This window comes from Bactrocera tryoni, chromosome 1 (assembly GCF_016617805.1).
Source record: "Bactrocera tryoni isolate S06 chromosome 1, CSIRO_BtryS06_freeze2, whole genome shotgun sequence".
NCBI classification, from domain to species: Eukaryota; Metazoa; Arthropoda; class Insecta; order Diptera; family Tephritidae; genus Bactrocera; species Bactrocera tryoni.
The window spans coordinates 71026575-71142840 of record NC_052499.1 but is presented as its reverse complement, the minus strand read 5'-3'; the positions used below and the strand labels follow the sequence as shown (position 1 = coordinate 71142840).

The window sequence follows — 116266 nt, the reverse complement described above, 5'->3', positions numbered from 1 at the left end:
ACAAACATATAATTTTTCCCTTCTCCCCACCATGACAAACAGCCAGCGATGATGAAGATGACGATGGTAATTATGAGAAAACTTTCCAGCGCTGATTCTTAACTATTCATCTTTGCATAACTCTTCTTCTTTTTACTTTGTAATTTTCACCATTTTCGCACTTTTGTTTCTCTGTGAGTTTTGCATTTTCAAATCTTATCGCACACGCTTTTTCTCTCCCTCATTTATGCACTTTTGCCTTTCTTATGACTTTGATTCGCTGAATTATTGCAGAGTTTGTCCTTGCTGCCCGGCGCAATGCCGCGACGCAGCAGAGCGCGGTTGCATCCAATTTGTGGTTGGCGAAAATGAAATGGACATTGCTGTTAGTTAATCTTGATGTTACCGCTATGTGGCAGCGCATTCTTGCCACAACTAATTGCTGCTAAGTGCGCCTTGGCGGAGGGTTACAACGTTGCAGCATCAGCATGCGGCTCAAATGTAAAAGCGCTGCATATTTCTTAGCGCAACACCTCGCACAATCCACCGGGAGTGCTGCCAAAAATGGCGCAGCCTTTCGATTTGCGGCTTGGCCTTGACGGCTGGCGGCGCGCGTGCATGTGAAGTCGAAGGCGAATGCCGTAGCTCAGCAGTCAAAAGTAGTTTATGCAGCACATTCAAACTTGCAACGTTGTAAATTACTAACATTGCTTGCCAAAGTTGTGGCATACCGCCGCCACCGCCACCGCCGTAGAAGGATGCAACTTTTTGAATGCCTGCAGTTTGTGCGTGTTTCTCTGTGTATGTGTGTTTGTGTGCTTATGTTCGAGAACTTTGCTTGCTAAAGTGATGATTATTTCGCCTTACAGCGTCAGTACGCGTGAACGTCACAATTGTCAGAATCTTCACGAATTTGCGAAACTCAAACACGTGTATACCTGCACACTCTCTGCATGAGCCACCCTGTTCTGCGTAAATTCAAGTCTAGTAGTCTATCTAAATGGTAATCACACATCCGCTCTCATCTTCTCACCGAAGTCTGGCAAGCGTTGCCGATTATGCAGCATGATTGAGTTGAGTTTAATTTCTGTTAATATTGAATGCTTCTTCTTCCGCTTACCTGGTCGCTGCGCTGTCACGACAATGTTTTCATATTGCATTCAATCTGCTTCCATCAAGTTTAAGTCTCTCGCTTCACTTATATTTTTATACCCGGGTGTTGTGTGGGCTGAAGGATTTTACTCTTTGATTTACTGAATAGTAACTAATGTGGAAAAGAGATTCTGGTATGATTTAGGTAAATGAATGGGTCACTTTGTTCTGTAGTTTCTTTGGGTAACGATGGGTTAAAAATTACCTACTGAAAAGCCAAAAACAAAAATGAAATAAGTAGAATTAAAGACCTTTAGAATCTTAAAGAAATTAAAATCCTCCACAGCGTAACTATTTAAATTTCGATCAATATAAATTTTTTCGAAACTTCAATCATTCCAAAGGGCCTAAAACCTTGTAAACTCAATGTTTATTGGATAACATCAAGATGAACCTCCAACAGAAAACAAAAGTTTAGCCATATATCTAATCTCTACCTCTATCTAGAAATCAGAAATAAGAAGAAGAAAAATATATAAGAAAAATAAGTAAAAGCGAAAATTAACTAATTATCAAATTTGACCCGGATTAATTTTTTAATGATCACGCTATTTTCACCATAAATTCATCTATCAAATATAAGAAAAATAAAGAAATGCGACTATCAACTTTTGATCAAATTTGACCCGGACTGGTCTATAAAACCCGAAATGATATAACACTTCTTCTATCACATTACCTTGATTTGGCTTTCCTTGATTTTTTTTGTTTTCGAAACTGCTCAAACTAGAAAAAATGTTTCTTTCGTCAGTTTGGGCGCGTAATTTATATGTAGCAGTCGCGACATTAACATGAAGTCATATCCCGACCGCGCACGTACTTAGCCTTCCCTACTTCTTTTATTTAGTTTGTGATTTGGCAATTTTTCCATTTCAACTTTTTCCATTTCGGAAGCCTTTTTGATTTTCATATTCCTGTTCATTTTCATTTAAAGTGGCTTCACAGTGCCAGCCAATTGCTGCAACTCAGCATGCACTTACCACACAAAACTTGCAACAAAGCCATTTGCAGAGGGTTCACTTAATTCGAAACTACAATAGCAATGACCAAAGTACACATTGTGCACGCTTGAGCCGCCCAAAGCTACTTGCGGCTGCCGCACACACACACGCCCACATACATCAGCAAACATTTTCTTTTTCCGCATTCAACTTTTTTTACTTTTCCTGCAACTCCTTTGGCTTCGGTCGGCTCAATTGTCTTTTATGTGGTGTGTGAGTGCATAAATTAATAACTTTACGCTTTTCTAATTTTTTCATACCCATCTGAACGCCTCGTCCATCACACGAACGGATTTGATGTGCTCAAAATTACAAAAAAATACAGAAACCGCCAGCAAAAAAGGTGGCAAGAAGAAGCGGCGCACCACACGCAGAAGAACAACGCAGAAGCCAATTGTAAAGTATGTGGAAGTGAAGGTGAGTCTGTGCGCGTTATGTAATGCTTGTATGTATGAGTTTGTGGTGCCACCAGGTTGCTATTTGTGCATTTCCTTCAAACTGTTAATAAGCTCCTGAGTTGATTTCGGCTTCTTTTGCATGCAAATTCGATACCTCTGTGTTTAACTTTGGCAACCCATTGCAAGTTCACTGTTTCTTTTGGCACTTTTGTGCAAAGTTTTTGGCGAATTTCATCAACTTTTGTTGGACTTTCTTATGAAGTTATGCAAATATGCACAAATCATTTGCAACACTAAGCTCGACAACGAATGATGCTGGTTTCAAAACTCTAAATATGCTTAGTGGGTGGAAGAACTTCATTGACCGTTGCTTAGTCGGAGAAATTGAAGGTTAATGTGAGAATTGTGTGTGTTAATTTGAGGGTCATGTTTATTTTCAATAATCGGTTAATAGAAGTATCAAGAAACCCATTAAATTAAATACAAATACGTTTTCGTTTATTGAGTTCAATACTCGTCAAAATATTATCATACAAGATAAGTACGAAAATTTTTCTTTTAGGGTGATTTGAGCAAAGGAATTGCATGAAGAAGAAGAGCCGGCTCAAATATATCTAAATTTTTTTAAACCCATACATCTTACTCCACTATTATTTCTATTTTAATTAATATTACTTTTTCCTACAGAAAATTGTCCAGGAATACGTAAAAACGCCACGAGTTCATTGCCACTTTGGAGATGTTGATGCCAGCAATCTTGATCCGAATATTAGATACGTTTATATTCTACGCAAAGATCCATACGGCATACGTAAGTAAAGCAATATTAAATAAACCTAGCAATATGCTTCAACCGATAAAAATATTATCAAAGACTATGTGAACAAGACATAACATTAACTTCGCTTGCACCGAAGCATAACACCGCACAAGTACAAAAGATTACTTACAAGAACATGTCTTTAAACGGTCGCTTTGTATATTATAACAGCTTTATGTCACAGTCTGAACAATATATTGGGATATTTTAGTGTAGCCTTGGGCAATAATTTGTGTCAAATTTCGTGAAGATATATCAAACACAAACCAGGAAATTGCAGGAAATTGGATTACAAGGCAGCTATCAACCAAAGGGGTCTTATATCGGTAGCTTTAAGACATCAGCAGCATCTTCGGCCGATGAGGACGTGTACAAATTTTCAGATCAATATCTCAAAATTTGAGGGACTAGTTCATATACATATATACGGTCTGACGAAGAGACAAAGACAGACTTCGACTTCTCGTATATACTATATATATTTTATCTTATCTTCGCCGTTTCCTTTTTGGTTTTACAAACTTCGTGGTGAACTTAATATATCCTGTTTTGGATACAGATAATGGAATACACCAATAGACTCCACTGAACTCAATACAATGTCTGGTTGTAAACATTCATAAATTTTTTATATAATTTATAGAAATGTTCTTCGCATCTCGATTACGAATGCTTGAATGAGAAATGAGGCTGAGGCTGAGACATAAAAAAATATGTTTTAATCAAAAACTTGTTCACTTTTTTGGTCTACTCATCTGGAAAGAAACGAGTACCGACCTTTCCTTTTAATCAAATCTTCAGTTAAAATTCGCGAAATCGTATTTTTACTCAAATTTGATCCTTCAGCCGATATGGTACAGTTGTGTCAGATGAAAAGCCATCCATCCAAATCACGATTCCTTAGCCACCTTGGAGTTCTAAAAAAACATGTTCACAAAGTTTCATGTGACAGCTCAACTTTTCGTCAAATTATCACTTGTACAGGCTGAATTCGGAGAAATAATTTCCTCATGCTACCCTTATGATTTTATTTAACTCTATAGTTGCCTCCGACTCGCCAAGCGTTACTATTCAGCATTCACTGGTTTTTTAAATAAAACAAATACGGTTAGCAATATCAATGAAATGATTTATTCCTGTGAAAATACATTCGATGCCATAATGTGTGGTACTAGATTTATTTTGCATGGCCACCACGGACGCACTTGCAGAAGTCTAGACGTTGAACTCAGTTTTCGACGGTTTGCAAGCATAAGTCGGCCGATACTGCTTCAATTTCACATTCGCTGGCTTGTCGGCATAGACCATAGTTTTAATAGTCTAACGGTGTCAAATCGCACGATCGAGGCGGCCAATTGACTGGGCCATTTCGTGAGATAGCACGTTCACCAAGCTTGGTTTTCAATAAATCTGTTGTGACATTCGCAGTGTGGCTTGAAGCGCCGGCCTGTTGGAACCACATTTTGTCTAAGACCATATTACCCAACTCAGGCCAAAAATATTCGGTTATCATTGAGCGGTAGCGATTCCCATTCACATTAACGTGTCGGTCTTGAACATCACGGAAGAAGTACGGCCCAATGAAGTCACCGGCCCATAAACCGCACCAAACCGTAATTTTTTCGAGAGGACGTGTTCATATTCGTGTTTCTTAGAGTACGTGTTGATTGCCGCCAGACCAATAATGCATATTTTGCTTATTGACGAAGCCATTCAGCCAGATATGAGCCTCATCGCTGAAGATGTCCAATTCACGAATATCCGACGATTTTGGTGGTCAAGCGGCTTCAGTTCTTGCGTCAATTCGCCACAAAGACGTGACAGAGAGGCCCAATGCTTGAGAACGACGTGTGAGTGACTGAGTTGGGTCTTCCTCAATTGATGCGCCAGTGGCAGCAATATTCTTGACACTACGGCCACTTCTTTATCTCATTGGCGCGGGAACATTTTGTACTGTGCTTTTGAATTCAAATTTTTCCACTAAACCCTCAATTGTTGATCTGACAGGACGATTATGACGACCATAAATTGGACGTAAATTTTCATAATTTCGAGTCGTTGTACTAGTAGAGCAGTAGCGAGCAAAGAAATGGTGAATCGAAGGCAGCTTAGTTCAATTGTCAATATACATACACACATGCCTCTGGAGTACGATAGAACTTTAAGCTGTATTCACTGCTTACTTTTTCTGTAGCAGCCGCTAAGGTTAGACGCGTTTTTATAAAAATAAAAGTAATGGATAAAAGAATTTGTTCGTAAACTCAGGACCAAAAACAGTACTGTTACGAAGCCCCACCCTTCATATTCACATGGCTCCGTTTGACTCTTTCCTATTTTCAAAAATAAAGAGAATCTTTAGGGGTCATCTTTTAACAAGATAGATGAAAATCGCTGAAAGAGCCTTAATTCTGTAGGATACCCCAAAAATCTTTGAGAAGTGATTTGACTTGCTGACATGGGTGCATAATATCGAATTGGAACAGTCTGTATTTGTTTAATGTAGACGGATGAATTAATATTTTTTTCAAAAAACGAAAATTTCCGTTATTTTTTGAACACACATCATATGTAGAAATAATTTATATTATAACTGATTAAACATGGTTTATGTAGCACCTGTGCCATTGCCATTTAATATTAATGAGCTTATTACCCAAATTCTACATCGCACACTTATTGCTTTTCGTTCATCACGAATTCTAATGCTCATAGCATTTATATTTTATCAGCTCTCATGCTTGTGTTGACCTTCAACAAATTTTCTCTCATTCACAGGTAGTTTCTACAATCGCGCTGAATGCTTTGCTGAGATGCCGAAGTACTTTATTGTTGGCACCATAAATGGTGTTGTGATTCAATCGTTGCAGAGTGATTTGAATTTGGTAAGTTCGGTTATAATTGATTGACACACAAAATACACATATGTAACGGTATACACCTGTATATCGGACCCACAATGCAATGATGAATTGTTGCAAATTGTCGAAAGATAATCGAAAATGCTCGAATTGAGAACAAAGCGCAAAGCAATCAGGGCAATAAAACGCTGATATAGAGTCAGGACTTTGCGGGTAAGAGCGTCTGTGTGCAGAAGAAAATAAGGTAACGAAACGCTAGGGTGAATAGAATGAAGAATAATGGAAAAAAGTGTAGACGAGCTACTAAAATTAATCTATGCAATTTTAATTTCCGGCACTAACCCCCCGCTTCCCTCAAAGGTGCAGAGCTGCCAATCAGGGTTTGCCGCACACCGCACAACGCTTACCGTGCGCTGCTTAACGCAGCTTACCATTTACCATTCGCCATTTTGTATTCACTCAGTCGCTGGCATTTGCTGCGCAGCATATTCAATTTTCAATTAATCAAAGCTGTGCTTACCACCGCACAGCTCGATTATTTCGAAACGTAATGAAGTGGCGAATTGTAATTAATTCCATAGTAACACAGCCATCTATCAAATTCTACTCTATTCCGGCGCGATTTTCCGCAAGACCGCGCCAGAGGTCGCTCGACAGCTCGGTCTTTTGGTTGAGTATGAGTTTTTTTCCCTCTTCGAGTTGCCCGTTAATGTGGCATAGTGGCTTTGCGTAGGCAAATAGAAAGTTGTGCCGTCATTGCGCCAATCTCGTGCGGTTATTAGACTTTTTGTTGGGCAACGACCCCTTGTTAAGCCTCGCTAGTCTGTGCCTTCTTCGCCTGCCGTCTGCCGTCAGCATTGAAAGCGTCTTAGTGCTGACACGCTGCGTGAGCTTTTGCGCCGCCATTATTGGCCTTTCGCGCTTCGTTGGAAAACACATTAAAATTCTGCTCCAAATGCCCGACATAGTCGGCGGCGAGAAGTCAACTCGTCGCCAAATTATCGAAGCAAATCAATTAGAAATTAAAATATTGTAAGCTGCGGTCGCCTCGCATCCGACCCGTGCAACCTTTCTACGCCTATACACACACAAATATTTGCCTTTCACCACACTCTTTTGCACAACGCACTGAGCGCTTATGTGCGTCCGCTTTTGTTACTACTTAACACTCCTTTTTCATTTTGTTGTTGTTATTGCTTGCAGGTTGGCCGCAAAGCTATTCAATTTCAATTTCGCGAACCGAAATTCGACGACAAGCAAACGAATGCCGATGAGAATATATGCGCGGGTCCCGGTGCCGGCTCGGGTGAAGTCAAAGAGACAGGACCGGGCTTGCTGGAGTTGTCAAAGCCCTCGGAATTCCGTTTGCGCGCACTTAAACAGAAAAAGTATGTATTAGCCGCGCACAGTGGCGGCAGTCGCAAGCTTTTGTGTTCGTCGCGTTGATTGCCACGCGCCCGCTTACAGCTCACTGCTTGTCTTCTTTATTGGCTACATTCTTTTCATTTCGAACATTGTTTTCTTGTTGGTTTATTTATGTGTGTGTTTTGAGTCATTTGTTTTTTATCACAGTCGTGCATTGTGTACTTCTGCGCAGCAGATCCTTACGCTCCCTCAATCGGTAGTTACATGCTGTGCCCGCTCAGACGGCGTTCGCCCGCCAGTTTTCCCGTTTGTTTATTTCCTTTCTGAAATCCATTGGTATTTTACATTTACCCTTTTCGCACATAAATTACAGAGCATCCGATAAGGATTTCCCTTTGTTCTGTATTTTTAATCGTATTTTTTCCGCCACCCCACACCTTTAGCCACTACATTTACGGTTACATTTGTAACGGTGTTTATTTTTGCTGTTTTGATGGTTTTGTTGAAACAGATTAATAATTTGTTGACTTTAAGTGTTTAAATACATAAGAAGCAATGACAATGGTTACGTCCTTAAATTATGACCGAGACCTTAGGCGGAATAATGCAGTGTGTGAGCTGAGAGGTCAAGGCTTTAACATAAAGCGAGTTCTTCACGACTTTTTAGGTATTCTTGGTTGTTTTATACATACCTTTCTTCAGTAATACCTTAGATTGTGAGAGGTTTGTGACATGAAAGGATTTCAAAAATTACGAAAATTAATTCTTTAGGGGTTACATGGGTTTCCTCGGGTAAAAAACAGCCTTTTTTCAACAATTTCTTCTTATAAGAAAATTAAATATTTTATTAAAATATTTTATTGTTACAAACATACGCTATTAACAAAGAAATTCTAAATTTTTGAAATAAAAAACAAAGGTTTTAAGCTCGATCATTGCGACGCCGTTACCGGATATTGGTTTAAACCTTAACTTACAACTTGAACAAAGGAGAAAAACTGAAAATTGGATTCTTCGCAGACATTTAAGAAAAAAATATTAAAATTACAATGAAAATTTTGCAACATTTTTTTTCAAATAGTTGTAATCGAAAAAAAACCCTTCGTTCAAGTTTTCAAGAACTGTATCTCGTAAGCCTGTGTAAAATTTCAAGAAGACCAATTGAGTAGTTCTGGAGAAATCTTGCCAACCGACTTCAAATAACAATAGTTTCGAGAAAAAATCTCAAGGCTGTATCTCCGACACTATTACTCGGTTCGGCATTAAAATTTAGGTAAATATTATAGAGACATTAATCATTATTATAGAGACATGATTTTTGAAACCGCCAAACCCATGTAACCCCTTAAAGCCCCAGTACTTCGAAAATCATACTATTTTATAAAGGAAACCCCGTAATGCATAGTGATGGGGTTACGGTAACTCAGGACCCGGGTTGGATCTGAATTGTAAAATAGCCCACCATAAATAAGAATCTGGACTAAGGGAATCTTAAGAGCAAACTTTATTTTCTGGACAAGAACTGATAATTGTGTAGGACTTGAGATAAGATGGGACAGAAATGTACCATAAGCTACCAGAGGCTATTCTGTAATAAATTTGTTGTCTGCTTAAAGAAGAAGGGGTGCATTTTTTATAGCAACTAATCGACGCAAATTCATGCCAACAAAGTGGTTTACATACAAGTACCAGATTTCCGTAGACTTTTTTGTGGTCTGATATTAGCGATTTCGAGCAATGAGTAGCTTATTGGGGAGTAAAGATGTTCGCAAAATTTCATATTCACATCTCAAAAACTAAGTTCGCATATATGCAGACAGACATGGTTAATTAAATATACATATGTATATAATTTATAGAGTCTCCAATGTTTCTTTCTAGATGTTTCAGTCATTCGTGATTTGAATTTCCAATGTCGGACAACGGATGGCTAGCTATTATATTTAATAATAATATTAGTGGTGATATATATAGCTAGATAAGAGATGTGGAATGGGGATGTCGTAGTATTTATATTCATAATAGATTTTGTTACTAGTTTTTTTTGTAGGATTTAATAGCTACACTTTCTTGAGGTTTTAATTTTTTTTTCAGGTCACAAAATATAGATCATAAAGAAGTCCGAGGCTTGTATTTATAACTTAGAACATATTTCACAGTTTTTTTTGGATTTATACTCAAATACTTTTTGAATTTATACAGCACAGAAAAATTATATCAAAGATTCAAATAAAGTTACATTCTGAGCTTGAAACCCACGGACCAAATAAACAAATGCACTCAGCAATCCCTTCAGCGACGCCCACCAGAATACACCACAGTCCTCTTTGCTTTTTCTCATACATTGGACAAAAATGTTGATTGCATTTTTCCTCCCACTTCCGTTTCCAACATTGCAACCGGTTCAACCGCTCAAACGGTTGATTGTTGTAGCGTTTGGTTGCCTTTTGCTTATCTGCAGCTTTTCATTACTTCAACTTAATTTTCATTTCGTTTTGTTTCATTAAACAAATTCTTTACTAGCCTTTTTGCTTTTCATCCCTTTCTGCGCGCTCTGCGTATTTTTTTGTTTTACTCTTACTGGTTAATTTCTCTTATTTACTTTGCTTATTTATTCGCTTTGTAAGCCAATGTAGCAAATCCGCTTTTCTGTGGTGACTTTAAACCTTTTTGGCCGTTTGGCTGTTTCAACAATAATTATTATTATTGAATTGTTTCACGAAATCTCAACGCGAAAATCTAACAAAACAACAATAAAAATGAAAATCACAAAAACCCGCCGCACAGAAAAATGGAGAAGCTAAAAAAGGAGTCCTTAACAAAAGGGAAAGCGCGCAGAAAGACTGAAGACGGCCAAGGCGATGCGGCCGATGATGAAGATGAAGATGAAGAGGAGAAGGAGGATGTAACAGCAAAGCCAGGCGAGGTGGGCTCATCATCGTCCTCCGAGCAAATAGGTAGGTGTGAAATAAAAACAAAAAACTAACGGTGGGTGGTGGCTGCCGAGTTGCGGTAACTAATTAAAGCAGTAATACCAAGAAGTACCGTTAACTGGCATTTGCGCGCGGCAGCAGCACCAAGGGACGTCAGCGCGTAACATTTTGGCCGCGCTTAGTCCCTAAGGTCACAGTGTCAACAAGTCAAGCTGTCATCACCGCTGTCAACACACCCTGATTTGGGTTGTTTAATATGCGTTTGATGTCTTGGTGGTGGTAGTGGTTACGGCTGTCAGTAGTCCATCGCTATCTGCTCACCAATCTGGCAACCGCCCTCAACTCACGCGCGCGGCTATCCTGCGGGACTTAACTCATTTCAATTATACACTTTTAATTACCAGAGGAACCCGAAAAACCCAAATTGACGATTGCCGAACGCTGGGAACAATTACTGCGTGAGACGAACGAGGCGATCGAACGCCAGCGCCTCGAAGAGGAAAGTACGGTGGAGAAGCTACCGCCATACCAGCAAAATCTACTCAAAGAGCTGAGCGAGTTCGAAGGCGAAGTGGAGTGGACAACGAAGCACAGTATGCGCGCATTTGATCTGCCCACCAGCTATGCCGCGCCGGGACAAGAGGATGTCGAATTTGAGGAGTCGAAAGTGAAGATACCTGTAGATGTAAAGAAATTAGATTTGATACCAACATACTCACTGGAAATTCTCGAAGATATCGTGCATGGTTGGATATATTTCCTGGAGGGCAGAATCAAAGCGCTGAAAGATATGGTGGGTGACGGTGTTAGCACTGAGAATATTTAATAACAATGTGATTTCAGCAACTGGACGAGTTCACGCCAATGGCCGCTTATCGCATCTGGCATCATGGTGAAATCGAGCTGTATACCACATTGGAACAATTGAAGTCGGAGTTCGTGTTAACAGTTTTGGGTACGTTGATTCAACTGGTGTCTCTTCTAACCTTAAGTTGTATAAAAAAATATTGTTGAAAATGCAGATATTCTACGAAAGGCCAACTCGCCCATGATCAAACGCTGGGATGACTTCATGCATGTCCTACAAGAACATTACCACCTTTCCAAGGAAAATTCGGATTACATTTCGACCATCACCGATTACTTAGAGGTAACAATATCTTTTCTTCTCCCAAGATGAGTCGATAACAAATATTATTCACTTTAAATCATCCTCTTCAATTTGTATTTATTACTCACTCCTTTTCATTTAATTTCACAGAAAATTCGGGACTACGAAAGCTTCAAGATGACAACGCTACTCATACCCAATGTAATGGTGGGTCTACGCCACATCTGGACCATGTCCAGCTACTACTGCCGCGACGACAAGATGCAGGTTTTACTCTGCCAAATCTCCAACGTCTTCATACAGAAAGTCAAGCGCATCATCTGCTTTGAACACATATTCAGGTAAGTCGCTGCGTCGCTGCGACAGCGTAAAAATTAAATTTAACTTCAAGCAGCTGAGAAGACTGCCAAAGCGTCGCAATGTCGTATAGAGCAAAATGCTTGTGCTCTTAGCCGTGGCAGAGTGTAGCTGGCACTGCACATGACAACTGTCAGAGGCGATTTTCCTGTCGATTTACTTTCGAAAATACTTGACTTGTATGTTGCGGTACTTGCACGACGAGTGCGAGTGCTTCGTGGAGTAGGGATGAGTCCACAAGGCGGATATTGCAAGTGTTGTGTTGACTGCTTCCTCCTTAGCACACTGACTGCTACCTGCCACTTGCTGGCTGTCGACGGTTGCAGCGCGCGCTTCCTGTTGAACAAATTTACCCAAACACTTGGCGAAATGCAATTTCGGCGTTGCCGCTGTCGCATGCAAATTCCTTTTCGCTTGCGTTTCTTATACAAATATGTAGGAAGCTGCATGCATATAACGTAAATGGCAATGTATTTGGCCTTCTGCTTTTCCTATTTCGCTTCACCATGCTTATTTCCGGTTGCTGGGAGCGACATTTCAATAGCTTCTTCACTTTTGCGACAATATTATTTTACAAGCATTGAAGATCACAAAATCTCAGCGTAAAAGTATAATTTTTCAATTGCTCCCACACTACATCTTATCAACTGCTTACTCATACGCTTCTCTCATTTCAGTCGCTCAGCTAAATACACTTATGAGACCGCCACGAATTGCGCCAATTTGCTGCGCTGCTGGAAGAGCGCTTACCTCGCCAGTCGTTCGTACATCGAAAGCTCCGGTGTCGGCTCACGTTGGGAGTTCGATCGTCAGACGCTGTTCTCCGAAGTCGATCATATATGCCACATAAGTCAAGATATCGCTTATATCGGCCGTGTTTTTATACAATATGAAAATCTTTTCGGCCATCGTCTCAAAGCGCTTATAACCGATCCATCTATTGTGGATGATTTGATGAAAAAAGTCTATCGTCTTTTGGATGATATGCTTTCCAGTGTTGATTACGACATCTTCCGGCCAGGTAACTCTGAGAATTGGGAGCATACACTGGCTACATTCAATCACCGTCTGGCAAGTGTTGAGGCCGATGCAAAAGCCGTTATTGAACGTAGCATAAATACGTTGCGTTCGTCAGATATGGGTCTGGAGTTAATAAAGACAATCAAGGAAATAGATACACGCGAAGAGCTCGCTGAATTTATTTCGACGAAACATGAGAATATTTTACGGTTTTTCCAAACCGAAATCAACTCTGTGGAATTCACATATACGGTATTTATATATTGCCTTTTATTTCAGGAACAGGAAACATTTTTTGTGATGTTGTACTATTTAAACCCCTTCCTTTTATAAGCGATGGATTAAACAACGCTAGCTGAAAAAATGGAAAACATTTTAAACAATAACAAAAACTCAAACATCTTTTCAAAGTTCAGAATATAGACATGTCAAAATAACGAACCAAGACTTGAGCAGTTGTCTACACTATTTTGCGAATTTTGAAGTTTGAATACTAGAAATATGTTTAAACATTATATTATATGTGTTTATACTCTTCAGTTATTTTCGAACCTTTCAACTTTGACCTAGACTGACAAAAATCATGTTACATGTTCACGTATTTTAACAGAAAGCTTTATTAATGTTTAATACAAACTTCTCTACACTTGTCCTATGTTTATAGGTCGGCAGGGCCCTCAGTGCCCTCAGTGCCTTCAGCGAATTTTGCATTTTTTCGGTTTCGATTCATTTTTCGAGTGCCTTCACTAGATTCTTGGACAGTTTCGACGTCATACGCTTAACTACACGACTCGTCGTCAGTAATCACGTCTTTGATGAATGTAGGGTTATGGTAGTAGCGGCATAAAACATTTCGGAAGCAATTTCGAGGAATGGTGCGGGGTTGACAGTCATTGGCAAATACAAGTCCGGGTTCATTTTAATTTAGACGCGACTATCGTGGGAGCGGAATGTAGGGTCCGCTGCAAGCATCTATTTTGCAACCGCTGCTCGACGTCGTTTTTGCAAAGGATTCAGGTCACTTGATACCAGTCTAGCATATCCGAAATATTAACCGAAATGGGTCTAGTTCATACTTAAGAGATGTTGAGATCTTCTTCTGCCACTCTGATGCCAACACGACGATTGTTCTTTCCACTTTTTGATGATGTCGTCATTAAGAGAGGTGGATGGACGGCTCGCAAGAGACAAGTCTTGGATAACTTTACGAACTTTTCTGGATGTCTTGTGCCATTTGCACTGCAATTCACGTGTTTTTGATAAAATAATATTTTCAATGATTTCATTGAAAACCAAAAGTTTCGAAATTATATCGGAAGTACACAAAATCCTTATAGACACTCCAGAGAAGAAAATTAAGGAACATGATCGAAATACTAACTTGTCACTGTCTGGTGGCGACACACGTCTGCAGAATGGGGCTGACAGCTCGAGAAGACTGCAGAAAATGTTTAGAGCAGGGCACGAGGGAAACAATGGAGTATCTTATGTGTATCTGGGGTTCCACGGTATGATACATTGGAAGAAGTATCGATGATGAGGCCACAAAGTCTGTTGAAATTCGCGTCAAGCGTAGGCTCTCTACAAGATGACTACTTCTCATGGACCTAGTAATTGAACTCCATCTGGTATCACAAAGACCAAAAACTGGTTTATGCGTGGCTCATTGGCCTACTAGGCTAACCTAACGGAACCTAAGTGTTTTAAAGGACGATGGGTTCCCTACCGATAGTTTCAGAATGAACATTAAGAAATTGCTCAAAAATATACTTTAACTCCAAATTTGCTTAACTATAACACACACTTCAACAGAAATACGAATATATGACAAATTTATAGATTTTCAACTTGCTCATATTTTTATTATTTAAAATGTTGAATTTTTCACTTGCAGAAAAATCGCAAAAATCCACCAATCGGTAAGCACCAACCATTCCGCATCGGCTGCATTCAGTGGGCGCGTCTGTTGACCAATAAACTAAAAGTCTCCGTGCTGGCATTCAAAAGGGTAAACGTTCAATTATTGCTCGTGGGCATTTACATGCAGTGCGAACAATAGTTGTTGTGCAATTTGTTGTTATTGTTTTTTGTGTTGCTGTTGTTGCTGTTGCAGCTTTACTTTTTTAATGTTGCATGCACTTTTTTGTTTTGGCAGACGCTTTTGGTGTTTATACTAGTTTGTACGTGTTGGTGCATGAGTAGAGTGTGTGTGTGTGTGATGAGTGTTAATAGCGTGTGTATGTTTGGAGAGTGTAAAGTGTTAGTGTGTTCGTGGATGTGCCTGTATGCTGCCGCTCACACAGTTTATTGTTGTATTTGATTTTTTTATCGATGTTTTTTAGCTTTTAATTGTTTTTGTTTTTTGCTCGCCTTATTGTTCTTGGTGTTTTTTGTGTAATTGAAATTTCAATTTCAGTTTGCTTACTCCAGTTTTTTGCTGTTGCTCACTGGTTGTTATGTAGAACAACCATTTCTTGTTTACCGCCATTGTACGCGTAGTAGTTGTAGTGTAGTAACACTAGCGTGTTGTTGTAGTGGCAGCGGTATCCGATAGTGTTGCTGCTGTTGATTCCACTTAAAATTCCTGCCATTGCTGGCCCCATCCACAGCCTTTATTGTTTTCCTTAGCTGCATTTAATCTTGTTTTGTTCCACATTTCTTTTTTTATTTATTATTTTCTTGTTGTTGTTGTTGTTTTGTGCTTCTTCTGCGCACATCAGCGCCAACATTGCCACGATTTGTTGCATTTATTTTATACACTTTAATGCTTCGGTTATTTATTGCCGACAATTTGTATTTGCTGTAGTTTCGTACTTTGCAAATTGCTTCGGCGCTCCTTTGATGTTTTATGTTTTTTGAAATCGCATTATTATTTTATTTACTTTTTCGTTTTGTTTTTGTTGTTATTTTTGGTGCATGCTTACCAACTGCCGTTTTATTTTTGGCTGCTGTGCCGTGGCATTGCCAGGCGTGTGCACTTTTTAATATCCGTTTTCGTTGCCAAGAGCAAAGAAATTAAATTGACACTGCTGTTATTGTTGCTGTTGTTGTTTTTTGTGTTACTGCTGTTTATTTATCACACCGCTATGTATTTGTAAGCCTCTCTTCTCAGTCTGTCTGCATATGTTAAGCCGAATTTTGTTGTTTTTTTTATTAATTTCTTCTACCTCTTCCTCATGTTCGTTTTCCAGATGGCAGATGAGCCCAATTTGAAGAACAGTTATGTCAAGCGCAGCGCTTTCAAGCAGTACTTTGAATTGGTCAACAAAATGTATTTATTCGAGAAGGAAATGTTTGACAGATACACTGCCAAAGGCACTTATATGGTGAATGCGGTCTTTCGTCAGAACATTTTGTGCATTCGGATTTGCAATCCCAAGCTTTGTAAGTAAATTCAGTTTAGTATTTCACTTTAGATTACTTGATATCCTCGAAGGAGGTTTGTGTTTTGAGAAAAATAATCTGAAAATAATAATCCAAAAAAATTGAATGAAAAGATTAAACTAGGAAATCAAGTACGATGAACAAGAAAACTTTCGTTTTAGCATAACTATGGTTTTTAACGGGTTTTCAATAAAAGCGATTTCTTTTGCCACGGGCATGCTTGTTAAAGTCCAGAAGCTAAACCTAATTTTCGATGGTCTTCAAGCCTAAATAGACCGATACTGCTATAAATTTCAGGTTTCATATTCGTACGAAGTTCATTAATCATCGTTGGTTTATTGGCATAGGCCATAGACTTGATGTAGCTCCACAGGAAATAGTCTAACGGCGACAAATCGCACGACCGAGGCGACCAATTGACTGGGCCATTTCGTGAGATAACACGTTCACCAAACTTGGTTTTCAATAAATCGATTGTGACATTCGCTGTTGCCTTGTAGCGCCGTCCTGTTGGAATAACATATTGTCCAAGTCCATATCATCCAATACGGGCCAAAAATTTTGATTTATTATTGAGCGGTAGCGATTCCCATTTACAGTGAAGTTACGGTCTTGACCATCACGATCTTGATTATTCGGGATGGTGACTCATGGAGTACGTATGGATTAACTGCTGACCAATAACGCATATTTTGCCTATCGGCGAAGTCAATCAGCCAGATATGAGCCTCATCGCTGAAGATGATTTTTCACATCACACAATTGATGCGCTAGCGCCAAACTTTACTGAAGAGAAATGTCAAAAGAGCGATCTCCTTTTGTAGCTTCCCTATTGAAAACACCGTTATAAATCACTCTTGTGTCATTATTAATTTATTTTTTTTTTAGCTTTTTCCCAAAATCAAACACCCCTTTTTTTCTTTTTTTTCAGTGGAATATATTTCAGAATCTCAAGAAACGCTTCGGTCAACACAAAGGGTAAGTAAAAGACAGTCGCACATATACTTATACAAATGTAAATTTATATACAAGTAAATATGATTATACCGCGCAAGTCCTTATAGAGAACATAGTATAGTACCACAAATTGAGGGACAATTATATTTAACGCCATATAAATATTAACTACTAACTGTTAAATAAAACTTTGCAGAAAACTGAAGAAGCCGATACAGGTCAATTAAAGCAATCTGCAGACGCTGATCCTGGCTTCGTACGCAAAATCACCAAATTCACCATATTCGCAACGCTGGTACAATGGTTGGTGTGCCGGCCGCATAAGGAGGATATACACATACAGAAGGCTAGAGCCTTTATTAGAGCGGTTAAACCTAAAAAAAATCTTAATGAACGAGACAAATTGTGTTTGAAAATATGCGAATGTAAGTATTTGCACTTATGGATTTACAAAGAATTCACTAACTTGATGTATATATGTATGTATATATAATATATTAGATTGGATTGTTATTTGTGGTGGTAGGTCTTGCATATGGGTTGCGCATCTATGATTCACCTTTTAGTAAAATTTTTTCTCAAAAAAGATATATATTTATATACACATATTGTATATAATTCTTGGCTTCGACGAATCACTTTTACAAATCGTCATCTTATCTGAAACCAATAACCACAATTTTCATATATTGAGAATAAAGCTACGATACCACCAATCGAATCGCGGATAATTCAAATTAACTAATATAGGTACAACAGTTAACAACAAACCCTAGCAAGCACCCAAAAACAATTCCAAAAACCATAAATAACAATTTAATGATTATTTTTAATATAACTCTGCTCAGAACAGTTAAAATAATTCTATTATTATTATATTGCTCACGCTTCTACTAAAATCTTCAATCGAGTTCTCCGCTTAACCGTAACTTTTTGAAGCACCTGAAGTGCACCATAAATCACTTCAGCACAAAAGCAACAAAAACCGCCAAGTTGATGGACTGTCAGCAGAATTTTCAATAAACTGACTATTAAACATAGTGAGTTATCTGCGAATGTGTATCTCTCACTCAAGCCAAAAAAAAACGGAATTTATTTTATTTCCTCTTCTCAGCGCCTTAATGTAGGCAATCATTTTTGGCACTTATCGCGATTGCGCCAAGTCTAAGCGTCGATAAAGCGACGTAGTGAAAATTGTGCTTCAATTACCCTACGCACTGAAAGCAGTGTTTGAATGAGCCACTCATTGAGCTGCTCAAAAGCTGCAGTTATGCATTTACATATATTAAGAAGTGTTGGTGGCGCAAAAAGAAAGCCAGTCATTTAATACTTCACAAAAGCCATGTCCTTCAACGTGAATTCAATTTGGTTATAACGCGCTGCTGCTGTTGTTGTTGTTAGTGAGGCTTTTAAAATTTGAATTGTGGGATTATTTGATTTTTATAAAGGAAAACTTAAAAAACAAGACAAAAAAAGCTTTCAGGCAATTGCTGACTATAAAAGAAATGATGCTAATCGCAAATTGTGTGTTTCTCGGCTTTCGGCTTCTTCCGCCACGCCACCTACATTTGCTCCAACGCCACAAGCTCACTTCTCAGCTAATAACAGCCAGCCAGTCAGTCAAGCATATTGAATATCCACAAATAGCTGCGTGCAGAACCATTACTTCAACAATATTTGAAAAGTAAATTTGACACTGGCGCCGAGTTCAAAGTTGTATAAAACAGATAAATATGGAAACTCAGAGTGTCTCGGAGCATAAATGCTTCACTGCTTTTATTAGTCGCTTCAAATGTTGCGCATGGGGTAATTTCGTTAGCGCATATTAGCGTAGATTACTTTTCGTTTTCGACTAAGTGGAAAGTCTATTCAAATATAGCTACACACATATATACATACATACACACATACATTTTAGCCTATTCTTATCTTGGCTCGATAATATCACTTCCTTTGAATTTTCTTCTTCTTCTTCAATTAGTGCTGGTTCGCGCCGAAATGCAGGACGGTTTGCCAACTTGGCGCGAGTTGGTTGGCGATCGCATTCTAATTGAGTTCGATTTGCAATTTCGTGTGAATCTAACACGTGGTAAGTTCTTCTTTGTAATTTGATTTTAATTAAGTGTTATGGTATATTTTTTATGGATGTGGCAAAAGGAATGCAATTTTATATTGAAAATTAAATTTTTTGTTTTTAGATGATTAGGTCGTAAATAAAATAGAGTAGAACAAGTATCCTTAAGGTGTTATATCAACTTGTGAATTTCAAAAAGTCGATTTTTTTGTTATTACTCGTATGTTGAATGTATGAGAACATTTTTCAAAAATTTTATAATTTTATGGCAATTAATTTTCGATATATGAGCTCTATTTAGAGCATATTTCAATAACTTATTGTAATCGGCCCTAATACTTTAAGCCCGTTTTCTCGAAGCGCTGTTGGTGATATTTTCGACTCTTTGGAAATCTGAATTTTGACTAGTCTTTCGATCGCTACCTGATTCAGGTTTTTTAAGCCACTCAGTAAGTTTTTTCTCACTTTAGGAAACCTATTTTTGCCAAAAATCTAAATTTTGACTAGTCTATCAAATACTACCTACAATTTTGAGCAGGAAAATCTTGCTCACCACCGGACACATTTTTCCGTAGGTTGTCTACCAGATTGGCCATGATATTAAGGGAGTCCCAAATCCCAAAATGAATCGCTGACTATTAAACATACATATTTTTATCACAAAAAAAGGGATATAAACCCTAAAATTAAAAAATTATCTAAGAAATATAAAAAGCTCAATACATTTGTTTTTCCCACTCTAGAAATTTTCGAAGTCATGTTCGAAGGTCAACAATTCGAACATTTCGGTTATTTGCTACCGAATGCCCTACGCACCGCCATTATGAAGAAAGAAATGCTATTCAATGACTATGAGGCCGTGGCCAGCATCACCGATAGATACAATGCACTCATCGATAGTTTGGTGCTGTCTGAGGTAAGTACGAAGCCACATAGTATTATTAATCAAGCCTGGTTGTAGATAATAGTTAATCGAAGTTATCGAGTTGAGCTGATATTAACAATAGGCACAATTTGGTAAATTTGAAGTTAAGCTTCAAATACTGGTTCTTTATCTTAAGCTTATCAGGGTTAACCCTTCAATACATCTCGAGTTCTATCGCATTTCCTCTCTCTAAACTTGGGTCCAGACTAAGTTTATACAAATTTTATACTCAACTTATGGAACACGAGTTAAATAAAATTTTGATGCTTATCATTACGGCTCTTGCGTTAAAAATATTGAAATAGGTTAACCTAACCGCTAACCATGATTTCATATAAACATAACCAATATCTCCCTAAACAGGTAAATTTCTTGCGCGATCACCTCTACGAAACAGAGATCGTCATACAAACCGGCATCGGTCGCTATACTTGGCAGTCATTTAACATCCTTAAATTTTGTGATTCGGTCAACACACTCATACGCAAACTCATCTCGATTGTTTCGCAAATTAATTTCATACGTTTGGACATAAAAGGTCGCATCGATCGCATCAAACAGTTCAACCTCTTCGATATACACGATCGTACCGGCTTGGATCGTGTGCCGAAAGCACCCGACGTACAATTCACGCACGAATCCAATGAATCTTCAGCGGAGGCACAACAAACATCCAGTGATGTTGTCGACCCGGAAAGTGCCGCCAAAATACCGGCAGTGAAAATGATACAATTGAAGGAAGAGGAAGCCGAGCTAACACAACAAGAGAAAGAATGTGGCAAGGATATGTATCATTTTCAGGGTTACTTTGAGAAACTGGAACAATCGCGCAACGAGAAATGCTCGCACATGAAACGTTTGTACAACTCCATTGGACCGGTGTTGGTGAAGCTCGAGAGTCTTGTATTGGGCACCTTTACGGGGCGTTCGGAGAAGATGCGTGGCTATTACACGTACTGGGAGCAAATGACTTATCAGTGCATTTTGGAGTGAGTAAACTCAGAGATGAATGAAGGTGTCCGTTTTATTGTTCTTTGAGAGTTTCCTTGCAGCAATGCTTATCAAAATCTTAAATGCTATATTGAGCGCTTGCTAAGTGACGTGCCGATGTTTGAAGTAAATGCCGTCATGCTAATGTCCGAGATCGTATTGGAGCCGACGGCCTCGGAAATGCAGAATATAATGTTGCAGGCGGCGAAAGACTATCTGGAGCGGTGAGTGCAAAATACGAAAGATGTAGAGACAAAAACTAAGACTTTTCTACGATTATAAAGCATTCACATCTACACACGCTGGATGGATGGCACCTGCCTGCCTTGCCCGCCGATTAATGATGAGTATGGTGACAAGTACATTTTTACTTTCTATGAGGATGTGATTAAGGTGAACTGAACTTTTGATTTTTTCCTAACTACTGGAATTATTAAAGTAATAATTGCAATATTCATCACAGGTGCGAGACATCAGTCATTTGGTGGTGCGCGTACAGGAGGTTTCCACCGCTTTGGTATACGAATGCAAGACTATTATAGCGAAGTAAAAATATTTTTCTGAACTATCTTTAAAATCGTTAAATTCTCTTTTGCATTTTGCAGATTCAAACAATACTTTTATTTGTGGGCCTTTGACAAGCGCGCCATTGCGGAGAAATTTATTAATCGTGGCATGCCACTTGTGACACTCGATGAGAAATTTACATTCTTTGCCAATATTATTGAGGAGATACAACTGATGCCACCCTACTGGAATACCAAAAGTATACGCATAAATCTGAAAAAGCTAATGGACAGCATCTCTCAGCATGCTCAGCAATGGCGCACAATTCTTGGAGAGTTGCTAGCTAAGAGAACGGCTGACAATATTGTGAGCTTGCGGAATGAAATAAAAGTAAGTTTTAATCATTTTCCAGCAGGGTCGTGTGTAGTGCAATTAATGGCAATACTGGCAGTTTTCTCCGTTATTTAAATATATGTGTATGTGGTATGCCGTCAATGAGTAATAAAAGTCAGTTGAGCTACTTATGTTATACAAATTTTTTTGTTTGTGAGTTTGATGAGCAATACGCGACAGATATATATTTCTGTTTGCGGTCATAATCTCAAAACTAATATGGAAGTTATAGGTTGAAAGTAAAATTAAGCTTTTTTTTTGAGTTATTTTATATGTGTAAAATGGTTGTGACTGCATTTTATGACTTCAACTTTTCCTCAATATTAGCTGCTACTAAATATTTTAAGATCTTATATATACATATAAAATGGTTTCACCGAGAGGAAGAGCAGAAATAGGTACAGTTCCTCTCTTTTTATTTAATTTATAAGAGCTTTAAGAAAGCTTCTAAGCTTATGTATACTCAAAAGTACCTTCTTAGCATAACCATGAGATCTCTCGAATAATACCTGCCTAGCGACGATCCTTGCTTGAAATCAACTATAAACTCCAGTTTTACTGTTTAATACAGTTACAGATTTCTAGCAACTTAAATTGAAAACCTTTCCGAAGTATCTAACCCCCTTATTCTAATATTAATATACTGAAAAACTAATTTTTAAGTATAATCAATATTCCTCCATCAAACTTTTGTGAAATGATTCCATACTTACTTTAGAGATATTGATATATAATTTATACTATATTTACGAAAAAATTACATAGTTATTGACATAAGTATTGCTCATCCGAATCAATTATGAGGGGTCTGGAAAAAAATTGCCTCTCTATGCTTTGATACATATATTGATGAAACTTAAAATTTTTCTTATATCCAGACATTACACATCTATTCCCCATTTATTTAAATGAGAAATTGTAACCACTGCTTGTGGAAGCTATACACTCAACTACTTCTCAAAAATAGCAAACAACTTCTCAAATGCTACAGGCTGCTCTAAACGGCAAGCCGAATCGATCCCCATGTTTTTCACAGATTGGTCCAATCTTTTTTATATTCTCCAAATGTTCATTACAGTGTATTTTGCAGCTGTTTATTTATGAGTAAAGTTTGTCTGGAGATTTTTACCACGAAAAATCCTAGAGTTTGCTTGAAATTTAGTGTGTTTTAATGGATTTACAGCTTTTTACTTTTTCGCAGGCATTGTCTAGATGCGACCTCGAGTCTATCACCACTTCTAGATATTTCAATGATTGTCGTGATGGTATATCCCTTAATATTGAGTTTGGCGACCTCGACTTTCTTCCTGCTTGTAATTAAAACTACTTCCGCTTTTGGGCAGCTAGTTGAAGCTTTAAGACATTCTTTGATTTTTGTCGCCGCATGATTACACAGACGTATATTGAGTTGATTCCCTTCTTTACCACAGTCACTGCGATGTCATCAGCGTACCCGATTATTTGTAGCTCCTTGGATAATGGGAGGCGCAGCACCTCATCATATAAGTGGGCCAAGGAGTAAGCCTTGTTGATCTCCGTGCGTCACCATATAGCTTTGTGGTCCTGCGTCCTGTTCGACAGGTAGTTGGAGATGATCTACGGCAAATAGAGCGGTGTTTTTTTTGATGAAGACCTTTTTTATATGAGGCCAAAAGGACGAATTAAAGACAAAGTACTCTTCGCAGCACAGTACTCTTCGCAGCCATACATCCGTTTAGTTCCTTCTATTGCTTTGTTTGCGAAATCAGTAAGTTTTTTAATTGACCTACATATTGGTTATCGGCGAGTCCCGGTAGCTCTTTTTCGAAATGTTGTTCCAGGCGTACACTTATTATTCGCTCTAGTATTTTTCCCACCGTGTCTTGCATGCACAGTGGTCGGTACGAGTTTGGTTCTTCAGGCGGTTTGTTATGGTTTTTCTATTATATTAGAACCAAACGTTGCAGCTTTCAAATTTTGGAAAATATACGCTCTTATAGGCATTTTGCAAACAGTTTTGTGAACGGGTTTGGCGGTCTCTGTGAAGTCATTGTTCCTATTTCTTCGCATCATTACTGATTATTAACGAACGTATGACCTCGAAACTATCCTTTACTCTAGTGAATACTCATAGCGCTTCAAAAATGAGCCAAAATTAAAAAGACCAAAATTCACCGAAGGCCATCGAAGTAAAGGCTCATAAAAAATGTTGGAAAACGTATTAAGCGTTGGCTTGCTTGCATTAGACATGAGACTATTTTGATGGCAATAATAAATATCTCTTTTAAATTACTTGAAAATTGTGGGAGAAATATTTTTTTAAAGTTTGTGCTCCATTAACTAATTCATAATATAATTCATATTATAATCAATTATTTTTAAATATTATATAAAAAATTCAGTGAACTAATAAAAATTCTTGAAAAATTATTCTTTCCAGGAGCTACGTTTCAATTTAGATATGACGACCAAAGAGTTGGCGGACTTTAAACTAGTCATGCAAACTATCTCTACAATTCAAACGAAAACGCTAACCTATGAGCAGCGCATACACGAGCTGCAGGAAACATATACGGTGCTTGCCGAACACAATATTAAGGTGAGAAACGAAATTTGGAAAAAATATTGACACACATTAAAATTTTTCCCTTTGCTTCAACTAATATTTAATTTGTTAAAAAAAATCGTCCTTACAATGAGACCCAGTTCAGTCTCCGCGACCATACCCCGCTGTCAACAAAACTACGCAACCACTTCGCTCAAAAACTTGGCGACAATTTAAAGGCATCCTCAGAAAAGAGTCTACAAACTGTGGAAGTATTACTTAAGTGACCCAACAAACCAACCGCATTTGCGCTGAGATTTCATATTTCGTCACATACGAGTTAGAGCACACACACATACATATGTACGCGCATACGCTGAGTCCATGGCTTTTTTAGGCAAAAGCTCAGTTACACGCTGTTGACCAAAAGCATTTGAATTTGAGCAAAATGAAAATTTATGCAAGTCCACATGTATGCCAACAAACGCGCCCACATGCAGGCAGGAACACACACACGCACACAACATGGCGGTTGCAGTTGGCGCTGGAAGCTGTGCGACACACATGTACGTGCACGCCCACCACTAACTGCGCTCTGCAGCCCGGCTGGAGCTTGACTAAACTAAACTACAAAAGCCCCGCTTTATTTATACATGCAAATACGCATGTATGTTTGTGTGTAAGTGTATGTGTGTGGGTGCTTGTGAGTCCACTTTGGCAGTGGCCGGCAAAATGATGTGCTAGTCACCCGCCTGGACGAGCGACAACAATAACCGGCTGCTGTAGTGCAAGTCCTTTTTGTATATTTTTGCCATATTCAAATAAGGATTTTTCGAAAATCCTTCTGAAAGTCGGTCCAGTATTTGCACGCAGACAGCGCCAGTATGTTTAAGCAGCGGCAACTAGAAATTTCCCAACCGACTGACCACTGAGTAGTGGCTACCTTAAATTTACATGCACAAACACACATTCAGCTACATGGATACACACATGTGTGTGTTTGAGCACATGCAAATTCTTACAGTTATTTCTATGCATATGTGTGTGTGCAGCCATTCTGTTTGCCTCGCATTTGGCACCCTCACCAACTCTTTCCACATCCAGAAATCAATGCTGTCCCCACCACCGGCGCAGTGCCCAAAACTTCCATGTAAATTTCAATACCCTGCTCCTTTCGAAATTCGACCGATTCAACTATTTTAAGTTGCAAAAGCTTTTCAACTCCCATTCATTCATTTAGTATTGGTCTTTGGCCAAACTAAATCTGCCACCGTTTGGCGTTCTGACGGCGCCTGGTGGCAGGTGATTCACATATTCGCCACTCCATCGCATGCTGGCGTTCAGCAGACGGAATTAACTAGCATTTTATAGAAATTAATGTACAAAGCATCGAATAAACTAACCGAAAGCACTGTTGGCCAATGAACGAACGGCCAAAAATGTTTGCATTTTTCGATAAAAATGCAGAAATCCAGAAATGTATTAGAATTTAGTGTTTGAAATGTGCTGGTACATAGCTTTAGTCTGCTGCCAATGTTTTTGTTATTGAAAATAGCCGAATATGGAACTTGCTTTGACTTTATTGGGGGGGTGCAGACTTTTACGGCTTGTCATATTACGTAACACTGAGTTTAGAGGGTTTCTTGAATTTTTGCTTTTTTCGAAAAACGAAAATCTTTTGTGATATATTCACTCGTGAAAAAAAAAATCGGTTGTTTCTATTTGAATTGAAATCGAATGTAGTGTTTGACCTCGCAACAGTTTTACGTTCCATATTAAGTTTATGTTTGTTTCTGCTGAAATATGTTGATAAAAAAACGGAAAACGTTTTATAGTTTTTTTCAGCCCCTTTCTCTGGCATAAGCTAACTGTAAGTTACCTAATAAGGAAACAAATATTCTATGAAGATATTAACCTTGACGTTAATTTGTCACTTTGAGTGGCAGCCATAGGCTATAATGGCCTGATTTAAACAATTTGTTCGAAGACTGTATCGTTGTCTTGGGCAAAACCTTGTACCAATTCTCATGAAGATATAATGCCAAATAAAAAAGTTTTCCATATAATAACTTCATTCAGCTTCAGTTTGAGAGCTAGCTATATCTTAAGGTGCTCCGATACCTACGGTTCGGACAAATGAGCAGTTTCTTGTCGATGAAACAGCATGCCACAGAGGTCTCCGACACTCCTTCGTTTCGTGGTAAACTTAATACGTGCTGTGATCAAAATATAAAGGGAATTTTATTATTTTGCTGTTGTGAATTGGGGTTATCGTCAATTGTTTTATTTTGGTATACATTAGAGCTAGTCGATTTTTTTTCTATAAAACCACGTATGCGTTAAACGTTCTACGGTCCATTCTGAACCTTTTTGGCCAAGAGACTATATGTCGATTTCGAGCCAACGATTTTTAAAGCGAAGTTGAAAAATCTGAATAATCGATTATAAGTGAGATATGTACATATGTGACACGTGATCTGATCGATTCCGAAAAATGTTCAATATTATATCAAATCATGTACTATACCTTCGTATTAAATCTCGATCGGATAGTTCAATTACTGCCGAAAAAATCTTTATCATCCCTAAAATATTCCGTCTGAAAAAACGCTGGATCAAAGATTTTTAGGGATCTAGAAATTTCCTAAGATTGACAGATTATTTTGGAAGTATGGGAAGAGGGATCAATTTTTTTTAACGGAATGAACGGGGAAACTAAAAACTTGTCTCGCCTAGCTGCTTAAGACTATTTTACCTATTTTATTAAAATAATATATATTTCTTTCATTCCATTAACCACAAGAGCTCTTCGTTTCTCTCTATTTTTCCTAAAATTCACTTTTTTATTACTATAATTATCCCAAACTCGTTTCTCTTTTCGCTGTCTATTCAAAAATGGCATTACTTTTCATATTGGCTGATAGCTAGATCAGTACTGTCTCAGATCTTTTAAGCTTCTGTCAAATATTTATATAGTATACTACTATGAATTTTTATAGTATAATAAAAATATTTTGTTCATAGTTTTAAAATTTTTATCTTATTCTTTAAAATCTAGATCAATGCCGTAAGCAGACACATCTTTCTACGAATAGCTTAGCGAACAACATTTAAATAGTACTCCTTGTTGACAGTTTGGCCCATCGGAAGGAATTCGGAGTGCACCACACCTTTCAACATAAGCTTGATTTTTGATCTGCTTTGACATTAATTTTTTGGCTTCAGCCCATCATCGCCACGATATTCGAATATTCGGTAGTAAGCATTCACACAAGACTCTTTGTCAGTAATAATACGTCTAATGACATCCTGGTAGTCGGAAAGCATTGTTACACAGACGTTAACAGGACGCTTTTTCAAAAAAAATTAGTGAATCGTGCTTTCACTTTTCTTTAGCTCAACTGATCTTTCAGAATTATTTTCATTGATCCTTCCGAAATTCCAACGATGTCAGTAAGATCTCTGACTGTTAATTGTCGATTTTCAAGTACCAGTTCCTTTCTTTTATTGACGTGTTGATCATCAGTTGATGTTGATGGCCGTCTTGGACGTGGTTCATCGTCAACGCGTTCTCGACTCTTTGAATAATTTGTACCAATGAAAAACACTTGCTAGTGACAAACAGTTATCACCGAAGACCTTATCAAGAAACTAGATTCCACACACAAAATTTATTGGAACTTCTTTGTTGAATAATTTCACTCATCGTGAAATCTCTGAATGCACTATATGTAGTACTTCGGAAAGACAAGCGTATACTAAACACTAATGATTATTTGGCACAGATGTCAAAATGAATCTTACTATTTTGCCCACACTAGAAAGCTTCCACTCTCAGTACTCTCAGCTTTCAGCCAAGTTCTGCATCAGAAACGAAATATTTGAATTTCTGTTTAATATATAAAAATTTCATTCATTTTCTTTCCATTCCGCCGACCTACCTGCAACATCACGGCTGCTACCGCTGCCTTTGCCACAATTATTGAATATTTGCGCCAACGTAACTCACATGGTGCTTAAACGAAATACCAAAAATGCAACGTTCACCGCCCGACAACCATCCAACCACCATTATAAATATTTTATTACATCATGATGTGCGCCAACGCCAACTATTATCCTTATTATTATGGCTGTTGTTGATGTTGATGTGAATGTTACCATATTATTGCTGCTATTATTGTGGTTTGCAATGCATAGTTCAACTTTGACGACTTGCTGATGGCCCATCACCTGGAGAAACGTTGGAATCGTCTCTTCCGATCGTCGCTCTTCCGTTTGGATAAGGTGCAACCAATTAAACAGAAATTCGCCGATATGACGGCTGTGGAAATTTCATCATTCTGGGAAGAGGTAAAATTTCAGAATAAATATTTATTATATACAAATGTTTATACAAATTTACATATGTCTTTAGATTTATACTCATATATCGTATTTTAGAACACATTATTAATGCGAATAATTTTTTGTTGTCTACAAGCACTCTACATTTTCAAAAAGATCATCACAACCAACACATAAAACATTATCCAGGAAAAACCAACTAATTGGGATGAATAAGTCTTTATTTTAATACTTTAGTAACAGATCATTCTCCATACTATATTTTAACATATTTTAGACAGAGAAGTCAGACTATATTTCTCAAAATGCTAAAATTCTCGTCTCCAGAAAATTGAAGAGTGGCGAATCGATCAAGCAACTAGTATACATCAAAAATGTTTAACGAGTAGAGAGAGAGAGAGAGAGAGTAAACAACTCTAATTTCCATGTGATGAGAGCAGAGTACAAATATAGCGAGCAAAGAAGTTCGAAAGTTATGGCTGATTCACATAGAACTTTTGCTTCGCTTTGTTCAGACATTTGCTTTGACATACATATGAGTATGTTCACCTTGAAGTAAAGCGTAGCAAGTTGAAGCCAACTTTTGAACAACGGTCCTCTTTTTACGCTTTGCCAAGCAACAGTCGCCATTCTTATTAGAGAAACATGATGAGCAAAGCTTTCATTCTGACAAACCCTTTGCTTTTTTCGTTTCGTTAATAAATTATGATAGGTCAAGCGAAGCTAGGAAAGTTGTTTGAGAATGGGGTCCATTAGATATCGAAAATATAGGGTGCTACATGAGGAGGATTGTAATATTACAGCTGTCAAAGCAAAGCTCTCTTGCTCATTTTTGCCAAAAATAGCAAATATGTATTTGTTTAATCATCTAATCATCATTTCAAAATGTCAATCGGCTAACAGTTATTTCTATATGATAACACGGCACAACCACAAGTCTCTCGCTGATGCATTATCTTCCCCCACTACTTACCAAGCCTTACGTCTTACGCGCTCTCGTTGGCATTCACATCTTCATTCATTTCATTTGCCTACTTTTCCAGTTCATTCTTCGTATTTTTTTTCTTAATTTTTATTATTCCATTATTGCTTCCGCTTTCAATGCGAATTTAATTGGATTTTCTCTAGCGCTGCCATTTTAGCGAATATCTACGAATATCCAATGAGCAACTGCTAGGTATCCATGTGGCATAACCAAAGACATACCGACCAACGCTCAAATAGTTATAATATATATATGTAGGTATATATACGCACAATATGTGACTTCGTATCTCGCACCGTCGACCGCCGACCGTCGACCGTCTGTCAGTCTTCTCTTGCGGCTGCCTGCTGCTGTCACTATTATTGTCTATTATATAACAGTAAGCACTTCATGGCGCGCACTACAACAGGCCGGATTACCTCAACTCCCCCACCAACACATCTAGCCTGCACCAGGCACGGTGCCGTCACTGCACGCCTTCGCCTCTGCAGCCAAACACATTTGCTCGCCGCTTGCATCCTGTCGCTCTCATTTGCTCAGCATCCGTCTATCGACAAGGCTGTCTTGTCGCTACTGTCAGTTGTCCTAATGTGTGTGTGTGTGTGTGTGCGTTCCCGTTCATTGGTATTATGCGTTTTACGTTTTCACTTCGCCACTTTTGTCTGCCGGCATGCATTTTATGTGCTTCATTCGTTTCATTTGCGCATCCGGCCGCCGCCGCTTATTCCCCCCGCTCGCTTGCTTACGCTGATTCTCTGTACAATGCTGCTTCTTCAACTGCAGCCAGCGATGAAACCATGAGGCTTGCTAACAAACCAAGAAAACGAATTAAATTGAAGTGTTTATTATGCGAATTAAAAGCGACAATAAGCCGTTGGCTGTTGCCAGTTGCTGTTGTTGCAGTTGTTTTTACTGTTGCTATTGCCATTACTGTTCTTATGGCTTCTCTTATTGTTGCTGGCCGTGTGTTGGCGTTGGTGAAAATGGCCACCAGCACCAGCTCTTTGTCATCAGCATAAAATTTAGAATTTACCGTTGCTAAGACAGTCTCATAAGTAAATGTTTGACTTTCCATGAGTGTGTGCAAAGCGCACAAATTGTAGGTGACAATGGAGCATTTAAAATTTTAAGTTTACATTATATATTTGTACATATATGTATGTATACACATTTAAGAGTAATTTATTAAACTTAAGTATGATTCTTCGACATTTTAAAAATTTTAAATGTGAGGGCTTCCAACATTCACAGGATTTATTATTCAATAACTCTACACATTTCTCTATTTATATGCTCTCACCACAAGTTGCTAACGTGTTCAACGGTTTTAAAATTGGACAAAGAGCATGGTACCGTCCAGTTTTAGATGAAGTGCTAAGTCTCAAGACCTTCGTAAATGAAAAAATAGGCAAAATCGGGCTTCAACCACGCCTACGATACATACTTGTATATACAAATTTTCAATTTCATATTTTCATTTCAAGCACCAACGTAGAATAGAACCTTTCATAATTAGTGCCTGCAAGATATGACAATTTACGTCCAAAATAGGGGAACCACAACTTTTCAAATCCTCAGATGCTGAATGTGAAGATCACTATCTATAGATGGCTTTTTATGCTGCCCCTAGCGTCCACATGCCTAATAAAAAAGTTTTCGAACTTCAGATTGGCTTTCTTCTTCTTCTTTTTTACTGACGCAAAGTACCATAAATCTTCCGCAGAACCTATGTCTCGAAAACTCGTAACGTCGACTTATCAGATGTTGTTATTGTCCAAGCCTCTGTTGGCAAGAGTTATTCTCTCGAAAAGTTCACCCTTTATATATATATAATTGCTTGGATTCCGAACCTCTGGTGGACGTTTTGCTCCTTAAAGTATTTCCCTTTTAAGTCGTATGCGTATGAAAGGTTCGGTTCCACCCGATCATAGCTCTTCCTTACTTGTTTATTTTTATTTTTTAGTATTTGAGTGCATATTATTAAACAATTGATTGCAACAATTCGGAAACTTACTTCCCCCACCAAAATGTAGAGAACTAAAATCGACAATAATATTAATCTGAATTCTGCTGATTACATCTCTCTACCTGTCCAAACAAAACAGCAAACAAAAGCGCAGAGCTAAGCAAATAATAGTTTCGCACAGAAACCTACACAATTTGACCTACTGCAATTATTTACTTTGCCGCAGCTCATTTTATACTTTTGATTCATGATTTTTGATTTATCAAATTCAACACACTACTCGACGCAACTCCACTCCTCGGCACTCAACTGAGTTGCATTAATTTGCATTTACTCGCATATTTGACCGTGTTTCATTTGCTATTCACCCACGCTAGCTGGAGGAGTTCATCAAGGACTTTGAGGAGAACGGGCCCGGTTCGGTGGGGCCTGACCTGGACAAAGGCAGCAAGCTGATGGACTTTTACGGTGCCAAATTGAACAAATACGAAGAGCGACGCATTGAGTTGTGTAAGTACTACAATGAGCGAGAATACATTTTCTTGTTGCCAGGCGAAAAATGCGCCCGGTTTGTAAATTCTATTCTATTTTATATGTATGTGTGTTTGTATTCACTGTTAATTTTGTACAACTAACTGTTTACTCTTGCAAATTCATCAAAATCGAAGAGCAGTGGTCTTTTCCTTGGATCTTTGCTGGGCATTAGTTATTATTGTATTAACAAAGTTTTTCTTTTCTCTCATTCCCAATCAACCAACGCTGATTACTACTCTGGACAATTGGCGTACACTCTCCACGCGCTGCTATTACTCTTCCACCGCTTTTCAACTCAGCCAATGCGGAGAAACTTTTCGATATGCCGATGGCTGATTATAATGATTTCTCAAGAATCAAAACCGACTACGAGGGCATGTTATTGGTAAGTCCACGGCGCATCAGTCAAATATCATCAATATCTATTAGTAGACAGCGCTCAACGGTCTACAACAACCACGCTGCCTGCGCCCGTACAATCACCACCGCTGTGCCTTCAAATCAAATCGTCAGGCAAACAATTTAATTTTTTAATTAATTTGCTTTGTGCCACTTTGCTAGCCCGAAGCCCGAAGGTGGCAGGGTGATTGGTTGGCGCGGGTGGTGATTTTGCACAATAGTTTGCTTAATTTTTATTAACTTTATAGTTTTACGAACTTTTATTAAATCGCCGCTCTCCACATTTTACCATTCGCATGTCTACACAGGTCTACAAGCTGTACAAAGCCTACAAGACTGGCAGAGAAGTTTGGTCGAAGACACTATGGGCCGATTTGGATCCACAAATACTCACGGATGGCATCGAAAGTTACATGAAAGAGTTTCGCAAACTACCAAAACAGGTATGTATGTACGTGCATATTTGTGTATAACTACACTAGTCTGCGGGGAGAGCAAGTCAATTTTTGCTTGAGAGTTGAAAGTTTCCTAATTAGTTTGCTTGAATGGTTTCTACCGGCGGAATTAGATAGTGATTAAGTGTACGGGAATAAGTGCGCACAGGGTTCAGCATTTTGTTAGCTATGTTTAAGTAGAAATTGTTGATAAGGGTCAGTAAACTTTGATATTTTAGTTTCATTGACTTCTAAAATAATAATGTGTGATTCCAAGCGAACTCCAGCGATACCTAAGTATGTATTTTTGGCCGATGTCGCTAAACTTTTCCGTTCCCACAACAGTAGTGTCCACGTAACTGAAATGGACCCGGATTTTTATCCATCCAAAAACTGTCAACTCGGCAGATTTCTGCAGCTACAACAGCAACAAGAGCTTTTCCTCGCAGACACTGGTCTCCCGAATGTCTAAGCGCCTTGATGCTATAATAGCCCTTAGACAATTGATTATACGGAAGAAGCTAGGTGGCTTAGTTCGAAAATTGTAAGTGTAAGAGTGAAGAACTGCTATAAAGGACTGGAGCTCGCTGACAGAGAGCCAGCACTTGCGAGGTTGTGAAACTCTCTGGCCCAGAAAAAAAAAAGTCCGTTGAAGTGCTAAATATTAGTAAGCCTCACATCGCCGCAATGACAGACATCCTAACTGGACACTGTCCCATTGGCAAACATGCAAAGCATATGGTTTTGGTCGCCGCAAATTTTCGAAGTTGCAATGAAGAAAATGGGATGGAAGCATCTAGACACTTCCTCCTCCACCGTCCAGCTTTCGCCACACGAAGGCTCACGGGTGCCATACTTTTTACGAACCCGAAGAATTGGTTCGTGCCACCTAACTCAAAAAATTCGTAGGCACTAGGAGTTTTGTCCAACTCTCTTTTTGATCCATACCTAGAAGTTCTGAGCATCACAACGGATAAATGTCTCTATTAGTTTAAGTGAGATCATTTCTGGTCACATCAATCAGGCTATTTATCTAACCTACCCTAACCTTCTATCTCTGTGTTATATAAAGCGAGTTCAAAGATAGACCAGTATTTACTTTTAACTTTTTGCCTAAGGCACTTTAAAATTTGAAAAATTCTCTTTCTGCACAAATATTTCCTTCATTATCGCATAATGCCTCACCCTACATAAATTGTACTCCTTGTTTCAATAGCCCGCCTTGACTGTTTCATTCTTGTGTCTTCATCTTCAATGTGGACGCGTAATTTTAGTCCAAGCTTTCGGCTGATCCTGTTGTTTCCAACAACCACCACCATCACTGCTGCCTCTTAATTCATCGTTTGCAGGTGTTGTGCGTTGCCGTTGCAATTTTGCCAAAAATAAAAAAGGCGCTTTCACCGAGGCAGCAACAGCAGCTGCAGCAGCGTTGGCAGCGGCTGCTCTACGCAGTGACACAATTTCCACTTTCTTTCTGCTGATTATGACAAATTGATTTATTTACTTTCCTAACAAGTTTTATGGCACTTTACTAGCAGTTTCCGCTTGAACTTTTCGCACTTTGTTGCACGACGGAAATATTTTTTAATTGCACAAGCCAAACAAATTCCGAAGTCATAAAATTTCTATTATGCATAAATTTCAGCAAGTCGAAAGTTCTTCTTTTTATTTTTCTTGCCCCTTTTCTTCGTCGAATGATATGAGTAGTTTAGACTTTGGATTTTGCCACATGACTGCCTTTCGAGGCGAATGAGAGTAGAGATACTCGTTGTTCAGATCGTGTATGTGTTCGTGTTTGGTGTGACATTATGCATTTTAAGGTTGATTATCATGACGACTTTTAGTAAAGTGAATATAAATATTAAGGTGAGACAATTATTTGTTAAATTTTGATTGAGGTTTTGTAGTCAGTTTTGATTTGAGGCTATTCTTCCCTATTGGATATGAACAAGTGTCGCATTTTATTTTTTTACATATTTGAACATATGTAGTTATCGACCATTTTTCTTGTGCTTATATCGTCTAGCTACAGATCGTACCTTATTTTATTCATTCACATTGGAAAATTTTCGGGTAGTCGTAATCGAACCACGCCCTTTCTTATATATGATCTCACAACAAATTTATCATCTTCAGAGAGCTTAGGTAAGGTTAAGAGTCAATATATATCGGATATCAGTTGGACAGCTTAATACGCCGGTCCGTTTTGGTACCTTAAAACGACAAAGCGCTTTAAGCCTGTCACTTGCGGCTATGTCTTCTGCTTTGCCGTAGGTAAGACTACCGAAATGTTTCATCTTCAGTCTTGCATAGACCGGACAATGGACGAGTGTGGAAATTGAACTATGTTCAGTAAGACCTCCTATGATTGTGTTAAGATGAACTTTGCTCAAGGCAAGTAGTTCAGTAGATCACCGGCATTCTACTCTAGTCCAAAGGGATCTCGCAGTCGTCAACCGATCTTACTCCCCTATCGGAAATACATAATTTCTGAGATGACCCTTGTACTTTTCATTTTTAATCATCCCTTGACCCCGACAATCAACGTTGAATTTTCGGTTCTACCGAGCACACTGTGTGAAAGACTGAAGCCCATCATCAACAAACCGATGAGACTTTATCAGAGTGTCTTTGGACCTGGAAAATCTACAATCGACCAGATTTTCAACATGCGACAAAGTTTGGAAAAGACCAGTGAAAAGAAGACTGACACACACCTTCAATCCGTCGATTTTAAAGACACCTTCGTCAGCACTAAAAGGAACTGCCGCTATGTCCGAATTTGGTATCCCGGCAAAGCAAATATGGCTGGGTAAGCTGGCGTTGAGCAACACAAAAAGGTCCGTCATCGTCGGGAAGGACCTATCCAAGCCAATCGATACCAAGCAAAGTTTCAGACAAGGCGACTCCCTATCGGTTGACTTCTTCAGAAAATATAGTACGAACTGCAGAGCATAATATTACGAGCAGCAGAGCTTAATATAGAAGGTACGACGATGATATTGGTATCATTGGTCTCAACAACCGTGACATTAGTTTTTCTTTCTCCAGACTGGATAAGGAAGCGAAGCGTATGGGTCTGGTTGTGAACGAGGACAAGACGTAATATCTGCTGTCATCAAACAAACAGTCGTCGCAATCGCGAGTTGGGTCTCAGGTCACTGTAAACAGTCATAACTTGGAAGTCGGAGATAATGTCGTCTATCTTGGAACCCGTATTAACAACAACAACGACAGCCTTGGAATCCAACGCAGAACAACTTTTCCCAACAGGTGTCACCACGTCGAACAAAAACCAAATTCTTCAAATCACTCATCATCCCCGTCCTGCTCAATGGTGAAGGGGCATGGACGATGACAACATCTGATGAGCCGACATTACGCGTTTTCGAGAAAAAGGTTCCGATTTATGGTCCTATGATTATTTTTCTATTGTTTCTCGTATGAATAAGTATAATTTTCTTAAAACTCAGGCTCCTTTTTTCCCGTTTTAGTTCATCGGTCGAAAAAGTATTACTTCTGTCCATCAATTACAGTTTTTTTCTGAATTGTTTATGTTTGATCTTCTAGTATTGGTTAGCCTAAGACCTTAAAAATAAAGAGAGCAGTTCAGAAACATAACAGAGTTATCTAAGTTCATTTAAAGGGGCTTACGATAGGTTCAGATCCAAAAATAAAGTTTTGTAACTCGTCCCTTGAAATACCAAAGATGTTCCAGTCCTCGACCTGAAAACAATCCATACCACTTTGGGTCTCTATCAGTAACTGAAGGCCTCATGTAATCCTAAAATATTTATAAAAGTGATAGATTAAGAGGGAAAACCATATCCAAATTAAGCAAAAACCCCCAACCTAGTCGCCAGCTAATAGTCCATTCGTTCGAAAGCTTAATAAAATATTTTCCATTTTAATTGGCGGTCACTATCCATATCTACAGATCTCTTAGCTAATTGTTATGCATTGAATTTCACGCCGATATGTCACTGCAAATAAACAAACACACTCGTAGACCCCAACCGGCATATTATATATGCTCGTAAATGGAATTAAAGCACTTCGGCGATGCCGTCCACTAAACACATCCTCCTAGTCGCACACAATCAATTCCGTCCACAAACCGTTGGTATTTCATGTTGTTTGCACAGCCGCTAAGGTCGAGTCCATTCAGCTGTTGCCAGTCGCCTGCTCACAGCCGCTTCCCACCGCCAAACAGCTTGCAATGTATGGTTGTGGTCGGTGGGCTTAGCGGTGTCAGCGTGAATTATGACAACTCTGACTAGTCGCCAGCAACGACGCAAACGCGCGCTTTCACACATCTGTGTATACTGGTATATTTGCCGAGGCGGGCGAGCGACGCAATCGAACTCCCCATGGCGAGTTGTTTTCGAAATTTCATAGAACTCGTGGGCGCAATAAATCTTATTTCGAAGGCTGCAGCGGTGCATTCAAAAATACCAGCGATGTGGGGGCCAACGCACCGCTGAAGGGGGTAAGCGGTGGCAGGACCACAGCGCCCAAAATGTTAATTTAGGCATACAATTGCCTAATTCTAACCAGCCACTGAGCGCAGGGCCTGATGCGTGCATTGCATATGTTGGTAATCATATGAAAAGCCCACGGCGCCGGTGCTGCCGATGCTGCATCGGAGGCCGGCACTGATAATGGTACTGCCTAGTTGTTGTTGTTGTCATGCCAATGACAGCGGTACCAACAAGAACAGCAACAACGACATTGAAAGCAATAACAAATAGCAATGGCTAACCGCAACTTGTCAAACATTACACACATATGTGGCGGTCGGCATTTCGCGCCTGACCAGCCGCTCGGCCACGTATTACGCAAAAGGCAATTGCTGTACGCAACTAATGTTGGTGACGTTGCTTTTTTGTTATTGCCGATATTTTGATTATTTTAATTTCGTTCAAATTGATTTACATTTTTGTTGCGGTTGATTTGTGTGGATGCAAGTAAAATTGAGTTGGCGCTAGCTCTGGCGCGGGCTTTGTCGCATAAAGTCCGCATCATTGCGTTGGCTGCCGCTCTCTCGCGTTGATCGCTGGATAGACACAGTCGATGTGTCGGCGCGACGAAGTGCAAGGCGTGAGGCGCTTGTCAGCCGCCAGCGATAAGCACTATGTTGTTGATTATTTATTGGCAGGCAGTGGCCTAATTTAGTCGGGCTAATAACGAGTCCATCCACGCGACTCAGCGCTGTCCGGTGCTGCGTTGCGTTGTGTGCGCGCTGAGCAATTTGTGATTGACCATTTTGAAATTGGTTGGCATAATTGAAATATGCATTTGGACAATTGCGCGTGCTGATGGAAAATTACACCACATAAATTGGAGAAAGGTCCAACAAATTCATTTATGAGGGTTATGGCTAATATAAATTTCAAAGGGATGCAATAATATGTTTATTTCGTAGTCAAAATTTAATGAGATAAAATGCTACATTTAAATCTGCCAAGATTTAAGAACAAAATTTCACATTTTTGGATAATTTCTCTGAGTAAAACCAATTTTTGAATCATTTGTGTGGCACAGACTCAGAAAGATTTTTTTTTTTGGAAAACAAATGTCTACATATATAGCTGGGGACCCTTAGAAGAGCTTATAACAATGATGTGAGCAGCCTGCTAATCCCAGATTTCGAATATTGAGTAGTCCAAAAAGTCGTTTCGTATTTTATCAACTGTTGTGTTGGAAAAGAGAATTTTTAAGCTTAACATCTGCGATTCTTTGCTAAAACGAAATGAAATCAAATCAAATGATGATCCAAGCGTGGAGAAGCTCAACAAATGGTCGCAAGGCCAGGATTGACGCCTTGAAAGGTTATGCTGAGTGTTTGGTGGGATTGGAAAGGAATTATCCACTATGAGCTGCTCCAGCCTGCTTGAAGGATTGATTCTACAATTTTTCGTCTTCCTTCAAGACAACGCTAGACCACACACATCTTTGATGACTCGGAAAAATCTAGGAGAGCTTGGCTGGGAAGATTTGATGCATCCACCATACTGCCCTGACTTTTGCACCATCGGACTTGTTTCGAGGAATAAAGTTAGCTTCAAGAGAGCCTGTGAAAATTACTTGTCTCAGTTTTTCGCCGAGAAACCAGAAAAGTTTTACACTCATAGAATAATGTCTATAGCGAGAAAAATAGCAAAAAGTGGTTTACCAAAATGGTACATATTTGGGTAATTTAATAAAGAAAAATAAGTTGACGTATGATTAGAAATACGAAATGACTTTTTCGACTACCCAATATTTAGACATTCAATTAACTTATCTCTCGAAACTGTTCGAGAATTATAATTCTTTAGTATATAAAAAAACTCATCTAATCCATTAACTCTAACAGGTTCGCATGCTACCCTCGGGCATGATGCTCGAATTGAGCATGAAACAATTCAAGAATACGGTACCGTTAATGGTGAGTCTCAAAAACGAGGCCTTGCGCGAGCGCCATTGGAATCAACTGATGGAGAAGACGGGTCAGTACTTCGATATGGCGCCAGCACGTTTCACGCTCGAAAATATGTTCGCAATGAAATTGCATGAGTATCAGGTAAGTGTGATCTACAATGAAACTTGACTTAATTCTTATTCATATTTTGTATATTTTTACGATTTAGGAAATCGCTGAACAAATTCTCAATAATGCGATTAAAGAGCTGGCGATTGAACGCGGCGTTAAAGCCGTCGAAGATACTTGGGCCACGATGGCTTTTAAAGTGCATAGACACTACAAGGGCACGGAGGATCGTGGTTACACATTGGGCTCAGTGGAAGAGATTATCCTAACGCTGGAGGACAACGCTATGAACCTGCAATCGATGGGCGCATCGCAGTGAGTGAAAACAAAGCTTGTAGAGCGCTCAGTTAACATAATGCTCACATTATAGTATATAACGTTTTCTCTCTGAATAGACTGTTTTTTAGCGCTCTTCCTACCACACTCCAATTTTAAAGATCTTATTTGGTTTATATAAGTATTAAATGTTATTATTTTTCGCTTTGTGTCAGTCGTGTCGACTTAGCTATCGAGATTATTAGTTTGTTTGAATAACTTCTCTTCTTTCCTTCATTCTATTCGCTGTCTCTTCATTTTTGTTGTCCTTGTCATAAACTAGCTACTCTTCTCACTTGCTCCGCTTCGCTTGTATCAATTTCATATTACTATTTATGTTTGTTTGTATGTATGTCAATCACTCAAGTTAACCGCAAGCGTTGTCATGTCTTCCATGTGACAAAGGAGCGCAAGGAATTCATGTGGCATCATTTTCCTGTTTATTAGTTAAGATATCAACCATAGAGCGCTCAGCGTTGTTGCAACACTTTGCCTTATTTTACTTTCCCACGACCTAGTCCCGGCACACATTCCATTTCGTTTATCGCACTGACAGGTTCATTGGTCCATTTCTGGAGACTGTCAATAAGTGGGAGCGCCTGTTGTCCTTGATCGGTGAAATCATTGACGAGTGGCAGGTGGTGCAGCGCAAGTGGCTCTACCTGGAGGGCATCTTTATTGGCGGCGATATACGTGCACAGTTGCCAGATGAAGCGAAGAAATTCGATGACATTGACAAAGCATACCGCAGGGTAAGTACCACACTCATACATATACAAAATAGTGGCACACACACATATGCACCGATTTAAGTGGTTGAGTTTGTGTAGAGACGTTGTGCTTGAAGGAACTGAGTTTGAAGCTTTCACTATGGATATTTGTGGAATTGGCATTATTTTGCCAAAGCATGAACTTGTTAGCCGAAGTGTGTAGGTGTGTGGCGCGTGTGCACATTCATGTTGTGTTATTCCTGCGCAATTCGTGTGTCGACAATGTGGCGTCTTGCTACTTAACGGTAAATTTAATACGCACGCAAAACATCGTCGTGGCTCACAATGGCGCATGAAAGTGTATTCGAGCATGCTTAGGGGACAATATGGTTACACAAGTACGTAAATACATATACATATGTATGTATGTGTTATGCGTGTATATGTGACTGTTTGTGTATTATTTTAGGGTGAAGTTACATATTACTACTCTGTTGACATCTGACCGTGGCGAGGTTAACCAAGTTACTAACATGCGTGCCTTTGACAAATACAAAATTACAGACATTCCAATATATAAGTATGTATATATATACATATACGTATGTACATACGAACCTACATACATACTTGTATGTGCTTTCGAATACACATTGACAGTTTTCAGCGAACTTATTATTATTTAGCGCTCATTCAAACCGGTGCATCGACTTAACTTCGAGTTTTTGAAATAGAGAAGAATAGGGTGGTTCACTAGTTGGGTGTTATGTACGAAAATATCGAAAAATATCAAAAAACTGGACGAGATCGTCAAGATCTTGGTTTAATCGGCAACCTTTGGATTGCAACTCATGGAAATTCATTTTCGTTTAGAGGACAACGCTATTACTTTCTCAACATGATTCTGATCGAGTCCCGAAAATATTATCTACCCGAGTAATCATAGATATAGAGGGGTATATTATAAGATGGTTATCTTTCCAACTCCAGTTTCTTAACTACTACACCGTTTGTCAAGCCGAAGTCGCTGCTTTAGACGAGCCTTAGATTTAATGTACAGCCGCCTTCAGAGAACTGATCCACTCTGTTTACAGAGCGGCGAAACGTTGTTGAACTTACTATCACACCGGTCACTTCGGTATACATATGCGCTGTCTCAAACTCTTTTCGACTCAACATCGATAACAAAAATCTGGTGATCTCTTGGTCCTCAGTCAGTCTAGCCTCTCCCTAGTTGTGGTGGTTTTAATAGGTAATTTGGCATTCTTACTGTTAGGCTGGAAATCTTACCAGATGCCATCTGCAGAAGCTGTATAGAAGAAGACAAGGCGGTAATAATTCAAAACTGCCTTCTTAATGGCCCACCTTCAGATATCCGACATAACTGACGGGATTGGAAATTTGCTAATTATTACCCACTAAGCGTTTTGCTAATTTATAAATTCGAACACCGGAGTTCTTCTTTTCTATGGCTTCATAAAAGACTTAATATAGCAGGACACGTGTGATCACACCTAACCTTCCTCTTGATAACTGAGTTTCGCAGAGACATGGTTGGCGTTAACATACCATTAAGGCTTGCTCTCTCGCAGAATCTTTTTTTCGACTATGGCTGGCAAGAGTTCTAATGAGCTTTCTCCGTTTAGGCGAAATTTTCAGTCTGAAGTGAGGCATAACATAGCTGGATCAAGTATAAGGTGAAAATGAACTGAACAAAGATTCTCTAATTGCGTTCTTCGGAATAATAAACGTATTGAGAAGCATCTAGCTCACCATCCTGAGTTGGCGTAGATTTCTCCATTTTTTATGATATCTACAGCTTTTGTTCAACCTTATATTTCGATCTCTGTAACAGTTTTAATATTATTTTTTCCCACTGGTGAAGCAAAAGGTATTATTTTTTTATTTACATGAAAAAGGAACCACCCTAAAGCAGCTCAAGCTTGTCTTAACACAACTATTGCCACTTTTAAGGCGAAATGAAATTCGACCAATACTCCAAGTAAGACTCTTGCAAAACAGATGACGTACTTGTCGTCAGCAAATACAACAACAACAACGTCACAACTGTCACAATAACTTCAACTGAAATCTTACTCATATATTAACCTGCTGCCAAGCACACTATACGAATATTCGGTATTACATTTCGCTTGTTTGTCGAGTTTGCTTACTTGCCACTTACTTTTGCCACATTTGCAACATTTGCCACAATCACTGCACATTTATGTGATTTATTTACTTTGATTTCATTTCGTACACTCGTTAGCCCCCGTTTTCTCGCCACTTGTCGCCAACATACTTGCACAGCAATATTCATCACACACATACACGCATAAGTATGTGTATGTCTTCATCTTCATGCTTCTATGCTTTTCTACACCACATTAGTTGTGTTTCTATATTTCATTTTGCAGATTATGGTCGACTGTGCCAAGAATCCATTGGTGGTGCCACTATGTTCGGTGCCTGGCCGTTTGCCCGAAATTCAAGGACTCGGCGTCGGTTTGGAGAACTGTCAGAAGTCATTAAATGAGTATTTGGAATCTAAAAGACGCATATTTCCGCGCTTTTACTTCATTTCCACGGATGAGTTGCTTTCGATTTTGGGCAGCAGCGATCCATCGGCTGTGCAAAATCATATTATCAAGGTATGTAAATGTGTTAATGCCCTTCCAAGTAATTTTGTGTAGTGAATGATAGGGAACTAAAGTGAAAGAAATTCTGAAGGAATAAGCGCGTTGTGCCAGAAAAGGCAACCCTTGTTTAGGATACAGTATGTGTTGGGGATGAAGATTTAAGATTTTTCTATTCAAAACTATTTACTATAGAGTATATAGGTAATGATCTAAGAACTAGTCAAAGGTCGTGTAAAAAATACAAGTTCATAGACTCGGACCCTGAAATAAAGCGTTTTAGGAAAAAATTTTAAGAGCCGACTTAAATAAGTTAAAAAATTCTTCCAAATACGCTCATATTTCCGAAACTTTTTGTCAGATAAAATTTAAATTATCGGAGAATATTCGAAAACAGAAATCGAATTTTTGAAATTCTCAAGTGAATAAAAACCGTCCGCTTAAAGTGTTACATGGGTTTTCTCGGATGAAAAACAGCCCTTTCTCAACAATTTTTTCCTCATACTCGTATAAGAATGAACTATTTTATATCAATTTTTTATTGTTGCAAACTGTGCTATTGACAAAAAAATCTGATATTTTTGGAAAACAATATTTTAAACTCGGCCATCGGAAAAAAGATGTGCCCGCATTGGCAGGATAGCTCCTTACAGGATCATTTAAAGTGAATGAATACATGTTTGTAGTTAATACCTATCTTAGACGAAGGAGAAAAACTGAATATTAAATTTTTGGCAGTTTCTGACAAAAGAATGAAAATTTCAGTAAAAATTTCGAGACATTTTTTTCAAATAATTGTAATCTAAAAAAAATCATTCGTTCAAGTCTCAACGACCTGTATACAATTTCATGAAGATTGGTTGAGTGGATCCCGAGAAGTCTTGCAAATCTACACAATTTCCAGAAAAACGCATTTAAAGACGACGCTCTTAACCTAGCTAGCATCGAGCGCACAAGTTCTCAAGGCTGTATCTCCGAAACTATTACTCAGATCAACTTTAAAATGTAGGACGACATTCCAGAGGCGTTGTGGAATTTAATAAGATAATAACAAAAATATTTTTTTTTTTTTCAAACCCATAAACCCATGTAACATCTTCATGAAGGTAATGTCTTTAATAACATTTTTATTGAATATAAAGTGAGAGTCTAAATTAAGAAATCTATTCGGTGAGTTTAAAAATGGCTACTGCATGAATATGGTTCTGTTCTTTAACGATAATTTCATCGCAATATGGGCATATTTAAAACAGTTAAGTTGGTCAAAACATATACATAAACAGTTAGGTTAGTCAAAATATAGCCTTAGGTTTCAGGGCCTTTGGAAAAAATTGTCTTTATTTTTACTTGAGATATAATTGACTGCATACTGAAGGAGCCTTCTAAAAAATGAAGTGAGTTCTCATAAAGTTAACAGCATCCAGTGTTTAGTTTCCTCTTAAGTCGATGCTAATGCGTAGTAAGCGCGAATTGAACGTGTGCCAGTAGTTAGCTAATGAAATTCTCTCATTGTCTCTTGCAAATTTCCTTAGTTTAATTGAACATAAATTCCAATGGACCTGTTTGAAACACATATGTCCTAATAATACTTTGAGTTTTAGCAATTCCTTAGTTTAGTTGAATTGGTACGGTAATGGTAGCGGAATGCGTTTGTTGTTATTGTTCTTTTATGCATATTTTCGAGATTATAGATTTGCTTGAAAAAAAACGAGTCCTTGTAGAATTTGCTGTTTCCTGACCAAAGTCAACATTAATGCACTTGAAGCATATGTCACCAACTTATTAGTGCCACGATGTCAACATGCGCCCACACTTATCACAAATTCATAAATGAATACACCCAGCCGAGAAATGCACTAGTAACGAATTGGTTTCTTGCTAAGGCAGATTCGCTGGTATAAAGAATTCTTGTTGTTTTATCACGCAACGCTCCATTTTTATTAACTCCACAATGGAGTTCGTATTGCATATGAATCGAAAACCGATAAAGTACTAAAGCTAAACTCCAAATTGAGATTCAAAACTGTAATATTGGGCAGGTTAGTGTAGGGGTGAAGGTTATGGTTTGAAAGACTTAAAAAAAACAAGTAAGGAAGGGCTAAGATCGGATACAAGCGAACATTTTATACTCATGCAACTTGCAAGAATCAAGGCGTGGTTTTGTCCGATTATGGTATTTCACCAAAAAGTGGGCAGTGCCACGCCAATTGTCTAATTTTTACCCCGGTCCCTATAAAGCGCTGTCATACGGCAAATTTTTGCGGATCTGACGCATTTAGTTATAGATTCATAGCGCTTTTAGTAGTTTGGAACAGTACCGTTATATGGGGATTGAACAGGGTTTTCACTCGATTTCATCCATTTTCGCAATGGCTTAGGAGATATATACATTAAACTTATTAGAGGACGGGCCCACTCCCACTTTTTCAAAAAATTGCTCCCACAAGTCCTCTGCCTATGCGATCCTCTGTGCCAAATATGAGTTTTGTATCATAATTCGGTGCTTAGTTATGGCACTTTATGTGTTTCCGGTTAATAGCGATTTGTGGGCGTGGCAGTGTTCCAATTAATCAAAATCCTGCTTCAACTATTCAAATTTCCAGATATCAAATATGTGGACCCCAGTGCAAATTGCGAATTTTTAATCGAAAATGTCAGTCAATCTTTGAGATATATTAGTGAAATTCGGAAAAGTTGCAGGAGTGTGAAATGTTCGGTTACCCCCGAACTTAGCCCTCCCATATTTGTTTGATATGATAATGGGTAGTATTTTTGCAAAATATGGCAACTATCATCTCGTAGAACTAGCAAACTGGTAAAAACTACTAATTGCTTTTGTGAAAAAAGAGTTGGCCGACTGGTGGGATTTGTGACTAAAAAATAATAGTTTTCCAGTACTTCATAACTGCTTAACTTCATTACGTGGTGTATACATATTTACATATACAATATATGAATACATTTGCTGAACGCCTATATGGATGGCGTCATAAAAGTTAATGCTTCTGTTTATGAACTTGTATGTGTTAATATGTTGGTCATTTGTGTTTGTGGCATAATGCAGCCACATGTTGAAGTTAATGTTGCCCATTTAAGCACCCTCACAGCTACAAATATAGTCGAGCTATATGCAGGCGTATATGTGCTTATTTCTACTGATTTTCTACGATTTTATTTTGTTTCTATTGTTTACCTACATTTCACTTTCAGTAATTTTTGCGTCGGACACACGGTGTCTCCGGCACATTTATTGCTTTTTTATGCCACAGTACAAATTTATTTAATACGATATCAACGGACAATAAATTCGAATTTACTTTGGTTATTAAGTTTTTATATTTCTGAAACTGATTTACTGCATCATTCATGTTTGCTACTTAATTCGTTATTTTATTATTACAATTTGATGTTGTTTCTTGCGCTTTTCTCTTAGCATTTCATGCGCCACTGTCGTCTCACACTCAATTTATCTTTTATTTCTGCTTTCTTTTTACACGCTTTTCTGCTGCTCATTCACTCGCGCCACAAACACAGATGTACGACAACATTAAGTCACTGCGCTTTTCCAAGGACAATTCGGATCAGCCCATCGTCACTGCAATGATATCCAGCGAGGGTGAGGTTATGGAATTTCGCCACAGCGGTAAGTATAGACTTATATTTATTCTATATGTGTATGTGGCTGTGTATGTGGTACATGCTCGGTGCAGTTGGTCGCCAATGCTCGAGCCACACTTAATTACCAGCGACTGCTCAGACTATATCGTAGATTTCTCAAGCACCACTACATTAAATTATATAGTAATGGCGAAGCGCGCATAGAGCGAGACGAGTAATGCCGAGATATAAAAATCAAAATGGAAAAAAATATATAAAAATGAAAAATACAAATATAAGTAACGGTAGTAATAATATAATTTTACGCAAGCAAAGCAATAACTGTAACACTCACAGTCACTCACAGTCACACACACACACACAAACACTCGAGCAATTACATTTGCCAATGCCCAACACCGCCAGCGTCAGTGTTCCATATCCAATTGCCGAATGCTTGATTGTCCAGTAAGCGCGCTCGCTTGCCACGCTTTGTCGTCGCGCTGTTTTTCCCATTTCTTTTCTTTCTCCATTAAGCTCGCCAATACAAGCGATTTGCTTCGATTGACTCTGTCATTTCCGCGCGCATTCTTCTTACTTACACTTATACAACCACACATACAAACACACATTTATGCGCTTTGCCTTCGCTTTTCTTGATTTGCTTGCGCAGCAGTGAGCATGCGGTCGGACGGACGAAAAGTAGATTGGCGAAATGAAATTGAACTTTTTATGTGAATAAACTTCTGAAATTTCTTTTTATATTATTTTATTACTTTTAATTAATTGTGGCAACGATGCGAATGTCCTTTGATGGCAACTTCACTTTGGCCGCTGATAATCGAGCGTGTTGAGCACAGTGGGTAAAAATTCAGACGCGGCTACTATTATATATATTTTTAATATAAAAGAAAAAATGTTTTTAATCCCAAAGATTGGTTTTCAGAGCCATTAAGAATACTTTCTGTTTTATCAACCCGTCCGTCCTTATAAAATATGAAAAAAGAAATATGAAACTTCTTCACAGCTTTTTTAATGTAATTACTACCGTGAAATTAAATTGAAAAAAATCATTATGAAAATTATTTTATCGGTAAACCCAGTGATTTCAATATAATACCGCCACCCATCGGACCACCAAAACTGATAACAAACTGCTCGATATCTGTTTTACCCACTGAGCCCAAAATTTACTCGTTTTTAACATCAGAACCAATAACAATATCAATAAACACTGGGTGAACTATACCTACTAGATAAAAAACAGTTATGTTCGTAGTATAATATTCCAAAGTCGTCTACTTCAAAATCCATTCTGTTTTCTATTCTTTCTCCATATTTTCCAACTTTGTATTCTACAACCTCAAAACTATTAATCTGGCTCCTACCGCTAATCTGGTATTGTAAGGTATGTAGGGTTGTAAATTTTGGTCTGGAACTAAAGCTGATCGAACGAAATTCTGTTTCCATGCACCAAAAAGCAAGTTTAGGGTAGGTGATCAAAAATCCATGGACATTTGTCCTTTATACATTATTACCCGTAAACTCCTCAAAGTGGATCACCAGATCCTCATATATCGACAAAGCGTTTTGAGCTTTTTGAGTTTAAAAAAGCGGTGAATATCAATTCTAGCCTGTTCGCTAAGTACTCCAAATATGTGTCTATTAAAATATTTCAATATCAGTCTGTCAAAAGCCGGGCAAGTGAGGAATGAGTGGCAAGATGATTCCATCTCAGCTTCCTCTATACAGATTCGAAAAAAACAGGAACAGAATATTTATCCCCACCGTGTGTAAACTTATTAGACAGTCCTCAGTAAGAACACCAACCATTTAGGCAATTGGCTTCGCAATAACTAGTGAACTACTGGATCTTTTTCGATTCACTTTAGCTCAGAAGACGCTTTCAGTCGCACAAGTTCTGGTTGTTGACCAGCGCTTGATGAGCTCACTGAAGGCTCAAAGGTCTAACGCCAGAACGCAAGAAGATATCAACTCACTTCCAATCGAACGAAATTGGTGATAGAGTGCCCTCACCAGCTAGTTCATCGGCTTAGCAGTTTCCGGCGATTCCGCTGCGATCGGGAACCAATAGAAGTCTAATATGGTAGAAGCTTGAAGCTGTTTCTAATAAGGTTAAGCACTCTGACGGGTTTTGAGCATACAGTCAGCAATCTCACATCCAGCATAGCTGACTAGGCGATTTCTCTGAAACAACTTTATATACAATTAGGAATCACCTAAAATAAAAAAGCGTTTCAAATAGTGTGCAATCATATTTTGAATCAGGTAACTACACATTCGCACCACTGTGCACTTGCCCCACTGTGGCACATTTAATGCAAATTACGCAGCGAACGCAAAATAATGAAAATTTCACATCTTTCCTTACAAAATCAGTGTCGCTACTGACCGCCGCTAAATGCTACGCACACTCCGTCAGTGCGCTCTCCCCTCCCCCCGCACGCACTTGAGTATTTCAATTTCTTTTTCGATTTCTGAAGATGATTATCGGCACCGCTGCTGCTTATTACACGCTCTCGCTTTATTGTTGTCATTTATGTGTATATGTATGTATGTAGCTCGCTACATCCACAGACAGCACGCACAGTTATGCTTGTGAAATATACCGTTGTTATTATTTATGATTTTGTAATATTGTGGTTACTGACATTGTCTGTCGAATTCTGCTCGAGTTTCACTCCTTCTCCTAACCGCCCATTCAATTTTCGTCTTTTGCAGTGCGCGCCAAGGGTCGCGTTGAGAACTGGATGTGCGACGTGCTGGACGAGATGCGGCGCTCGAATCGTTTCATCACCAAGCGTGCCATCTATGACTTTGGCACTGATCTGGAAATAACAAGGTAAGTTGCCGGGTCGAACACATTGGGTCACTTATCGCGTCGCGTACTGTGCAGCGGCGCGGGAGGGTGCGCGAAGGTTAAGGTTTATTGGCTGGGGGGGTTGAAGAATGCTTAGCAGACACAAAAGTATTTTATTACGCTGTCCAATTGAGCATGACATAACTGCAGGAGTAATGCTGCGCGCTCGCTCTCACCCTCACCCGCGCCCCGTCTTGTCACAATAGTTCCTGTGTTGTTGAGCTGTGGTGCGCTGCAAAGCTTTGTCATCCTCCTCGTTGGCGCAACGCCTGCAACATTTTATTGCTAACAATGAATAATTTAGTCGTTTTCTGGGATTTACATTTTATTACCAGCGATTATGCTGAGAGTGTATAATATCTCACTGTACTAACCCAACTAGCACTCCGCGCAATCGTGCTTCAGTTAGCCGCAGCAACGTTTTCTTTCCGTTCTTTTCATAGCGCAAGTGTGTGGGTGTGTGTTTTTAACTCCGCGCACCACTTATAAGCACTTTCACATTTTTACGACGCCTTTATTTCAATTGCAACCCATTTACTTATGCATTTGTCATTTTTTTGTCGCCTGCTCACCCTCAGACCCGATTGGATGATGAACTACCAGGGCATGGTAGGACTTGCTGCTTCACTTGTCTGGTGGACCGCCGAAGTGGAAGAGGCTTTCGATCAGGCCACCAATCATCACAATATGCGCGCCATGAAGGATTTCCTCGAGAAGCAGAATCATCAAATCGAAGAGTTAGTCATTAAGGTGCGCTCGAATTTGACACGCAACGATCGTTTGAAGTTCAAAACTATCACGACAATCGATGTGCATGCACGCGACATCATCGAAGCTTTCGTACGTGACAATATTTTGGATGCGAGCGAGTTCAGTTGGGAGAGTCAACTGCGCTTCTATTGGCTAAAGTTGTACGATAATCTCTATGTTATACAATGTTCGGGTCAATTCGAGTATGGTTATGAATATATGGGTTTGAATGGTCGTTTGGTCATCACACCCTTAACGGATCGCATCTATTTGACTATAACACAAGCGTTGCTTATGAATTTGGGCGGTGCGCCCGCCGGTCCCGCCGGTACGGGTAAAACGGAGACTACCAAAGATTTGGCCAAGGCGATGGCACTGCTTTGTGTGGTCACCAATTGTGGTGAGGGTATGGATTTTCGCGCTGTTGGCACTATTTTGTCGGGTCTAGCTCAGTGCGGCGCTTGGGGCTGTTTTGACGAATTCAATCGCATCGACATTTCGGTGTTGAGTGTGATTTCTACACAACTGCAGACTATAAGAAATGGATTGATAAGAAAACTGGACCGCATCATTGTAAGTGATTTCTACGGATTTTATATTTAGCATTTTCGATGTGTGTTTGTGTATGTAAATTATTAATTTTAATTTTATATGTAAATATTTATGCCCTCAAAAAACTAAATAATGAAAGCATAGCCTACATTTAGGATTCCATCGTAGAAGTTCTAGGGTAATGAAACATTTAAAAAGAGAGTTGCGGGATCATTAAAAGTTCTGCCGAAAAGGAGGGCTTGATAAATAAGCTTACGTACTTATATCCACAAGAGAGGGTCGATTTGCAAGCAGCCAAAAAGAAAAAGATCACGTATGTGAGAAATGTTTTACGGATCATTCTGTACAACTTTGCCTAAGAAACTATTGGTCTAAAACCGGTTTCGAACCAGCGATGTTTTTTTGTTCAAACGAAAACATGTAGTCTACATCAAGGATTACAAATAATTATCCAACAGTGTTGACAAACTAACGAAGTGATGATATGGAGAAAAGCTGATTGAGTTTTATAAATGAAAGACACATTTTACTTATAATTTATCACCAAAACTTAGTTTTTTCCAAACAATGTATTTGTAATATTATACATTGATATCAAGATCACGCATCCTAAATGTATGCTTTGACAATTTTTTTTTTTTGGTTAAAGATAAGGAAAATGCTCTTTAGAACACTTAGTAATTAACACTTGGTAATTAGGAACTGTTTTAGAAAAAAAAAAAGTAGTTTTTTCTCTGGTGAATGAACGTCGTATTTGATGAAGTGATAAGAAAGGTGTAGGATATTATTTTTTTTTTGGATTTTTATCATTATTTCATATGATTCAGACACTTCACTTAAAATGGCACTCTAAGCCTAAAATACCTAAGCTTAAAATTCAAATAATTGAACTTTCTATCTCTATTACATGCAAGTAGAATTTCAATTTCACAAAATATCCATACTCTACTCTCCTTCGCTTTTCGCAGTTCGAAGGTGGCGACATCAAGCTCGACCGCAAAGTTGGCGTCTTTGTCACCATGAATCCTGGTTATGCCGGACGCACAGAGTTACCCGAATCGGTTAAAGCGCTCTTCCGGCCGGTGACCTGCATTAAACCGGATTTGGAGTTAATCTGCTTAATATCCTTATTCTCCGATGGATTTTTAACGGCCAAGGTGAGTTAACATTATTGACACTCAAGTTTTCAACCCGCACCACATGAGCCTAAAGCAGCATATTCAAAACTGCCAGTACGGCTATTGGTGATGCTTAAGAAAGTGTGCGCCTTATTAACCTCTAACCATACATTCTTGCCGATGTCAGCGATTGTGCTAACAGCTTGTTGTTGCTGGTTGCAAGTAGGTATATACAGCAGTATGTTTCACTTTATCCGCCCACAATGTCTCCATATGCTCAAGTCATAATATCATCATAACAATAATGCGATTATTAAGTTACCAAAATGCTGCGCACAAGACAAACACTTCTGGCGGCAATAACAACAACAAAGGCTGTGTGGCAAGTTGTAACCAGGAACCGCCATTGTTTGCGCAATAAAAGCTGATTTTACGCACACGCACACATATACACGCTAACCCGCAAAATAACAACAACTTCCAACCCACCTCCAGCTCCCTCCCCCTCCTCATGCCACGCGCAGCAACACTTTCATCCGGGCTGAAACACTTTCACCGCAAACATTCTAATGACGCGCTTTCGTTTTTTGCGCAAAATTTTAATAATAATAACGGTAATTATTTTTAAAGGTACTTGCAAAGAAAATGACAGTACTGTACAAGCTGGCGGAGGAGCAACTCTCCAAGCAATGCCATTACGATTGGGGTTTGCGTTCGCTGAACTCGGTGCTGCGCATGGCGGGTGTGATGAAGCGCGCGTCGGAGGATCTACCCGAGGCTGTTGTTCTCATGCGTGTACTGCGTGACATGAACTTTCCGAAATTCGTCTTTGAGGATGTGCCATTGTTTTTGGGACTTATTAAGGTAAGTAAACCCATTTACAGTTACTATATTAAACTGCCGCAGGGACGTGTTGTCAACGCGCAGGCAAATCATATTCAGCAAATATATGCACACACATACAATATATATTATACGTTAACGCTTTATATTTTATATGAATACATATGCGTATGTATGTTTCCAATTTTGTGTTAGTACCTTGAAAAACAATTTGATTTCGAGTTAGCCTTATTGCGAGTGAAGTAGGCGCACGTGCAACGCATACAACAGATTTCCGTGGGTGTATACGCCAACCGTTGAATGACAGCTCTATGCGACAACAATGTATTTCATAAGAAAGTAGACCTATCGAATTACTCGCACACATAGGTTGCCTTTTATATTTAGGGGTTTGGCAACCCTAGTATCTGGCAACTGACAACTTCATTGTAAAGTTCAACATCTTTAATGTTATACATACTCAGCACGTTTTGACATACTACCGCTGTTTCTACTGTTTACAGTAACTTGAAATATTCATCTCGACCAAAAAATGGAATAATATCGCGAACACGATTATTTTTTACAATTTTCGTCATGGTTTAACTATTCCGGAAACTATTATTGCTGGGCGCAAACTGATATACATAGCAAGATCGTCATGTGATTTAGCGTGTGGTTGGGATACCAACCGTCGAAGACCGATCACACTTCGTAATATGTAATGTAATGTAATCGTAATGCGAGCTCTAACACATTGACTGAAACAACTTTTCGAGCACTCAAAACATCGATATACGCTGTTCACCGTATAGTCCTCTCTTACGACCGAATGACTTTTGTTATTACCGTACGAAAAACAAAATTATGAGGTCAACGTTTGTCGACACCTAAACAGAAGATTTATGAGTGCAGACCGCAAAAGTGGTTTGAAAATTGGTTCAAATTCATACGAAAGGATATATCGTCACCTAAAATCAAAAATAACGTAAAATCACGCTTCATAAGTTTAGAGACGAATGAAAAACGATAGATTACAATTCACTAATATCGAAACAAAATATGAGTTTTGGTTATAAAATGGTTATATATTGGCTATAACTGTCAGCGGAAGCCAAAAATTTTATGTTACATATATCTAATTTTATGTAGTGAACAGAGCGATTTTCGAAAACTAAAATTTGTTTTGGTTCTCTTATCTCGAAATAGAGAAGGCAACCTATGTATACTTCCTAGCAGTGTAGATATGGAATGTGGAAGTATATTAGTATATTTATGTTGTAATGAGGGTACTATAACATCAGCTTTAACTGTAAACATATACATACTTATATGTAGATGCCTTGATAACATACATACTTACCGGCATTTGGGAAGCTTCTATTCATATGTACATTAAAGCATATCACGAAAAATTTTATTCGGTTTTGCTTTGCGGTGAACTTCAAGTGCATACATACCAATTTTCATGGTTGGCAAATGGTTTGGAAAGTGTGTTACTGTATTTAAAATTAAATACTTACCTACATTTAGGGAAATACTAAAAACAATAATGAGCATATGGACAAACATAAATAATTTTATTTCCTACACTACCCAATAGAAAATAATAAGTTATGCTTAGTATGAAAATTGTGACAACCAAACATCTTTTTACAACAGCGCGCCAGTAGTTCTTCCTTTTCGCTGTTTGGCGCCAGTTGGAGATTCCAGGTGCAGCCAGGTCTTTCACCTCCTGGTCTTTCCAAACAGAGTAGAGGTCTTCCCTTCATCTGCTTCCCCCGCAGGGTACTGTGTCGAATACTCTCAGAACCGGAGTATTTCCATCCATTAAGACGAAGTAACTTCGCCAGCGTAGCCGCTGTCTTCAATTTGCAGCACTATGTCGCTGTCGTTATATATCTGGAACAGTTCATCGTTTCATCAACTGCAGTACCTTTCTCTCGAAAACTCGTAACGCCGACTCATCAGATGTTGCTATCGTTCTTGCTTCTGCTCTATATAGCAAGACGGGGATGATGAGTGACTTGAAAAAATTACTTTTTGATTGTCGAGAGAGGACTTTATTCTCAACTGCCTACTCAGACCGAAGTTGGCAAGAGTTATTCTGTGTTGGATTTCTAAGCTGACGTTGTTGTTGGATTAGCATTAACATTCCAACATAGACGAAATTATCTAAGACTTCGTAGTGCGAGTGCGAAGGTTGTTTGTTTGCTCACTGCTACTGTTAAACTATAGTATTTCCTACTGGGTTACACTAATGCAGTTATGATAGTATCTACAATTTCAACATGCGAAACGTTCGCTGTTTCCACCACAGACGAATATCGTTCCAGACTTTGAAGTTTTCTTAGTCACATATTTGGCGGAACTTTGCTTTGGGTTTTACTTTATTTAACGATTTTTACAACTGTTTGTTTCAAGATGGCTTTGCTCATATATGAGGCTTCTTATTAGAACTTAGGTAGCATTCAAACTGCTAATAATTACTTTGAAGTTTTGAACTTCAAATTTAATATTAAATTCTTAATTACTTGAAGTTGAGATGCTATAATTGGAGTAACAAGTGCGAATAATTAGCGGTAAAAAATGTCATACCACGTACCAATACCCCTCGAAATAATTTTTTTCACTATCATGAGGTTACCGTTTGGAGTTTTGTTATCATCTGACGGTACAGTTTACTGTTGGCTGTCGCGTCGCGTGAGCATATGTGCACCACCAGTACTTGTACACTTCTGAAAATGTCAAAGGTTCTAGGTTCTATGCGACACAGCCAAAAATTTTGTCTCATGCAAATGTCCGACTAGAAAAAAAAACGATGTGAAATCACACTAACACAACTCTAGCTTTTATAGACCATCGTAAAATCCTCTTGGCTTTTATAGTTCCAACTATTTTATGAGAAGTGCTTATGGAGAACATATTACCCGAATATCAAGAAGGTAGTATGCCTTCAGGTCAGGTTCAGAGAATAGTCCAGTTCTCTTATTTCTTTTGCTTTTCTTCTATAATGACCTTTTAATTTACTTTACTTTAAAAAAAATCTCGACCCTCTAACGAATCTTGAAATGGTAGCTATTTCATGACTGATTGACGGGAAAATACAAGAATATATGTATATATTTTGGATAAAAAACGAATTGACGTAAATTTCTTATCACCGTAGGACTTATTCCCTGGCATTGATTGCCCACGCATTGGTTATCCGGATTTTAATGCCGCTGTGCGACACACTCTCGTTACCGACGGCTACGTGCTACTCGCCGATCAGGTAAGTTAAAGTTCAAAAGTGATTTTCATAGCTCACCACAGTCCCCAACTATGTCTATGTAAATTATAAAATCCTTTGATTCCTTTCAAAATTTTACTTCCCTTAATATTTTGTGCCAACGCTAACCGCACTTCACTGACACTTTTGAAGTTCTTTGCAATGTCAACTGCTTGACACTTCAGCACCTACTCAAAAAAGCTGCTCAAAGCCACAGCAAGCTTTCTTTTGAGTCTCTCCCGGAGCATTCGCTCAAATGCCTGTCCGCCAAGAATTTTAAGTGGAACAAGTGGATGCTTTAGATAATTTGTGAATTGTGCGAAAAGTAACGGGCAAACGTGAAAAACCGCTGACTGAAATATACATAAGTCAACCAAAAATAAGACAAAGCGCGCTGCTGTTGAGCGTAAAATGGCGCCTCGTCTTATAGTCAGTCTTACTGTGTCAGCGAAGTGCTTTTGTTTCGGCTTTGTATAGCATTCTCCGGCATTCCTGTTGCGGTCCGCTTTGAGCCGCGTCATTGAAACATAACGGACACATAACTGACAGAATGACGCGTTGCATTTAGCGCGCTGCCACAGTGCGGAATGTTGCAAAGCATTTTCGTCAGGATTTTTTTTTTTGAGGATATCTCTTTTTAAGCAAAAATATTTTCTCATCCACACTTTTTGTATTTCTTATTTTTCACGCCAACTTTCAAAAATGTCGACACACAACCGACCGCCGCCATCGCCATCACTTATCGTCAACGTCCATTTGCAACTCAACAACTCGTCAACTCATCACTATGGTCAACTACTGAAATGGATGGCTGCGAACCTACTGCACTTTAATGGTTTTACCCCCAATACATCCCAACCCCCAACACCGCAACGCAGGAGGACAAAGTGGTGCAAATGTACGAGACCATGATGACCCGACACTCGACTATGATTGTTGGACCAACAGGTGGTGGCAAGACTGTCGTCATAAATACACTAATTAAAGCACAATGCCACATGGGTCTGCCCACCAAGTGTACCGTACTTAACCCAAAGGTGAGTCTTACCTGCTTACTTACTTAGTCCTATCTACTCGTAAAATACAGCACCGAAGCGACGAACAATTAAAACAAAAGCAAGCGCAGTAAAGCATTAGCAAAATATTCAACTTGATAAAACTCATCAAAAACACAACAACAAATAGTATAAATGTTGAATAAAAATAAGCAACAACAAGAGTAGCCAGGATTTGCAGTAGCTTGTTGTTACTAGCTGGCAACTGTTTTCTGGCTTCAATGGCTTTTGTGCCTTTGCTTTTGATCCCACTGACCGACCAACCAACCAAGCAACTGGCCAAGGCACCACTGTCCAACAAGCCCACCACCAACCGAGCAACGGTCAGCCAACCTTGACTCGTCTACAACAGCTACGTGGCATGTTGTTGAGGCATCTGCCGTCCCGTTACAAGCAGCATGGCCTTTGTCATTTGTCCGGTTGGCTTCCGTTTATACTCGCTCAAATTAACGCCTTCCTACCCGCTTGCCCTCACACACACACACTCAGAATGCAGTTGCTGCACTCTTTTGTTTTTTCTGCTGCTGCTTGGCGCCGGACGGTGGCTTGTAAAGGTGGTTCCGGTTATTAGCCGAGGATTTTGTAATTTGCGTAATTGCATTTGCAACCTTCACACGCGTTCAACAATTTTGCAGAGTTTTTTCTCCATTATTTTATATCACTCTTAATTACTAAGGCCCATTATGGACAATGAATTGAAATCACATTGCTCTCAAGTGCAGGGCTATGCGCATGCATGTGTACGGTTCAATTCGAAATTGCAAAGTGCAATGCGAAAATGCGAATAAAATAGAAATTGTTGGCAAGGTAGAGGGAAAAAATAAAGTCCTTGTAACTTTCATTTCAGATAATTGTGCATTAATTGGAACACTATTGAATATTTAGGAATCACTCGGTGAAAAGCATTTGATAATTAACAAATAATAGTAGGATCTGCGAATATTCTGCAAATGAAGTGAGTTGGGGTTTATTGTTCAGCAGAAGGTATATTATAGTAAATAGTTTTAGTAATCAGTATCGCAGGTAGTATAAAATCATATGTACAATGGTATGGGGTTTGGAAAATTTCACACCAAAAACTTTTCTCAGACAATTTTGTCATTGCTTGACTTTGTATGGTTTGAGTACGCTTCAAAGACGGACACCAACAAAGAGAAAATACAGCATTTCCTCGATAACAGCACAGGTCAGTCAGTTAGCTGAAAATGTGAGTCTCCAGATTCTGACGTGAAAGCTTGATTTCGTCGATACCTTTCTGGTAGTTTTGATGACAAAAATAGATAGATTAGATCATTATGCAAGCACTGCTTAAATTAACCAGAAACCATCTTCTTTATTGGGGAAGACACAGCTTTCGCAGTTATAGCTGAGCTTATAACAGCGCCAGTTATTCTTTTTTTCGCGGCTTGGCGCTAATAGGAGATACCAAGTGCAGCCAGACCCTTCTCCATCTTGTCTTTCCAACGGAGTGGAGGTCTTCCCCTTGGGTATTGCGTCGAATACTTTCATCGTTCCCGTGAACATTGCCAACGCGAAAAGGACCATACATCTTCTGCAGAACCCTTCTCTCCAAAACTCATAACGTCGACCAGAAGTTTGCCATCGTCTATGTCTCTGCACCATATGTCATGGCAGATGATGAGTGACTTATAGAGTTTGGTCTTTGTTCGTTGAGATAGGATTTTATTCTTCGTTGGATTTCGAAGCTGACGTTGTCGTTGCAGTTAATGCAATGCTCAGTGTCATGGGAGCCAAGACGCGAGTGCGACGACTGTTTGTCTGATGACAGGAGATATTTCGGCTTGCCCTCGTTCACCAAACCTATTTACTTCGAATAATATACTATAATATGTTCCTCAAACTCTTAATTCGGACCTGTATTTTCAACAATTGAACCGTCTGAAGGAAGCCGTCGGCCAGAAGCGACAAGCGTTGGCCAATAGCAAAGAAAATGTACTTGTATTTCATCGAAACGCCATGCCATACTATTTTTACTAATAGAGAGGAGGGTTTCTATGGGCGTAGCATTATGCAATTACATGCGAAATGGCAAAACCCTTTTGAACAAAATCGGATCTTTCTAACTATGCTTAATAACAAACCTTATATACATATTATACAAGTCGTGGTTTCGAAATGTGGATTCGCTAGAACGAAGGCGTATCGACCAAGATATTTTAATTTCATGCCTTACTGCTTTCTCCTTAGAGATCTGGCAAAAACCTTCAACAAAATATTTAGCCGCATCACGTGTTATCCTATTGCATAGTGTCCAGTCAGAACATCTTGAATTACGGTTAGATTGACGTTGTTAAGGGCGAGTACTTAGGGGCCCTCTAATGATTTACTCTGGACCAGAGAGATCTCACAGTCACCTCTGTTCTGGTTGTTGACCAGCACTTGCCGAGCTCATTGCTGGTTCAATGGTTCAGCGCTAGAAAGCAGAAGGACATCGGAAAGTCGACTCGGCTCTGAAGCAGTACATACATCTACTGTTAACTTGATGCCTGCTAACCCCACCTGAAGTACGATACAGTGGTCTAGTAGCCTTAAAAGACTCCACCTCGTACTCTCACTCTTAACTTCCGTTCATCCGTGACGAAGCCAACTGAGCACAAATTTCTCACAGGTATTTGAGCAGAGAAGAAACCGCTAGGAAAAGATCTAGATTGCAAAGAATGCAATTGAAGTTCTATACTTTTTTTTCTGTCAGGAGCTGAAATAAATATGTATATAGCGTTGTCGCAAGACATTGTATTTCAAAGACGACCATAGAGTTGTTATTTTGAAATTAAGAATTATTGATTTATGATAATTATTGCTGATTTACTAAAGAAAAACAAGTTAATCTCTAGCTGGGGAAAATTGTTTTTCTTCAGAACTCTTAGTTAAAGCTCATTTAGAAAATTTTTTAAGGATATTTTTGATTTTTTACTCACCGAACCAAAATATTAATATCCAATATTGTTCGAGATTTTGTTTTATTTCTAAATTAGTTTCGAGACGTTAAGGTTTTGATAAACGTATAACACTTTTATATGTCACAAAAGAACCGCAAAAAATAATCATGTGTTTTCTCGAAATTTAGAATCCCGACAGTCAAAACACCGACAAATCAAAATGCTGACAAACCAAAATGGCGACATGTGAAAAGTATTTTATCTTGTCCGCCCTTATTTCTATCGAAGCACAGAAAGAGAATTCTACTGACTAAGGGTCATGATCTTGAGCGAGTTCGTGGACTGAGGCCGCATGGCCTCAAACGGACGACGCCACCTTTTCTTGATTTCTCGGTGTTTTGATTTGGCTGCATTTTTAAATTTTGTTGGCATTTTGATGTATCGGCATTTTGAACTTCGATATTTTAAGTGCATCCCGTTTTTTTATTAATAAAAAATTAATAAAAACATCATGCTGAAACTTCAAGCGCCTTTGCAATGCCGTGACCTCTATTATCACTTTCCCTTTCCGATTTTTTGCGTTCATATGTATATAAATAAACTTAATTTCGTTCATTTCTGCATATTTGAATTTCACTTTTTTTAAATGCGGCTCTGCTTTTGCATTGGTGGCTTTCGCCAGTTCTATGCTGTTATGACTGCCAGGGCATGTCAGCGTCAACGTCGACTCTTCAATAATCATCCTACTTCAATATTGCTATTAATACAACCCGCTTATTGTTGTTTATTTTGCTGATATTGCTCTCGTTTTGTTGTTGTCTATTTATATATAAAATATTTTGATGCATCCAAATGAACGTCGGTGAAAACTGCATAAATTCCGGACTTATATCTATAGTTAAAAATCGCTCCCTGCAGGAAAGGGATAGGACTTAAAAATATTCACTCGTCCCAAATGAAAATAATATGACCAAGCCAAGTTTTTATTGATTGTAAATGCTTGGTGAGTCTTAATTATTTGAGGAGTAAATTTATGACGGAATATACAAAATCAGTTACGGTAATAGTTATTATTACTTGAGGTGGTACAGCAACTGTATGTATGGTCAATTGAGAATTCGATATTTAATACATTGACGAAAACCAAAGGCGGTGATGTCAGCCTTTACTCTTACGAGGACATAAACCATCTGAGCCGCGGCGCCTTCCCAATTAAGGAACCGGGCATTCCAGGTACATGCCCTTTAATCGTAATCCTTAATACGTTTGCAGTGGTCGTCATCAAAAAGGGGATATATGATCCGAGGTTGTTTTCTTCAGGGTTTGGCGCGTCCCAAACCCAGTGCATAACCCGGGGGAGATATGTATCGCGTTCTCACTTTAGCTCGCCTTCAAACGGGTGCTTTCTGGCTACCCAGAGGTTACTTAGTCCAAGATCAGAATCGATTCTGGCCACTCCCGAGTGAATGGCGCTCAGAGAACTTTCCTCACTTGCGTGAACTTGTACATATGGCTACATCTTCCATCAATGAGATAAATTAATGAATATTTACCCCATATACATATGTACTTGTATTTCTCCCACGAATAATTTCGCAGTCTTGACAGCGTGTCGCGGGCACAGATCATATTCCTTCAGGGCACTCAGAAACCACGACAAAGCACTTTTATATAATAATGCAAAAACCTGTATGTGTGTGTGTATCAACGAAGCGACATGCCGATTTGTGAAAACTTTTATGATAATATCGTTTTGTTTTTATTGCAGTTGTTGTTGCCAATCGATTTTATGAATTTTTCGTTTACCTTAATTTGATGCGTACAATTTTTATTTATTGCAGGCCTGTTCGGTAATCGAACTATATGGTTACCTCGACATGGATACACGCGATTGGATTGATGGATTATTTTCGAATATATTTCGTGAGATGAATAGGCCGACCGAGCGCGAGGTAAAGTGCAATGCTAGACAATATAAATATACACGACGTCAACGGTATGCAAATACACACATGCAAATGTATAGTATATATTTATATACATTAATGATTCACATACATACGTACATATATAGCTCTGAAGCATTTAACGCATTTTTATAACAACATAAAATATACATATACACACTCATATTTGATATGTAATCGTCATTTTTAAGAGCAGAACAAGCGAATGATTTGGCATACAGTGACCTCTTTCGCACTTTAATCACTTATTGCAGTTTTCAATAGTTCAATAATTAAAATCTGTAGAAATTAGCTTGTTATCCTTCTCTCTGACAAACTGCGAGTTCAATGAAAATCCAGCATAGAACACTCTCACCGATTGCGTGCTATGTATTCCATATTTTTGAATCATACAAAAGAGAAAATCCAGATCTTCTGCAATCGAAGGCCAGCTGGTCCTAGCCATGCTCTCTTGTTAACCTTAATTTAAAGCAAGAAAAATCGATAGATAGATAGATAGATTGAAAATAATTGAGGTTCTTCACTGCATCCTATGGCACCCTGAATAACTGAAGTGGTGTGATCCCTGCCCACGTAGATGAAACCTAGAGCTTGAGCCAGTTTTTCATGGGAAGCTGATTATATATATGTATAAGCCTCGCAAAGTTGTAACCTCCCAGTAGTAGCTTGGCGTGGTGCATACCTGCTGCCAGTGCCGTTTTCTCCCCTCCTCTCTGCTTCATTGGGAGCAACTCCTTTAAGGTGTGGGCCCCCACAACAATGCATGACTCTGGCCCCATCCTGGAAGCTGCCGCAGAGCGGGCTAATTCGTCGGCCAGTCCTGACAGCCAGATCAGGTGTACACGGTTGCAAACTGAAAGGCAGTTCAGCTTTTTTATAGACCCCTCCACTAATAGCGATTTGACCTTATAAGCTGAGATCGCTTTTAGTGTCGCTTGACTATCGTTGAATATAGCGATACGCTAATAAAGACTTTTGCTTGACAGACGCTCGCAAAATGTCCCATTGATATGCGGTCCCGAAGTGCTTGCCCTAATAACTTCCACTGGATACTGCTACCCCTCAGCAGTGGATCGAGCGTGGAGTCACTTCAATCCGCCTTAAGAAGGGCCTGTGGTATGTCTTCCCCTTAAGCCTTTATTTGATGAAGCGACATTATCTTCCCCGTTGAAAAAACCCTCTGTTGCCAAGTGCAGCATGATATGTTTCGCTGCCTGTCTGATCACTAGATGCAGCCGAGTAAGCTCCAGCATCTGAGACGACAATCTTCACCGAATTTCATAAAGATACTTTGTCAAATAAATAGTCTAGTGATACTAAATCTCACGATCTTGGATGCTAGTCCATAGGCCCACGACGCGAGATAATCCGCTCACCAAAAGTTTTCTTCAAGTGATTGATTATCCTACAATCACCTATCTCTCTCCATAGAACACATTTAGCAGAGGCTTTTTGAAGATCTAACAACGTCCCAACAATGGCTTTTGAACGATCATCACTCCAAATGCAACAATTGGAACCAAACGAGAGCTTCATCGCTAAACTAAATTTTCTTGCGAAAATCGGGATAGGTGGCCACCTCGTTTTAGGCCCATTTACAGAACATGAAAACTTCCAAAAAGTGGTTAGGCATAGCACCAATTGTTGCGCGCCATGGTGGAAGGACTAGTTGGGGTCTTCTTCAGTACTAAGGTCCATAGCAGCGTCTACTGTGTTCGACTCTGTTGGGCGAATATGTCGACGTAGCGGGCGATGTCTTACCAGAAATTAGCCATTGTTATGGTATTAAATATGCACGATTTGCAAACGTTATGCCGAAGAGAGTCTGTTTCTTTTGAATTAACAAACCAAACTGAATTTAAATAAAGTAAAAACTGTAGAAGAGAATAATTCCAATAAAAGTATTGACTTACTGAAATTCACACTTCCAAAAAAACACCCGTTACCATAATCCCAATTTACTGTGTACATGCGGCGCAGTAGAAAAAAGGAATGTCAATATATTGGTCTGTCAAATCGGGGTATGATATTTCCTTGACTCTTTCTGAATATAAAAGTTGACAAAAACTGACCACAAACATTCCTATGTTCTATATTACGGACACACCATCACAAAGAGACTAAGTTTCATAATAGACACATAATTCATCAAAGAAAATATATTTAGAATAACAGCTACAAAGTCCTAACTGTCAAACGAGAGCCAATCGACTCGTCTCTCGTTTAGCACACAAAAATCATCATTTGCACACACTGTATGCTAAAGCAATGCCAATTGTGATTACATTCATAAAAGTGTGTCAACTACTCTCCTCCTCTCACCAAATTTGCACACACACACATTGCCCACAACACTATTTGTCGTTTTTACCGTTGCATTTAAATTTTAACTGGCATTTTTGGGCATGCGGCGTCGGTGGATACAGGTGCAAATTTGATTGGCACATTTCGACTTAAAATTGATTGACGCGCATTTCTGATTGTGCAATTTGATGTGCCACTTTTACTGCCACAAAATAAATGTAATAAAATGAAAAATAATTAATATTGCTGCCTTCATATAAAATTGAATAAACATCAACCCACATCAAAAAATATATAAACGTTAGCTGGCAACTCTTATAGCTAAAACTTTGGGAGGTGAATTCCTTGAAAGGTGACCGCACTCACCTTCACGAACATTATTCACAGTGCAAGTCACAAACGCAGAAAAGATTTTATGTCAATGTCAACTGCCGTGGCACTGCTGCGGCGCTGGCTTTGAGGTCCTTAACCAACAGGCGTGTGTGGCGCGCACTGCTTGCCACATCTTTAAGAAAATACGCTTTGTTACTTTGATGCTTGTTTGTGCGCTGAAGCAAGCGCTCACAAGAGCAGCAACAACAAAAGCATTGCAGAAATATAAAAAATGTGCGCAAAGCTCTGACGCGTCGAAGTCAAGAGCATTTCGATGTTGCACACAAACACCTGCACTCCACCGCGGCGCCGAGCTGGATTTTCTACACTGTCAAAATTGTTCTGTGGCTGAAGTAAGCGCTGCAACCCACCCATATGACTATGACACCAACGTGCCACATGCTTGTGTTTGAGTAGGTGTGTGTATGAGTATTTGCGACGCTTTGCAACACACAGCTACGGTGGCCACATAATCAGCCAAATGGAAATCACACTTGCAAGTCGCGCTAATAAATCCTGAGGCAACACAGCTGCCACTCTGACAGCGCGAAACAATAGACCAACGCGCCACGTCGAGCTCTTCAGGTTCTATAGAGAGAGGTTAGAGAGTAAGTGAAAACAAAAATGTCACCTATGATTGCAATGTCAATCACAGCAGGCGCTAGGTGCTGCAAACTAACATGGCTAGTAGATAAAGAGGTGTGAGAGGTCACATGCTTTCAACACCGCGCACGCCTAATTTCCGCTTCCACGAGGTCGCTGGTTTTCAATCGCGTTTGTAATACCCATGTGCTACATGCAACATCGACACAAGCGGTTACATGGCATGTGGCAAGTGGCAAGTGGCAAGTTGCAAGTGGCAAATGACAAACTAATACAATCAGCCTAATGCATGCATCCGCTGTGTCGAGCCCGCTGCAACATATTTCCATCTAACTGTGTGTGTGTTATCCACTTCCTTTAATCGACAGGAACGCCGTTATGTCTGCTTTGATGGTGACGTCGACGCGCTGTGGATCGAGAATATGAACTCCGTTATGGATGATAATAAGCTGTTGACATTAGCAAATGGCGAACGCATCAGATTGGAAAGCTACTGCGCGCTGCTGTTCGAGGTAAGTACCACACACACACATACATATAAATATATATTCTCTGAAGGCCGCACCCCATGGCTGTGTACGAAGGGCGTTTGTGGCATTCAATGACAAGCAGCAGCAGGTGAACTAACTATGTACTTAGCGCGCTGGCAGTTTTCAGATTGTCAGTGCAACATGCCTCACCAGCCGATCGCCTGCAGTAATACATACAAACGTACTTAGGAAAAATATGCAAAAGCCTTTTTTTGTCTGAATGATAAATGACGTTGTAATGAGACGGCGTTAGTCACTCAATGCATACATACGCGCTTGGACACAGTTTAGCTCAGATAAAGTTTTCTATGTTCCCAAAACAAAGTATAGGAAGATACAATCGTTAAAAGTATTGTAGGGTCACTGACAATACGCAGGAGGACCATTTTGAGGATCTTAATCTGAGAAAACTGAAGTAACCTACTACCTGTAATTACAAGGAGCGTTCCGAGGTAAACAGCGCCTCCTGGTGGCGCCATCTAGTATATGTCTACTGGTGCGTTAGAATCTGCTATCTTTATCGATTGTCCAGTGAGAATTTCATGATATTTCATGGATTGGAAGTGAAGTTATTGCGTTTTAAGTGTCAGTATGTTTGTGTTATCGGTGCGAAAATGAGCTTCGAACAAAGAGCCAACATTAAATTTTGTTTTAAAATTGGTAAAACTTTTTACCGAAACATTTTAATTGACGAAACAAATTTATGGCGATGATTGCCTATCCCGTAGCAGAGTGCACGAGCGGTTTCAACGTTTTCGAAGTAGTCGTGAGGACATAAATGACGATCAACATGTGGGCCAATCAAAATCCGTAATCACCGGAAATTCCATCGAAACTGTGCGTGAATTCATCAAAAATCAACCTAAATCATCATTGAAATTCATGAAAATGGAATTAAACATCTCCAAAACATCAATTTATCGCATTTTGACCGAACATTTGGGCTTACGAAAGGTGTGGGCACGGTTTGTTCCGCACAAATTGACTGGCATCCAAAAATTGCGCAGATTCCAACATTCGAAAGACGATTATTTGACCAAAATTCACATTTTAACAATTAACCGCTCCCCGTATTCCTCTGATATGGCACCGTGCGACTTCTTCCTTTTCGGAAAAATGCATTTGCCCATGAAAGAAAAGGCTTATGCAGACGTAGAGGCCATTCAAAAGGCTTGCACCGGAATACTGGCGACCATATCGGCCAACGAGCTAAAATACTCATTCGACTTGATTTTGGACCGTGCAAAAACCTGTATTGAAGCCGAAGGAGACTATTTTGAATAAAGTAAATTGATTTGGCCTAAAAAACCATTTTTTCCGTTTTTTTTTAAGTCCTGTTTACTTTGGAACGCATCTTGTAATTTGAAAGATCGAGCAGCTACAGAATGAAATTTTAGTGCATCATATTTCCTCTTCGCCGATCTTCTTGACAATCACGATATCCTTCGAGAAAGTTTCGGTCGAACACTTCAGTAAAAATTTTTTCCTTCGCGAAGTTAAGTCTTTCTGTAATAAATCTTATAAAATCTTTTTGGGGCCTGTCCCTAGTTATAGTGCCTCACACTCTTCAAACATATCTTTTTCTTCCGACTCATAAACAAATTTTTCTCATGTCGTCTCGTGACCAATTTAATGAGATGCTCACTGCTTTCGTTATTAAAACCTCATAAATCTTTATAAACAGCTCATATAGTGATTTTACATACGAATCCAAATCTTCTATTGTTTTCAATACTGGCACTGGTTTAAAGATAGACGAATTTTACTGCCATTTCGAAGTTATGATTCTTACAATAATCAGAGGGGATACACTCAAAATATCGAAATTCAAAATGCCGACAAATCAAAAAACCGACAAAATTTAAATATGCGGCCAAATCAAAATACCGACAAATTAAAACACCGACAAATAAAAACACCGACAAATCAAAACACCGACAAACCAAAATGCCGACATGTGAAAAATGTTTTATCTTGTCCGCTCTTATTTCTATCGAAGCACAGAAAGAGAATTCTGCCGACTAAGGGTTATGATCCTGAGCGTGTTCGTGGCCGGAGGCCGAAGGCCGCAGGGCCTCGAACGAACAACGCCATCTTTTCTTAATTCGTCGGTATTGTGATTTGTCGGTGTTTTGATTTGTCGGTATTTTGATTTGCCGGTATTTTGATTTGTCGGTGTTTTGATTTGTCGGTATTTTGAGTGTCGGGATTCTAAATTTCGAGATTTTGATTGTCGGCATTACGTTATACACCCTAATCAGAGATCCAAGGGGAGTTCTCTAACTATATATGTAATAGTACTATCATCGTTTTGTTCTCGTTCAACACTGTACCCATATGTTTTTCTCCTTGGTTCAGCTTTAAGCATTCTTAGTTGTTCTAGCAGATAAAATCAAAGTCATCAGCATTTACAGATAGTAAAAACCTCCTTAAAAAATATTGTGAAACGGTTCGAGCTGACAATTTTCCTACAATTAAAATAATATTGTATTTGATATCCAACAGTTAGGAGATATACTTACAATTTGCACTGTATAAACATCCCTCTATATATCACACTAATTTTTCTCTTTGACGACATGCCGAAAATAACCTGTTACTTTTAGCTGAGTAATACTGTAGTATCATTTATATGTATGCATGTCTGTTCACACTATTTCAACATTTGCATCTTTAATAGGTTGGCAACTTATGGTATGCCTCACCTGCCACTGTTTCGCGCGCCGGCATGGTCTATGTGGATCCGAAAAATTTGCGTTACGCTCCATATTGGCAACGCTGGATACTGACACGCCCCGAGGGCGAACACGCCATATTAAATGTAATTTCACTGGATCTTATTGCACCTTTTACTAAATTATTACAAGTTTGCTAATATTTTGAAGGATTTCTACGAGAAAATAGTCGTGCAAGCGATCGCTTTCATCTTGGAGGGTGTGGATGGCACCTCACAGGGCAATCCGTTGAAAATGGTTATTCCGCAAACAGAATTGAATATGGTTATGCAATTATGTCATATGTACGATGCTTTGCTGCCTGTGTACACCAATGTGGATGATATAGCCATGGAAGCGCCAGAGGCTATTATTTACGATCAGGACTCAATTGAGTGCGGATTTTTGCAGGTGAGTACATATGTATATACATATGTGTTATTTGTAAGGAAGTTCATTGCTTTAATACTTCGAAAAATATATAAGTGAAGATAATCGATGTAAAAATCTCAAAGTTTGCGGTCTCTGTGAGCTAAATCACGAGCTCATTATTGGAGTATTTAATTTCAGGAGATGATTGGGTTTATTCGTCGAAGATAAAATACTAAAAAATAGTAAGACTTTGCTCAAATTCGGACGTTTGAGTTGCCGATTGCTGAATTGCCAGAACTCACACGGGGCTCAGTCAGACTTGGTTGAACATTTGACGAAAAACTTACTAAGAATCAATGCATAATGCGACGGTGAATATTCCAAGAGTTGTTGGCCCATAATTCCGGGACCTCGATAATCGAAGAAAACTGTCAACAAAACCTTGATTTTTGACCTGCTTTGCTGTGGTTTTTCGGCTTCGGTTCACCTTTGCCACAATATTCGACCGACTGATCATCTATTTCCAAGATCCAAGACTTATCTCGAGTAATATTACGTTTCACGACATTTTGTTAGACAGAAAGCATTGTTTACAGACGTTAACGCGACGCCGTTTTTCGAAAAATTTGAGCGATTTTGGAACCAATCTTACCTAAATGAAATTCCAATGATGTCAGTGACTGTTAATCATCGATTCCTAAGCACAAATTCCCCTATGTTGGTCTATTATTTGTTGATGTTAATGGACATGGTTCATTGTCAACGAGGTCTCAACCCTCTTTGAATAATTTGTACCAATCAAAAATACTTACTCGCGACAAACAATTATTACCGACGCCTTTTCCAACACTCTGAAAGTTTCGGCACCAGAAATTTGATTCCGCACACAAAATTTAATGGAGCTCTTTTGTTGAATAATTTGAATTAAAAAGTCTTACTATTGTCTGTCCATAGTAGGTATGTATACTAGAGTTGGTCAATAAAAAAGAAAAGTTTTTCGCTTGGTACCCTGAAAAATAGGTTTTTACCACCATAACCATAACCTCTTAAAAAGTTTATAATCTTCAAAATATCAATGAGTGATTAATTGATTACTTATGTCTATTGCAGTGTGTCTATAATTCACTCGGAGCCACACTAATCGAAAGGGATAAGCCGATTTTCGACGAATTTTTGAAACGTATTGCTGGCTTCCCTGCCGTAACAGACTCGCCAGAGAAACCAGCTACGGGTGGCCAATTGCCGAATAGTAAACCGACGCTCTACGAGTACTTCTATAGCCGTGAGAAGGGCTGCTGGATTGCTTGGGAATGGATAGTACCGCAGTATGTACATGATCCGGAAATTAAGTTCAGTGAGATTCTGGTGCCGACTGTGGACAGCACGCGTACCAACAAAACGCTGGCCTTGATGAGTGAGGTAGGTGCTAGTGAGATGTTTGGAAATTGTTCACCCGCTTTGAGAAATATTGTTTCTTGTAATAAAAAGTATTATTTGATGTAGATTTGGTGTAGATATGATATTTATAGCAACACAGAGTTGCATTTTTAATCGTTTTTTGTAATTTCAAAAGTTAATATGAAAGTTTTGTATCCTTTTTATTTTTACAAAATGTTGGAAATAAAAGTTACACGCCACAATCGGCGAGTAGAAATGTCAAACAGGACCAACAGCCTTAGATATTCTGCAGAAAAACTTTATTAATATTTACCTTTTTGTTGCATGTGCGCCGATTATTGCTGATGCCTCTCTGCTGGACAATGATGCCACCGACCAATGTTTAGATCAAGCGCCCGGTGCTGCTCGTTGGCGAAGCGGGCACATCAAAGACAGCCATGATTTCACAGTATTTACGTAATCTAAATCCGGATTCGAATGTGAGTGATGAACCACTTCGGCACATATAGGCACACACAAATGCAGCTCTGTACAAATATACACGCTCGCACACACACATCATGTTGCATGCAATTGTGGAGGCAGAAATCCATTGCAACCGTTTTGTTTGCTCTGTGCACTTTATTAAATACGTTGGCTGCCACTGCCACTATCCATATTGCCACATACTCATATTGCATGTTGAATACTGGTATTGGCAACAAATTTGCAAACCCGATGCTGGTACGATGAGTTGATGCCGCCTAACGTTAGTATACTAGTTGGTGGCCGTATGTTCCGATTTGGTTTTTTGTTTTATTGTTGTAATCGTTGTAATGGCTGTTATTTGGTATTTGCGCTGTGACTCTTTATGCTTGTTTATGTGCTCACTACACACACACACATACTTGCACACACCTACATATGCACATATGTATTCATGCAACCGAATAGGCAACGGCTTCCGTTGATGTTTTTTGGCTTTTTCCAGATCATATTGAATATTAATTTTTCATCGAGAACTTCATCGATGGATGTGCAGCGCACGCTCGAGGCAGCTGTGGAAAAACGCACAAAGGACACATTTGGTCCACCAATAGGCAAGAAGATTGCATGCTTTGTAGATGACATGAATATGCCACAAGTTGATGAGTAAGTCTAAACGAAATTCTCATTTTAACCAACACAGATATACTGCCACAATGTACCCCAACGAAGCACACCCAACACACCTATGCACCTACCACCACTAACAACAAGTACAAAGTATCCCACGCTATTGGATTCCCATTTGGTTTCGATGACGTTGCATTTTTAGGCAACGGCCGTAAGCTAACACACATTTTGTGTGGCGCACACCACTACATACTTACGTATATGAGGACCGTGTAACTGTCTACATGTTTGTGTATATTAATACACCCGGCGGTTGCTGTGGCATGTCTGTGGTATTTATTATTAAAAAGGCCTATTAAATGCACGCAAACTTGTTGTTGCTGTTGTTGTATACTAAAAATTTCAATAACATTTGTTGCAAGTATGTATGTATGTAGCTTTTTGAGTAGTAATCAGCAGCAATAGAAGTTCGAGCTTAATGTACGTGTGGTGTGGAGCTTGACTGCGGAAAATGGGCAGTGAAATTTAATTAAGCATAAAAATTTGCTGAGCAAGTGGCATTTTTGGGGAGAGATTTTTTCCGAAATGTGGCTAGATATAGCAGTTTTATGATCACTTATATTCTCTCAGCTGTGACGACTTATTTTGTGGACAGCATATTGAAAAATAATATACGGAAACTGCCATGCTTTGATAAAATTCAGGGAGAGTGGCAGTATCTCAATTAAAGTCCTGCAAAAATTATGGAATAATTGAAAAAGTTTGATGGCGTTTAAGAAGAGCAAAGCACAACAGTCAAACATCATGCACAACTGTATAATTAATATGTAGACATTTTGAAGGTAGTGATTTCCAGATATTTGCCGATATGAAAAACAATAAATAGAAAGGCACTAATTTCAGCTGCAAGGAAGCCATATTACCCTTTACAGATGCATTTCTTATAGAATAAAATGATAAAAGAGGACCTTCATCTTTATTTTGATCAGACTTTTTATTGGCAGCTATGCTGCTATGGACGCATGTATACGACTTATCTAATGACTACTTATATATGGACCAATTGTCTGGTGGTCAGCATTGAATAGAGAATATAATATTCGAAAACTAAATATGATGTAGAGGGCAGCCTGTCCAAAACTGTATTATTAAGTTATGTCCGACTCATGCGCTTAATATGCTCTTGCATCAAGTGTACTAGAGGTTTTCATGCGAAGAGTAGCTACGTTTTTAGCTAAAAGAATCAAGGAGACATGAAATCGGAACTTAAAGAGTAATGGCCACTAGAACCAGGAACCAGAGCGACATAAAACTAAATCGAGTTCAGACTATATTCCCACAGGTTGGATTTCAATAGTGATATAACAATTTCCTCTAGAAAGGAATGGAGAAAAGGTTTTATAGTGGGAGTGGAGTGGATAACAACACTAGTTCAATCCAAAAGGGACTACGCAGTTGAAACGAGGGTGAACTCCGAGAATCTTGATATCTCTCTCTCCTTCCATCTACCAAACACAGATAGCATTTCCAAGTAAAAGTATTAGACATGAAGAAGGTGAGTGAAGGTCTACAGAATAAGTTCAGGAGGATACAGATAGCTAGGCGGCTTGGTAGCCTTGCCGTCGCCAAAAATAAACTTCAGCAGGGTCAACAAATATAGGAAGTTTTTAACCTCATTCCCTGGTCATCTCCACATGCCCATTATTTGGGTTCCGGATCAGATGAACGTTTTCGTAAACGAAAAAACAGAGCAGTTGGTCAAGTTAGGAGTCTCTCTAAACGAGTCTGTGACGGAGACTGTACCATTCCCGCTGGAAACGATCAACAGGCAGCTAAATCCACAATTTGAAAAAATAGCTCAGAACAGATGAAAATCTACAACCAAACGCAAGATAGCGAAACAGATATGGCCAAAATATGACAAGGCAAGAACTAGGGACTTACTAAATTAGGTACCGATAATTAAATATGGACTTACAACTACCATAACGGGACAAGTGTTAAAAACTCGAAAAGAGTAAAAAAAGGAGTAAAGAAACGGTTCTATGTGTGCCCAGCTTTATCGTAACCCCAATGCAGAACTCTTCAAATCCGTCAGCTACCGAACCTCGAATGCCTATCTACAAAAAGCAGAACGGCGATAAGTAGTAGGCTACACTTTTACGTACCTATGTATATATACTATATGCTATAATCTTCCAACATTCGCTATGCTAGAAGATTGTAGCGTTGGCTTAGGCAAAAGTCTCTGCCAAATTACTTGAAGCCGTATTCTGAATTAACATCATTTTCATGATACTATATACTATAGTAGTCCCATAGCGGTGGTTCTGAGAAAAGTTGCCTGAAATCGAAGTTGATCTGAAAAATTACTTCCAATCTGGTTAGCTTTTCTAGCCAACATGCTTAGGGGTTTTATCAAATAAATTTATAGCTCAGGCATTCTGCAATATTTTTCTTACAGATATTATAAATTTGTTTATTTTCAAACAACACAGCCTTCTGACTATTACTCTAAATTTTAATATTCCATCAACTTCCCTTACAGATATGGCACACAACAGCCGATCGCTTTGCTTAAGTTACTCTTCGAGCGCGGTGGCATGTACGATCGTGGCAAGGATTTAAACTGGAAGAAGTTCAAAGATCTGACATTTTATGCCGCCATGGGTTGCGCCGGCGGTGGACGCAACGAAGTCGATCCACGTTTCATATCCATGTTTGCCGTCTTCAATATAGTCTTTCCCAACGATGAATCGTTGCAGCAGATCTACGTCTCGATATTCAAGGGACATTTGCAGCACAGCAGCGCCTTTAAAGAAGAACTCATACAGATGGCAGATTACGTGGTCTCGATGACGCTGCGTCTTTTTAAGGTTAGTGCATCAGTCACATATATGTATATTAATATATATATTTCAAGTTAATTTTAAATGCGCTTTATCGTATTTGCAAATCTCGTTGGATTGCAAATTGCTTTAAACCAAAGTACATATTTGTTTTATCAACCCTGCATCCTGCGCCAACAAAAATTGTGCAGATTTTTCCAATTGTTGATGTTTTCCTTGTTGTTATTGTTATTCAATATTTTTGTATTTCTCTCGGATTTTGCATTGTTGGAGTGTAAACTGCCACATTACATGCAGGAATTTATTATAATCGATTTACATATGCAAATAACGGACAATTTTTCATAAGCGCCAATCGCCGTCAACGCAGCTCAACTCCTTGTTCCCTTACCTCTCAATACAGACACTACTATGTATGTGTTGTTGTACACAATTCGAAGGCTTATGGTGGAAATATCATTTCTCGCACTTCGCCTGCTACCAAATGGTTTATGCACAATGGAAATTATTCAATAAATGCCGAAGGATGATGTGTACGTACCGAAGACTACACGCTTGACAAAGGGTTCATATTAGGGAGATGCGTAAATCAAGTACATCGAAAGTTTTTGAAGTTCCTCTGCCGTAATCGATAATACCATGGGTAAGGATGTCAAATTTGGATTCTTGCGCCTTTCCGAAAAGATCCAGATACGTCACTGTAAGGTTATCGGGAAATTTCTTTGACTTCTTGTAAGAATTTTTGTCGCTGTTGGCGCCTTTACATGTGAATTTAGCTACATTTAGCTTGGGAACCATACAACCTCATCACATCCCATTGGGACCAACTTTATTTTGACATGTTCCATGAGGGTGGGAACGAAGTAATGTTTCACATTCAGGAAATCCATGGTAAAAATTTTCTTCCTTCATTTATGAACCACCCTCTAAGTACATGCAAAGTGAGCGTATGAGCAAGAGCAAGAATGGAATGCTGCTTTTTACGCACACATTTGCCTGATTTGGTATATGGCAGTGTTTGTGTACGACTCCTTAGGTGTGCTGGACGCTGAGTGCCGATTTGCCTTTTATATACTCGCAATAAATGTGCGGTCCAGCGCTGCTTGTCCTTGCTCGAGTGCAGGCGATAAGGTTGGCAAGACGGCGTAAGCTTTGTTGGCGTGTGTAGCGATTGCCACTTGTAACGGCAATCTTTGAATGTCGATCTGTCGTTTGTGCCAATCAATACATATCGTACAAACAAACACAATTGCGTGCCTTACATTCGCAACGCAGGACTTGTTTGTTTATGTTGATGGGAATGCCGGGAACGCTTGCAATTTATGTGGGCGTGTGGATGAGTAAAGCATTAGGTTTACATTGCGATCCCTCCAATACCAAACTGAAGGCGCTCTAAGGGTTAACAAGGAGGTATCTACTTTCCACATCAGTTTTCATATATTCCTTAAGCCATATCGTGCTACATTTCCTCAAAATATTACGGGGACTTATTCCAGATCTTTATTTACCAGCTATTCGTCTTTTGCTTCGCTTTTTATTCTAGCTTGTGTAGGATAGATAGACGAGGATTGCACCACGACCTGGTCTATTGTGACCTCTCCTAAATCACAAAGACTCACCTAGTCCTAGCCTATTTATAAATTCCAATATACTGCTAGGTGCTAGTGAGGCGATGTGATCCCCATTTGGAAACATGGATCCCAGGGCCTTTATCATTCGTCTGCAGACTGCTATGAAGTAATTAGCAGGTGTTCTGGCACCTATCTTGTGAACTATCCGTCTCTGTTACTATCGGTTTGTATGGTAGCTACGTATATCCTAAAGTGGTCCGACCCGAACAATATGTGCTGAGTATTTAGCGATTCCTCGCATAATAATCTGTACCGAATTTCTTGTCATATAAAGAAAATATCCATTCAAGTACTTGTTTTTGGGCGACCGATGTTAGGTCTATGCTACTGTGTTCCGATAACCTTTTCGACAAAGGAGTAATGACTTTGGGCGAAAAGAAGTCGTGTGCAAACTTTCAGATTCATATCTCAAAATCTTGAAGACTTGTTCGCGTATCTAAAGCTAGAAAGACGTACTAGGCTAAAGAATATTATGCTACAAGTTGTAATTTCTGGAATTTTCTCAAAATGTTAGACAAACCGAACAATATTTGAAGTCCACAATCACTTTATCTGTTCAGCTATATATTCCGGTTATATCTATCTGAAAACCCTTTTACTCACTTTTCGAAGGAATTTACCTCCATTTCAATTACAATTTGAAAACGTTTTTTTTAACTTTAGACCGCTCATGTGTCTTGAAGCAGACAATAATTGAATGTTTGTTTTAGATTTATATTTGCTTTCTATTCCTAACATTTCCTAGTAATGCCATATCGCTACCAGCGACAACGACCTATTTCTCCAGGCAGAACACCGCAGTCTCTTTTTTCAAACGGCCACACTCGTTTTCCTTTTTTCTCTGCTTTTGCTTCATCGATGGCTAACTGTGTATGAAGTTGTAAACGAGAGGAACACTGCTTTCATTCGCGAAATTTATAGACGAGTGACTTACCGCCGCTTACACCTCCTCCCTTCTGAAGGCGGCAGTAATAGCACTTACCTACTTTAGTAGCGCTAGATAGGAGAGTGTGAGAGCGCCGTTTCGAATAGAGCGCACATTGGAATTGCATTAGTTTATGGTAGTTCTAACAATTGTTGACATTAAAATATTATCGCATTTCATTGCGTTGCAAATGTATAAAAATACATTTGTCCTACCGCGACATTGGGGACACGATTACTTCGGTGTCTGCCTGCCACGATGCAGCTGGGATTTGCTGACTTCTAGTTCATGAAATGCAGGAAGCAGTCTCTTCGCTGGCGAGTGAACGCGATGGCACCGAGGGCAAGCCTGCTCGTGCATAGCGGGTAATTTAAGATTAAAATAATTGCTTTGTAATCGGATTAACCTAGTCAATTAAATTTTGGTTTCTTCAATTATATAGCAAATATGCACTGTATATACTAACCAAAACTTATTAAGCATAGAAGTTATGAGTTCCCACTTTTGAAGACATAGTTTCTTCTGAACAAAATGCCCCACAAACTCAACCGTGACTTCCCTTCTAAAGTTTGACATTTTTCACATTGTACATACTCAGAACGTTTTGAAAAACAAGCGTTATTTGTGTTAATTACAGTAACATTAAGTATTCATGTTGGCCAAAAAATTGACGTTGATTAACCCAGCAAGAATCCATCGATAAACTAAATTATATTATTTGGGATGAAACTCTCTCAAGGACCAATGTCCATCGATAGTATGGTGAAGTCAATCGAGGTCGGAGATTACTCCAAGACGAATTTAAGGAAGATCGTCCAAAATCAGTTCTTGGAAACTACAGTACACTGAACTGTTCAGAAATATGAACCGAATTTAATCGTGGATTTTTATAGGTTAATGTGACAAAATTGTATCGTCAATTTACTCTATTTTGGACACAAAGCTAAGTCTCTACATAACTATCTGAAGGTGTTTCCAATGATGTGGTCAAAATTAAAAGTGTAATTGTCCAAGATGATTAAGTAAATTCTCGTTCTCCGAAACATTCACAACTTCACATTCATTGAAAAATCATCTTCTCAGATGAGTCCTACATATTTCTGACTTAATGGCTTCTTCAACAAACATAATTGTTACTATTAGATGAGTTAAATCCTCGCGTAGTTCAGGAAACGCAATCCCCAAAATTTTAAATTTTTGTCCGGGTTGTGGTATAAGGGCATCAACAGGCCTTACTTCTTTGGAAATGAGACACGAAATTCTGCTGGGGTAGAGATAGGCAACGGTTCCACAGCAAACATTTGGCCAACGTTTTGTTCAAATCATAAATGGCATAAAATTATCCGCCGTTCGCAGCAACGACGAACGACTTGGCGTATTTTACGTCGAGATCTTAAATTGAAAGCGAACAAAGCATCGTTTCGCTCTACAGACCCTTGAAAAGTTCTAAGAAAATCCGACGTTTTCGAGACAAATTTTGTTCAGCTATGAGACCCATTTCTGGATCAATGGATATGTAAACAAGCCCAATTGCCGCATTTGGGACGAAGAGCAACCTCAAGAGATTAAAGAGCTGCCATTTCATTCAGAAAAAAACAACAGTTCGGTGTGGTTTGTGAGCCGGTGGAATAGAGAGGTTTATATTTCTCAAAAAATAAGGCCAGTGACAACGCAACCGTCAATGGCCACCATTATTACGCCAAGATAATCGATGATTTGATTTGACATTTGGTTTCATTAAGACGACGCCACTTTCTACACATCACATTTATCAGTTGATTCATTAACAGAACACTTTGGTGAGCAGATAATTTCACGTTTTGTGTCGGTCGATTGGCCAACAAGATCGTTTGATATCACGTCCATAGACTTTTTTCCTGTGAGGATATGCAAAGTCTAAGGTCTATGCGGACAATCTCGCATCGATACAGACCTTGGAGCAAAACATCACGCGTGTCATTCGCCAGTTACTAGCCGAAATACTCGAACGAGTCATCGAAAATTGAACTCAATGGGAGAGATGGTTTCCAAAAAATAAATGTTTGAGAATGTTCTTTCGAATGGTAATAAACATTCCCTATTAAAATTGAAGTTCTGTGTTCTGTTTTTTCTTTAAAAGTAGTAGTAGTAGGGAACCTTGAAATGGATCACCTTTATACGAGTATATATGTATATAAAGAGGCACCACCAGTCTTGGTGGCGGCGCACAACCATCATCGCAAGCCTTCAGTCGTTTGCATTTGCAAAAAGCCTAGTGAAATGAATTATTTGAATAACAAGAACGTTACTCATAGAATTTCGCACTTAACATCTCACAGCCACACCATTCACCTTGTCCACGCTCAGCGGCAGTACTCAAAATGCGCCAGCAGTAGTGTGTAGATAGCAATGATGATAGCATTAAGTGCAGCATAAATGAGCGCCTGAATTCTGAGTGCACACTGACTTACTTATATACATATATTCTCACCACAACTCAATTTCCCTAACATATTTCGAATGGAGACGGCTCTACATGGCTCGAGTTCCATACAGCTTGTCGGTTGCAAGATACTACGTCCAATGTCTGCCTGTGGTGCCAAGGCGTGCTGCGAACGCACACTCCTCAATGCATATTGGAAACGGCGATAATTTTGATTTGTATGCCATTTAACGTGCGAAGACAAATTTAATTTACCGCAAACGTAAATGCGAGGCAACGAAGCGTTGAATGGCCCTGCCGCTGCTATTTGGCACTAAATAAATCTATTCAATTTTTACTGCTTCCTTTTTTTACTCAGCTGTATTTTATTAGAAGTTCTGGGTTTTGCATAACTTTTATGCTTGCAATTTTTGCGGGAAAAATTTATGGAACCTCACATATATACATATATACTGGCATATACATATATTTGCATACCCTTTCCCATTTCTGTAGTTAGAAATATATGTTTGCAAATAACAGTAATTGAAAATCTGCATTTTTATTTACAGATTGTCGTTGTTGAGCTGCCACCAACACCGTCAAAATTCCATTACATCTTTAATTTGAAGGATTTGTCTCGCATCTTCGCCGGAATGCTATTGATCCATTCGAATTACTTTACCAACCTACGTGACTTGATACGCGTTTGGCGTAATGAATTTACGCGAATTATTTGCGATCGATTAATTTCGGAAAATGTTAGTACTACTTTGAAGTTCTGTTATACAACAAACATACGCATAAACCAATACATATAGGAGTATATGCACGAGTACACGCATAGAAACTAGGGTACACCGTTCACGGTAAACACTCAATTATAAAGTGCTGCAAGTGACGGAATATACAGTGCGTGATTAAAATATTCGACCAAAATGATGTTTAGGAAATTCTAAATTTTCAGAACTTAATTATTTTTAATTGTCAGACCTTAATCATAAAATAATTTTTAGAGGCTTTTTCAAAAGAACTCATTGGTTAAATTGTGGTCCCAAGTGATAATCATTTAGGTCCTCTACAGAAGCTCTGTGGACTTGATATTTATATTTATTCCACAATAACTCAACAAAATTTTTTTTTAGCTGGAACATAGCGAGTCGTGGAAGATTTCAGATTCCTTTCCGATTTTTTTTGCAAAGTTTCTGAAAGTGAAGTCTAATGCCCTTTGAAGCCCCGTGATGTCCTCTATAATAATATTTAGTTCCATCTTACCCAGCAAACCTCCGCTATCAAACCTATTACAAAGCACTCCTGCGGTATTAACGGTGCTGCTTTATTTCCAAGAGATTTAGGGAGCTGCATTCCTTGCTGCCACAGACAGTCACCTAGCCATCTCGCCCGCCTTTTATTCCTATATAAATGAGTGCCGAGAGGATGTTTACCAAATTTTCCACTGAAAACTTATTGTCTCATAACACTTCGTGTTGACGCAGCGGATAGCAGTATCCTAAAGCTATATAATACCCTGGCAGGTCTTTCAATTACGATTTCAGCATGTTAGGCAACCATATTATTTATCTATCTCCGTAATGATAATATTCCAGCGTCTCATCAACATCCTCGTATGTTCCGCATTCCGTTAAGTCCACTTCTCTGAGGGTGGTTTCATAACGGTATGTGCCCCGTGATTTCCTCTACATTACTTAGTTCCCTTTTACCTGGAATTAGAAACTTTTTGATCTCTCCACCATCAACAGACCCTTCGACAACTCTTCAGCTGGTTGGTTGGAAACTTAGAGAAATTGTTTTCTTAGCTGTTCTTGGGCTGACTAATTTGTCTGTCTTCTCGTTTCCTTCTATTCCTATATGACTGATGATATTAAGTAAAATTTATTTTTTTAAGTTAAATACATAGGTTTTTAAGGGTTACCAGCCACCTAAAACTCATTACCCAATGTTCGACTAATTTAAGAATAAAAGCCAACTAAATTGACCTAAAACATAAATTAAAATTCTCGTCCACATACTTTTACCACGACGTGTTGTTCTAGAACCAAGCACAAGCGAACAACAAACCTTACCGTTATTGTGCACATTGAAGACATTATTGAAGCTTCGCCAGCTTATGTTTGATTGATGTGTCGTTGCTGCTAAATTGACTGCAATTTAAAAATTCGAATTCGATTTGAATACGAACGCTTAAACAAATAAAGACACTAATAAAAGCACACAAGGCGACGGAGCACGCACTTAACCCCGCGCTCACACACCTGGCACTGCTGCCACGCCCATCACTGTCGCGCTTATCCAAAATCAAAACCTATAAATATACTTATTTCAATATGTAAGTACAAATTACAAATAGACACGAGCCGGGAGGAAAGTAAATACTCGCAACGCCAACCGCTGTCTCGTGATTTTCTCCCAAGAGAGAGTTAGGGCGATGAGCGAATTTCGCTGGAACGACAGCACAGATTGATTGGCATCAGTTGTCTTTGTTCGTCAGAACTCAACGTGCAGTGGTTGCGGCGTGCAGAGAGTGCCGGCGTTATCAAATAAAACCATTTAACGTTAAGTGTCGAAAAGCGACGTGTACCGTTAGACAACGTACGAGGCAACGCACCTACGCAATCAATTACTAGCTAACACACTTACACATTGTGAATGGAAAATTCGCACAGAATTTCTGTTCATGTAAACACCATTCGGCACTTTTTCATCGCCAGCAGCCACACTAATACCAACAACATTTACCGTTACTTGTAGGATGTCATCTTAATGAAAAAACACATTGAACGCGAGGTTGAGGAAACATTCCCACCGGGATTCGAAGAAGAGCACGGTTTCATAGACCCAGAGGCGTTGGCTCAAGGTAAGTGTTGACTTGAGAACACAATGCAGAAATGTCTCTTGAGACTATTTCAAGTTAAAGTTGATTTTGTTTTGATTCTTAACTCACACTAAATCTTTTTATTGGTGCACGGAGCTAGACTATACCCAATAATAGTATATCTATATTTAGGTACTCTTTTCTCTGGAAGTTCACTCCGAAAATGTTTTCAAATAGGCAGCTAATACAATTAAGGAATCGAATTCAACATTAAGTAAGCGAAGCTTCGTAACATTTTTGGATTAGCCCTTACTGTTGTCACCCTTTCTCTCAATGCCTTATAATTCTGAAATTTTTTGGAACATAGTGACAAAATGAAATTGATAGCAAAATATATTCAATTGTCGTGGTACAGCTCATACAGCTTGTCGCTTGTCCGACACGTAAAGACCAGAATCTTGCGAAGAAGTTTTCTCTCGAGCTTTCAAGTGCCAGCTCATTTAATTTTCCCCGTCCTACATGCTTCATAGTCCCATATAAAGGCACTTGCAGAGTTTTGATTTTGTCTTCGAAGACAACTAAACTTCTTATATTACATACATATATTTTTGATCAGGTGTTCTAGTGATGTACACAAAAAAAAAAGAACAATTTCATTGACTCTTCTCCGTGACATCAATTTGCTCAATCTACCAAAACAACGTTAAATTCTGATCTGAATTAAGGCATTCTGATTTGAAGTTTAAATCATTTTGATATACCTACTCTTAAGAAGAATCGTATCTACTAATATTTGTTTTGTTTCTACAGAACAACAAGATTTGCTGGCTATGAATCCCGACGATGAACCAGTGATTGTCACATTCCACGATTTTGTTTTCCGAGATCCAATACTTTATGGTGATTTCCGCAATGCGATGAATGAGTCGGAACCACGTTTTTATGAAGACCTCGTGGACTACCATGCCGTGCACGCACTCTTCGAAGAGGTAAAAATTTTGTCTAAAACAAAACTGAAACAAAGCTCAATTCCACAATGTCATAACATGTTCGCTCCCAGATACTTGAGGAATATCAAGAGCGCAGAGGTAAAATGAAATTAGTTCTTTTCGAAGATTGCTTGGAGCATCTGACGCGCATCCAGCGTACCTTACGTATGCATCGCGGGCACGTAATGATAATAGGCGTTGGTGGTAGTGGCAAGAAGAGCATTACACGTCTTGCGTCATTCGCAGCCGGTAAACATCTACACGTACATACCTGAGTTTTCATAATTTATTCAATTTTCCATTTTCTGTTTAGAATGTGAGGTGTTTGAAATTACCGTAGCACGTGGCTATAATGAGACATCTTTTCGCGACGATCTTAAGCGGCTCTACACCATGGTGGGCGCTGAACGCAAAAAGACTGTATTCCTCTTTAACGCCGCGCAGGTTAGTTGACATTTGGAGAGATCTATAGGATTATCGACTTACTTGCCTTACTTTCTATTAATCCACAGATTGTTGAAGAAGGCTTCCTGGAACTGATTAATAACATACTAACCGTGGGCCAAGTGCCGGCGCTCTTTGCCGACGACGAAAAGGATGCCATAGTAACATCGTGTCGCACAGCTGCCGAAGAGGCAGGCTACTCCGCTTCCAAGTAAGATTTACTCCTGTTTTGTGTAATCAATTATACTATCTTTCTTTAGGGATTCTGTATGGTTATACTTCCTGCGCACTTGCGCTGAGAATCTTCATGTTTCTCTATGCATGTCACCATCCGGCGATGCTCTGCGCAACAGATGCAGAAGCTTCCCCGGTCTGATTGGTAGCACATATATCGATTGGGTATTCCCTTGGCCGCAGCAAGCCTTGTCGGCTGTGGCGCAACTTTTCCTCTCAGAACATAAAATGGTATGAAAAGCTTTCACTGGCAATATTCCCAATCTCAAAATCAAATTTTGCCCTACTTACAGATACCAGCAGAACATCGCGATGCTATTATAGAGCACGTTGTACACGTACACACAACCATTCAAATGTACTCGCGCGAATACTTGGTAAAGCTGAGACGTAACAATTATGTCACACCGAAACACTACCTGGACTTCATTAACACCTATTTGCGTCTGCTAGGTAAAAATTTTTGTGAATATTACCTCGAGTATATGTGAATGTCTCGTGCTTTCAGAGGAGCGCAGCAGTTTTATTAGAATGCAACGCAATCGACTTAAGGAGGGCATACAGAAGATCGACGATGCGGCTAAGCAAATCGACGAGTTGCGTCTCATTGTTACCGAACAGAAGGCGAATGTCGCAAAAGCATCGGAAGAGTGCGAAGCTATGTTAGTCGATATTGAGGAATCCACACAGAAGGCTAATGTCAAAAAGGCCGAGGCGTCGGAAAAGTCTATTGAAGTGGAGATCAAGGGTAAACAAATTGCGATCGAGAAAGAAGATGCCGAAGAAGCGCTTGCCGAAGCAATGCCGGCATTGGAAGAGGCACGTCGGGCGCTAGCCGATCTCGATAAGGCACAAATTACTGAAATCCGTTCGTTTGCAACGCCTCCACCGCAAGTGCAAGTTGTATGTGAATGCGTCGCTATATTGAAGGGCTATAAAGAGATAAACTGGAAGTCGGCAAAAGGCATGATGTCCGATGTGAGCTTCTTGAAAAGTTTAATGGAGATGGACTGTGAAGCGTTGACCGGCAAGCAAATAAACGCTTGTCGGGCACATATGAAGAACTCGAACTTGGATGATATGGAGAAAATTTCGGTAGCCGGTGCTGGGCTATTGAAATTCGTACGCGCTGTAATTGCATTTTACGAGGTGTACCGCGAAGTAAAGCCAAAGAAGGAGCGCGTAGATTTCCTGGTACAGGAACAAGAGATACAAATTAAGTTACTGAATCATCTAAATCATGAAATTGCCAAATTGGAGGAACAACTCGATCAGTTAAATCACCGTTATGCAGAGTCGATGAAGCAGATGAAGGCGCTGACTGAAATGATGAGACAAGCCGAGCGCCGATTGGTAAGCAGCAGAAGTGCCAGCATCGGAGTGGCTAACAAATCCAAAAATTTGTTTTTCTTTTTTTTGTCTCTAGATTGCATCGAATAAATTGATAAGTGGTCTAAGCTCCGAGCGTAGTCGCTGGGCGGAGGATATGGAAAACTTTCGTCAGCAAAAAATTAACATGATTGGCCAATGTTTGTTATGTGCCTCATTTCTTGCTTACACGGGCGCGTTTTCGTGGGATTTCCGCACCGCAATGGTATTCGATGATTGGCTAAAAGATGTCCAGAATCGTTTGATTCCCGTACCCTCACCATTTCGCATTGGTGAAAGTCTCACCACCGATGTTGAGGTGTCCACATGGACATCGGAGGGTTTACCGCCGGATGAGCTTTCCGTACAAAATGGCATACTCACTACACGTTCATCGCGTTTTCCACTCTGCATTGATCCACAACTGCAAGCCTTGCACTGGATTAGAAAACGCGAGACACGCAATAATCTAAAAGCGCTCTCTTTCACAGATTCTGATTTCTTAAAGCAACTCGAAATGGCACTAATGTATGGCTATCCAGTGTTGTTTGAAGATGTCGATGACTACATAGATCCCGTTATTGATAATGTGCTCAGTAAAGATGTACAAGTAGTCAGTGGACGAAAGTTCATTGTGCTTGGTGACAAAGAAGTCGACTTCGATCCGAACTTCCGTTTATATTTAACCACGAAATTTGCCAATCCCAAATTCGATCCTGCCGTATTCGCCAAAGCTATGGTTATCAACTACACCGTCACACAGATTGGACTGGAAGATCAGTTACTAAGTGTTGTGGTGCGCTCCGAGCGTCCCGATTTAGAACAACAACGTGAATCGCTCATAGCGCAAACGAGCGAAAACAAGCAACTGTTGCAGCAACTAGAAGATTCCTTACTGCGCGAACTGGCCACATCAACGGGCAACATGCTCGATAATGTCGAATTGATCGAAACGCTGGAGAATACCAAAACCAAAGCGGCAGCTGTCTCTGAGCAACTACAATTGTCCGCGGAGACGAGCAAAGATATTGAGAAGCTACGCAATGGCTACCGACCAGTTGCGGTGCGTGGCGCTGTGCTCTTTTTCGCTCTCTCCGATATGTCTTCCGTGAATAGCATGTATCAGTATGCCTTGGCTGCTTACTTAGATGTGTTCGGTTATTCGCTGCGCAAATCAGTGCCAGATACAGTGCTCGCCAAACGTCTGAACAATATCATTAAGACTCTTACTGAAAATGTCTACTGTTATGGCTGTACGGGCTTTTTCGAGCGCCATAAGCTACTTTTCTCCTTCCAGATAGCTACAAAGCTTGCAAAAAGTAACGGCAGTCTAACGCAGGCAGAGTTGGATTTCTTCATCAAGGGCGCAATAACACTGACGAAAAGCGATCGCGCCTGTCCAGTAAAGTGGTTAACAGAAAAAGGCTGGGAGGATATGTTAAAGTTGGCGAGCGATTTCCCAGAACAATTCGCCACTTTGCCGGATAATTTGGGACGTTTTTCGCAGGAATGGAAGGAGGTAAAATAGAAATTACTGATGGAGAAATTCGACGAAGTCATTAAACCATTAGTGGCTTGCTTTTTTTAAGAATAAACTGCGAAATCTTTGTGTATTTCCCTTATATTATACTATACCTATAGAATTAAGATCGTTAAATCTATTTACTCAACTGAAACAACTGCAGACATTATAGTTTTCCAACTGAGGCGCCTTCTGATACCCTCTTTAAGCTAAAAGCCATATTTGAAATATTTAAATGTTGAAAATTTAGATATTTTATTGTTTTTAACGGCATTTTCTCATTTGCCATTGTTTCAAGCGACACCGAACTCTACAGTTTGAAAACTATAACCCCGTTAATGTATAAAATTTGAGATTACACCAACACTCAGTTCAACTACTCTTCTCAAAGCAAGTTTTTGATATGACACATAACCTTAAATAGTAAAAATTAATTCAAATGGTATTCACTCACAAGCAGAAATTATTTAATTTTATCTTCTACTTCACTTGAAATATCCGTTAATTGTAATCTATGATTTTGAATCTCAATCGTTTTTCTATCTCCACTTCTCTATGCGCACATTTGCTAACCGGAAATCACTTTCATCTTTGAAATCCACCTCAATTTCCTCTCAACTTATCTCATTCGCTTTCCATGCATTTTCGTAACTACATGAAAAACCAACAACAAACGATATTCAGTGGTTTGATTTGGAGAATCCGGAAGAAGTAGCGTGTCCGGGCGAGTACAACATTAAATGCAATGCATTCGAGGTAAGTACGCTGACCAACAGAATATGAAAGCATTTAGCACATACAGAAACCTATCAGTGACGGTTCAGGAAAGCAAATTCAGAAAAATATAAACTTTATTTAAAAGTGCAGATAAAATCATTTAATGTTGTATAAAATATAAAACTAAATTCGATTAAGTCAACTTTAAAGCAATATCTGCATAACCTTCAAATCATTTTCCGAACAACAGTGGTAAAACAATAACAACACAAAGCTTTTTTAATTATATTTTGGCACGATACTTATATGTAGTCAATAGAAGTACTTGTATGTAGTTGAAAGGCATCCGACTCAACTTTTCAAATAGCATTCTCTAAAAAACACAAACCTTCCTTAATCTGGTGAACCTCGATGAAACCAAATACCTCTTATCACGTTCCTTAAAAACATTATATAATACAGAGTCTCTGTTATAATATTATGAAGATGATATATAAATCCACAACCGAAATCATATTCCTAAACAAAAAACCTTTTGTCGGAATTATTTAAATTCTGATTCTCGTAAAGTCAGAATTGGCTGGCCAGGAATATTATCGGATCATTGACACCAGACACACTTTTAACGCTCGCAAACCGAATCGCATGCAAAGAGATGGCCAGTGTCATCTTGAGACTCATTGCACGCAGGACATATATTAGATTTGTCATGATCTATTCTGAATTACTAGGAGTTTAACCACACACAGCATCCAGAAGGAAGCTGCGCAAGATCACTCTCGTTTCTCGCGGCAACACGAGCTCTTCGTTGGTAATGGGGGTGCTTTGACCCCAAGTACGCCATTCACTAAAAGGGAATCAATGGCATGTATTCAAACGAGTATATCTCCGACATTTCTCGCTTCCTCGCACGGAACGTAACACTCTTAAACCAACCAGACAACCCCCCACCCCCCTCCCCCCCTAAATTCACCTTATTTACAAACTGGACTAAGGTTTACATACTTGACTTTGATATTGCAGTCGATGCCGTCAAGATTCCGACTGTCAATAATCCTAAAATTTTAGGTGTGGCTTTTTACGGTATGTGCAAAAGTACAGAGTATAACACTATCCTCAAGCCGGCAATAGATGGGAAAGGGCAAAGAAACGTTGTTGGCAACTTACAAGGCCAGCCGGTCCTTAATTACTCCGCACCAATATGGTCGTCTGGATGCAGTGAAATGCCGACGAGGAAGCTCCAGACGTGTCAGAATACCGCACTCCGGACTACGACAGGATGCCTCTTGATGTGTCCTTTGAAACACCTATATAGTCAGGCCCGTATGCTTTTAGTTAAGAAGCATAATGACCTCTTCACCAATCTGTTTTTGCTTGGGGTCTTTCGCAGAAATTATCCTTGCGGTCCCCTGCTTGGATCGGAACCGCCTCCTGCTCTAGAGGTCATTCCTCAACTACGTCGACGACATCAAACAATACGTCGACCAAACTTCGGACGCAACTAACTTCCGACAAGCACTGACCGCTTTTCACAGTGGAGCCGTCTACACCTTCACCAACTCCCTTTTCGTGAATGGCGTACTTGGAGTCAAACACCTTTCGGTTAATGTTTTGATTTTCACTACCGTAAACGTCAATGTTGACCTGTAATATTTTTCTGTTTTCGAAACTGAATCTATTATTTTAATGTTAAAATATGTATTAAATATTGGCAAACTTTGTACGGAATCATTAAAAATTTATGTAAAAACCACCTGAACAGAGATGATAAAAATTCTCAAAAAATCTTTGCAATGTTAAAAAATACTAAATCGTAGCTTACTGTACAATTTGACCTTTGAAATTTCTCTTTAGCCACTTAATTACGCACAATGCTTCATAAACACATTATTATGATGAATATATGCGATTCGTAGCAATATAAAACTAGCTTTTTCATAAGTTATGAATTGCCGAAATCATTAACGAACTTTATCAACCATAAATTTGTTGCGCTAAACCTTGAACTCCTCATATTCAAAAAGCCACACTTTGCAAGTTCCTAAAATAGTGCGGCTGCAGTTCAGTTCATCTTTTACTCATTTTATATTCCAGCACACGTGCATATTTCATTACACACATTTCTTTGTTTTTTTTTTTTTTTGCACCACCGTTTTTTCTAATTTTCTTCAACTTCTCTTTCCATGGCACTGTGACTTCCCGTGTGCATGCCGTCGCCTTACTGACCTGCGTAGAAATTAATGTTCCTACGTTGTTTCCGTGTCGATCGAATTTTCCGTGCAATAAATGAATACATCGTGGACACCATGGATGAGTATTACATCACGCCGCCGGTGATTAGTTTCGCCAACATCTACGAGCAGACCAACTGCAATATGCCCGTGTGCTTTATACTCAGCGCCGGCTCGGACCCCACGAATGATTTGATGAAATTGGCAGACCTCGTTGGCGTTGGAATGGGCAATTTTTGTCACATCTCACTGGGACAGGGCCAAGAAAAGGTAAGTAGAGGCTATCAAATATTCGCCCGAATCTAAGCGCTCGTGCACACGTGCGAGTTCGTGTGTGTGTTAGCCATTGTTGCTGTAGTTATTTACGAGCATGTCCGGGCAATGAAGTAAACAACGACAGTGACGAAAATAACTCCGGCGTTATTGTATCAATGCTCATTGTTGCGCCCAACAATGGCGCTCAATCTCAGTGTCATGCCAATACCTTAAATTCTGAGGTGTGGACTTAAACCGACATAATACAGAAACATGCCACTTGACGAAATAAATACAACACATTGAGTGGGGCAGGAAATAATAATAAATAAAAAGACGGAAACTGAGCTCAGTGTAAGGAAGTGCCGAGGGAGGAATAAAATAAAAGTGTAGTTGGCATGAAATCATATAAAATTGTTGCTAAGTTGGCAGTTCGGTAAAAAAATATTGTTATTTTTACATTTGACCAAGCATAGTGTTTGGGGGTCGCATGTGCCCCATATATTGACCCACGAAATTAACTTTCTTTATTTCCGCAATTCTGTGTGACTTTGATAGCAAATAGTTGGCACAAGCACGTGTCCAATTAAATTTGTCGCTGGCACATAAACAACACATTATTTTAATGTCGTTACTTTAGTGATCCATATAACGGTAAAATATTGATATTGGCTTTCTTAGGAGAAGCTGATGTGTGTGCACACAGAACTTTAATTCGACAGTTCGAAGCACTTATTAGTTTTAATTTATGTCTGCTCTCCATTTGTCACGTACTCGCTTTATTTCTGGGAGAATTTAGCTTGACATCATGCTTAATATTTGAATTACATAAGTCCTCCCATACACGCACAAAACAGGTGCATCAGGTGACTACTAGGTAGATAGGTAGGCAGAGTGGCTGTCTGACGACGCACCTAAGCCTTTAGCAGGCCCATTGTGATAGCACTGGGACTAATGTTCCCTCACTCTATTTCCTGCTCTCTGAACCACCCCATGCTTCTGACGAGGCTCATCAGTGCAAAAAGTTTTATTCATTCAACCTCTAAAATGTCGTGCAAAAACCGTCGACAAATTGTTACGATTATTATCCTGTAAAGACTCAGCATTCGCATTGAAGACATTATCCTCTTCTTCTACCTTCAAGTAGCTTCTAGTCGATTAAATTTCTATAAGTAGACAGAGACTTGTAAATTCCCTGTTTTTCGAAGGCTAATTGTAGGGTGATGCCTGTTCTGGCTGTTTCATCTGATTCACAGTTACCAGGAATATCACTATGCAATAGAACTCATTGCAGGTTTATCGTGTAATAGGATGTTAGATCGACTAAGAGATCAAGGTATTCTTTTCATATTTTTGACGAAACCCTTGGAGATTTCAATGATTTTAAAATGACTTGGCTAATCGTATATATAAATATATTCCTTTTTGTTGTCCTGCAAAACTTTCGTTGGTTGCTGTGATCTACGCTTGGAAAACACGGCAGTGGTCTGATAAAAACAAGAGGATTTTGGTATCTAATTTTCTCCACTTCCAACTCGGTTATCGTCCAGCGTCCATGTTCACCTCGGCCCTTTTCCGTGGTATTGGGTAGAAGCGGGAACTAACTAAGAATTATATAATGCCCCTTATTACAGGCGACTAATTGATGGGGATTCCCTTAGTCCGAAAACTGACATCGCTGCCAGTTATTTACAGAACAAGTCTGTTGACAGTAAATATTCCAAGAGCTCCACTGATGCATATTGTAACTGCTCTTTGTATCTTTTTTATATACCTATTGTAGTATTGAACGTCGGGAAAATTTGATAGTACAAACAGTAAAAAATGTTATTCGTTTCCAACTTTCGGATGGATTTTGAAAGAGTTTCTCATGATACTTAATGAGCTTGCCAAATGCGGTCTCATGTGTAGAACCTTTTACACTTTCAGAAATTTTATATGAACTTGTAGGCCAAAATAAAACCCTCTTGCGATTCCTCCAGTCGCTTAAGCCATAACCTTTTCCTAGTGGATACAACAACAGTCAATTTGACATTGCCCCGAACTGCCGCTGTTACTTTTGATTTGATTGTCTTTTAACCCCAGCCAGCTGATACCGGGTTGTATTGAAACGAGCAATGAATAAAAATTTAATTTGACACTCTCGACTTGCAGAACGCCATGAACTTACTGGACAAATCTATACGTCAAGGCTTCTGGTTGATGCTACAAAATGGTCACTTACTCATCAGCTTTGTGCGTTCTTTGGAGAAGTATCTCGAAAAAATTGAAGCACCACATCCAGATTTTCGTTTGTGGATAACAACAGATCCTACGCCCACCTTCCCTATTGGTATACTACAAAAGTCATTGAAAGGTGATTCCACTCACTGATGTGTGGGTAACAAATATTTAGTAACTGCTTTTTTCAACCAAAATTCCAGTTGTTACGGAACCACCGAATGGTTTAAAGCTGAACTTGCGCTCCACATTCTTCAAAGTGCGTCAAGAGCGTTTAGAGGCATGCTCACACTCGGCATTCCGTCCACTAGTGTATGTCCTGGCCTTCTTCCATGCAGTCGTGCAGGTGAGTGTGCACAAGAATCAAATTATTTAGTACTGTTTTCGATATTAATAAAGGAATTTAAACTTTTTTTGTTTCTTCTAATTACACTTCCTTTTTAGGAGCGTCGTAAATACGATAAATTGGGTTGGAACATTTGCTATGACTTCAATGAGTCTGATTTTGATGTCTGTCTAGAAATTCTGACTACATATCTGAATAAAGTTGATGAAGAGACTGGTAAGGTGCCTTGGAATAGCTTGAAATATTTAATTGGTGAGGTAAGTTGATACGTATCATTCCCCAAGCTAACACTATAATAGTTTTCCTTCCCACAATTACCGTTATTTTTGCATTATTTCCCTTTTGCCATAAGCACAAATTGCAACTTCTCTTTCTATTCATTCCCACCTTAATATGTAGGTCATGTATGGTGGACGTGTTATCGATGACTTTGATCGACGCATCACGCGCATTTATATGGATGAATATATGGGCGATTTCCTCTTTGACACCTTCAATCCATTCCATTTCTATCACGATGAAAATGTCGACTATTGCATACCAGACGATGAGGTGGTGCTGAAGGAGGACTTCATAGGTAAGTCTAAGAGTGTGGCGCATAAAGCAGATAGCAGATAGCAATCAAATTATAGCACTCACATCCACATAGAAATATTCATATCTTTTTCTGTGCATATATTCGCAGCTCATATTGATAAGTTGCCGCTCGTCAACAAACCGGATGTGTTCGGTTTGCATCCAAATGCGGAAATTGGTTATTATACGCAGGCGACACGCGGCATCTGGAGTCATTTGATCGAATTGCAACCGCAGACAGGTGAGTCGTGTTGAAAAAAGTTTCTATTTTATTCGCTATCTTCGCTTTTTTGCACTTTTTCCCACTTTTTCATGCACAATGTTGGCACGGTTGCTTTTAAAGCAAATTTTTGCATGTAGACACTTTTCAGTTGAACGAGAGGTTAGCAATTCGGGTTTGTAATACCTCTTTATAACCCTAGTTGGGAAAAAAAGTAATTCGATGTTTTGCAGGGGCAATTTTTGGTTTTGTGGAGTCATTGCGTTTACAGTTATAAGGTTTGCCATCTAACCTTACAATTAATTGTAATTTCGTAAATAAACCATCTATTGGCATTGTTTTCAATCGAAATTACTTTTTTAAATATGTGTATAACTGTAATAGATAAAGTTGCATTACTATTTGATCGAATTTGTCTGTATTTTATCAAAAAGGACACTTAAGCTTCATGCCTTAGTAAAATGAAAAACATTTAAGGATATTCAAGATACGTAGTAGATTCCGTTATTTGTAATGCACTAGTGCTAGAATGAATTGACATTTAAAACAACTCCGAAAGATTAGTAAATACGCCATGTAAACAGAAATCGAGGACGGTACCAATGAGTTGATAAAAAAAATTATATTGGATGAGTTCCCGTGAATTTCGGGTACAACTAACCGGAACTTTTGCTTTTAACCATAAAAACCAAAGTTGTTTTAGAAGCAATGTAGCTTCTCATGTAGTACTGATATACTAAGACATTTCTTATTGTCAACAGACTAAGTAAAGGGTGATACATTTCGTGGTTTCCTACTATTTAAAGAAAAGCACAGAAACTTAAAATTTAATGGAGAATGTTTATTATCATTCGAAAGAACATTTTTTGGCATTTATTTTTTGAATATTATCTCTTCCAAATGTTGGCCGCGGCTACGCCTCAGATGGCCCATCTAGATGACATAAAATGGAATAAAAAGATCTGTATCTTGATTTTGATCGCTCAGATTTAATGACAGCCTTATGTTAAAGTGGTCCGGTCTGACGAAAACCTTTGTATATTGTAGAGATACTTTGAATTATAAACTGTGCTAAATTTTTTCACGATCCCTTGTCAAATAAAAAAGTTTTTTATACAAAAACTTGAGTTAGATCGGCCAATTTGTATGACAAATATGTGCACAGTGCAATCTGACCAAAAACTTGTAGCAAGGTCTTAGATAATAACCTGTAATTAATATCCTGAAGATACCTCCTCAAATGAAAAAGTTTTCCATACAAGTACTTGGTTTTGAAAGGTCAGTTTGCATGGTAGGTTTCATATCCATCAAGTGAAGATATTCTTAGGAAGAAAAGCCTGTATACAAAATTTCAGATCGATTTTTCAACAACTGAAGAGCTAGTTAGTGTATTTAAAAACAAGTGGACGGACATGCGGACATGGCTAGATCGCCTAAGCCCATCATTCTGATAATTTTTATATATTTTATATTGTCTCCAACATTTTCTACTATATTTTATTGTACAAACTTAGTGACAAACTTAATACATCCTGTTAGGGGTGCAATAATTCGATTGCATTTTATTTCAAACGAATATGATTACAAACGAAACCTACCACTGATATTAAGAAACTACTAAAATATTTCATTATTTAAAAAATACCGAAATTATAAAAATTTATATTTTTCCATCTCCTGAGGGTAACCATGACCATTAGCATGGCAGCAAATCCCAAACCATATAATATAATCCATTTGTTGCCACTCAATGTACAGCTTTTTACGAATTTGTGCACAAAGCAATTTTTCTACATACGCCAGCGGCTACTAGCTGCGCCACGCCACGCGCATTTTCGGTTTCATTTTGTTCGCCGGCATAGCAGCGAGTTTCATTTAATTCACAATTTAATTTAATTGAATTAATTAGTTGCGGTTTTACAATTAACTTTATTGCCTTTGTCGCAAATGCACAACTGCACATACACACACAAACACACAATAGCGACATGTGTAAATACAATACAAGCTCAATACATACATATGTAGTCACATATTATCCGCTAGTTAAATTTTATATACCCTTCTGCGCACACATACATACCCACATAGTCAAGTACCTAGTATGTAGTATTTTACTAATTATGCGATGGTCGGCCACACCGCTGTCGAAACCGAAACCGAACCAATTAAGCACTGCGTGGAAACTCTGCACACAGAAAATCGTTTGATTACTGCTCGATAATATTAAATGAATGTATTGCACAATAACTGTACACTGTACTAAATATATTGTATAAATCGCTATCTTTTTTGTATGCGACTGTGCATTTATTGTAATAACGGTAACTATTAAAATTTGCTATTTCATTTAATACTCGTGCTGTTTTATAATTTCCCTTCCTCCCCACGTTTTTTCCGATATCATTTTCATGCTGCTTTTGCAGTCACGGTGTGGATCTCGGATGCGGTGCGAGCGCTCGGTAACGTATCACTACAACTATATAAATATTTATAAGCAAAATGCCAAAAACTTGCATTTCTTTCATTGAAGTTAGTTGAAATCTATATTTTTGCACAAATTACTGCCTGATTTTTACATTTAAATATTTTAATTGCAAAATATAGCTTTTTCGTGGATTTCTCTTATCCTATTTCTGTTTTACATTTGCAGCAGATAATAAGAGTAAATGAAAGTTTATAGAATCAGAACAGAGTGCCAGGGAGTTAAAAGAAATAGCATGAAAATTTAAACCAAGAACGAAATGGTATAAGAAAAAGACATATTCAAATAAAAACGAGAAAAAACGTTAATTTCGGCTGCACCCTTCACATGTGCATTCTTTAGTAACTATGTGTCCAGTTTGAATGGAAGCTACATGTATGATATAGTAAAGCGATCTGAACAATTTTTTCGGAGATTATGTTATTACCTTAAGCAGTAATCGATGTCAAAATTCGTGAAGATACTACGTCAAATACGAAAGTTTTCCATTCAAGAACTTTTTTCCGATCGTTAGGTTTGTATGGCAGCTATATGCTATAGTTAACCGATCTGAACAATTTCTTCGGAGATTATATTGTTGCCCTAAAAAATAGCCTGTACCAATTTTTGTCAAGATACATTGTCAAATGTGAAAGTTTTCTATACAAGAACTTGATTCCGATCGTTCGGTTTGTATGGCAGCTATATGTTATAGTGGTCCGATATCGGCAGTTCCAACAAATGAGTAGCTTCTTGAAAAGCAAATAACGTTTACAAAATTTCAAAACGATATATTAAAAACTGAGGGACTAGTTTGTATATATACAGACAGACAAACGGACGGTCGGACAGACGGACAGACAGATAGACGGGCATGGCTAAATTGACTCAGCTCAACATATCGATCATTTATATATATAATTTATAGGGTCTCCGACGCTTCCTTCTGGGTGTTACAAACTCCGTCGCCAACTTAATATACTCCTAGCAAAAGTTGCGTAACTATTAATAAATTAAATAATCAACCAACAACATTCAAACAAATACGGTTTTCACTTGGTGCTATCGCCTCTGGCGTTTTTTAACCTGGGTCTTTAATTCAAACCCAAAAAAGTTAACGTCTGCAACGAAGTCTTAATACCCTCACAGGTTACTTAATAAGGAAAATGAATTTTTTATAAAGCTTTTTTATTACAATTTTGATCGCTCAGTTAATATGGCTATAGTTACCCGCTTTCAACTATATGGTCGAAGTCTATAAACTACGCCAAATGTCATGAAGACAATTTGTCGAATAAGAAAATTTTCCTTACACAGACTTGATTTTGATTGGTGAGTTTGTATGGCTACTATATCATATAGTGGTCCGATAATGGCAGTTCCGAACCAGTTTCCGAACCAGCTTCTTAGGGAGAAATATTACTATATTACAAAAATATATTTCAGATCGATAACTCTAAACCGAGGTGGTGTCCTTCTGAATGCTACAAACTTCGTGACAAAATTAAGACAACCTATTAGGAGTTTACAAATTTATTTGGTAAATAAATCTTCTGCGCAATATAAAAATTAATTATTGATTTTCAATTTCATAAGTATTTTCGTATAAAAGCTATATTTACTCAAATGGCCGATATTCATTAACCGTTCCCACGACAGTCTGGTAAATGTAACCTTAACAGACCGGGATTTCATCCGACCATGAGCTGTTTATTCGGCAATGTTTATAAAAATGTTTTATGTAAAGTTTTTAATCGCTGCTATCGGGAATAATTCAATATGCAGAGAGTTTGTGGATGAAATAAGCCACGTACCCTCACGCTTTATTTGAGAGAGAAGATTTCAAGTCGAAATAAAAAAGAATGGATGGAACAGGAGAATACTACTCGCCAACAGAACTTTCAACATCTACACGGACGGATCAAAAAAGTTTGAAGGAATGGGCGCCAGGATCTAATGCATGGCGTTTAATCCCAGACAAGCCTTCAAGCTTCGAAATTCTGCAATATCTTTCAGGCGTAAGTCTTTGCGGTTAGGAAAGTGTCCGAGATAGCTAACAACGCAGGAAACAACATATAAATGACAATATATTATATACTTCGATGCTCAAACTGCAATTAAGAAAATAATCTCTAATGGCATTATATCACAGAATGTCTTAAAAGCACAGAAGCAGTAGACTAGACAGTAGCGACTGCCGAAAAGCAACTATATCTACAAGTATATTGGGTTCCAGGTCAAAAATAACCCCAGAAAACAAAATAGCTGTTGTGATTGCTAAAATTCCCATCCGTCAAGCTATCGAATCAGTACAGGAAATACGGAAATCACTAAAAAAGATATACAATGAAAGGACTGCTCGAAAGGACTGCAGGACGGTTGTTGGTCTAATGATAGGTCACAACCTACTGGCATCACATGTGAGCAGGCATAAGTAACGACGATACATGCAGAGATTGCAGGGAAGTGGGCATTAAAGAGATGCTGGATATCACCTATCGTATTAGATATCTAGGAGCTTTGCAGTTCAAGTGGCTAGGCGAAGTAAAAAAATTAGATATCAATTCGCTTTAAAAGTTCTCAAAAGTCGAACGATCTCACATTGCTAAGGACTAGTGGGTCTATGTATTGCGTGGCCAGCATAACCTAACCTAACCTTTAACAACAATAAAAACAACCAATATTATATAAAAACAATGAGCTGTGACTTTTTTAACAATTTACTTTATATCTAAATTATTTTGTGACATACCTTCTGACAAAAAAGTATCCGGAAATTGTAAACAATACCCAAAATGTCTAACTATTCATCAATATTTATTTTGTCGCCTTCAAAGTAATCCAAACCAGTTGTAATACCTTATGCCAACGATTTTTCCAGTCCTCAAAACACTTTTCATAAGCACTTTTTAGGACGGTCTTCAGCTTCTTCAGCGAATTTTGTTTGATCTCTTCGATCGACTGAAAACTGGTTCCATTCTGATGATTGTTGACTTGTTTGCGTGTCAAACATATAAACTCATGTATCATCGATAGTTATACTAGAATTCATAAATAAGAGATCGCAATTCGCACGATTAAACATGTCCAAATAGACCTGTTCCGTATCTTTGTGAAAAAAATTCAGCTTTATCGGGACGAGTCAAGCAAGAACTCGTTTCATACCCATAATATGTATAAACCAAAATCATTCAACGGGCTCCCGAAAGATTTCGAGCTCACTTATTATCTCTCTAGTACTTGCCTGACGATTTTCAAGCCACATATTCTTAACTTTTTTAATATTTTCATCGGTTGAAGTGGTCGAAGGTCGTCCTACCAACTAAACAAAATACACTTTTTTGATATATCATTTACCCGGGGATTTTAATTACAATTTCCGGGTGCTTCTTTGTCACATACTAGTGTGTTATGCATAAACCCTGTTGCGATATCTGCAAACCTTTGTTAAATTTCAATATTATTTCAAAAGCTTTTACTCAAATTCCTGATACAAATACATACATATGTATATACATTGCTATCACGAGTACATTTCTTAAATTATTGTCCAATTGATATGCCACGTTTTTATTGGAAAAAATTGCATTGTCACTTAATTCAATTTATTACAGTTTGATTGAGTTATCTGGCAGCCTCCAACGAAATTGTGGTCACGACTCCGCATACGGGCGGAATTTAATAATATTTGAAATTCCATATTGCATAAAAAAGATGGCAAAAAGCTTAGCTAAAAAATGCGCACGCCCTACTGTCACCCTGCTGACTTGCCAGCAGTTTTTCAGGATTAAATGACGGATATATCACGGCAGTTGCTGAGGAAAAAAAAACAACGTTGCGTTACTGCGTAACTGTAAATGCAGAACAGAGAACTGTAATTGAAAAACACCTGAAATTGAATTGGTTGGTATGCAAATGAAGGCAATGTGTGAATATGCGTGAGCGGATGAAATATTCAAAAATAGCAGCTGTCAGTTAAAGCAAATAAAATAAAACGCCAGTGTGAATACGAAACGCCACAAATTGTTAGCAGATTTTTTTCTTATTACTTTTTCAAATCAAATTAGCTGCCAACAATAAAAGCAATTGTTTTTTATGCAAACGAAAATTGTATTGCCAAAATATAATTCCAATTTGCATTACGAATCTCAATTGTCCACCTTAATTGCTCTCGCATGTTGATTACAAAATCATAAAGTTTGCTTAATTCCATAATTGCGCATTCATGTGGCACACAACTAACCACATATGCCACATATACACACATATCTACATACATATGTATAAACTATACATCTGTGTATGTATGTTTTTTCTAAAATAGAATATTAAAATTTATTTGCAACTCCACCAGCCATGCCACCCGCTACTTCAATTTACACCTGCAACCAAAAGCCTGCGCACTTCACATTTGCAACCATAATTAGTTCGCTACAAAATGCGGATTAAAAGCAAATTACCAGGCATTAAAGTGTAAAATCGCAGCGTTGCCGGCCGTAGTGCAACGTAATCCCACCCAACTTCATGGTACTTTAGTGTTTTGGTGCATTTTGTATGTGTGAAAATTTAAACTGTTTAACCACAATGAAATGGTCATGGCAACGGCGGCTATGTGCAACGTGCAACCTGTAACCAGCGGTCATGCCGCAAAGCGTTGCGGCCACGTAAACACACATATGCACAAGCGCGGCAAATACAAATTTAAAAAGGCTCATCAAAATGCACTCTCTCTCTCTCTCTGGCGAATTGTATACAAGTGTGTACTCGAAATTTCTGCTAATTAGCTGTACTACAGTCACAAAGTGATCGATAGGAAATATTTGCAGTGATAATTGGAGGAAAGTTATCGAAAATGAACTACTTGCAAACTATTTACACTGCGACAGTCACTAAACTAATGCGAAATGGAGTTGAAGTTGTGGTAGTTACTAAACAAACTAAACGGTTTTGAAGAGAGTACCAATAACTCAATCGTTAGACTTCGCCTGGTCAGTTTCAATATCTCGAAAATTTTTATGAATTTTTTTAGTGTCAGACTACTGGGAATTTAACTGGAAACATATCAACTAATTTTTCAATAATTTGCCGATTCTATACACGAGGGTCACCTTTTATATTTCAGGATTAGAGAACAAAAATACAAATATTAATCATCGAAAATCGCTTTACTTTTTTTTTTTTAAATATTCTCCATTCAGATCTTTACACACGTGACTGTGTTGGAACCAATTGTCGAACTACTTTTGTCACTCTGATTGAGGCATCTCCAGAACATGTGTTCTATATGCATCAATTGCCTTTTTAGGTGCCGACAAACGTTGACCTCATAATTTATTTTTTTCGTAGGGGATTAAGAAGAAGTCAGGCGGTGCTAAGTAAGGACATCATGTATATAAGTTAGCACCCCATACATTCAAAAAGTATCATATGTCGCATTAATATCATATGATACAAAGTAATATAATATGACACCACTAAATCCATGAGAGCGCGACACGTGTAGTGGCAACCTGTGGGAAGCACAACGTCAGCGAAGTGCCAACCTGTGGGAAGCGCAGCGTCAGCAAACTCCATACCCGTTGCAGCGGTAAACTTAGGTTTAGAGTTAAGCGTAAATAATTGTAAAATTCAGTTCTTGTACAGAATACAATAAAGGAGCATATGTAGCTCCCAAATAAAGGGCATTGCTCCCAAAAAAGGAGTATAGCTCCCGAAAAACATTTTTTTTATTACAAGTAACTAAACGTTTTTTTAACTTATATACGAAGGCTAACTCATCAAATCGATGCAATGGGTGCTCAGAAATGCAGTTGTTTCAATTCATTTTGTGGAACTACATTTATCGTGATGAAGAGTGGATCTGTCTTCGGCGGTTGGTTTTCCTGATTTCGTGAAAGACAACTTTTAAAAAACAATTGTGTACTACTCATAATTTATTGATCTGCGTATTTCTAGTTATATGTTTACGACATGTTCAGTTTAAAAAAAAAAAAAACAGTTTTCCAAACAACTGGCCACCATTTGCTTTGATTGCTTGGAAGTGCTACGTGCGCGAACAATTTTTGTCGGAATCAACGTGAACTCCTGAAACAGGAATACATTCGACTGATGTTCACGCTAGGACTCATACGCGTAAATCCACGATTGATAATCTGACGCGATGTCATAGACGTGTTTCGAAGCACTACTATCGCATTTTTGAAAGATTTATCTCTACCAATTAATGTAAACGTTTTTTAGAGTGATAGACAAATTGAGTGAAAAGCAACGTGAACAAATTATTTTACAGTCAAATGTTCAGGCGATATTAAATGCATGCTGATCCCACAAATACCTATAGTTGTTTCAATCTCACTCACTTGCCCTCAGCATTAATAGTTTTCAGAAAAACAACTGATTTTCAACGAACTTCACGAAATACGTCTTAGAGTGATCTACGACCTCGATTGAATTCATCATATCATCGGTAAACGCTGCACCGCCAAAAATTGTGTTACTTTCATTGATACATTGTTGCTGGCATAATAGTGCTTGAATGTCAAAACGTTCTGAGTATGTATAAAAACAAAAATGTCGAACTAAACGATTAAGTTGCCAGCCATGAATAATGGTATTGGTCGGAGAACTTATGAGAGTTTTGATTTCTAAAATAATAACAGGTTGCCAATTTTTTTGTGTGAAAAATGTACACTTCAGAATGATTAACTGACAAGTATATCTTCAAAGATCGTATAAAAATTTCTTGTCGATCGGTCTAGCTTTTTCGGATAAATTTTCTTACCGAAAACAGAGTTTCGAGTTAAACTTGTTGAAAGGATTGGGTGTCAATTACTCTAAAACAAACCAGCCTTACAATGGCGCTCATATCTTCGAAACTATTTGCCGGTTTAACTTCAAATTCTTCCAGAATTTTCTGAAATATATGCACATATGTATTTACGTTTGTTGTACATATATGCAAAATATTAGATGGGCTTTTTCAAATAGACAACTGGATATAGACCCTTAAGTTAAAGGAAAAAGTGTAAAAATATATTACACCAAGAAATGTTGCAATGTTTATGATAAAAAATGTATTATTTCTTATTCTTTAAACTCAATTTTACTTATGAATATTCAGCTCCCGACATTTAGAATTGAGAATTATCCTTGAATTAAAGTTTTTTTCAATTCACTAGTAACGAAACGGAAGTGTATAGAACACTTTGTGGAATTATTGAATTTCTCATATAAGTGTTTTTACATATACCAAATAAACATAAGTTATAACTTTCATTTTATATATTCTTTGAAGGTCTTAAGAAAGTGTAACTTTAAAAGAAGCAGTCAATACTGGAAAACATGCTATCCATCTGTCACTCATATTTTCCCATTTCCTTTAGAGGTCTCTATAACAGAACTGATATTATTGCTGCTATTTATTGATATTCCAAAACCTTCAAAATGGTCAAAATCAAAATTCGTAAAATAAGAATACTAAAAATTAAGCATGAAGTTCAAATGGTGCGGTTATATCAGGTTCAAACTGACTGCGGGTCTCGATATAACTTCAAATAACGTATATGGTTGACAATAATTCCAAACAATTGCCAATTTTACGAAACTTTCTATTTGGTATATTTTTAAAGCGCTCATATAATCATTTGCAAACACAGCCATTAAACAAAGATTTTTTTTTAATATCCATATGTATATACTTTCGAAATGTATAATGTAATCGCTTACTGATTTCCAAAATAACTTTTAACAAAATATCGGCATCACTGGATACAGTGAAACACATAAATACGCAACCATGTGTTCCCAAATATATTTCGGAAATGGCAAACAATTGTCGTATGGACTGTCAAATTGCGGATATCAATTGTTCCTGCTGTTGTTACTATTAAAATTTTAGTAAAGTGAGAACTCGAAATTTTAATTACTTAGGTTTTCATATGCCTATGAGCAGAAGTCCATAACTAGACCAAGCCATCGCATCGAATTACAGCAACATTTTATATTGACAGCCAGACATGCAGACACAAACGTGAAACAAAAGCAACAAAAACGGAAATAAACACAAAATTGAATTGCAGAATTGATTTTTGCATTTCATAACATTATATAAATGTGCAACAGATCAGCGGCGAAAGTGTATCAATTTCACAGTGAGGAAAATGCATAATTTAATTTCATACTCATATACCTATACAGGTGTCATCGTAGGCGTATGAGTCCTGTCAAATTGACAGTTACATTTCATATTAGCAATTTAAATGATTTTTCAAAGTTTGTGTTTTTGTTTTTGGGTGAAAGCATGACCTAAACAGTAATACTTTTAATATTTTTTTATAATCAATTTCAAATTTGGAAGGTCACTTATTGCGAATTCAGAGAATGAATTTTTTAACAATTTTTTTTTTTTTTTAATTTCAAATAACCTCGATATCCACTGCATTTTTTAATTTATTCGCGCATAAAACCATAATTCGATTTACTTTGTTAGTTCTTTGGTCTTTTTGTTAGAACTTTTCATGTTTTAAGCTCGGCAATAAGCAGGGGAGTATAATATACGCATTGTGACAAAAAAAATTCCCGAAAATTGTAAATAAAATACAAAATATTTAATTATTCATCAATATTTTTTTTTTTGTCGCCTTCAAAGTAATCCGATTTTAAAGATTTTAAAAAGTAAACGATTTTTTTAGTCCTCGATACACTTATCATAAGCACATTTTGTGATGGCCTTCTGCTTCTTCAACGATTTTTGTTTCTTCTCTTTGATCGACTGAAAACGGGTTCCATGGAGCGGCAATTTCAGTTTGGGTGGGAAAAAGTTACATGGAGCCAAGTCTGGTGAATACAATGGTTTATCTATGGTATTCATTGCGTTTTTGGCCTTAAATTCGGTCACAATCGTGACATGACGCGATGGTGCATTATCATCGTGTAAAAATCACAGATTATTCTTCAATATTTCTGGCCGTTTTTGACGGATGCTCTCACCCTAACGCCTTATTACGGTCAAATATAACTCTATATTGATCGTTAGTCACTCCGGAGCAAACTGATGATCCACCAAACCACGAATATCGAAAAAACAATGTGCTTCACTTTGATTTTTGAGCGGTATACTTAACCGTTTAGAAAATATAAATAGTCGAACTTTGGTTATTTTAAGGCAACATTTTCTTTCTTATGAATTTTATAACTCAATGAAAAAAAAACATAATTTCAAGTTGAAAAAGTCATAGCTTTGTAGAAAAGTTACTGCTCTACAAAAAATTAACTCCATAGCAAATAAACCTACAAATTTAAAAGCATGATATTCTAATGCAAAACTTCCCGTTTTACATAAAGGCATTGCTTCAAAGGTTAAACGCTGTTAAATCTTTCCATCAAATGTACTCGTACTGTATTCGTACAGTACGCCATGGCGTATAAGTAACACAGAATGTATAAATCACATGTATGAATGCTCAGTGCATTTGATGTACCTTTAATTACATATAACTAGTAAAAGAATGTTTTTATGGAAAATTGTGTATGTTTTGTATTAGAACATTACTTTTTCAAAGTTGTTGATTGCTGGTACTTGCTGGAAACCAAAGTGATTTATGTAAGCACAATTTAAACTAAAAGTAAGAAGCTGATTTCCATCACATGCACATTTTTAGTGCAAAAACTGAAACTTAATTTACAAAAAAGCGGTCAACCTGTAAATAACGGACACCTCAATGTGTATATATTTATTATACATAAATCAATATTAATTTTTATCATTTCACCACCTCTATGTGCATTTATATTTCTTTATTATTGTTGTATGAAAATCAAAATCAGCTTTTCTCAGAAAAAATGTACACATTATTTACAATTCAAATCCAAATGGATGTGCATCGATTAAAGGATTAGAGAGAATGCACGGCAATATTAAATATGCACATAATATTAGTTAGCTATATTTAATATATTAAAAAGTTAATAACATGTAAAAGAGTATCGCAAGTTTTCCAAAAAAAAGTTTTGAATTTAACACTTTTTACCGACACACCACCCGCCGCCCTTAAAGCAATAAATAAAGAATTGATTTACAGTCCCATGAAATGGTTAGCGCGCAGAATCCATGTTTTGGAGATACCTCAATCAGAGTGCAAAAGTGTTTCGAAAATTTCTTAATGGTTGGATCTTAATCTCGAATTGACATTAACTGAAGCTTTAAGCCCCTAATTTCCAACACCGACTTCTATAAAATAACTTCAACAGCCTTCCATTGGATATAATTACCTATAAAATCCTTATTTCAAATTCTGTAAAGATTCTTTAATTAATTGTAAATTATTTATTTCACTCTTTTTAACTCTAAAACTACTACAATTACAACAACCCAAACTGGCAAAAATCGTGCGATATGCCACATGCAGGCGATGCAACTGGAGGCATTAGCCGCGACGACTTCATCGACAACGTCGCTTCTGGCATATTGGGTAAGCTGCCTGTGGCCTTCGAGGTGTGGCGGGTGAAGAAGCAAGTTCAAATGAATATCACACCGACAGGCGTGGTGTTGCTGCAAGAGTTGGAACGCTTCAATTTGCTCGTGATACGCATCAAGAAAACGCTCGAGTTGCTGCGCAAGGTGAGTTGCCACACAAAAACCACCATACTCGTACATATAAACAATATTTAAGAGCCAATTCGTTATATAATAAGTACAAAACTCTTATAAGTCAATTGACGTAGACGGCGCGCTTGATTTGTTCGGCGATTGCACAAGTGAGCGTGATTTAGAGGAAAAGTTCGCAAACGAAATGCGTTAAGTGCCATTAATTTTAACTCTGTCGTCAAGCGCCCCAAAAACAATATAACTCGTGTATCTAACCGTGTACTCATGTCTGTGTGTTTGTGGCATGGTAAGTGTAGGTGGAGCAACATACAAAATTGAAAAGCCATATAAGTAAAAGGAATGTTTTAATTAAACTTTTCAAATTAAACTCGAGTTGACACTGTGGAAGAAGTGGCTTCGTAAACGGTACGAAGCCAGCTAAGGAATAGAATTCAAATGAAACAGAATTAGAAAGAGAAAGAGGGCAGGAAACAAGAAACAATAATAATAATCCGAAGTGTTTTTGCTTAGAAATGTCGTTAGTGTGACAATGCAGCGGGAAGTTCACTGTCACAACTCCAGAACTAAGGAGAAGTGTCATTCAATCGCTTGCATATTTCAAAGCGGTAAATATAAATATTGTTTTGTGTTAGTAGTTTTGAACATGTCTAGACGGCGGTTTTAAAGAGAGAAATAACGATTATAAATTATAAATATTGGGTGGTCGAAAAAGTCCTTTCGTATTTTTAGTCAAACTTCAACTTTTTTATATTTATACTAACAAATAAATAAACATTTATTTACTGTTTTGGCCGACCATTTTTTGACATTTTTCCGTTAGAGACATTATTCCATCAGCGTAAATCGAAATTTCGCAATTTTCAGCGAACCATTGTGCTACGCGAACTGATACAGCATCGTCTCCGCAAACTTCTCAAATTTCCTTGGTGACTTGCGTGGCATCCTTCTTTTTATATACAAAAATTTTAAAATATAGCGAATTTCTTCATTATTTTCACTCATTTTTGAACAACTGTAACTTTTTTTCAACTTCCCCGATTTTAATTTTGCAACGACATATGTGACCTGGTCTACGGAAAGGGGGCTTAGGTGTCAAAAAAAAGGAGAACAATTAATGAGATAACGAGAAACTGACGATTATTTTTAATAGCTTTTCCCAGAAAACTAGTTTTCGCACGTTAGCTCCCTTTTCGTAGACCAGGTCATATATATTGAGAAAATACGAAAAGACTTTTTCGATTACCTAAAAATCTCACCGTTTTTTAAACAGAAGTACACTTTTGTCAACGCTTTCTCCAGTCCCTGGAACAATCTCCTCAATCGTGTGAAAATGGTGTTTGCGGAACGGTAGTAGTCCAAGTTTTCGGGAAAAATGTTGCGAAGAAAGAATGCAGTATGTCATGGTGCCTTTGAGCGATTTTGAAATCAATCGGAACTTGACGCGTTTGCAACACAAAACATTCTTCAAAATAGTTTAGGCTGAGACAGCTGATATTCCAAGACTATCAGCAAGATCTCTAATTGTCAATCGACGATTTAAAAGCACCAAATTTTTGACGTAGCCTTCGTCTGTGGAGATTGGTAGTTGTCCATAGCGCGGTTTGTCTTTAACGAGTTCTTGGCCTACTTTGAACTCGTTGAACCACTTATAAACGTTTTTTGTGCCATAATTTGATCATCAAATGTTTTCAGCAAAACATTCCCAACGGGTACAATAATATTCTTTCCGCAAAAAAAAACCAACCACAAACGCATGTTTGACAATTTTTAGAAAAATGACCTGCCTTCTTGATAATTTAGCCCGGGAAAATTCAAAATTCCCGGTACTCTTGTTGTAGTTGTACTAGTACTTGTAGTTTCATATTTTTTCGGGTTCTTTAAGGGTTGCTTATGTCTACAATTTTAGGGAATACACCAGAAATATCTATGAAAGCGAAATAATCTTCAAAATTTTAATTTATTTAATTCAGATATTTATAGGACTAGAAATGAATTAATTGATCCGCATCGCATCCTATTCGTTTTTGTAGCAATATTTACTCTTTTATTGGGTCTATAATATATTTGTTGGTATTCGACTAATCGACAAAACGGTTTAACCGGAATAATAAGATTAGGTTTTCAGTATTCGGATTCGTCTTTAAACTTACTTAATTATATACACCATATCACACTATAAATAGGAAGCCCATCAAAATAAATATTAATATCATAAACGTTAATTATTGAATTTTGACAATAATTTTATTTTTATTAATATTTTAATATTCTTAATCTAAAATTACAGTCAATTATTTCAAAATTTAAGTGTAAGCCTGATTTGACTTTTTTTATAGTAGAAGGAACCATCGAAAGGCGGAGTGCGGGACTTTAATCCGCTAAATCTATTCTACTCCACCTCCACTGGACTAAGTAATATTTCATGGAAGAGACGAAAACATTTAAATCTCCTCTATTGTACGGATTGACTGACGCCTAATCTGTTGTAGATGTCTCAATCTTATCATAATTAGAGCTGCCGTTTCGCTGACAGCTTTCCATTTTACGGAGGACTCGCATATAAGTGCAGGTCAAATTTTACCTCCAAGCGTGGTATTCAGCGTTTCCCTTATACTTGAAAACCGAGGGCAATGATTGAGTACCTGTTCAGAGTCTTCTATACACTCTGTACACGTCGGACAATAAGAACTAAATCTAACTTCTAAAGCAACCATAGCCACTGAGTAATTGAGTCAGGTGGAAATTCAGGTATCAATGTTGTCTATCTATCCACAAATGTATGTCCGGAATCAGTCTGTGGGTCCACCTTCCGTTGCATGACGTTCGCCACCGTTTCTGCCACATTTTTTTTTTATTCTCTCCTCTCTTTTTGCTGCTACGGCACCATACTGGCTAATACCGCAGCAGCGACGCTTAATAGGGTTCGGAAAACACTTATCACGCATATTGTTGAAAGCCTAATCACTGCGTTAATTAGTCTTTATGTCTAACGCCAGTATCCATATTGGAGCCGCAGACGGTATGACTGAATTTATTACCTTGCTATTAAAAATCGTCGGCTGGAATACACGCAACTTTTATTTGCAATCATTCTACATTTTATTTGCCTTAAATGTAGAATTTGTAGAGTTCCTAGAATTTGAGTCTTGAGTCCACTCTTCCACCAAGGTACTTCAACTGTGGCTATGAAATAATCTCAAATTTTAGTGGACGATTATGGCCTAATTTGACTAGCAACTAAATTTTGCAAGTAAGTATAGTGACTGATTACTGTCTTAGCTTACTTCAATCTCTAAAAACTAAAAAATCTTCAGTTATGATGTCGCGTAAATTATTGAAGAGAAATTGAAAAAGCATGTTTTTATCTTTAAGAACCGCCAGATATTAATACATTGTTAATTAAAAACTCTGAAACCTCAAGCAAAAAAATGAAGTAAGGCCTCAGCTTCAAAGGCCGCTTTATTATATACTTTTGCTTTATTTTCACTACATTTTTCTTGCGCCTTAACCATGTACCATCCTGTTGTAGCAATCAATTCATCAAGCCAAACACATAAAACATACAAATATTACAAATAAATTTCCTTTAAGAATGATCACAGTAACGATTTCGAAATATGGCAGTATTATATGTACATATATACACAGCATATTTACAAGTATACACGCGTACGAGTCCGTACATATATAAATAAAACGACAAATTGTTCAATAATTTTTCTTACTTTCCGCCCATTTCACTTATTTCGACGACAACACGGTCGCACAAGTCGCCCCCGCTGTCGCCGCGTGGAGTGTGGAAGAAGAGCATGTCGGTTTTAAGAAATTTATTATGCTTGCGATATGACAGCAGGCGATAACTCGCTGCTATGCTTTATTAATGTGTGTTTGAGTTTGTCAATGGGTGTGTGCGTGCGTTTATGTGCACATCTTGTATGCCACATGCCACATGTTACTACATTTATTCACCCTTTCCAAGAGTATGAATGAAACAAACAAGCAAAAAAAGATTAGCAAAAAATTGGCAACAGAAAAAAAATGTACGTCTACAAAAGAAAGAGCGTAGAGATAACGAGAACTAAGCGAAAAGAATCGATTTCCTGTTATTCACTATACTGCACCACCACCCACTCGATGTTGTTCATCATCAAAAGTACAGTGGCACCGCAAACAACCCACCGCACCACTGACAGATGGTTACGAATGTAAAATATTGAAAATTTCACACATTTCGACATATGCAACCACATGATGCTGTTGGTTGTGTTATTTTGTTTGTCGTATTTACGAGGAAATGCGTAAGAGACCAACAACTTGAGCCTCAAAAGTGGTCTGAGGAGTATTTAAAACTGTGAAGTTTTCGTAAAAGTGACAGGAATTTTCTCATAAAAACATTTTTGCATAAGTTTGCTTATTTACTGCTTTTCGGCAGACTCTTGTGCTGCTGTAGCTGTAGAGTATTGGCTTTCGCATTGATATTTGGTGCAATGACAGTGCGTATGAGTAATATTGCCTCAGTTGTACTTCATATTAGTTTGGTTGGCTGCCTTGATAACTGCTTGTTTTTTTTAAGGATTCGGTTTTTAATTACGCTTCAAAAGGAAAGAAAGCGCAATAAGAAATTTTGACCCATATGAGGCTTTCCGGGAAACCGCTTTTGTGTGAAACATGCTGATTTCATATATATTTTGAAGCATCTCCGTGCATATCCACTTGCAAAGAACATAAACGCTGTCCAAGTATAACAAGCAAACACATGTAGGTACAAATAAGTCCTTCCGAAGCTTTTTTTTTTGTCTCTCGTTGGTCAATGCGTGCATGCACTTCGCTCGGCTGTCGCTGCATATTTGGATTTTCAAGCGAATATTGCTCAAACAATAACACGATATGACATGTACACACAGTGCAAAACAATAAATGAATGCATATGTATATACACATATGTGTATACGTGTGTATGGTCTGTTCGCCATAAACGATCGGCAAATTGAATTTTCTAACACAAACAATGCATTCGCTGCTGTCAGTGACAAAATGTTTTTCGCCGACAACATAAAAGAATTGTGTATGCGGAGCAGCAATCAAAGTATGTATGTACATGTGTATGTATATATGCACTGCATAAGGACTTAGAAATAAGAAAAAACCGAAGCTATAATACCCTTCACAGATTTTTCATACAAAATTTGATCGGTCATTTGTATGGAACTACATATAAATCAAAATCCTACAGGTTGTGGTTTAAGATAGTCCCAATTCTTAAAAACGGCATGGAATAGGCGAATTGCGGTCTTCAGCAACATATACCGCTTGAAGCAATATTTCAATACTTCGAGCGGTTTTTGTCTTGTTGGCACTTGAACATTAAGTAACGAAAAAATACACTGAAAATTTTTAACAATTGGACGATTATAATGACCAGAAAATGGCAACAAATTTTCAACTGGAGAACGATTATTTTGATAATAAAATTGAATAATTTGTGAACATTGTTCATGCGTATATCACTTCATTATTAAATTGTAATTATCACTGAATACAATAAAAAAACTACAGCTCAAGGCATATTAAAAATGGCCGAAACGACACTTAAAAATCATATCATCCCTCTTTGAAAACTCCGCACTATAAGTTCATCAATTCTATGATTGCTTTTAAAACAAGTGAATCGATTGATAAGTTCAGAAATGCAAATTTATACAATCCTAAAGGTATGCTACAAAATCAGTTTCGATTATGTAGTGCCCCAACCCACAGTTTGACCACTGTTAACTGAACGCCCTTGATTTACAAACATATTAAGATTTGTGTAACTCACATTGGGGAAGTATATTTTTTTAGTTTTTTCAAAGTATTTTTCGTGATGGTTAATGTAATTTTACATGTATTGGAGCAACCCTTTTCTTGGAATGCTATGTGTCACGATGTCATAGACGTTTTTGGAAACACAGCTTTGGATTCTTTTAAAATTTCTCTCAACCAATCGATATGAATATTTTTTGAGCCATTGACAAATTGCATGAGATCCAACGTGAACAAACCTTTTTACCACTAATGCTGATATTTGTCTCAATCAGTTTGCGCATTACTTCTATTGTTTCCGGAACAACAACTGGTTTTGGGGTGATCTCCGAACTCGATTGAATTCAGCATAATGAAACTTCATCTCCAAAAACTTAATAAAGTACCTCGATGCACTGTTGCTGAGCTAATCCACGTCGAAAGTTGTAAACAATATTCACGCTTTAATTTCATGTTTTTGCCCAGATGAATATTTTAAGTTACTGTAAGCGCAAATAGCGGTTGTATGGCAAAACGTTCTTAGCACTGTGTTCCATTTCAAAAAAGTCTTTCAGTCAGATTTCGTTCACACAGAATATTCTATCTGACCAATGCAAAGTTAAACCTCAGTTTCAGTACTCCTTTAAACCCATAAAAAGTGATACTTGCAAACCAATTTTGTGGCAAAAATTTTAAATCGATATTTTTAACATTAAACAAATTGAGAACTGCAACGGAACCGCATTGCATGAAAAGAAAAATATTCCAGAAAACTTAATTACCTGAAACTTATAGTCTCACAAGCCACGAGGATACAATTTATGGAGCAATTTAATTTCATAGTCAAGCAAATGCATACAAACTTACACAGCAATAAGCAACGCACTGAATTTTTGCATTTCTCCTCTCTCTCAGACCATTCACATGCTAGTTGGCAATATTCGCTGAATATTTGAGTTGCGAAATAAAATTATTGAATGGCATATACTTTTATTATTTGTGAAAATCACATTTGCATACATATTTTATAGGCCATCGCCGGCGAAATCGGAATGGACAATGTCCTGGACAATATCGCTAACTCGCTGTTCAATGGACTGTTGCCAAACGATTGGCGCAAACTGGCGCCGGCCACATGCAAACAACTCGGCAGCTGGATGGAGCATTTGCAGGTGAGCCACGAACACATAACACTCTGCATACACACACGCACACACTCATATTCACATACATACATATGTTTATCAGCAAGCGCTTTTCATTTACGCTTTATACATAAATGTATATACTTAATATTTATTTTTTACTTTATTTATCCGCCTTTGCTTGAGGCAGCTGCAGCCGCTGAAACTAAACGGTGTTGTGCTGCTGATTCTTGCTGATAGACAGGTCGAGCGGCGAACAAACTGCATACAACATGGCTACAAATGCAAAGCCACCTTCGATTGGGAGTGTGTGTTTATGTGTGTTTATTTTCCTGTGCCATGACCACATCCGTTCGTTATTTTAACCGTTAACGCCGAAAACTGGCAACAGTTGCTCATTAATCATTAGTGTAATGGTAAATGGCTTTGCCATCAATATGCGGTCGGCCAAGCTCACCTATCAATCACAATCGCTCAGCACCGTTAAGTGGCTCAACGGCTTACGGGTTCAAAACAACACAGAACAGGCCAACGCTGTTCGTACCGATAGAGTTTATTAATAATTTCTTTACCTTCCGCTTCCATTTCTTTTCTTCTGCAGAACCGCTCTACACAGTTCAAGTACTGGGCCATGTCAGGTGAACCGTTAGTGATTTGGTTGTCTGGTCTACACATACCGCAGAGCTATCTAACCGCATTAGTACAGGTGAGTAATGGTGTGCTGAAAATCGACAAAAATGGCAATAAATTAGCGGAGCCTTTTGGTATGAGTTGAACAAACAATGTGTTAAAGAAAAAGGTGTAGAAATTCAAAAAAATCTTTAACGATGACTAATGCTTATTTAATATATTATATAATCGGCTAATCAGAGTGAAAATTGAAAATATGAAGATGATTTATAGCTCACGAAATTTTTTGTGAAATTTAAAAGAATTAAATGTATACCAAATCAATTATATCTCTCGCCCGAGGCTGTTGTTCAGTTTTCATTGGGGGTGTTTGTTACGTAGCAGGTCCCAAATCCATCGCACAACCCTTAGTAGAGATGGTTCGCCTTCTCACTTCATCTCGCCTTGAAAAGGATGTTCTTTGGCTACCCAGAGGATACTTGGTCTAGGACTGGAAGTCGTGAGCTGCTTGAGTCATATGTAAAAACAAGTAAGGAAGGGCTAAGTTCAGGTGTCACCAGACATTTCATACTCTCGAACGGTAAAGTGATAATCGAGATTTCATTATCCGTCTTTTGCATATTTTTCAAATACCGTATTTGTGTAAAGTTTTATTCCGCTATAATCATTGGTTCCTAATGTATATATTATACAGAGGAGGCATCAGATGGAATTCAAAAAAGCGTTATATTGGAAGAAGGCGTGGTTGTGAACCGACATATTTCGGACTTGTCATCAGGGTGTTAAGAAAATATTATTTACCGAATTTCATTAAAATCGGTAGAGTACTTCCTGAGATATGGTTTTTGGTCCATAAGTGGGGGGACGCCACGCCCATTTTCAATTTCTAAACAAAGCTTCCTAAAAAATTTAGTGTTTCTGACGTTTTTTGTTAGTCGGTTAACGCACTTTTAGTGATTTTCAACATTACCTTTGTATGGGTGGTAGGCCTGGTTATTATCCGATTTCTTCCATTTTTGAACTGTATATGGAAATGCCTGAAGAAAACGACTCTATAGACTTTGGTTGGCATAGCTATAGTAGTTTCCGAGATATGTACAAAAAACTTAGTAGGGGGCGGGGCCACGCCCACTTTTCCAAAAAAATTACGTCCACATATGCCCCTCCCTAATGCGATCCTTTGAGCCAAATTTCATTTTAATATCTTTATTTATGGCTTAGTTATGACACTTTATAGGTTTTCGGTTTCCGCCATTTTGTGGGCGTGGCAGTGGGCCGATTTTGCCCATCTTCGAACTTAACCTTCTAATGGAGCCAAGGAATACGTGTACCAAGTTTCATCATGATATCTCAATTTTTACTCAAGTTACAGCTTGCACGGACGGATGGACGGACGGACAGACAGACATCCGGATTTCAACTCTACTCGTCACCCTGATCACTTTGGTATATATAACCCTATATCTGACTCTTTTAGTTTTAGGACTTACAAACAACCGTTATGTGAACAAAACTATAATACTCTCATTGGCAACTTTGTTTGCGAGGGTATAAAAATCGTTTCTGGAAACTCCTAAGTGAAATCGATCCAGAAGTTCGCTTGCGTGAACTTCTACATGACTCCATCCAGAGGTGATCTAATAACTGATGCCCAGAGCATACTGAAATTATTGAACGAAGACTTCTCCAGCCCGATCTATGGCAGTGAAAGCATAACACCAAGATATTGGTGAGCAAGATTCTTCAATCGATGTTTCGATGGAGCAAACAGTTTCATTGTCCGGACCATTAAAAAAAGTTAGGAATTCAACCAGTCTGAAGAACAACAAAGCAGGCGGAGGCCGATTGACTGCTCAGCTGAACTATTCGTGCGACGAAAACGGCGAAGAAGAACAGATTTGTAGATAAGTAGTATGCATCAGCTATCTTGGGATAAGGGCGCCTCCACAGCGCATATAAAAGGTTCTGTCGA

General features: G+C 38.4%; 1 protein-coding gene across 1 annotated transcript; it reads left to right on the top strand.

Annotated features, from left to right (window-relative positions):
- The first annotated feature begins 11779 nt into the window (after positions 1-11779).
- LOC120775625 (dynein heavy chain 10, axonemal) lies at positions 11780-114439 on the top strand. The gene is made up of 58 exons (XM_040105918.1): positions 11780-11958; positions 12652-13246; positions 14889-15002; positions 16186-16378; positions 17310-17356; positions 17532-17760; positions 19317-19424; positions 20153-20325; positions 20698-21323; positions 21387-21548; positions 21609-21717; positions 21788-21870; positions 21930-22221; positions 24644-24802; positions 28949-29101; positions 32424-32556; positions 32880-32965; positions 33288-33422; positions 39772-39978; positions 40046-40260; positions 40817-41012; positions 43388-43621; positions 47141-47249; positions 49946-50066; positions 50663-51407; positions 52355-52543; positions 53135-53368; positions 56496-56600; positions 57476-57634; positions 62394-62504; positions 66167-66310; positions 69009-69149; positions 69214-69453; positions 70525-70833; positions 71199-71291; positions 71783-71943; positions 74456-74783; positions 80286-80474; positions 82483-82588; positions 83357-83535; positions 83607-83784; positions 83849-83979; positions 84048-84190; positions 84240-84444; positions 84507-84666; positions 84722-85566; positions 85640-87100; positions 87788-87859; positions 90055-90321; positions 92461-92662; positions 92730-92872; positions 92971-93129; positions 93272-93449; positions 93558-93689; positions 96095-96130; positions 106539-106750; positions 113551-113691; positions 114266-114439. The coding sequence occupies exons 1-58, from the start codon at positions 11795-11797 to the stop codon at positions 114437-114439; spliced, it is 12915 nt and encodes a 4304-aa protein (XP_039961852.1). The 5' UTR covers positions 11780-11794.
- The last annotated feature ends 1827 nt before the right edge of the window (positions 114440-116266 follow it).

Excerpts from the sequence above, each read along its gene's own strand:
- LOC120775625 (XM_040105918.1), top strand. The coding sequence starts at position 11,795 with ATGACAACGCTACTCATACCCAATGTAATGGTGGGTCTACGCCACATC. Across the intron at positions 66,311-69,008 it reads ACTGCGCGCTGCTGTTCGAG|GTTGGCAACTTATGGTATGC; the intron begins GTAAGTACCACA and ends CATCTTTAATAG. Across the intron at positions 69,454-70,524 it reads TTGAGTGCGGATTTTTGCAG|TGTGTCTATAATTCACTCGG; the intron begins GTGAGTACATAT and ends TGTCTATTGCAG.